This window comes from Orcinus orca, chromosome 1 (genome assembly GCF_937001465.1).
Source record: "Orcinus orca chromosome 1, mOrcOrc1.1, whole genome shotgun sequence".
NCBI lineage: Eukaryota > Metazoa > Chordata > Mammalia > Artiodactyla > Delphinidae > Orcinus > Orcinus orca.
The window spans coordinates 133,138,102-133,282,280 of record NC_064559.1 but is presented as its reverse complement, the minus strand read 5'-3'; the positions used below and the strand labels follow the sequence as shown (position 1 = coordinate 133,282,280).

The 144,179-nt window shown below is 38.4% G+C and overlaps 1 long non-coding RNA gene across 1 annotated transcript; it reads right to left on the bottom strand.

Moving 5' to 3' along the window:
- Positions 1-33,209: 33,209 nt before the first annotated feature.
- Positions 33,210-120,451, bottom strand: LOC125965331 (uncharacterized). Its single transcript, XR_007479084.1, has 3 exons — positions 120,377-120,451; positions 33,665-33,720; positions 33,210-33,266 (listed from the first exon to the last, which is right to left on the bottom strand). It is a non-coding gene; the product is annotated as an uncharacterized LOC125965331 (long non-coding RNA).
- Between the last annotated feature and the right edge of the window lie 23,728 nt (positions 120,452-144,179).

The window sequence follows — 144,179 nt, the reverse complement described above, 5'->3', positions numbered from 1 at the left end:
TCTATTTTTAGTAGGTTGCAGAACATCTGTTGGCCTTTCTCCTTAATAGCCTGCTCAGTACATGAGAAGGAAAAAGCAGTATAAAATCATTTTACTGTTCCATACCATGATTAGTTTTCTCAAGTTGACAGCCAGCCTTAACAAGATTCTCCTTTTCAGGAAAGGTTCTTTTGATGGATGGTGTCCCTGTGGCTCTAAACTGAATAGCAGAAGCAAGAAGGAGGTGAATTCTATTGTTGGAGAGTCGTTCTCCTGCTAACTCAGGTGTAATTGATAAAACCTCATACCCCACACAGCCCCAAAGTGCAAGTCCAAGAGAAAGGACAGGTCTTATTTTTTTGCTTTGTTTTAACTGAATTATTCCTAGCTCTGCTCCTTCTGGGCCTGAACTTGGTTACAAATAATAACCTGGGGCCAGAGCCAAGTTTAATATCACAGTACATTTTTGGAGAAAACAAAAATTCTCCAAATCTCAATTAAAAAAACAAAATGGGGCTTCCCTGGTGGCGCAGGGGTTGAGAGTCCGCCTGCTGATGCAGGGGATGTGGGTTCATGCCCCGGTCCGGGAAGATCCCACATGCCACTGAGCCTGCACGTCTGAAGTCTGTACTCCGCAACGGGAGAGGCCACAGCAGTGAGAGGCCCGCGTACAGCAAAAAAAAAAAAAAGGCATGTTATTACCAAAACAAAGGGATGTACGCTGGTTGAGAAATCCAGAGATTCGGGTAGGTAAATGGTTGATGAATTATAAAAATCTCATTACCCAACAAATCATCACAAGAAAGGTCCTGTGTTTTCTCATTCATGAAACTGGGAAGAATTGAGCCTGGGTGAAACTCAAATTTCTTTATTAAAATATGCCATGCTCTTGCCAGTGTGGTGAAGCATCTTTCCTTTGTAAACAAGCCCTTTAGCATTTGCGTCACTCGGCCAGGATCAGTAACAATCTCACTTCTTGGGCTGTTAAAGGCGGGCTGAGTGGATGTGTCTTTGAGAGGAAATATGGGAGGGAAAGCTCGCCTAAGATGTCAGTCTGACAAGATTTCACTTAGAATTTTAATGACAGGAATGACCCATCGGATGGAAACAAAGCTTTGAAAATAGGAGGGAAAAAAAAAACCCTCTTCATATGCATCCATGTATTTATAATTACATATAAATATATTCATCAATTACATATTTAGGTGTATTTATATTTAGGTGTATTTATATTTATATTTGTTTACATCCGTTATATCTATATTGTGGGATCTACAATTGTATCTGTGAAATAGTCCAGGTATAACATCTGAAAGGCCCTTATCACGTGGACTAGGACATTGCAGCTTTAGGAAATAGATATGTTTCCTGTAATTTTCTATTTGAAAAGGAACGTGAATTTAAAGACACAGCTTCAACAAAACTGATCATCAAAAGATTTTTAAAACCCAAAATTTGAAACAGAAAAATAAGCCACACTTAAGTGTCTTAATAATGACAACACATTTAGTTACAAGACTTAATTGAGAAAGGGGTACAAGCAATTATTAAAAGGCATTTGTGATTATAAAACAGCATTTATGGTAGTCTAGCTCACATAGGGATGCCTCATAGCATGGTTTCTTGGGGGTAAAAGTTCATGAGATGGTCACACATATCTGACAATTTCATCCCATCACTTTTCATTTCAGTGAGCATTTACAGGATTCCTACTATGTGCCAAAGAGTATTCTATTCATTGGAAATGTAAAGACATGTGGTATGTGCAGCTCTGCTTTGTCATTACAGTCAGTGAGTGTGGAGTCTTTTCTCCCAGAGTGCAGCAAGCCCTCCCTCTCCAAACTCCAAAGCTCCTTATCAGAGCACATTTTCTGATGCAGAACACCAAAAGCAAGCACAACTCATCTTCATCAAAACATTTAATTGCATAAGTTTAGAGTAGCAAATGTTGTCCCCACATAGAACGAAATACTATTAGAATAAATTGTTCGTACTCTGACATCCTATGTGCAGTATCCATTATTCAGACTATCTTTCAATTTTGACCCACTTGTGCTATGCTTTTATACATTGACACACACCTTCATGATAACTACCATTGTTTGCCACTGCAGGGCTCTGGACTGGGCACATAAATATACTGTCTCATCTAACCTCACAACCACCACTTACAATAAGTACTATCATAACCATTTGCATTAAAAGAGCGACACTGAGGCCACGGGAAGATAAATAATGTGGCAAAGGTCACAGCCAGTGAGTGGCAGAGCTGCGACTCAAACACTGGTCTAGGTGATTCCAAAACTCTGGTCCTTCCACTCTATGCTGTAGTTGTCTGTCTCATCTTAACCTTGTCCTTCCAAAAGAACCAGGTGATTCAGGCGTTGGTACCCATTTCTGCCAATTCATGTCATTGCTTTCCCCTCGGTCATTTCAGATAGTCTTTCCCTGCCATTAGCCATCCCCACCATGTCGGCTATTCTCAGACTAATCCAGAGTCCACACAAATAGAAACACTGGCCAACTGAAGTACTAGTTATTAAAGTTAATGAGAGTAAGATGTTTAATGCGTTGGAAAGCAGATTCTTAAAGTTCATTCACATTTGTAATGAGTAAAAAGCAACAAACTTTAAATGGCACATGACTTCTTCACTGGTTTTCAGTCTTCACTTCCAAGAAGGCTTTAGAATTATTAAATGTTATACCCTAACAAAGACATAGTAACAGAACTTCCACTTAATAAAATATTTATGTACTAGCTGACAAAAAGTCTTTTCAGTAAGTTAGATAATTGAAAACAGAAAAGGTAAACTGGGAAGCACACTATATACATCTTGACTAGCAGGGATTTTTTTAAATGATTGATTATGAATTCTGTAACATTTCAGTGTGGTACACATTCAGTTAGTTATTATTGATACAACTGGTTATCAATTTTAGCTTAGAAACATAACCGGGTATCTCTGTGACACACCTGTTGGCGGTTCAAGCCTAACCAAAGGTGTAATTTGACCTTTCAAGGATTTAGGATTTTCCTGCTGTTTATCACCTGCAAATTTCCTCCTGTAAAATTTATCCACCAGCATTTGGGGCCCTATCCACTTCATGTCTGATACTTGTTAAGGGCTCCCCTAGCTCCCCAGTCCTGATATCTGTCAAGGGCCACCCCACTTCCCCAATCTGACTCTCATGGAGTATCTGCTGGGATATCGGATTTATACCTTTGTAACAGGAATTCCTGCAACAGAGACCTAAGAACCCAAGTTCTGGCAGGATAAAATCTTTAACAACAATGAGACACCACTACACACCTATTAAAGTGGTGTAAATCTGGAACACTGACAGCACTGAATGCTGATGAAGATGTGGAGCAACAGGGATGCTCAGAAATTACTGGTGAGAATGCAAAACGGCACAGCCACTTTAGAAGACAGTCTGGCTTTTTTATTTTTTATTTTTTTGCAAAGCTAAACGTACTCTTACCATACAATCCAGCAATCACATTCCTTGGTATTTACTCAAAGGAGCTGAAAACCTATGTCCACATGGAAACCTGCACACAGATGTGTACAGAAGCTCTGTTCATAATGACCAAAATTTGGAAGCAACTAAGATGTCCTTCAGTAGGTGAATGGATAAACAAACTGTGATTCACTCAGACAATGGAATATTAATCAGCACTAAAAAGAAATGAGCTAACAATCCTTAAAAATACATGAAGGAATCTTAAATGCATATTACTAAGTGAAAGGAGCGAATCTGGAAAGGTTGCACACTGTATGATTCCAACTCTATGACATCCTGGAAAAGGTAAAACTATAGAGACAGTAAAAAGATCAATGGCTGGAGGGATGATGGGAAATGAACAGATGGGGCACAGAGAATTTTTAGGGCAGTGAAAATACTCCATATGATACTACAGTGGTAGATACATGTCATTATACATTTCTCAAGACCCCGCAGCATGTACACCACCAAGAGTGAACCCTAATGTAAACTATGAACTTCAGGCGAAAATGATGTATCAAGGTAGATTCATCAGTTGGAATAAATACACCACTCTGGTGGGAGATGTTGATAATGGGGAAGGCCATGCATGTGTGGGGCAGGGGGTATATGGGAAATCTACCTTCCTCTCAGTTTTGCTATGAACCTAAAACTGATATAAAAAATAAAATTTTGTAGATAGATAGAGCCTAGTTTATAAACAACTATAAGTAGAGAAAAATGTCTCAGTTAGATGAAAGGCAACAAAATGATCATATTTGATTCACTTAATTTTTCTCTCAGTGGGTGTAAATAACAAACTGAATTAAAGATAGTTGAGTTTTGATGAAATATCCTTTTTAAATTAAAAAAAAGATAGTTATTTTAAATAGATATGTCATCATTATTTGAATGTATTCAACTCACAGTGCTGTTGGGTGGGTGGGGGTGGGAGTGAATTTCTTCAGAGAAAAAAAACATTGTGTTCAGTACTGAGCAGACATGGAAAGTTGAAAGTATCCCAACTGTGTTGGCTACATGTTTATATAACTGGTGAATGTGAACTTTTTTTATGGTATAATTTCATACACAAAGGATGAATTAAAAAACAAAGAGATTAATGAAAGAAAATCCACTAATATTCACTTGAAATCAAATACATATAATTTAAAGCAGAGAATAAAAATGCTAGCTGGTTAAGGCTTGCTGTTTTGCTTTTTTTTTTAAAAAAAAAAAAGGCTTTAAAATGTTTCTTTCTATGTCCCTCAACCTTCACATCTTGCATTGAAGGAGTTTTTATTTATTTTTTTTTCATTTTCTCTATGGTGATATAATCAAAGGAGAAATATATGAGAAGCCTGATAATTTCAGAGTCTTCATTTCAAACCATTAAAGCTGAATTGCATCATTTCCTTTCTAAAGATTGAAGCTCTCCAAAAGTGAACAGATGAAAGGTCTCAGCTTTCTAGGATACTTGTTCATCCACTTATACAAATAACATATAATAATATGCATTCTAAGACTAGTTATTTTTCCTTTAGTATTTCAAAACAGTATGAATTGATGTAGTCTAGATCAGCTATTAAGCCCCTCCATTGCTTGCCCATCAAGAGCTGGTCGGCAGCAGAGGTTTAGAGAGCTGCATTACTGAGCCACAGCATTACCAAACAATGATCATCGTATGAAAGTAGATTCTCCATCATAAACAAAATTTTTTGTGGCTGAAATTATGATTCTGGGTGCAGGCCTCCAGCTCGAGCATCAACATTGATGCAAAATTGATGAAACTTCCAAGTGAAATTGCACTGTTTGATCTTCACAGCCCTGGAATAACATAGCTTAAAGCTACAGTTTCTGTAAACTTACTCTGTACAAACAACTTAGCCAGTACGGATGTATTGACATAGAGTGCCCATGAATGACATTAGGGCTACTTAGAAAAGAGGCAAAATAACAGCAAAAGAATGCAGCAATGGGTTCTGAAAATTACCTTTTTCCAGTGAACCTCTCTGAAAAATTACCATTTTCTGCTGAATCTCACTCAAAAATTACCTTTTCCAACTGAAGCTCTCTCAAAGTGCCTTGATGTTAAGCAATATAGTTTTAAGTTGAAAATGTCACAAGGCCATGAAAAGAAATTGATAGAAAATTTCAGGGCTCCTTGTTGATATTTGAAGCAGCCTGTGGATTTTTGTTCTTTAACACAGATCTGCTCTGCTGTGCTACCACTTTGATTTCTGTATTGCCAAAAACAGCATGTTTCTAGGCTTAATGGTTTCACAGAGAAGAGTACGAAGGTGATTTAGTTATTTTTGCCAAGGTTCTGTTACTAGTAGGAAATTGGTAAACAGATGTTTTCAAAATCCTCCCCACTCACCGTGGAACTTTTTAAAAAGTGCAGTAAATAAAATTTTGAAATTTCTTTATCTTTTAAAAGAAACTATAATTCTAGTTACTGTAGTATCCTTTTAGGAATTAGGCACTTGAGCTGAGACTTTTTTTTTTCCTGACAGGAGGAATTTTATTTCTTCAGTCAAAAGACGCAGGAAAGGCTTCATGCATCTTGGAAGAAGGATCATTGGACTGGACATCCAAGGACTTCATCCAAATGTTCTAGACTTGAGTCTACCTCTCACAGAAGCATGACCTTAGGCAAGTCCTAGTGGAATAAGGGAATGGACAGGATAATGCCAGAGGTTCCCTCCAGCTCTAAATTTCTACAGTTTCCTCTTAGTCCAGATTTAAAGACAAAACATGTATCAGGGGTTTGTTATTATAGGTGTTACTAAAAGAGAAGTTGTAGAATTTTTTTGCTTGTTTGGATTATATATATGTGTGTGTGTATGTGTGTCCTTGAAAACCAAAGAAATGCTCCCCAACCTGAGATGCTGTGGGTCTGATCTCATAGAGGAACAACCTAGGTGGTTACAATGTCAAAGTAATTGACCCCTCCCTGCCACACAGATGAATTCTCTCCCTTTCTTGCTCACCTTTCCTTCTCTCTCCCCTTCCTCTCTGCCTATCTGCTTCTTTCCACCCTCAGTTCTCCCCCTCTGCCTGTCTGTTTTCTTTCCCTCCCTCCCTTTCTTCTATCTTCACTCATGAGCCTTTTAATTTCTCCTTAGTACCTGCCAAGAAGATCTTGCTGGTAGAATGCAAGATTCCGAATAATATGGACTGCTATAGTAGATCAATCTTTAATATTTTTTCAAATTCATGAAATAATTAGGATTAGACATGCAACAAATGACGTTTTGGGTAAGTACTTAATTATCAGTATGGACTAAATCAATATTCTGCTAAAGCTGAGGTTAAATAAATCTTAGAATATGATAATAAGTCTGAATGTTTATATTTAAAATTAATTAGAGTTAAAATTTTATTAACATTTTTAATAGTCAAATGTTAAAGTTTTAACACTATAATGCAGGAATAATAGTATCTTCATTTGCTCATTGCTAAATTGCCTTTGCAGTCTTTATCTTCATTTATGATGCTAAGTAGATTCTCACTTTCAAGGGGCACATTTAATATTTGATAAACTGTTTTGTGCAAAACAAATTAAAAATTTTTAAAAACACTTTTTAGTAACGTTTTCTATGAGAAACTGTACCTATGTTACATAACTTTGGCAAATATTCTTAAAAATCCTTCATTTCAATTACAGAATATGGTTGATAATCAAAGTAATAATTACAGAAAACTTTTAATTTAAATTTTTAGACTACATAGGTCCAAAACTATAAGAAATTGTCTTATTAATGCATTTTTGTAAAGCCTGTTGTTTTGAAGTTTGATTGATAAGAATAAAATGTGCTTTAATGACATCATGTTTTTCTAATGTTTTCCTTTTTCTTCATGCATTTTATATTCTTCATTTTATCATGGATATTATTGTACAGGATTTTGGAGTTTTTTCTCAAACAATTTTGAAATTGAAAAGATATTCTGCTTGTAATTCATTCTCCCAAGATGGGATGAATTCCAAAATGTTACTTTTTTTTGAAACACTCACAAACAAAATAAAATTAAATGTCTAAAATTTAAATACAGTTCCTGGCAGAATATGGGAGAACATGTCCTCTTGTACATTGTTGTGGGAATTCAACCTCTATGGAGGGAATTTGGAATATCTAACGATACTACAAACAGATTTACCCTTTGTTCTAATAATCTCACTTCTAGGAATTTTTCATATTGCTCCAACAATATGAAAATAAATAGATACAAGGTTATTTACTATAGCATTATTTGTAATTGGAAAATATTGCATATTTCTAAATGTTCAAACATAGGCTTTTGGGAAAATAAACAATGCTACATATAGACAATGGAGTACTATGCAGCTATAAAAAGAGAAAGAAAGAAAGAATGAGAAAGATTCTGTGAATGGTTAGGGAGTGATTTCTAGGAGATATTTTTAAGTGAAAAAAGCAAAGTGCAAAACAGTATGTATATATTTAAAAAAAAGTTGTATCATAATATTTCAGCTCATACTCTGAATACTGAAGCAATATGAATGACTCAATAGTTTAGCTCAGATTTTACAGAGGATATATCTATCTTTATCATTATTGGGGGTTTGATTTTTAAAAATCTTACACTTTAATATATTTCCTCAAAGTAGATAAGTTGAATCTCTTCTGTGTGAATTTTTTTTCTTTTTTTAATTTAAGATTTAAAAAAGTCTTTTCCAAAAAATAAATAAATAAATAAATAAAAATAAATATATATATATATATATATATATCTCCACACACTACCTTCATACTATCTTTTGTGTAAAAAAGAAGATAGAGAAAATGCAATGTCTGCTTATCTTTATGACAAAATAAAGGAAGAGTAAACCAGAAAACAATGAAATTGGCTATCTAGAAGGCGTTGGGGATGTGGGTGAAATGGGGGAATGATATAGCGGGGAGTGACACTTCTATGAGTGTACTTTTTGTATAGTTTGATTTCTGGAAACATGTTTATAGTCTACATATTCATAAATTAAAATGAAATCAGTGAGAATGGTAGTAAGGGGCCTTAACACTGAAAACAAGCTGAAACCAATGGTATTTCAAAGGAACACCATAATCACAGTGAAGGTGAAAGAAGAAAAATGGTGTGGGGAGAAGGGAGGGAGGGAGAAGTAAGGAAAGCAAGCAGAAAGACAGAAAGAAAGAAGGAAAAAGAGAAAGGAAGGAAGGAGGGAAGGAGGGAGGAATCTAAATAACTTATGAACACAGATTTTGACTATATACTCTTAGTCTTTGGGAGAGGTGGATAGGTAGCTACGTGGGGGGAAAGAACTGCAGAGAAATCACGAACTCTTTCAATAGGTTTGTTTATTGTAATAGTATAGGTGAAGCAATTCTGAAACTATCTTAGATGTATTATAGGATTGAGAAAATAAATAAATGTGTTGTTGGGAACGAGGTTCTCACTGTGGAAGAAGGGACATACAAATACGCAATGGAGGAAGGCAAGAAAGAACCCTGTGGGGATGGACTGGAATTGGTGTCATGATTTTCAAAATATGTATTATGTATATTTGCAACGTATAGGCATATATATATTTATATGTATAATTGTATGTATATGTATACATATGTATATATGTGTGTATATATATGTGTGTACATGTATAATTTTTAGGCTCTGCCCATTGAATCAAGAGTCAAAAATCAAAAACAGCCCGGTAGCCGTGACACTTAGTGTCCAGATCTTGGAATCAGGGCTCTTCAGATAAATGGTTAATTCCAGGCCTGGACAGAGTATGTATAAGAGAAGCCTAGAACATCTTGTTATGCCAAGAGTAAGGAAGTCCTTAAAAATAAGGAGAAATATTTATATATATATTAATATATAGAGAGATTATATTATAATGATTTTAATAATTATATGATATGTAATAATATATAATGATAAAAAATATATATATATATATTTTTTTTTTGTGGTACGCGGGCCTCTCACTGTTGTGGTCTCTCCTGTTGCAGAGCACAGGCTCCGGACGCACAGGCTCAGCGGCCATGGCTCACGGGCCCAGCCGCTCTGCGGCATGTGGGATCCTCCCGGACCGGGGCACGAACCCGTGTCCCCTGCATCGGCAGGTGAACTCTCAACCACTGCGCCACCAGGGAAGCCCGATAAAAATATTTTTATATATCATATATATAGAGAGAGAGAGAAAAAGAGAACACAGAGGTCAACTTGAAGAGGTGCCAACTGGAACAATCTGAACATCAAAATAATTAAATACAGTAATGAATTATAAGCCTCGAGGAAAGAGGATTTCATAATTCCATAAAAATATTAAATAGACAAATAAATAAATTGAAGGAATGGGGGCTCTTGCTTGCAGTAGAGGCCACATGCTAACTAGAAAATGTGGAAGTAGCTAGAGTTGGAAAAAGTCAACATCCTGCAATTATCACACTAAAGACTGTATCAGGAAATAATCATTATTGATACTAAATCCAGGGGGAAATTTTGATGAGGAGCAGGATATTTTCATGCCCTTAAAGTGTATCTTATTAGTAGTAAAAGAGAAAACCAGTAGAGAAATCAGAAATACCTTCACCAGATGATCAAAATTCACATACCAAAGAGGGCCAGATAGGCATTGTGTGCTTCTAGATATGATACCCAAGAAGGAAACATCACCTACACAGTACTGTGGCAGAGAATGGTTAAGGTGAATCGGCTCATGGCAAAGCATCAGACAAAATAAAAAATATTCTATTTAAAGCAGGTAAGGGGACCTACATTCTTCAAAAAGTCAGTGTCAGTTCCTTCTAGTTATGTGGAGCTCCCCTTTTCAGTCCTCCAGCTGTTTTAGTTACCCCACCAGCTTACACTTCTGTGACTGCATCCCCATCTGGGGCTAAATGGCAGGAGGATAGAGAGAGGAAAAAAGCAACATGTGTCTTCCCCACCTTGTTGAAATCACAGCTATACTTATTGAGAGAGGAAAATTCTCCACTCTCAGAGTTTGGGCCGCTGTGGGCTCTCTTTGCAGTCTCCACCATCACTGGCAAGAGATTCCTTGAGGGCTGGGAAATGAGAAAATGGAAAGGAATAAAAGGAAATTTCTGCACTCTCTTCCATTGTTACGGGTCCCTTTTCCTGCTCTTTGAGCCAGAACTAGAGGACTTCCAAAGGTCTCTCTTATTCTGCTGATGACCACTTCAGGGCTTTAGGCTGTGTTGAGTTCAGGCAGGGAGATATCAAAGGGGAAAAAAAGGTAAAATCACCACAGGTTGGGTATTATTTCAAATTCTGGTCTTCTTCCCCAATCTACCTGCTACTACTTACTTTTCAGAGTCCTAAAATAGCTGCACCAGAAACTCTGTCCAGATTTTTTATAGCTACAGAGAGATAGACAGAGTGAAGTATGATTATCTCATTTTACCCAGAACCAGAAGTCCTTTAGATAACTTTTTATATTGATTTTAATTTAATTCAGTTGTGGTCAGAGAACATACTCTGTAATAGTTCAGTATTTTAAAATTTATTGATTATTTCTTGTGGCCCAACATATGGACTCTCTTGGTAAACATGAACATGCAATTGAAAAGAAAAGTTGTTGGGTTTAATGTCCTATAAATGTCAATTAAGTCAAGCTGATTGATAGTGTCATTCATGCTTTTCTATATCTTTACTGTTTTTTTGTTAGTTTGTTTACTGTACTATCAGTTACTGGCAAAGGGGTATTAAATCTTCAACCAGGATGGAGGATTTGATCTTTCACTTTTTGCTTTATATGTTTTGAAGCACTGTTAGTAGTTGGATACATATTTATAATTGTTCTGGTCTTCTTGATGTGCTGACTCTTTCATTACTATCAAACATTCCTCTTTATCTTTAATGATGTTTTTTGTCCTGAAATCTATTTTCCTAATATTTTTTATTTTCTTGATATATATTTTTTCTGTCTTTTTATTTTCTACCTATTTGTTTCTTTGTATTTAAAGTGTACCTACTGGGGCTTTCCTGGTGGCACAGTGGTTGAGAGTCCGCCTGCCGATGCGGAGGACACGGGTTCATGCCCCGGTGTGGGAAGATCCCACATGCCGCTGAGCGGCTAGGCCCGTGAGCCATGGCCGCTGAGCCTGCACATCCGGAGCCTGTGCTCCGCAATGGGAGAGGCCACAACAGTGAGAGGCCTGCATACGCAAAAATAAATAAATAAATAATAAATTGTACCTCTTGTAGACAGCAAGTATTTGGGTCTGGGTTTTTTTTTTAAATCTAGTTTGACAATGTTCTCTTTTTTTTTTTCACGATTTTTTTTTAATCTTTATTGGAGTATAACTGCTTTACAATGGTGTGTTAGTTTCTGCTGTATAACGAAGTGAATCAGCTATACATAAACATATATCCCCATATCTCCTGCCTCTTGCATCTCCCTCCCACCCTCCCTATCCTACCCCTCTAGGTGGACACAAAGCACTGAGCTGATCTGCCTGTGCTATGTGGCTGCTTCCCACTAGCTATCTATTTTACATTTGGTAGTGTATATATGTCCATGCCACTATCTCATTTCGTCCCAGCTTACCCTTCCCCCTCCCCGTGTCCTCAAGTCCATTCTCTACATCTGCGTCTTTATTCCTGTCCTGCCCCTAGGTTCTTCAGAACCTTTTTTTTTTTTTTGATTCCACATATATGTGTTAGCATATGGTATTTGTCTTTCTCTTTCTGACTTACTTCACTCTGTATGACAGACTCTAGGTCCATCCACCTCACTACAAATAACTCAATTTTGTTTCTTTCTATGGCTGAGTAATATTCCATTGTATATATGTGCCACATCTTTATCAATTCATCTGTCAGTGGACACTTAGGTTGCTTCCATATCCTGGCCATTGTAAATAGAGCTGCAATTAACAGACAATGTTCTCTTATTTGGAGTGTTTAGACCATCTACATTTGAAATGGTTATTGACATGGTTAGATTTAGTTCAACCATTATATTGTATGTTTTCTATTTGTCTCATCAGTTTTGTTCTTTATGCCTCCTTTCCTCTTTTTTTTTGCTTAATCAAATATATTTTAGCATCGCATTTTAAGATACTGCTTTGCCTTTTCAGAGTACAAATTGATCGTCACAATATTTAGGTCCCTTCAATAATTTGTCATTAACTGTCTTTCTAGCCCCCATGTGCTATCGGCCTTCCCCAGCCCTCCCTCTGTGCCCTCTATATATTGTCCATTTTAAACTTCTCAGTATGACATGTTATAACCATCTCTGATTATTCCATACCTTCTGGGTACCATAATATGTTCATAAACACAAATTAAATTATTAAAAGTCAAACTCTAGCCACTACACTAACATGGTACATTTGACAACACAACAAAGGAAGCAAATAGAGAGTAAGAACTTTAAACATTTTCAACCTCACCTCATTTATTCCCAAATATTAGCAGGAAGGTATTCTTGAGCTACTGCAGCACATTTTTTTTTTTTTTTTGCAGCACATACACAAGGGAAAAGCATATGTCTGGTACTGCATGGATTGGTGTAATCATAAATAAAAATAGAAATAGTGAAGGCTTTTGAAATTGAGTTGATTAAAGGTTTACACCTTCAAATATAAATTTTTATCATAAAGAGAACCTGAATTTCTCTGTGTTTAATTTATTAGTCATAATACAAGGAAGTGGCCAATCTTGGGTGAATTCATGTGGATTAAGAGAGAATGCAGAAGAAGAAGAGAATTGCCCAGGATGAGACAGCTAAAGAAAAAAATAATAATCTAGACATGACCAAGATAGAGCCATTTCTCATAGATACTTCTGAACAAAACATATCAATTCTCTAGTGAAAAGGTTAAGAGATAAAGCAAACTGTAGGTATAGCATTTCTTAATTGTAGATTGGTATCTCGCTATATTTATAACCATACATATATACTTAACCATATATTAAATTGTATATAATTCTTCCCATATTGTGTATTGTAACATTCTCAACTTATATTTAATTGTCTAAAGTTTTAAGTTAAAAGAATCTTCAGAAGTATTGTTAAAATGAAACATCTCTAATCAAGTAGTCTCAGTAATTATTGCATTCAAGATTATATTATTCAGTCTAGACTTATCAGTTAACTGCAACCATTACAGAATAATAAATAAACAAGACCTATGCGTACTTAGGTATATCACACTTAACATTCCCTTAAGGTGTTTTCTCTGCCCAGTCAGCCTTTCCTCCATTTCTATGGTTGAAAGGCCTTTATTCATTCTCAAGACCCATCTTTAAATTATTGCTGTGGTAGGTCATTTACAGATAGCATTAATTTGTTATTCCTTCTTCCATGTTCCCACAGCACTCTGTTTTTACCTCTACCAAAATTCTTATCATTAGTATTAGATTTATCTGCTTCTGTTTCTTTTTTTCCCCCAATCGATGACCACCCTCATAGCATTTATTGCAGCTCAGGGAAAGAGCAGATAAAGGAGAAAGGAAGAATTCCATATTTTATCCAATTAAAAATGAACACTTTCTTTTTCACATTTTAACACCTCTGAGAAAGGGCTGTATCTTACAATTTTTGTCTCTTACAGAAGAAATCTGGCAAGCAATCATGATGTAGTTGTTATTAGTTGTTATTGTCTGTATATGCATGAACATGGTCATTTCAACTATCAGGCCTAAATGACTACAAACTCATTGAAGCCCATTTTACAAAGGAATACAAGTCATGCTTGCTGTCTGAAAACTTTCTAGTGTGTTTAAGAAAGGTCCAGCAGCAAAACTTGCAGAACTTGCATCAGAAGCTTGGAAGAAAATTCCAGAGACTAAAATAAATTTTCTTTAAAATATGCTGTATCACCAATCCTCTTGACAGAATATTATGTGGATAAACACTAATGTTAATTTTTTAAGTTAAATAGGGAATTAAAAGAGCCTATCTCACATATAGAGATATATGGATAACTTTACGAATATCTTAGCCAATTTATTTCTTGTATATTTTCCTCTTTGGGTATTCACAAGAGTAACATGTGACTTAAAAAATTATTGAAGGGCTTCCCTGGTGGCGCAGTGGTTGAGAGTCCGCCTGCCGATGCAGGGACACGGGTTCGTGCCCTGATCTGGGAAGATCCCACATGGCGCGGAGTCTGCGCGTCTGGAGCCTGTGCTCCGCAGCGGGAGAGGCCACAACAGTGAGAGGCCCGCGTACCGAAAAAAAAAAAATTATTGAAGTATAACTGACTTACAATATTATATTAGTTTCAGCTATATACAACATAGTGATTTGATATTTTTATACATTATAAAATGATCACCAGGATAAGACTAGTTACCATCTGTCACCATACAAAATTACTACAATATTGACTATGTTTCCTGTGCTGTACACTACAACCCCATAACTTCTTTATATTGTAACTGGGGTTGTACCTCTTAATCCCTCACCCATTTCATTCATTTCCCCCACTATCCTCCCCTCTAGTAATCACACTAGAGTTTGATCACACTAGAAACAGACCCTGTATCTGAGTCTTTTTTCGTTTTGTTATGTTTTTCAGATTGCACATGTAAGTGAAATCATATGGTATTTGTCTTTCTCTGTCTGACTTACTTCATTTAGCTTAATACCCTCTAGGTCTATCGATGTTGTTGCAAATGGTAAGATTTCATTCTTTTTATGGTCAAGTAATTTTCCACTGTACATATATGCCACATCTTTATCTATTAATCTATCAGTAGACACTTAGGTTGCTTCCATATCTTGGCTGTTGGAAATAATGCTGCAATGAACAGAGGGGTGCATATATCTTTTCGAATTAGTGTTTTTGTTTTCTTCTGAAAAATACCCAGAGGTGGAATTGTTCAATTGTATAGTAGTTCTATTTTTAATTTTTTGAGGAACCTCCATGCTGTTTTCCATCAATTCTATATCATCAAATTCTATATCAATCCCATCAACAGTGTACAAGTGTTCTCTTTTCTCCACATCCTTGCCAACACTTATTATTTTTTGTCTTTTTAATAATAGCCACTCTGACAGGTGTGAGATGATATCTCATTGTGGTTTTGATTTGCATTTCTCTGATGGTGTTGAACATCTTTTCATGTGTCTGTTGGCCATCTGTATATCTTCTTTGGAAATATGTCTATTCAATTCCTCTGCCCATTTTTAATTGGGTTGTTTGCTTATTTTATGTTGAGTTGTACGAGTTCTTTGTATATTTTGAATTTAAACCCTTATCAGATATATCATTTGCAAATATCTTTTAATATCAAAGAGCATACTGCCTATGTTTTCTTCTGGGATTCTGATGTTTCTGGTATCACATTTAAGACCTTAGTCCATTTTGAGTTTATTTTTGTATATGGTGTGAGGAAGTAGTCCAGTTTGATTATTTTGCATGTAGCTGTCTAGTTTTCCCAACACTATTTATTGAAGAGGTTGTCTTTTCCCCATTATATATTCTTGTCCTCTTTGTCATAGATTAATTGACCATATAAGTGTGGGTTTATTTCTGGGCTCTCTGTTCTGTTCCATTGATCTATGTGTCTGCTTTTGTACCAGCACCAAACTCTTTTGATTACTGTAGCTTTGTAATATAGTTTGAAATCAGGGAGTGTGATACATGAAACTTTGCTCTTCTTTCTCAGGATTGTTTTGGCTCTTCAAGGTTTTTTGTGTTTCCACACAAATTTTATAATTATTTATTCTAGTTCTATGGGAAAAAATGCCATTGGTATTTTGATAGGGACTGCATTGAATCTGTAGACTGCCTTGGAGAGTATGGTCATTTTAACAACATAAATTCTTTCAATTCATGAGCACAGTGTATCCTTCCATTTGTTTGTGTCATCTTGATTTTCTTTCCTCAATGTCTTAGAGTCTACAGTCTTATAGTGTTCATCCACTCTTCTCCTGTGTTCACTGAGAATTTTTATGATCATTAACTTGAACTCTTTATTGGATAGATTGCTTATCTCTACTTCATTTAGTTCTTCTTCTGGGATTTTGTCTGGTTCCTTCATTTGGAACATACTCCTCTGTCTCCTCATTTTGCCTAATTTCTCTGTGTTCATTTCTATGTATTAGGTTGGTTGGTTATGTTTCCCAATCTTCAAGAAGTGGGTTATGTAAGAGACATCTATGGGACACAGCAGCACACTCCCCTTTAGTGACTAGAGCTATATGCTATAGGGGTGCCTCTTATGTGGGCTGTGTGGGCCCCTCTGTTGTGGTGGGGCCAACTACTGTGGGCATACTGGCTCAGTTGGCTGCCAGAGTCTGCCTTGAGTGGTGGCTGCCAGCTCACTGGGGCATGTGGCTGGGTCCTGGCATGACTGGCTGTGAGGCCAGAGGGGCCCTAAGCTGCTGCTGGCCTGCTGGTGGATGGGGCCAGGTCCCAGAGAGGCTTGTTGTGGGGAATCAGGGAGTCCCAGACTGGTGTTGGCCCACTGGTGGGCAGGTAACCTTCCAGCACTAATAGACTAGAGGGAGGACTTCAAAATGGCACTTGACAGTACCAGTGCCCTCATGGTTGAACAAGCTCCCCAAAATGACTGCTGCCAGCATCTGTGTTTCCAGGGTGAGCCCTAGTTGCCTCCTATCCCGTTATCAGGCACCTCAAGATCAGCAAGTGGGTCTGACCCAGGCTCCTTCTAAATTACTGCCTCTAGGGACTTCCCTGGTGGTGCAGTGGTTAAGACTCTGCACTTCTACTGAAGAGGGCACGGGTTCAATCCCTGGTCGGGGAACTGAGATACCGCATGTCATGTGGTGTGGCAAAAAAAAAAAAAAAAAAAAATTACTGCCTCTGTACTGGGATTCTGAGCATGTGAGATTTTGTGTGTGCCCTTTAAGAGATGAGTCTCTGTTTACTACAGCCATCTAGCTCTCCCATATGTAAGCCCCACTGGCCTTCAAAGCCAGATGTTTTGGGGACTCATCTTCCTGGTGTAGGACCCCTTGGCTGGGGAGCCCAATGTAGGGCTTGGACCCCTCACTCCTTGGGGAAAACCTCTGTAATTGTAATGTCCTTCTGTTTGTGGGTCACCTACCTGGGGGTGTGGGTTTCAACTATACTGCATCTCTACCCCACCTATCTGTCTCATTTTGGTTCCTCCTTCATATCTTTAGTTGTGGAAAATCTTTTCTGCTAGTCTTCATGTTTTCTCATTGACAGTTGCTCTGTAAGTAGTTGTAATTTTGATGTGCCCATGGGGAGAGGTGAGCTCAGGATCTGCCTACTCTGACATATTGGCCACCACTCCCAGTAATATGCAACTTTTAAAAATATACTTTATATACAAATATGGTTTAAAAAGTTCTTTCAGGAAGCACAGAAAAATATTCTATACATCAAGAGGACAGAAGATTTTTTTTAGTCTACAGCATTCTTCTTTACATCTAACAATCAATGGCAAGATTGATTTAAATGAAATGTGTAAATAGTATCAGCTTTTAGTATTGGTTAACAGAATTAATAATAAGAGGAATTTAGCAAAATTATCTGTAATGTCTGTTACCCCTACATGCTTCAGAGCCAATTTAGACAAGTTTTGTTAACTAGGGAAAATCCTCCTGAATAAAATAATTTCTATTATTATTATTTTCAATCCCAAATTTTGTTATACCAAGTGGGGAGTCAAGAGATGACTTAATTTTCTAGGGGATGGATAAATGTTCTTAAGGGTTCCTGTGAATGCAAAACATCTCAAGATCAGCTAACATTGTTGAATTCTCAAGAGGACACCATGAAAGCTAAGAAAATAATACTTTTATTTCAACTATTAGATACCCTGAGCTGTTCTTATTTAATGTTAAAAGTCACATCATCATCACATGGCACCTATTTTGCTGAATGCCCCCCGCAACTTAATTTAGTGAGAAAAACACATGACAAACACCTTTCCACAGTAAACACTCAAATTAGTAGAATGGACAAATGCTCTGGTTGAATCAGTCACATTCATAAATATAACAGCTCTGAGTGATAATAGAAAGACATGTATTAAGATGGTAAATTAAAGAATATTTCAGAAAGAAACAAAAATCCAGATACCACTTATATTCAACCTGAGTACTTTGGAACTATTTTAAGGAAAGATACATGAGCCCAGGTGCTCAGGCAAGATCTTCCTTAAAATAACTGATTATATTTTCTGAAGTTGCTTTCCCCTGCAATCTTAACTAACCATAAGCCTCTTCTCCTGCTCTGTCCAAAACACACCTAACTGGCATTGTTCAGTGCCCCAAATCTTCTACTTCTTTCTGTGGTGAAGTCAGGAAAGCCCTGAGTTAACCTCACAACATAAACAATTAGAAAGCTGTACAAAACTGTTGTCAGATATTGGATAGCAAATAGTTCAGGAGAATGATCCCCAAGAGAGAAACAAACAAAAATTGAAGCCAATTTTCAGACTATGCATGATGGGAGAAAGAACTCAACTAGAGCTCCTCCACTAAGTTGAGAGAATTGGGATTCAGGGAGGCTAAAGTGGCTGGATGTTTCAGGGCAGAGTTCTTGAAAGAAGTGTGCTACATAGAAAAACAGCTCCAGAAATCAGCAAAGGATCACTTGGAGTCTTGGTGATTACATAGTTATGCATGTGTAGAGTAAAACTCCACAAGGCTAGCCAAGGAGTGAGTAGAGACTTGTAAGGTAAACAATTCCCACAAGTCACACAAAGCTGTTCAAACTCTAACCAAACAAAATAGTGATCACTTATAATATTTGGTGATCACTTATAATATTTATAGGAGATATAAATATAAGTATTTATATTTATAGGAGACTCCATTAAGTCACACCTTAGTAGTGGGGATGAATTATTCCTAGAGTGAAGACTATCCCAGACCTACCATATGTTATTGAAGTTAAGCTGGAATATATTCAAATTAGAGAGTTATAAGTTTTGTAATCCCCATTGTAACCACAAAGAAAATAGCCATCAAATATATATGAGAGGAAATGACAAAGAAATTTAAATAGTTTACTACAAAAAATCAAGTAAACGCAAAGGACAGTAATGCAGGAAACATGGAACCAAAAAACGAAAAGGCATATAAAACACAAAAAGCACAATGACAGAAGTTAAGTCTCTCCTTACCAGTAATTACTTTAAATGTAAATGGATTAAACTCTCCAATCAAAAGACAAAGATTGACAGAATGAATAAAAAATCTTATGATCCAACTATATGCTCTCTACAAGAGACTCACTTGAGGTCCAAAGACACAAACAGATTGAAAGAGAAAGATATTCCATGAAAATAATAAACAAAAGAGAACACAGGCAGCTATACTAATGAGATAAAATAGACCTTAAATCCAAAAAGGTTACAAGAGACAAAGAAGGACATTATATATTAATAAAATCTTCAGTATAGCAAGAATACATAACAATTACGAACATTTATACACCAAATGACAACCACCAAAAATTGACAGAATTGAAGGGAGAAAGGGGCAGACAGCTCTATAATAATAGCTAAAGATTTCAACATCCCACTCACAACAGTGAACAGAACAACCAGCCAGAAGATAATTAAGGAATAGAGGGTTTAACCAACACAATAAACCAACCAAATATGAGACATATATAGAATAGTCTACCCAGCAACAGAATACACATTCTCCTCAAGTGCACATGGGACATCTCCCAGGATAGCCCATATGTTAGGTCACAAATTAAGTCTCAATATATCTTAAAAGACTGATGTTGTACTAATTATCTTCTCTGGCAACAACGGGATAAAGTTAGAAATCAATAAGAAAAGAAAAACTGGAAAATTCACAAAATTCTGGACATTAAACATACTTTTAAATAACCAATGGATCAAAGAAGAAATCAAGAAGGAAAATAGAAAATACTTAGAGATGAATGAAAATGAAAACATACATACCAAAACTTATGGGACACAGTGAAATCAGTGCTAAAAGGGAAATTTATAACTATAAATGCTTACATTAAAAAACAAGATCACAAATCAACAGCATAACTTGACCACTTAAGGAACTAGAAAAAAAAAAGAACAAAATAAACCCAAAGCTAGCAGAAGGCAGGAAATAATAGAGACTAGAGCAGAGATAAATGAAACAAAGAATAGAAAAACAAAAGAGAAAACCAACTAAAGCAAAAATTGTGTTAAAAGGCATTATCAAGAGAAAAAGAGATAACCTTCAGAATGGGAGAAAATATTTGCAAATTATATATTTTTTCCATTTTATTTTTTTAATAGATCCTTATTGGAGTATAATTGCTTCACAATACTGTGTTAGTTTCTGTTGTACAACAAAGTGAATCAGCCATGTGCATACATATGTCCCCGTATCCCCGCCCTCTTGAGCCTCCCTCCCATCCTCCCTATCCCACCCCTCTAGGTCATCGCAAAGCACCGAGCTGATCTCCCTGTGTTACGCTGCTGCTTCCCACTAGCTAATGATTTTACATTCGGTAGTGTACATATGTCGATGTTACTCTCACTTCACCCCAGCTTCCCCCTCCCACCCTGTGTCCTCAAGTCCATTCTCTATGTCTACATCGTTATTCCTGCCCTGCAACTAGGTTCATCAGTACCTTTTTTTTTTTTTTTTTAGATTCCATATATATGTGTTAGAATACGGTATTTGTTTTTCTTTTTCTGACTTACTTCACTCTGTATGACGGACATTAGGTCCATGCACCTCACTGTAAATAACTCAGTTTTGTTTCTTTTTATGGCTGAGTAACATTCCATTGTATATATGTATCACATCTTCTTTATCCATTCATCTGTCGATGGACATTTAGATTGGTTCCATGTCCTGGCTACTGTAAATAGTGCTGCAGTGAAAATTGTGGCACATGTCTCTTTTTGAATTATGGTTTTCTCAGGGTATATATGCCCAGTAGTGGGATTTCTGGGTCATATGGTAGTTCTATTTTTAGTTTTTTAAGGAAACTCCATGCTGTTTTCCATAGTGGTTGTATCAATTTACATTCCCACCAACAGTGCGGGAGGGTTCCCTTCTTACCACACCCCTTCCAGCATTTACTGTTTCTAGATTTTTTGATAATGGCCATTCTGAACAGCGTGAGTTAATACCTCATTGTAGTTTTGATTTGCATTTCTCTAATGATTAGTGATGTGGAGCATCCTTTCATGTGTTTGTTGGCAATCTGTATATCTTCTTTGGAGAAACGTCCATTTAGGCCTTCTGCCCATTTTTGGATTGGGCTGTTTGTTTTTTTGATATTGAGCTGCATGAGCTGCTTGTATATTTCGGAGATTAATCCTTTGTCAGTTGCTTCATTTGCAAATATTTTCTCCCATTCTGAGGGTTGTCTTTTTGTCTTTTTTATGGTTTCCTTAGCTGTGCAAAAGCTTTTAAGTTTCATTAGGTCCCATTTGTTTATTTTTGATTTTATTTCCATTTCTCTAGGAGGTGGGTCAAAAACGATCTTGCTGTGATTTATGTCATGGAGTGTTCTGCCTATGTTTTCCTCTAAGAGTTTTATACTGTCTGGCCTTACATTTAGATCTTTAATCCATTTTGAGTTTATTTTTGTGTATGGTGTTAGGAAGTGCTCTAATTTCATTCTTTTCATGTAGCTGTCCAGTTTTCCCAGAACCACTTATTAAAGAGGCTGTCTTTTCTCCACTTTATACTCTTGCCTTCTTTATCAAAAATAAGGTGACCATATGTGCATGGGTTTATCTCTGGGCTTTCTACCCTATTCCATGGATCTATATTTCTGTTTTTGTGCCAGTACCATACTGTCTTGATTACTGTAGCTTTGTAGTATAGTGTGGAGTCCAGGAGCCTGATTCCTCCAGCTCCATTTTTCTTTCTCAAGATTGCTTTGGCTATTTGGGGTCTTTTGTGTTTCCATACAAATTGTGAAATTTTTCTTCTAGTTCTGTGAAAAATGCCATTGGTAGTTTGATAGGGATTGCATTGTTTCTGTTGCACAGCAAAGCACATCACCCATAAGGGATTAATATCCAAAATATATAGAGAACTCCTAAAACTCAACAATAAAAAAAACCTGATTCAAAAATGGGCCTTGAACAGACATTTCTCCAAAGAAGATATATAAATGGCCAACAAGCACATGAAAAACGATTATAACTACAATTAACAGGAAAAGGATAAATATGAAAATGTAAAACAAAACATCAAAGTCACAAAATGTAGAGGAGGGGGGAAAATGTAGATCTTTCAGAATGTGTTTGAACTTACATGACTATTAAAGAAAATAGATTTAGTTATGCGTCAACATACTTGAAAGCCAGGATAACCACAAATCAAAAACATACAACAGATTCACAAAAACAAAAAAGAAAGGAACTCAAGCATAATACAAAAGAAAATCATCAAACCACAAAGGGAAAAATGAGAACAAAAGTAAATAACAAACACTTATTATAAACTTATAAGAGTTAGGACACTCTAATATTGGCAAAAGAATATACAAAGAGATCAAGGGAGCAAAATAGAATATACAGGATTAAACCTCACATTTATGGTCACCTGGTTTTCCAACAAAATTACCAAGATAATTGGGTGGGGAAAGGATGGTCTCTCTTTCTTTTCTATTTTATTTTTTAAAATTTTTATTTATTTAGTTATTTTTATTGAAGTATTGTTGATTGACAACATTATGTTAGTTTCAGGTGTATAGCACAGTGATTCAGTTATATATACACACACACATACACATATTCTTTTTCAGATTCTTTTCCTTTATAGGTTATTACAAAATATTGAGTATAGTTCCCTGTGCTATACAGTAGGTTGGTTGGTTATCTTATATATAGTAATGTGTATATGTTATTCCCAACCTCCTAATTTATCCCCTCCCCGTGCCTTTCTCCTTTGGTAATCATAAACTTGTTTTCTATGTCTGTGAGTCTCTTTCTTTTTTTTTTTTTCTTTTAAAAAATTTATTTATTTAATTAATTTATTGTTGGCTGGGTTGGGTCTTCACTGCTGCGCATGGGCTTTCTCTAGTTGCGGTGAGCGGGACTACTCTGTTGCAGTGTGCGGGCTTCTCACTGTGGTGGCTTCTCTTGCTGCAGAGCACGGGCTCTAGGTCCGTGGGCTTCAGTAGTCATGGTGCGCAGGCTCAGTAGTTGTGGTGCACAGGCTTAGTTGCTCCATGGCATGTGGGATCTTCCCAGACCAGGGCTCGAACCTCTGTCCCCTACATTGGCAGGCAGATTCTTAACCACTGTGCCACCAGGGAAGTGCCTGTGAGTCCCTTTCTGTTTTGGAAATAAGTTCATTTGTATTTTTTTTTCTTTTTTAGATTCCACATATAAATGACATCATATGATATTTGTCTTTCTCTGTCTGACTTACTTCATTTAGTATGATAATCTCTAGGCCCATCCATGTAGCTACAAATGGCATTATTTCATTTTTTTATGGTTGAGTAACATTCCACTGGTGTGTGTGTTTGTGTGTGTGTGTGTGTGTGTGTACGCAACATCTTCTTTATCTATTCATCTGTTGGTGGACATCTATGTTGTTTCCATGTCTTAGCTATTGTAAATAGTGCTGCAATGAATATTGGGGTAAGAATAGTCTCTTTAACAAATTGTGATGGGAAACTGGATATCTATATGGAAAGAAATATGCCTCCACCTTTACTTCACGCAAATGTTGATATAAAATGGCTCATAGGCCTAAATATAAAAGTTAAACCTGTGTAAAACTTCTGGAAAAAAATCAGTGAAGAAAATCTACATGATCTTACTGTAGACAAAGATTTCTTAAATGACAAACATATACAAATAAGCCATAAAAGAAAAAATTGATATGTTTTCAAAAAGAAAAATTGAATATATAAAAATATCCAATTCATATATTAATTAAAATATTTAAAATGTTAAACATTTTTAACATTATTAAAACTAATTTAAAATGTTCAATAAATAAATCATTATTTATTAGGGAAAAGAAAGTTAAAACGGGAATGGGATACCACCACATACCTATTAGAATGCCTTAGATTACAATATGTGACAATACCAAGTGTTGGTAAGGATGTGGAACAACTGAAACTCTCACATAGTGCTGGTGGGAATGTAAAATGGTACAGCCACTTTGGAGAAAATTCTGGCAGTTTCTTACCAACATGCACTTGACATATAACTCAACAAGCCCACTCAAAGCTTTTTACCAAGAAATGAAAACATATGTCTACACAAATAACTACAGAAAAATGTTCACAGCTCCTTCATATTTTTAAGAAAAAAATTTGTAGCAGTTTTAGGTTCACAACAAAATTGAGAGCAAGGCATTGAGAGGTATAGAGATTTCCCATATACTGCCTGCTCCCACACATGCAAAGCATTCCTTATAATCAATATCATTCATCTGAATGGTACATCTGTTACCAAGAATGAACCTACATTGACACATCATATTTTTACTCTCCTAAAAATATTCTATGCTCTGCCTATTCATTCATTCCCCCACCCCACCCCTGGAAACCACTGATCTTTACACTATCTCCATAATTTTGCCTTTCCCAGAATGCCATATAGTTGGAATCATACAGTATATAGCCTTTTCAGATTGGCTTTAATTAGTAATATGCATTTAATCTTCCTCCATGTCTTTTCAAAACTTGATAGTTCATTTCTTTTTAGTGCTGAATAATATTCCATTGCCTAGATTTATTTATCTAGTCACCTACTGACGAACATCTTGGTTGCATCCAAGTTTTGGCAATTATGAATAAAACTGCTATAAACATCCACGTATAGATTTTTGTCTGGACATAAGTTTTCAACTCCTTTAGGTAAATACCAAGGATTGAGATTGATGGATCAGATGATAAAAGTATGTTTAGCTCTGTAACCACTGAACTCTCTTCCAAAGTGGTTGTATCATTTTGCATTCCCACCAGCAATGCATGAGAATTCCTGTTGCTCTATATCTTCTAGCATTTGATGTTGTCAGTGTTCTCGATTTTGGCCATTCTAAGGTGTGTTGTCATACCTCATTGTTGTTTTAATTTGCAATTCTCTTATGACATATGATGTGGAGCATCTTTTCACATGCTTATTTGCCATCTTTATATCTTCTTTGATGAAGTTTCTGTTCAGGTCTTTGGCCCATTTTTTAATTGGGTTGTTTGTTTTCTTACTGTTGGGTTTTAAGAGGTCGTTGTATAGTTTGGTTAACAGTACTTTATCAGATGTCTTTTGCAAATATTTTCTCCCAGTCTTTGGCTTGTTTTTTAATTCTATTGACATTGTCTTTCACAGAGCAGAAATTTTTAATTTTAATGAAGTCCAGCTTATCAATTATTTCTTGAGAGGATTGTGTCTTTGTATCTAAAAAGGCATTACCATACTCAAGGTCATCTAGGTTTTCTCCCTGTTGTCTTCTAGAAGCTTTTTAGTTTTGTGTTTTGCATTAAGGTCTATGATCCATTTTGAGTTAATTTTGGGGAAGAGTGTAAGGTCTGTGTCTAGATTCATTTTTTTTTGCAGTGTAGATGTCTAGTTGTTCTGGCATCATTTGTGGGAGAGACTATCTTTGCTCCATTGTATTGCCTTTGGTCCTTTGCCAAAGATCAGTTGACAAATCAGTTATTCATGGGGTTCTCCATTCTCTTCCACTGATTTGTCTATTCTTTCACCTATACCATACTGTCTTGATTACTGTAGCTTTATAGTAAGTCAGATTCAGATAGCATCAGTCCTCCAAATTTGTTCTTTTCCTTCATTATCGTGTTGGCTATTCTAGGTCTTTTGCCTCTCCATATAAAATTTAGAATCAATTTGTCAATATCCATAAAACAAATGCCAGAATTTTTACTGGGATTGCACTGAATCTATAGACCAATTTGGGATGAAGCGACATCTTAACAATATTGAGTCTTCTTATCCATGTACATGGAGTATCTCTTCATTTATTTAGTTCTCTTTTGATATCTTTCATTAAAGTTTTGTAGTTTTCCTCATATAAACTTTGCACATATTTTCCTAGATTTATATCTAACTATTTTATTTGGAGGGGTTGCTAATGTAAATAGTATTGTGTTTTTAATTTCAAATTCTACTTGTTCATTATTGGTGTGAAGGAAAGCAATTGACTTTTGTGCAATAACCTTGTACACCTTTATTTTTTAATAGCTCCAACTAGAAGCATCCCAAATGTCCATGAACAGGTAAATAGATAAACATGTTGTGTTTATCCATACAATGGAATGCTACTCCACAATATAAAGATATTAACTGCAGATACACTCCACAACATGAACAAATCTCAAAAATCCACAATGTGGACAAATCTCAAAAACATTACACTGAGCAAAAGAAGATTCAAAAGAGTTTCTACTGTATGATTACATACATATATAACTTCAGAAAATACAAAGCTAATTTACAGTGACAGAAAATAGATCAATTTTCTAGGGCTGATAGGATGGGAGTGATTGGGAGAGGACATAAGGGAATTTTTTGAAGTGATGAAAATGAACATCTTGATTCTGATGGTGATTACACAGATGTGTAAATTTGTCAAATTCCTTTCACTTAAACAAGCTCATGTGGTTTCTATAATTACAACTGCACACTGAGAGAGACTTAAAGAAAGAACAGGAGGCTGCCTGGCAAACCAGTAGGGAAGTGCTTTCCAGGAGAAAGAACAGTGTGTACAAAGTTACTGAAGTATGAGGAAGTGTGACACATGTGACAGGCCTTGTTAATCGGTGTTACAGATTCCATGAATCACAGAAAATGTACATTTTTACAGAAAGACTATTTTCTTTAAACTGTGTCTAGTATGGCTTTAGATTTTCTAATACTATAAGGAAAAGGCAACATTTTCCAAAAGTTCTCCCCACTTGAACATGAGGAAAACTGTGCTTAACCAAAACCAAAGGGAAAAAGTAGACATTATTTTCTAGAATGTTTATTAAAAAAAATTTTTTTTTACCAAATTTAGGTTGAAAAACTCAAGCTGTTGTCAATCACTCCCGACCACCACCAATGCCACATCAGTGTTTGATACAGAAGAGACTTCAGCAGGTCACTCCATAGCAGCAAAAGTTCACATCAAGCCTAGTGTATTAGACATGCCTGGTACACTCAGGTATCCCCATAGGAATTTCTGCAACTTAGGAAGAGCTAGAGATACTTCTACTGGGAATTAGAGAATGCATTTAAAAATTTAAAAATAGGGGGCTTGGGCTTCCCTGGTGGCACAGTGGTTGAGAGTCCGCCTGCCAATGCAGGGGATGCGGGTTCGTGCCCCGGTCCGCGAAGATCCCACATGCCGCGGAGCGGCTGGGCCCGTGAGCCATGGCCGCTGGGCCTGCGCGTCCGGAGCCTGTGCTCCGCAACGGGAGAGGCCACAACAGTAAGAGGCCCGTGTACCAAAAAAAAAAAAAAAAAATTTAAAAATAACCCACACCTTATAAATGCTGATCCTTCCAGAGAGTCTGCCTGTATAAAATTCAGGACATATATTATCTCTGGAATCAGAAACTAAAAGTTGCGAAACTAAAAGAGAAAAACAACTAGTAAACAACTAGGAGAAAATGTTTACCTTGAGCGCAATCACAAAAGCACAAATGAAAACATTCAGGAGACTTTTTTTTCCCTTAAACTAGTAAGAAAAAGTAAAAAGATAATTCCAAATATCAGCAAGGGTACAGTGAAACATACTCTCACCTTGCTAATTGCAGTACAAATTTATATAACTTTTTTTTTTAATGTTTAAAAAGAAATTTGGCAGTGTGAAACAAGACCCATACCTATTTTACCAAGGCGCTCACTTGTAGAGGTTTATCCTAAGGATATGTTTAGATGAAACAATAACTTTTTGATGACAGATTTTCACTGTAACAGTATTTATGATAGTGGAAAAACTGGAAGCCACTTGAAGTCCAACAACATGGAAATGATTGAATTGTGGTGTGGCATGTGCTATGGATGTACAGTAGTGGAGAAACACATTTATTCTATAATGTGAAGTGAAATGCAGAATACAAAATTAAATTACTCTGTGACTGCAACTGTGTTTAAAAACTTGTGTTTCTGAAGAAAGACTAGAAGAGAATAAAATGCTAAACTGGGTTAGGTGAAGGACTTATGAATAATTTTTTCTATTTCTTAAGCTTTTTCTTTTTTTTTTTTTTTGCGGTATGCGGGCCTCTCACTGCTGTGGCCTCTCCCAGCTGCTCCACGGCATGTGGGATCCTCCCGGACCAGGGCACGAACCCATGTCTCCTGCATCGGCAGGCGGACCCTCAACCACTGCGCCACCAGGGAAGCCCTCTTAAGCTTTTTGTAATATTTTATTATTTTTATAATAGACTAAATGAATGGGAGTTCTGAGTTAAGGAAGATGAAAAAAGAAAGGACTAAACAAATCACTGAGTTAAAAACTGCAGAAGAAACCTTCCATCTCATTATGAGGAAATTGACTACAACATGATCATCAAAATAACATGAAAACTGATTAATCTAGTAGAAATGTAAAAATATATTCTACATTTCGGGACATCAGATTCAACCCTAGGAAGGAGGAAGAACTCATAACTTTCATTAAAAAGTCCAGGATTAGAGTTCAGGCTCTACCATTTAACACATGTGTAATATCAGGCAAATCACTTAAAGATATGTTTACCTATGTGTAAAAGGATACTGGTGATGCTCCCCTGACTCACCACTGGGAGAGTTGTAAAAATTACCTGAGAGAACACAAGTGAAAGTCTTTTGTAAACCAAGTACTGGCTATGGACATTTCTCAGAATTCATTGTTTGCACTAAGTTTCGACCACACCAACCTCCTCAGGAGGTTGAGTCAGGAATAGAGTCACATTAGACATGCTATGGCCTTGGAAGAATGTCTACAGAGGCTGACCCACTATCAGCTTAACTTCAAATTGGTCCAATCACCCATTGGGATTTCCATAAGTGATCACTGGGGGGGGGGGGTGGGGGGGTGGAGAAGGCCTGAGCAGAGTTCTCTCAATTTTCTTTGAGGAAAAAGATGAAGCAAGAAGGCAACAGAGAGATCTTCTTTAGAGGAGAGAAGAACCTGTAATGTTGGTAACCAAACTTCCCTCCAAGGTGAGTATCTCTCTGGCAATGATCAAGAGGTAGAGTCCCACCTAGCTTCCTACCAAAAAGAATGGTCTTTCCTAGTGATGCCAAGTAGACTGGTCTTGAAATGACAGGGCAGTGGAGCAGACAGCAGACAGATACGTGTCAGCAGGTGAGCAGAGGAAAAGGAGCCGAAGTTTTGCAGTCAACTGTAAACTCTTAAATGTTGAGAGAAAGTTTAGTGGAGATGAGAGAAGTTAGGCATCCCAGAGGCTCTAGTAATAATACTCTCTCAAAACAGAAGTCTTGTGAAATTTTGTATAGTTTGCTTCCTAAAACTTTTTGCTCTGCCAGCTGGCTGAAGGGAGAGGGGTTCTCTACACACTGACCTCCAGTTTTGGTTATATTGATAAGTCATGGCACAGCAGTGACACTGCTTCCAAAAGAATTTTCTTGGTTTGACTTTATAATTGATTGTCTTCACAGTTGGCAAGCAGACCTGCTCATCCCTGAAACAAGACTAATGAATTCTGATTCGGTTGCCAAATATGTTCAGAAATTCTAATTTCATTTATTTAACATTTATATCTCAATTAGTGCCAAGCACTACACTAAACACTGTGCAAATATTAACTCCTAATCTGACAGGACAGGCCCTTCTTTCTGTCGAGTCACAGTGGTGTCCCGACACAGAGAGGGCGGCAATTTTGAATGGCTTCACAGTAACTGGAAACATTACCTTGTTTAGTCCCCACCAATTGCAGACAATTTCACAGTGCGTTCTCTGGGGCTCTGTCCTGTTGGGATGTAAATGGCTTCTCTCTTGTCCCTAGGGAGGCTGGCCATTAGAAATGCTTTCCTTTACTTGAATTGATCCCACCACAGGCAGAAAGAACATGTACCCACCACTCTTTTATCTCATCTCCCTCCCCGATGTTTCTATTTTTTCCGTCTGCGAGCCTGACAAGCATATTATAAGACAGATCTGCTACTCTGTGATATACATGTCTAGTTTTCAAAAATCTTCAATCAAATTTTAGTCCCTCGAGCCTTCTTTTTCTGCTTTCCACTCTTTTTTTTTATTGGTTAACACCTTTCTAATAGTCAGGTGTCCAGAACTGTATCATCTTATCACTTTGCAGGTTCAGTTTCCAGGTGCTGTTTACTGTGACTCTAGGGCTTTTGAGGCATTTCTGCCTTTCACTGGATATCTCTGTTTCCAATTATTTATCTCCAGGCACTTAGCTCCTTCCTATGTTAAACTTTAGTTATTTTCTGCTTCAAATTTCTAGTCTTACTGGGTTTCTTTCTATTATTGCTTGTCAATCTGTAATACATACAACACTTCCAAGTTTGTAATTACCTGATAATGTAATTCCTATGTTACTTAATTCTTCAAAATCACTTTAAAAAGTGAATAAGGACCTACAACAGCTAACAGTATTATATTAATAATGCTAAAAGAGCTAACATGTACCGAACACTTTCCACCTTCCAGGCACCATGCTAAGCACTTTCGTGTGTACTCACTCTTACAGTAAATCATAATCTGTAGGTGCTATTGTCATCCTCTTTTTACAGATATAGAAACCTGAGGCTTAGAAAAATTAAGTAACTTGCTCAAAGGCACAAAGCTAGTAACTGAAAAGACCAGGATTTGAACCCAGATGGTGGACTTAATCATCAACCTACATTGTTTTCACCTGCATTTAATAAGGGCCATATGCAAAGAAGCTTTATCAATGAAAAAGCCTTGATAATGAACTTACTCTTTATAAAGAGTACTTCAGTTACATTATGGAGGATGAAGGCAGTTACTCCACAGAGACACACCAAACATAGACACGTAAGGAGACTTCAGAGGTGACCTAGTCCAGGTGTCTTCCTTAAAGGGGGAGGACTCTGAGGCACAGTTATATAAATGACTTGACTAAGTTTACAGAATTAGTTCACAGCAGAGCACGGATTCCAGCGCTGCTTCCACCCCAAGGTCCTGCCTCCAAGTTGGGGGGAAGCAGCTCCCAGGGAGCCATCCAGGTGCCAATGCTTTCTGAGCCAGAGGACCGGAGCCCACCAGTGCTATATCTCATTTAAGAATGAAGACTGGCATTTTGCTGCCCCATTGTTGCCTCTGCTATCAGCCACATGTCTGTCTCCAGTTAAGGCCTAGGCCAGCCCTGCGCCCTAAGCATGGCCCGACATCGAGGACAGCCCACCAAGGCTGGCCAGATCACCAGCACTGCACTATCACTCTTCACTCTGTCTCCTCTGCCTATGTGCTCTCCCCATCTCTACTTACTTGCCTTAAGCTGTCAGCCCTCCAAGGTTCAGGCCTTCCCCACACACTCCCCAAAATCCTCTCTAACTACCTCAGGTTAAAATGATCTCTCCCACCTCAAAACACTAGAACTCTTATTTCCCAGGCCACTCATACACCACTTATTATATGCTGCCTGATATTGTCTGTTTGGTACCTTTTATCTAAGAGCCTGGATATCCTGGAGGGCAGAGGTCATCTCTTATTCATCATTGTATTCACCACACTGCTTAGTCTAAGGCCCAGAACAAAATAGGTGTTCTATAAATGTTGATTGATTTATTGTACGTGGAAATGAAAATGACTTCCTTGCTTCTGTGGTAACCGAAGAAAAGAAAGTAACTTTTCTGAGACCCAAGAGATCAACTGAGGAAATACTTTCAGAGCCCTTGAAAGAAAAATAATTTGGAGTACTTGTAATCATACGCACAAGACTGTGTATGACTTGCTAAAATAGCTAAAAAATGTTCAACTTGTTATGGGGTATGAAGCAGACAAGAAACAACAACAACCAATGATTACGCTATAGATTTGGATGCTTAAACATATTTTTCATTGAATTTTTCAAACCAGTTATATACATATGGATGTGGCTTGAAAATTAGACTGGTTATTCACCAACAGATTACCAAAGCTAGAGAAAACCAAAAATTGCAATCCTGAAATTCTCAATATGTAGTGCTGTTATTTTACTAGGTTTGAACATTCTTTTGGGATGAGTCAACGTATTTCCATAACCTGCCTCATTAGAGTAACATCTTAAACACTGAGAAGCTAACACTCTGAATTGTACCTATAGAAGAACTAATCTAACCTCAATTCAAAATCTTTCACTTGCTTTCTTCCACTGGCTTTATTTGGCTTATTTTTATCCTCCTACAACTGATGAAAATCTTTTGACTAACATTTTCTGATATCTTCATATTATTTATCAACAGACTAGTCATTTGGACTGTAGCCAATCTGGTCAATATACTGTACTGTATTTTGATTGGCAACTATTGAATAAATTGGATCTTGTCATTGTCTAACATACCTTTCACTCTGTATCATAGAAGGGTAGAAATCTAGAATTAGAAGGGATTTTAGAGATCAACTCATCTACTTCTCTAATTTTATAGGGAGATAAGGAAAGATGAGAAAGATTAGATAACTTGCACAAAGCCATACATTTTTACTGACAACAATCAATAAAAAATTTATTTTTATTATAGAATAGGCTCCTTGTCATCTAACAATTAATGTGGTTGGCAATAAACTTTTAAAATGTTTTAAAAATTATTGTATGGTAGGATTATACTCTGGATAGAAAATAGAAATAATTATAGAAATAATAATATAGAAGTAATAATAGAAATAATCTCAATCCACAGATGATGAAACTCCTTAATAACAAAGACAGGCTTTAAAAGATGTGGCTGGAGGGGTGGTAGAGCCATGTGATGTCTGCAGGGTGTGAACCCTGCAGAAAAAGGACTACCTGTGAAATCAGTTTAGTTTGTCTTCAGTATTCCCAATCTACCTTTCTGTGGTCTTTCCCCTCTCATTAGTGACTTCGCCCCTCCTCAACCCCTATGTCAGGTGTTCTATGCCTAGCCAGCCTCTTCCCTCTATCAAAGCAGGAATTATGCATTCACTAATTCAGTGTGGATAAATTTTAACCTATTATTTTAACCAGACTTTTCCATCTTAAATGAGTCTGTAACAATTCTTACATCGTCAAGTAAGTGGAAAAATATCTTTGGAGTTCCTAAAATCACACTATTCATAAGGCCAGTGAGGATCTATAGGTGACTTAGTTGTAAGTAGGTAATAACTAAGGATCTGTCAGAGGAATAACCTATCTTTCCTTACTCCTACCTTTTAGATGGCAACTTCTTCCCTTAGGAGGATAAAACAGGCTCTGGTGACCATTCCTAAGAGTAGATTGAGACAGAATAATTTATGTCCCATTGTCATGAGCATCTCCTGGCTATGAAATCAGTTTTTTCTTGACCTAGGTCTTCTTGGCAGGCAGATTTTCCCCTATCACCTCCCCAGCAATTAAACTAGTTGATTATAAGCCAGCTTTCTGGGAAATCCAACCACACACAGAGGAGAAGGTGATGTGAAGATGGAGCAGAGAGTTAAAGATGCTGGCCTTGAAGACTGATGTAGCCACAAGCCTAGGAATGCTGGCAGCCACTAGCAGCTGGACGAGATACTCCAAGTAATTTCTACGCGTGGATCACATGGGGAGGCACTGATTTAGCTGTGCGGCTGACAGGGTCTTGGTGCTCTGGTCGGGTGTCAGGCCTGTGCCTCTGAGGTGGGAGAGCTAAATTCAGGACACTGATCCACCAGAGACCTTCCGGCTCCACACAATATCAAGCGGCAAAAGCTCTCCCAGAGATCTCCATCTCAACGCTAAGACACAGCTGCACTCAACGACCAGCAAGCTACACTGCAGGACACCCTATTCCAAACAATTAGCAAGACAGGAACACAACTCCATCTATTAGAAGAGAGGCTGCCGAAAATCATAATAAGGTCACAGACACCGTAAAACACACCACCAGACGTGGACCTGCCCACCAGAAAGACAAGATCCAGCCTCATCCATCAGAACACAGGCACTAGTCCCCTCCACCAGGAAGCCTACACAACCCACTGAACCAACTTTAGCCACTGGGGACAGACACCAAAAACAACGGGAACTAAGAAACTGCAGCCTGCAAAAAGGAGATCTCAAACACAGTAAGTTAAGCAAAATGAGAAGACAGAGAAGCACACAGCAGATGAAGGAGCAAGGTAAAAACACACCAGACCAAACAAATGAAGAGGAAATAGGCAGTCTACCTGAAAAAGAATTCAGAGTAACGATAGTAAAGATGATCCAAAATCTTGGAAAGAGAATGGAGAAAATACAAGAAATGCTTAACAAGGACCTAGAAGAAGTAAAGAGCAAACAAACAATGATGAAGAACACAATAAAGGAAATTAAAAATTCTCTAGAAGGAACTGAGGACAGTCTCAGAGACCTCTGGGACAACATTAAACACACCAACATTCGAATTATAGGAGTCCCAGAAGAAGAAGAAAAAAAGAAAGGGACTGAGAAAATATTTGAAGAGATTATAGTTGAAAACTGCCCTACTAAGGAAAAGGAAATAGTTAACCAAGTCCAGGAAGCACAGAGAGTCCCATACAGGATAAATCCAAGGAGAAACACGCCAAGACACATATTAATCAAACTATCAAAAATTAAATACAAAGAAAAAATATTAAAAGCAGCAAGGGAAAAACAACAAATAACACATAAGGGAATCCCCATAAGGTTAACAGCAGATCTTTCAGCAGAAACTCTGCAAGCCAGAAGGGAGTGGCAGGAACTATTTAAAGTGATGAAGGAGAAAAACCTACAACCAAGACTACTCTACCCAGCAAGGATCTCATTCAGATTTGATGGAGAAATTAAAAGATTTACAGACAAGCAAAAGCTAAGAGAATTCAGTACCACCAAAGCAGCTTTACAACAAATGCTAAAGGAACTACTCTAGGCAGGAAACATAAAAGAAAAGACCTACAATAACAAACCCAAAACAATTTAAAAAATGGTAATAGGAACACACATATCGATAACTACCTTAAATATAAATGGATTAAATGCTCCAACCAAAAGACATAGACTGGCTGAATGGATACAAAAACAAAACCCATACGTATGCTGTCTACAAGAGACCCACTTCAGACCTAGGGACACATACAGACAGAAAGTGAGGGGATGGAAAAAGATATTCCATGCAAATGGAAATCAAAAGAAAGCTGGAGTAGCAATTCTCATATCAGACAAAATAGACTTTAAAATAAAGACCATTACAAGAGACAAAGAAGGACATTACATAATGATCAAGGGATCAATCCAAGAAGAAGATATAACAATTGTAAATATTTATGAACCCAACATAGGAGCACCTCAATAAATAAGGCAAATGCTAACAGCCATAAAAAGGGAAATTGACAGTAACACAATAGTAGTAGGGGACTTTAACACCCCACTTCCACCAATGGACAGATCATCAAAAATGAAAATAAATAAGGAAACACAAACTTTAAATGATACATTAAAAATGAGATGGACTTAATTGATATTTACAGGAAATTCCATCCAAAATCAACAGAATACAGTTTCTTCTCAAGTGCTCATGGAACACTCTCCAGGATAGATCATATCTTGGGTCACAAATCAAGCCTTGGTAAATTTAAGAAAATTGAAATCGTATCAAGTATCTTTTCCGATCACAATGCTATGAGACTAGATATTAATTACAGGAAAAAATCTGTAAAAAATACAAAAACATGGAGGCTAAACAATATACTTCTTACTAACCAAGAGATCACTGAAGAAATCAGAGGAAATCAAAAAATACCTATAAACAAATGACAATGAAAACACAATGACCCAAAACCTATGGGATGCAGCAAAAGCAGTTCTAAGAGGGAAGGTTATAGCAATATAATCCTACCTCAAGAAACATCTCAAATAAACAACCTAAACTTACACCTGAAGTAATTAGAGAAAGAAGAACAAAAGCCTTCAAAATTAGCAGAAGGAAAGAAATCATAAACATCAGATCAGAAATAAATGAAAAATAAATGAAGAAAACAGTAGCAAAGATCAATAAAACTAAAATCTGGTTCTTTGGAAGATAAACAAAATTGATAAACCATTAGCCAGACTCAACAAGAAAAAAAGGAAGAAGACTCAAATCAATAGAATGAGAAATGAAAAAGGGGAAATAACAACTGACACTGCAGAAATACAAAGGATCATGAGAGATTACTATAAGCAACCATATACCAAAAAAATTGACAACCTGGAAGAAATGGACAAATTCGTAGAAAAGCACAAACTTCCAAGACTGAACCAGGAAGAAATAGAAAATATAAACAAACCAACCACAAGCACTGAAATTGAGACTGTGATTAAAAATCTTCCAACAAACAAAAGCCCAGGACCAGATGCTTCACAGGCAAATTCTATCAAACATTTAGAGAAGGGCTAACACCTATCCTTCTCAACCTCTTCCAAAATATGGCAGTGGGAGGAACACTCCCAAACTCATTCTACAAGGCCACCATCACCCTGCTAGCAAAACCAGACAAAGATGTCACAAAGAAAGAACACTACAGGCCAATATCACTGATGAACATAGATGCAAAAATCCTCAACAAAGTACTAGCAAACAGTATCCAACAGCACATTAAAAGGATCATACACCATGATCAAGTGGGGTTTACCCCAGGAATGCAAGGACTCTTCAATATAGGCAAATCAATCAATGTGATACACCATATTAACAAATTGAAGAGAAAAACCATATGATCAGCTCAATAGATGCAGAAAAAGCTTTTGACAAAATTCAACACCCATTTATGATAAAAACCCTCCAGAAAGTAGGCATAGAGGGAAGTTACCTCAATATAATAAAGGCCATATATGACAAACCCACAGCAAACATCATCCTCAATGGTGAAAAACTGAAACCATTTCCACTAGGATCAGGAACAAGACAAGGTTGCCCACTCTCACCACTGTTATTCTACATAGTTTTGGAAGTTTTAGCCACAGCAATCAGAGAAGAAAAAGAAATAAAAGGAATACAAATCAGAAAAGAAGAAATAAAGCTGTCACTGTTTGCAGATGACATGATACTACTCATAGAGAATCCTAAAGATGCTATCAAAAAACTACTAGAGCTAATCAATGAATTTGGTAAAGTAGCAGGATACAAAATTAATGCAAAGAAATCTCTTGCATTCCTATACAATAATGATGAAAAATCTGAAAGTGAAATTAAGGAAACACTCCCATTTACCATTGAAACAAAAAGAATAAAATACCTAGGAATAAACCTACCTAGGGAGACAAAAGACCTGTAGCAGAAAACTATAAGACACTGATGAAAGAAATTAAAGATGATACAAACAGATGGAGAGATATACCATGTTCTTGGACTGGAAGAATCAACATTGTGAAACTACTATGCTTCCCAAAGCAATCTATAGATTCAATGCAATCCCTATCAAACTACCACTGGCATTTTTCACAGAGCAAGAACAAAACCTTTCACAATTTGTATGGAAACACAAAAGACCCCGGATAGACAAAGCAATCTTGAGAACAAAAAACGGAGCTGGAGGAATCAGGCTCCTGGACTCCACACTATACTACAAAGCTACAGTAATCAAAACAGTATGATACTGCCACCAAACGGAAATATAGATCAGTGGAACAGGATAGAAAGCCCAAAGATAAACCCACGCACATATGGTCACCACATTTTTTGATAAAGGAGGCAAGAATATACAGTGTAGAAAAGACAGCCTCTTCGATAAGTGGTGCTGGGAGAACTGGACAGCTACATGTAAAAGAATGAAATTAGAACACTCCCTAACACCATACACAAAAATAAACTCAAAATGGATTAAAGGCCTAAAGGTAAGGTCAGACACTATCAAACTCTTAGAGGAAAACATAGGCAGAAGACTCTATGACATAAATCATAGCAAGATCCTTTTTGACCCACCTCCTAGAGCAATGGAAATAAAAACAAAAATAAACAAATGGGACCTAATGAAACTTAAAACCTTTTGCAGAGCAAAGGAAAACATAAACAAGATGAAAAGACAACCCTCAGAATGGGAGAAAATATTTGTAAATGAAGCAACTGACAAAGCAGCTCATGCAGCTCAATATCAAAAAAACAAACAACCCACTCCAAAAATGGGTGGAAGACCTAAACAGACATTTGTCCAAAGAAGATATACAGGTTGCCAACAAACACATGAAAGGATGCTCAACATCACTAATCATTAGGGAAATGCAAATCAAAACTACAATGAGCTATCACCTCCCACCAGTCAGAATGACCATCATGAAAAAATGTACAAACAGTAAATGCTGGAGAGGGTGCATAGAAAAGGGAACCTTCTTGCACTGTTGGTGGGAATGTAAATTGATACAGCCACTATGGAGAACAGTATGGAGGTTCCTCATAAAACTAAAAATAGAACTACCATATGACCCAGCAATCCCACTACTGGGCATATACCCTGAGAAAACCATAATTCAGAAAGAGTCATGTACCACAATGTTCATTGCAACTGTTTACAATAGCCAGGACATGGAAGCAACCTAAGTGTCCGTCGACAGATGAATGGATAAAGAAGATGTGGCACATATATACAATGGAATATTGCTCCGCCATAAAAAGTAATGAAATTGAGTTATTTGTAATGGGGTGGATGGACCTAGAGTCTGTCATACAGAGTGAAGTAAGTCAGAAAGAGAAAAACAAATACCAGGTTCTAACACATATATATGGAATCTAAAAAAAAACAAAGAAAGATTAAGAAGAACCGAGGGGCAGGAGAGGAATAAAGAGGCAGATGTTGAGAATGGACTTGAGGACACGGGGAGGGGGAAGGGTAAGCTGGGATGAAGTGAGAGTGAGGCATGGACTTATGTATACTGCCAAATGTAAAATAGATAGCTAGTGGGAAGCAGTTGCATAGCACAGGAGATCAGCTCCGTGCTTTGTGACCACCTAGAAGGGTGGGATAGGGAGGGTGGGAGGGAGACGCAAGAGGCAGGAGATATGGGGATATATATATATACGTATAGCTGCTTCAATATGTTATAAAGCAGAAACACACCATTGTAAAGCAATTATACTCCAATAAAGATGTTAAAAAAAAAGTCAGCTTTCCACCAATCCTCATTATTGTCTATTTCCCAAATCATATTTTGCACTTTCTACCATATAGTATAATCATTATATTAATAGCTTCATGACATGATCATAATACTTTTTCCATCATTCTGGAATAAAACATGCTACTTTTATTATTTCCACCATGGATACAATTTCTGAAAATAAGATATGACATGGCAGAATATATTTTCACTCACAGGTATCACTGAACTGTATCTTATAATTAAGACCATGAAATTTACATGACTACTCTATAATGTGGATTTGTAATCATAATAACTTACATTTCTCTAATACTTTACAATTTATACTGATTATAATTTCACATTATATTACAACTTACAATGACTCCCTGAGATAGAGGAAAGAGAGCAATTATTATTATCATGTCAATTTAACAGTTAAAAAGATTGAGACTCTGAATGTGTCATTTACTTGGTGGCACTGGCCTCTCTACCTTTATTACTTCTCCTAGAAGGGAAAAGAGAGAGCGGAAACTAAAATTTGGTGAGGATCTATTATGTATTAGGTACCTGGTTAGAAACTTTTCACACACATCATCTTCAGCAACTTGCCCAGATTCCAACTGCTAGTAAATATGGAACTGGACACTTCTTTCTTCCCCCATCCCGAACCTCATGACTGATCATCTGAATTACTGTCTCATCAACACCTTTGAATCTCCTTACACTCTAGTACTTCCATCATATTCACTTAGAAAAACACAGCTTATATCACTCTTGTAATTTACTTTCTGTGCTTCTATACCTAGGCATCAGTTTGTTGCTTTGAGAAAAACCACACAGCTACAAATTCATTTTGTCTAAATGCAGCTCTGCCCTGTCTCTTTCATTCATTCTTGGTCAGTACCTCCTCAGTTCTCTTCCACAGTTATTCCATTCTTCATGACTCACATTGCTTTTACTCTTAGCAGATAATCAGAGGCCCTTTTCATCACAAAAGCCTTCAGTAATTATTTTCCTCAGCTTCCAGAATGTCTAACTACAAATTTAATCATAATAAAATGCCTCTCTCCTTCCTTTCTTCCTTCAGTCTCAAAGAATGTATCCCTCTTCCTATTCTAGAATAAATTCACTTGTTCTTTTGACCCATCCTTATTTTCAGAATTTCTGGGATCTGTCATTTTACCCCACCACACACCCTAATGCCTTAGGCCCCAAACAAGCTCAGATCTCTCACATTTTGAGAAAAATGTACTCCTCTTAGCCTCAAGATTCCTCTTGTTACCATAAATCCCCTTTTCCCTCTTGCTAACCAAACTATAAAAAAAAGCAAAAATGCCCACTCTCACCACTTTTATTCAACATAGTTTTGGAAGTCCTAGCCACAACAATCAGAGAAGAAAAAGAAATAAAAGGAATCCAAATTGGGAAAGAAGAAGTAAAACTGTCACTGTTTGCAGATGACATGATACTATGCATAGAAAATCCTAAAGATGCCACCAGAAGACTACTAAAGCTCATCAATGAATTCCATAAAGTTGCAGGATACAAAATTAATACACAGAAATCTGTTGCATTTCTGTACACGACCAATGAAGTATCAGAAAGAGAAATTAAGGAAACAATCTCATTTACCATCACATCAAAAAGAAAAAAATACCTAGAAATAAAACTACACTGATGAAAGAAATTAAAAACAACACAAATAGATGGAAAGAAATACTGTGGTCTTGGAATGGAAAAAATCAATATTGTTAAAGTGACTATACTACCCAAGGCAATATACAGATTCAATGCAATCCCTATCAAATTACCAATGACATTCTTCACAAAACTAGAACAAATAAGTTTAAAATTTGTATGGAAACACAAAAGACCTTGAATAGCCAAAACAATCTTGATAAAGAAGAACAGAACTGAAGTAATCATGCTCCCTGACTTCAGACTATACTACAAAACTACAGTAATCAAAACAGTATGTTACTGGCACAAAAACAGACACATAGATCAATGGAACAGGATAGAGCCCCAAAATAACCCCCCACACTATGGTCCATTAATCTATGACAAAGGAGGCTAGAATACACAATTGAGAAAAAACAGTCTCTTCAATAAATGGTGCTGGGAAAACTGGACAGCTATGTAAAAGAATTAAACTAGAACATTCTCTAACACCACACACAAAAATAAACTCAAAATGGATTAAAGACCTAAATGTAAGACCAGACACTATAAAACTGTTAGAGGAAAATATAGGCAGAACACTGTCTGACATAAATTGCAGCAATATCTTTTTGGATCCACCTCCTAGAGTAATGATAATAAAAACAAAAATAAACAAATGGGACCTAATTAAACTTAAAAGTTTTTGCACAGCAAAGGAAACCATAAACAAAATAAAAAGACAACTATCAGGATAGGAGAAAATATTTGCAAATGAAGCAACTGACAAGGGTTTAATCTCCAAAATACACAAACAGCTCATGCACCTCAATATGAAAAAAACAAATAACCCAGTCAAAAAATGGGTGGAAGACCTAAATAGACACTTCTCCAAAGGAGACATACAGATGGACAGAAACCACATGAAAAGATTCTCAACATTACTACTTATTAGAGAAATGCAAAGCAAAACTACAGTGAAGTATCACCTCACACTAGTCAGAATGCCCATCATCAAAAAGTCTACAACTAATATATGCTGAAGAGGGTGTGGAGAAAAGGGAACCCTCCTACACTGTTGGTGGGAATGTAAATTGGTGCAGCCACTGTGGAAAACAGTATTTAAAAAGACTAAAAATAGAGCTACCATATGATCCTGCAATCCCACTCCTGGGCATATATCCGGAGAAAACCGTAATTTGAAAAGATACATGCACCCCAGTGTTCATTGCAGCACCATCTACAATAGTCAAGACATGGAAGCAACCTAAATGTCCACCAACAGAGGAATGAATAAAGAAGATGTCGTGTATTTATCCAATGGAATAATACTCAGCCATAAAAAAGAATGAAATAATGCCATTTGCAGCAACATGGATGGACCTAGAGCTTATCATGCTAAGTGAAGTAAGCCAGAGAGAGGAAGACAAATATCATATGATATCACTCCTATGTGGAATCTTAAAAAAATGATACAAATTAACTTATATACAAAATAGAAATAGACCCACAGACACAGAAAACAAACTTATGGTTACCAAAGGGAAAAGGAGGTATAAATTAGGAGTTTGGAATTAACATATACACACTACTATAAAATAGATAACCAACAAGGACCTGCTATATAGCACAGGGAACTATGCTCAATATTTTGTAATAACCTATAAGGGAAAAGAATCTGAAAAAAATAGATATTTATGTATATATAACTGAATCACTTTGCTGTACAGCTGAAACTAACACAACACTGTAAATTGACTATACTTCAACAAAAAAAGAAAACAGAAAACAAACAAACAAAAACTTAAAAGTTTTTGTACAGCAAAGGCAACCATCAACAAAACAAAAAGACAACCTGCTGAATGGGAGACAATATTTGCAAATGATATGACCAATAAGGGATTAATATCCAACATATATAAACAGCTCATACAACTCAACATCAAAAAAACAAACAACCCATTTTAAAATGGGCAGAAGAACTGCACAGACATTTTTCCAAAGAGGAAATGCAAATGGCCAACAGGCATGTGAAAAGATGTTCAACATTGCTAATCATCAGGGAAATGCAAATCAAAACCACAATGAGGTATCACCTCACACCTGTCACAATGGCTATCATCAAAAAGAACATAAATAACAAATGTTGGTGAGGATGTGGAGAAAAGGGAACACCAGTACACTATTAGTGGGAATGTAAATTGGTGCAGCTACTGTGGAAAACAGTATGGAGGTTTCATGAAAAACTAAAAATACAACTACCATTTGATCCAGCAATCCCACTCCTGGGTATACATCTGAAAAAAACAAAAACACTAATTCAAAAAGATACGTGCACCCAAATGTTACAGCAGCATTATTTACAATTGCAAAGATATGGAAACAACCTATCGACAGATGACTGGATAGAGAAGATGTGGTATATACCTATGATGGCATATTACTCTGCCATTAAAAAGAATGAAAATTTGCCATTTGCAGCAACATGGATGGACTTGGAGGGCATTATGCTAAATGAAATGAGTCAGACAGAAAGATAAATTCTGTATGATATCACTTATATGCATAATCTAAAAAATACAGCAAACTAGTGAATATAACAAAAGAGAAGCAGACTCTCAGATACAGTGAACAAACTAATGGTTACCAGCGGAGAAAGAGAAGAGGGGAGGTGCAGTAAGGAGTGGAGGAATAAGAGGCACAAACTATTATATATAAAATAAGCTACAAGGATATACTGTACAGCATGGGGAATATAGCCAATATTTTATAAGAACTATAAATAAGTATAACCTTTAAAAATTGTGAATAACTATATTGTACATCTATAACTTATAGAATACTGTGTAGCCACTATATTTAATTAATTAATTAAATACGTAAAGAAAAATCTAATCTACAGTTACCATAACTTAAATTTACACTCAACTCATTGCAATTGTATAGTTTCCCTTCCCCAAGTTCACTGCTGAAAATTCTTTCCCCAAAGCAACCAAGTGTATCACCAGGGCATCTCAGCCCACTGCTCTGCTGATTCTACACAACTCTCTGTTATAGAGAAGAGGTCTAGAATTAGAAATATATTGGGTTCCCATTTAAGTTGAAGGTTTATGCAAATATCTCCTGATTCCCTAGGATCAGACAATTTCACATCCTTCTATGACCCTAAGATTTACTTATCTGTTAAACAGAGATAGCCATTCATTCTTTCTCCCCTTCTCCCTGTAAATTCCCCTCACCTTCACTCTAATTGACATGAAGGATAAACTTTTAATATTTGTCAAATCTACTGATATTGAACATAAGGAAGGACCAGTTACATTTTTGCTGCCAAAATACTGAAAGAGGCCATATCCAATTAAATGCCCATCCGCTTTTATTATTCATCTTAATTGGAGACATAACCAGTCAACAAAGCCAAAAGCTTGGATCATTCTTGACTCTTCCCCCTCCTTCTTCCTCTCCAACAAACCAATCATTGAGAATTGTCAATGCTACCTCCTAAAGTCTTCTGGAGTCTGTCCTGTTGCCAATTACCAAAGTGCTAGAATGACCCTTCACAACTTTTACCCAGGCCAGTGATACTCTACCAAGGCAACGGTACCTCCCAGGGGAAACCTGGAAACTCTGAAGACATTTTTAGTTGTCATATCTAGGGGTAGGAAGTGGATTCTTCTGCTATCTACTGGTTAGAAGTCAGAGATGCTGCAAAACATCCTACAGTGCACAGACCACACCCACCCCCCAAAAATCACAAAGAATCGTCTGGCTCCAAATGTTAACAGTGCCAAGGCCGAGACACCTTTGCCTTGTCTATGGAAGCAGCTTCTTAGCAGGTCTCTCTTCCCTCAGTTTTATCCCCTTTAAGTCTATCATGCACACAGCCCTAGAGTGATTTATCTAAAATGGAAATCTGTCCACACAGCTGGCCTGCTTGCAACCCCTCCGTAGTTCCCATTCTCCTCTTGGATGCGGCTCACCCTTAGCACCCTTACTTATGTCGCAACACTCTCTGACCCCCCCCTTACCTCTTGCTATCCAACAATACCCAAATGCTTCTGACATCCCACTCAGTCTGTGGCTTTTCTACCTGTGCTCGTGCTGTTTCTCTGAAATACCCTTTGTTCTCCTGCTCTCCTTCACTATTTTAACTCCTCTTCACTCTTTAAGGCTGAGCCCATGCAACATTTCCTTCAAGAAACCTCCTTCCCCCCAACACACTGGGCCATGAGCCCCTTCTCTGTGGTTTCCAAAATAACTTACACAAATGAGAATTTAATATCAGGCTTATCACACTACACATAAGTTTCTGAATTTTGACCCACTTCCATTTAGACTAAGTTATTGAAGGAGAGTCTGTAAAAACTGTATCATGTACCTATCTTTAGTATGGTACATAGTTGTTGCTTAAAAAATGAATCAGTGAATGTTAACTCACATTGACGTAAGTGCTTTACACTTGACAAAATTATTTCACACGTAAAATCCCATTTGATTTTTATAATTCTGTCAGAGAATGCAGCTGAGCTAGACATAACAACGCTAGTTTTATATTACATTAAACTTGGGCTCAGAACTGACTTCAGTAAATGAAGTCATTTACCCAGAGCAACCTGGTTTATAAGTGGCAGAACTGACACTGGAATCTAGATCTTTTGATATAATGTCCTATGCCTTTTCCAGAACTCTAGACTAGTTGGTCTCATCTACACAGACACACACACACACACACGCCCCACGTGTAACACACACAAATATTTATGTATGTATACATATATTTTGAAGGTTTATATGTGTGTGTATATATTTGTGTATGTATTCATAAGCATGGCCTATACATGCCTCTTCTAATTATCTAAACACAGAATGTATAAGTATATATATGTGTGTATATATAATCTATATGATATATATACACACACACATATATATACATTAGCTCTCCCTTTGTAATTCTTAAAATTCTTGATCATAGCATTCATTGCATTCATAGTTCATCCTAAGTAGCTCTGGAAAATAGTTAACTAGTCACATCTTCAGGAAAGAAGGGATGCAGACAGTACCAGATGATGAAAATGAGCAAGTCATTTGTATTTGGTGTGGCTTACTCAGAGTCACAGTCTCATATTCCACTTACTCACCCTCCCACAAACAGTGCAGCCATGGGACCTCAGGTGCAAACAGACCAGAGGGGATGCATGGACCTCGTGGACACTGCTCAGGCCTCTCAGACACAGCTTCAATATAAGTCCTATATCTTTAATAAAGTTCAATTTTTGTGAATGTCTGACAAAAAAATGCAATTTCCTTTCAAGTATCAAGCTCAGAATATGGCATCCAGTCCCTGAACCAAACGACCTATTCCTCTATGACAAGATGTATTAAATAGATTTTTTCCTTGTGTGGGAACTCACCATTGGTATTCATTAAATTCAAAAGTGCAAGTGCACAAAGGCGAGATGCTGGAGAGGAACTGTCAGATTTTTCTGGTTGTGGAAACAGACCCATGTACAATATTTGGAGAGGACAGTTTTATTTTTTTTGAAGCCTGGTTAGCTCAGTAAACTGCAAGGAGAAGCTTTACAAGTTTACTCTAATGAATGTATTAATAAGCAAGATCATTTGCCATCAGACTTAGTCATGAAACAATATAACTGAACACAGACATCAGTTAAAATTTTTTTGACATAAATTCAATAGTACATATAATCACAAAGATTCAAGGTACTTGAAGCAAATGCTGGGCAATTTGTAGAAAATATTTCTTTTTCAAATAAATTTGTACCTGGGGTACTGAAAGCTCTTTAATACCTTATCTGTTCTGTTTTTATTTCTTCATGGAGACTAAGGAATGAAGCTGTCGATTTATGGAAAATGGATCAATTAATCAAGAACAAAATGTTTTCCTACAGGTGGAGATTGTGGGTTCCTGGTACTTATGAATGAGACTTAAATCCTAAATTTGTCTTCATTAAAACAGTTTAAAATTTGACTTTCCCAATTATCTCAATGTTTTAAAAATTCTATTGACTGTTCTCATCAGAATTCTTCTACATTATGGTTTCTACTTCTAGAGACATATCAAATAACTGTTTTAGGCAGTTTAGGCAATTTAGGCAAGCACATTTTAAGAAAACCTGGAATATTAAGGGTTTTAACCTGGATATATTAAAGGATATTTGAATTATAAAAAAATTTTCATTTGGCAAAATAACACCCCTTAAAGTTGACTCTAAAAGCATTTAAATTTGTTATTATGAAATTTTAATCCTAGAGCAAGATATTTTCAGGCTCCAAGTATTTTTACAAATAAAGTACACATATCTATTGACTTCTTTCCATACTCAGAGGTTGTAGTATTAAATACAGCAACAGATTTGATACAATCCGAAACAGCCTGAAAGGCTACATGCTGCATTTTTGGCATTCTCAATATGCTAAGAGCCTGTGTCCTGTGCTAATTCTTATAACATTGAGAAGTGGTGGCTAGGTGGATATTCAATTCAACCATTTCCAGAACTAACATTCATAAGCAGGAAGAAATTTCCTCAATGATCTGACTAGGTGGGCTAAGACAAAGCACCTCACCAATAAGGGAAATTATGATGTTGCCAATTCATGAAAATATGTTGAAATATTGTCTTTGGAAGAAAGTTGGTATATCTGTAAAATGTTTTATTATTCAACTGTGAATCATTCATTCATTCATTCAACAAGCATTTACCAAGTACTTGCTCTGTTGCAGACACTGTTTCAGCTAGATGTTGAGGCATAGCACAGCATAAGACAGAGCTACTCCCTTGGTGAAGTCTCAGTGCCATGGAGGAGACAGGTAAACTGCAACTGACCAGTAAGATCTACGAATGAACCATGAATGAACCATGGGGGTACTGAGACAGAAAACAAGTGTGCATTGAGGAGTTAACTGTTTCTGAGAGATGGTGATTTTTGAGATTGGTTTTAAAGGATGAGAATAAATTTTCCAGACATATTGAAAGGCATTCCAGATTGTGGGAATAGTGTGTACAGAGGCACGGAAATGTGTTAAGTCTGGAAAATTAAGTTCCATGTGCCTGGAATGAGATGGGGGTGTGGATTTTAAGGAAGAAAATTTTAATATAGGGCCAAAGAGGCAGCTCAAATCTGATTATGAGATTTTATACCTCAAGTTAATTGACTTCCTTGTACTTTCATGCATAAATAAATGGTCAGTATTCACCTATGAGGAAAATAGGTATGAGGAGGTATTTTTTCTTTCTGGAAAATATGGCGCTTGCTTTATGATTTCTTCCAAGTCAGAGCAGCATGAAACAGGCCTATGCAGAACATAGGTGGTCAGCTTTAATATTTAGTGCGTTAACATTTACTACCTCATTTGGCAATCAAACATAGACTGTGTTTATGCATCTTACTGTGTCTTCTCTTGTCGTCTTGAGCTTTTATACAAATATAATATCATTGTATCTTTTGGGGTGTCTCTCCGTCTCCCCAGTTATTCTACTAACGCCTTGAGGGCATAGACTGCCGTGTACCATTTCTATTTTTCACAACTAACACACATCAGAACGTACCAGCCTCATCATTCCAAGTCCAAGTCTAATATTAATTGGTGCTAGAAGAGTGACTTTATTGATTTATAAAATTTGTATACAAATAGAATAAAAGAAATATCCATGAATCTATATTTATATCCATGGAAGAAAGAAAGAAAGAAAGAAAGAACGAACAGAGAGAGAGAGGGAGAGAGAAAGGAAGAAAGAGAAAGAAAGGAAGGAAGAAAAAGAAAGGAGAAAGGGCAGTTCATTCTTACTATAGAATTCCAGTTAATAAATTAAAAGGAATGATGGAAGTAGAAAATTATCATTAGGCAGACACCACAGAAATAATTGTTGTAGGCAAGAATCATCAATGAATGCTAAAATTAGTAGGCAAAAGTGTGATGAGTAACGGAATACTTTGAGTCCCAGAGTATTGCCTCACTTATTAATTAAAAAGGGAAAACAGTAACTTTACAATGGATAAACCTGGCAGACAGCATCTTTACCAGATGATCTAAGTTACAATCATCAGTAATAAGCTACACTGACATCACATCTCCTGATATGATGCACTGAGAATGTCACATTACTTGCGGTTTTCTAGCCAAAAATATATAACCTTAATCTAATCATGAGAAGACTTCAAACAGAAATTGAGGAATATTCTCCAAAATGATTGACTGGTACTCTTCAAAAATATCAAGGTCATAAAAGACAAAGACTGAACAACTGTTAACAATTGGGGGAAATTAAGAACAGCTAAGAGCAATGTGGCAATTGTTCAGAAGAAGGACAGTACTGGGACAATTGGCAAAATTCTAACAAGGTCTGTAGATTCATTGATAAATTGTATCAATATTAATTTCCTGGTTTCTATAATTTCCCTAAGGCCATATGATATGTTAACATTAGGGGAATCTGAGTGAGGGCAATGTGGGAACTGTCTGTACTATTTTTGTAACTGTTTTTAAGCTAAAAAATATTTCCAAAAAGTTCTTTAAAAAATGTAAAGCAGCTCACGCATAGATTGAACACAAACCCTCAAGCAACTATATTTTCATGACAACTGCAATGAGATTATCTACTTTCACTTTGTGATTCTTTAGCTGAAAGTTTTACATTCATCAGGGTGATATACTATTAATACACAATAATTAACATCCTCACACAGAAGCAGAGCTTTCTAGTTGGAGATTTAGCTCTCTTGCACTAGTAATGAAGATGGTCAGTTAGTGTCATGCACAGAATTTAGGGGGAAGAAGAAAATAATAAAACTTAAAAGGCAGAACAGTCTATAAAATGCAAAAGCATTATTAATATACAAGTATTTATCTAGTACAAATGTGCTAATTACCTTGCCAAGATAAAGAAGTAGAATACATGGTCTTTGAACCTGAGACCTTTATAATCTAGTCCAGGAGACAGGATGAATACTGTGAAACAACAGCTCGTGTTAAAGTGAATCTTACTCCCCAGCTCGTGTTAGAGTGAATCTTATTTCCACATGAAGAACCGTCCACTAGAGCAATGCTGGGCCACAGTATCAGTCAGCTCAGGCTGTCATAATAAAAGACCACAGACTGAGTGGCTTAGACAACAGAAATGCATTTTCTAGAGAGTGGAAGTCAAGATCAGGGTTGGTTTCTCCCAAGCCTCTCTTCTCCCTGTGTTCTCACATGACCTGTCTTCTGTGTACATGTATCCCTGTGGTCTCTCTACTTATTAGGACACCAGTCCTATTGGATAAGAACACCATCCTTATGGCCTCATTTAACTTTAATTATCTCCTTAAAGGTCCTGTCTCCAAATACAGTCACATGGAGGGTTAGGGCTTCAAACTATGAATGGAGTGTTGAGGGAGAGGAACACAATGCAGTCCATAAAAGCTACCCTGGAAGAAGACTGACCAGTGAGTTTCAAAGAAGTACTGAGCAAGTATCGCTCAGCTCAGCCCTACTTTTCTCTGTTCTTCAGTTCTGCCTATCTGCAAGAAAGGTGCATTCTCACCAGTTCTGTTGCCCAAGTGGTAAATTTAGCAAGACAGTCTCTCCTCATTTAGACAGAGGTGCACGTGTTGGTCACCTTTGTGACCAGATTGAGAAGCCTGATTAAATCAGGGTAAAATATTAGCAAATCCACTGTGCCAAAAGCTCTCCTTAATAAAGTATTATCAGTTAATTTTTTTTTTTTTTTTTTTTTTGCGGTACGCGGGTCTCTCACTGTTGTGGCCCCTCCCGTTGTGGAGCACAGGCTCCGGACGCGCAGGCTCAGCGGCCATGGCTCACGGGCCCAGCTGCTCCGTGGCATGTGTGGTCCTCCCGGACCGGGGCATGAACCTGTGTCCCCTGCATCGGCAGGTAGACTCTCAACCACTGTGCCACCAGGGAAACCCTTTTTTAAAGGTATGGTTTTGATCTCACTCTGCCTGATCCCTGTGCTTATCTCTCAAGAAGTTCTCAATCTGAGTGGAGAAAAGATGTACTATTTGTTGGGCATCCTTGTGCCATAAAATCATATTTGCATATCTCACCTGTTACATAATATAATATGTACAAGACAGTATAATTGAGTAGTTCTTGGAAATCATGCTGCTGCAAAACATTTAAATAGTATTTTACCAAAAATGGGTTTGTGAACAAGACAAGGATGCCCATTCTTGCTACTTTTATTCACATAGTCCTGGAAGTCCCAGCCAGAGCAATTAGGCACAAAGAGAAGAAGCTAAAGGCATTGGAATTGGATTGGAAGATGTAAACTGTCTCTATTTGCTGATGACATGATATTATATATAGGAAACCCTAAAGACTCGACCAAAAAACTGTTAGAACTATTAAACGAATTCAATAAAATCGTAGGATACAAAATCAATACACAAAAATCAGCTGTATTTCTATACAGCAATAACAAACTTTCAGAAAGAGAAAGAAATAACAAGACAAGAAATAAAAAACAAGAAATAAGAAGTGTTGGCAACGATGTGAAGAAAAGGGAACCACTGTGCACTGTTGGTGGGAATGTAAATTGGTGCAGCCACTATGGAAAAGAGTATGGAGATTCCTCAAAAAATTAAAAATAGAACTTCCCTAAGATCCAGCAATTGCACTTCTGGGTAGTCATCCAAAGAAAACAAAATCACCAACTCAAAAAGATATCTGCACCCCCATGTTTATTGCAGCATTGCTTATAATAACCAAGACATGAAAATAACCTATGTGTCCATCAATAGATGAGTGGATAAAGGAAATGGATAAAGAAAAAATATAAATACAATGGAATATTATTCAGCCATTAAAAAGAAGAAAATCCTGCCATTTGCAGGAACATAGATGGACTTTGAGGGCATTATGCTCAGTGAAGTAAGTCAGACAGAGAAAGACAAATGCTGTATGATGTCACTTATATGTGGAATCTAAAACAAACAAACAAACAAAACAAAAAACCTAAACTTATAGAACAGATTGATGGTTGCCATAGGCAGCCAGGGCAAAATGGCTGGTCAAAATGGTCAAATGATACAAACTTGATACAAAATGGTCAAAAGATACAAACTTCCAGTTATAAAAGAAATAAGTCCTGGGGGTGTAATGTAGAGCATGATGACTATAGTAAACAATGCTGTAATGTATACTGTAATATATATTTGAAAGTGCTAGGAGAATAGATCTTAAAAGTTCTCATCACCAAAAAACTTTGTAACTATGTGTGGTGATGGATGTTAAGTAAACTTATTGTGGTAATCATTTTGCAATATATACATATAACAAATGATTATATCTAACATCTAAAACTAATACAATATTATATATCAATTATGCCTCAATTAAAGAAAATTACTTTGTGAAATTCATTGTTTTATTTTCACAAAACAGATAATTAAGTAATTATTTAATCTCTAATGAACCAGCTTGTTTCATATTTGGCTACTGATTTTAAATTAGTTACAGATAATGAAGCAGATAATAAAACTCACTTTTACTATTTGTTTTATAGATGTGGATGATACCAAAATGTCATGAAATTTAGATGTTACTTCAGTAATTGTATTTGCACACCTAATTTAATATTTTATGTATTTAACACTATTTCTGAAATCCAACATCATTAGCTTAATCAGAACTACTGATATCAAAAGTAAATGAGACTTTCCTTCAATGGTGAAGGAAAATAGAAATTGAGAAGGCAACAACAGTAAGAAGCATATGCTTCTATACACAGTAAGTATACTTTCATATTCAGATATGAATGCTTTAAAAGAAAATAAGTTTAAAAACTGAAAATTATCTCTACTTAATTTATTTAAGGCGTCAGTGTCCCACACTACAATGCTTACAACTGGTGTGTTATATATTGTAAGTATTCACACTAAAAGGCTACATAATTTTCACATGTCTTATAGACTTTGTCAAACTAATCTGTGCGGACAGCTACAAAACAATCTATTTCTGAATTACCCATTTGTTAGTGTTCAGAAGTAGAAAGAATCTTTTGGCAATAATTAACAAGGTATGCCATGCATATTAGCACATAAAGATTAAATTTTTAACACTCAACATCATTTCATGCTGAAACAAATCCTGCTGTGCTAACTCTATGCTAACCTATGGCACCTCATTCATTACTACCTAATTAACCTACGAATAGCCACATCACAGGAGTTTGTGTCTATATTTTAGATATTGGTTTTAAAAGCAATTAAAGAATGTGATCATATCGATTCCCAAAAATCTATTTGGGAAATCAAATTCTTGCAATCTATACAGAGCAAAATGCCCTGCCTGTTGGATAGTGTTTGTTGCAGCACGTCAGTCATTTTTTAGAGTTCTCATTTTTATCTACATATTAAATACTGAAAGTGCATGTTGAGAGGAAAATTAGTAAGGAAACATTCATGAATATTTGAGTGCAAAAGCTAAATAACTTGTAGTAACTACATAAAATGTATTTATTATTTTATATTACCTTATTAAAAAAAAATCCTGCCCAAGTAGGAGTAGAAAGTTTTGAAAACAAAACTCTGAGAACAGTATAAAGAAAAATGAGATCACTTAGAAAGTTCATCACAATGTCTAGAAAGAGAAGTTACCCATGAGAATCATACAACATCACCAAAATTTAAAACTCACTGCCTTAGTAATGATCTGTAGTTTATGTACACATTTCTTTTGAAATTCTCTTTCCACTCAAAGTATAGAGATGTCGTTTGATTGTCTGAACCTGACTGATGAGCTTGTGCTTGTTTTCCATTAAAAAAAAAATTTGCAGTTGGGACAGACAGCCCATTTTCTGCTTCCGCAGAAGTGCAATAAAGAAAGGACTGGCATCCCTAAAGAAAGGTATTGGCAGTGGAAAATGCTAACAGGGGCCTCAGTGAGTTGCTGCTACTGCACAGCTTACCACTAGATGTCCTGTGGACTAAGCAAGAAGAACACTGGTACATAGATTTGCATTCTTATCTCAGCAAAGGATGTTTCTGATTTTAATAATGTAGCTCTGGATTTCCAAAATAACTGGTTAACCATTTTCTGCTGCATTTCCTATTGACAGAGGCAAAGTAAAATACAGCGATGTGGGTAATGAAGCCCAGGATGCCATGTGTTGTGCTTGCAGATAATTATAAAAGTATGATTGGAATATGTACCTCAGAATCTTTTATAATGAGGAAAGAATACACACACATGCACACACACAAATATAATTCCCTTATTGCAAAGATAGATCTTTTAATTAAGCTTCATTTTTCTCATTTAGCAGGCTCAACAGGCTGTCTTGTTATAGATTCTTTCCTTTTCTGAGAAGGGTAATACATGGGTATAACAGAACAATTATAGCTTATTCAGAGGATCTGTTCACACTGTGTTATCTTCCATGACTGCTAAGCAAATTAAAGTTGAAATTTTACTGTCTGTCAATTTGGGTGATTATTATGATGAATCTGTGAAGTACAGAAGGTATTTAAAAGCAGTGTGACACCTTTCTAAAATTCCACCTCTTAACAAGGCATAAAAGTACCTGCAGATACCAATAATGTGTGCCAAAGTGTAATGTGAAAGGGTGTCTTTAGTTCCAATTGTTTTAGTATGGCACTCGGTATGGGGAAAGCCGGCAATGCTGCGTTCAAATCCCCAGTGTTGTCAAAAAAGGAAATGGAGGAATAAGCTGTTCTCAGTGGTGCTTGGTGAGAACCCCATAGAGAGAATGACAAACAGCAAATGCCTTCCCTGGCAGCATTGTGACATGCTGGCAGGACAGGAACCTTGACATGGTATCCCTAGCCAAGGCTAAGGATAACCATCCCCAAGGTCAATTCCTCAAGTCTACTCTTTTTGGAATTTGATTAAATGTGGTGAAAACCCTTTTTGAGTGGAAGATTAAAAGCAAATTAAGATGATTTAAAAATTTTAGAAACATTGCAACATGGTATTACAAAAAAATGATTTTAACAAAGCCCATTGGCCTCTCTGGGCATGTGTCTGCTGGGACTGGTGCAGAATTATCCGATGAGTTACGTGGAGGACATGAAACCAAGCTGACAGAATGAGATTCCAGGTGAAAGTAACCCTGCAACCCCAGGAAGCCAGAGGTGTCTTTTTTCTTAAATGAGTGGATTAGAACTCTCCCAAGACAACTGCCTTTGTTTTCCCCCTTGGATAGCCTGCTTGTGCTGTAGCACCCTCAACTATCTCCAAGGTAGCCACAGGCAGTGACAAAGCAAAGAGAGTGATGAACTGCAAACCTTCTCGGCTTCACTGAGAAGCACCTCAAGGATAAGGGGGTGATCCTCCTCTAGCATAACCCGTGGTTGCCACAAATTAGGTACCTTCCACTGGGACTGAGAGCTAAGAGGTCCTGCTTAAAAATGACTTTCTGAATCATTTTTCTATTTCTAAGCCCTTTGAGCTGATGATTTCTCAGGACCAAAGAGAAGAGATTGGAAGGCAGGGGAGGAGGGGATGGAGAGCAGAGGTTCATTCTTTTATTCATTTATTGGACAAATATTTATTGAGCACCTATGCGTAGGGCATTTTATCAAAGTTGATTCTGCACCCCCTTGCATTGGGGTAGGACAACTAGACTCAGGAGAATCCGAAAAGCAATTTTAAAATTTGATCACTTGAGGAGGAAGAGAGAATACTGAAATACTAGGGGAGAAGAGAGGTTAAAACTGTTTTATTCTGCTGTGTGTACAGTTCCAAGTCAGTGAGGTTGACACATACTTTCCTGCCTCTGTTCCTTTGTTCGTGGTGAGCTATCTCCCTGGAAACCTCCATTTATCCATCTTTGCTCACTGAAATTTTATCTACTTTGAAGACCCATTCTGCATGCCAGCTCCTGTGTGGAGCTTTCACAGATTTATTTTTCTCCCTATGATTTATATATCATTTGAACAATGCTAGTTCCTAGTTGATTCTTCTTTATGACTCTGATTTTATTCCATCATATGTTTCTTACTACTGAAATTGCTTTTCCCCTCAAAAATAAATGGTAATTTTCTTAAAGACAGTTCAATTTTTATAAGGATTTGAATGGCTTGGACTAAACAAACTCTTGTTGAGTATTTGTTGAGTTGCGTGAATTTGCTTCTTTACAGTTTTACAAAGCTGTAGAAAACTCAAAGCTGGAAACCAGGCCTACAGGCAGTCTGGCCTACTCTATCACTCTGTTCCTCAGTTGATATGTAAACTAACTATTTAACATGATGACCAAAGCATTTTTCCAAATGTGAGAGTTATGTACATCTAAATATGCTAGATTATATCCAAACTATCTATAAATAGTACGTAGTTCTGTCTTTGGGGAAGAATTAAAGGAAAGAATATAATAATTCATTATTACAAACTTTAAAGTGATTCCTAAGGTTCATTTCTTTAAGTATAGTTGAAAATATACTTATTTTCAATAATTACAATATTATATTATTTTCAGGTATACAACATAGTGCTTTGATATTTTTATAGATTATTCTCCATATAAAGTTATTATAAAATATTGGCTATATTCCCTGTGCTGTATATTATTACCCCTTGTATCTTATTTATTGTATGCCTAGGAGTTTGTACCTCTTAATCTCCTTCCCCCATCTTGCCACTCCCCTAACCACTCTCCCCGCAGTGGTAACCACTAGTTTGTTCTCTGTACCTGTGAGTCTGGTCCTGTTTTGTTATAGCCATTTGCGCATTTTATTTTTTTAATTCCATATGTAAGTTAAAACATACAGTATTTGTCTTTCTCTGTCTGTCTTATTTCACTAAGCATAATATCCTCAAGGTCCATCCATGTTGTTGCAAATGGCAAAATTTTCATTCTTTTTTATGGCTAAGTAACATTCCAGTCTGTGTGTGTGTGTGTGAGTGTGTGTGTATACACACACTCACACACACACACACACACACACTGGAATATATATACCACATCTTCTTTTCGATTCACCTGTGGATGGCCTCCATATCTTAAGTTGCCTCCATATCTTGGCAACTGTAAATAATGCTGCTATGCACAATTGGGGTACATGTATCTTTTCAAATTACTGTTCTTGTTTTTTTTGAATATATACCCAGGAGTGGAATTGCTGGATCATATGATAGCTCTATTTTTAGGTTTTTAAGGAAGCTTCATACTGTTTTCCATACTGCTTGTACCAATTTACATTCCTATGAACAGTGGACAATGTTCATTTTTAAATGTAAAATAGTTCAAGTTCTAATTTTTAAGTAACAGTAATTTTGGTTAAAGTCAAATTGTTTAAAATGGTGAAACTTAGAAATATCAAGAAATACTGGGGCTTCCCTGGTGGCGCAGTGGTTGAGAGTCCGCCTGCCGATGCACGGGACATGGGTTCGTGCCCCGGTCCGGGAAGATCCCACATGCCGCGGAGCGGCTGGGCCCGTGAGCCATGGCTACTGAGCCTGCGCGTCTGGAGCCTGTGATCCGCAACGGGAGAGGCCACAACAGTGAGAGGCCCGCGTACCGCAAAAAAAAAAAAAAGAAATACTGAATCCAGCAAGAAACAGTTAAAAAATCTGTTTTTAAAAAAAGTTTATACCAGACCAATAGTTCTTAGATCAATAAGTGATGAACTGGTCAGACTGCCCCATGGTTAATTTTATTTGATATGCCCAGATAACTGAAATAATCAGACTCATAAAAATTACTTGAGTTATTTGGTCAGATGTAATTGTGTGATGATTCACTTTGTTGTTCAATCAGCCCTTACGAGTCATCCTATTTCAACTGATCTGAAAGAATTCCAAGTTTTTATAACAAAAGCACTATGTCTTTCATAGAATTTATTGCAACTTTTTGTTTTGTTTTTGTTGTCTCCTTAACAAGACTATAAATTCCATGAAGGCAGGGACCATATCTGTTTTTCTCATTGCTATTTTCCCAGTGTTTTCTACAGAACATGCAGAGTAGGGTTCAGTTAATGTTTTGTGAATGAATATGAATGAATGAATGGATGGATGGATGAATGAGTGAATGAAGCAAAACTTTAGAAGCTAAAACTATATAGATTCACCAGGTCATCTATATCTATTAAATGTGGAGAAGGATAGTTAAAAAGTGAAAAAGTCAGCCAATCAACTAACTGTTAGGTCATCCCTCTTCCAAATAAATCATTCAATTATTTTATTGGATGATATCGTCGAGTTCATATCAACCAAGTCTATAGAGAAATGATCCTCTAGTAAGCCAGGCTATATCAGATAACATAAATGGCAAGACCTTTTAGAAATTTTAACGCAAACAAGGTGTTCATACAGTTATATTGGAATTTTATGCTTATAAATTATATGCATATAATTTTATGCTTATAAAATCAATATTTCTGCATTTTCAAAATTCCATCTTCACTTAGTCTATAAATCTCCATTACAAGGATTAAGTAAATCAGAATCAATAACATAAGGAATCACTTGATACTACAAATCCATTAAATAGTTTAGAGGAGAGAGAGAGAAGGAGAGAGGGAATAAGGGAGAGGAGTAAAATATATAGCAAGAAGAGAGTAACAAACATAATATAATAATATAATGAAAATAGCAACTACCCTGGGCGCGCACACGTGTGCTCACACACGCAACAGACATTAGCTTGAGACATACAGGCAGCTAGGTGAGCAATGTAAAAACACCCTTTTTTCATTTAAAATGGTATCATAGATCCTATAGTGGAGGGAAAAATAGAATCTATTTTAAAAAGACACATTTCAGACATGCCTATGATTGTTTATTGTCTTACTGTTTCATGTTTATGAACTTTATGAAAGTTCACTAGAGCAATATTTAAATAGAATTCCATAAAATTGATGCAGCACATTTAACTCCATGCTTCAAATCTGTCATCTAGTTCTACATGGATAGTGAAGTATTTTGTATACTATTAATAGAAAATCTAACAAAGAAGCTGTTAGTAAGCAAGGCTTGCATCTTCTCTGTTTTTTAGGGACAGAGCTTTTTCTTTCTTATGGAGAAGAAAAAGAAAGCGAAGCATAAAACTAAAGCATATCCTTTGTCAACATGAGTAGGTACTTCTCAGTATTCCTTTTATGCTGTCTGGATGTCCAAATGTGCCCTTATCATTTTTAGCAAGTGAAAATTGGGAAGAAAAATAGAAATGTAATATGTATTATTATATTTTAATGTGATGTTCTACTTTTTGTTTGTAGTTTTTGTCTTACTTCATTAAACATTTAATAAATCACCACCAGTTTTGTGACAGATTTTAACCATAACACAAACAGCAGGAGGTGTAAGCCCCACTCAGTTCATATAGGCATATAATATCAGTGTCTACATCATCACGCCCTGCAGGCATATTGGCAGAACGACCAATGGAGGGTAAGCTTTTTCTGACAAAGCTTTGAAAATAAAGTTTTCTTCTTTTATCTTACTACAAATCAATTGGAGCCCTTACAGCAAAATCCTATAAAATAACTTCAAACACCACTTCTTAGTCTAAAAATTTGTATTATGGCTATAACTCTTTGAAGTATTATGACTGAAGTTTGGAGAAAAATGATTTAAGTGCTATCTGCTAGACATCAGAGCTTCAAAAATTCTCTCAGTTTTTCTTGACACATAAACTACTACCCACTGTAGTTTTTAGAAATTTTTTTTCCTTGCTTTTAACCAACCTAACCCAGTTCGCTTGATACAAGTTACTTAACTGCAGTTTATCCAAATGAATTAATACTCTTTGAAGGTTCACCAACTTGCAATTGATTATTTTATTTTGTCAAGTTTTATGTTTCCCCACTCTGCTAGAGTTTGGGTTTTTTTAAAAAAGAACTTCCAGAATCTCAGCATGTTAACTTTAAGTTTAAAAAAATCACTGGGGAAAATGTAAAACATGGGGTTAAGGGCACCTGTGATTCCTGCTTGGAAGTCAAATGTCAGAAACAGAAACTGAAAAGTTTTCTGATGGAAGAGTCTCCCTTACACTGAGGAGATGATGAGACCAAGGATGCCTTCTGCAAAGGGCATGAGCCTCATCAGGGCTCCCCCCGCAATGGGTGAGAAGTTGTTGTCAGGGATTCAAGTCACTGCATGCCCACAGACATTCTTCAGAAACTCCAGCAGAAACTTGAGCAGTTTAAATTTCTTTAAACAAGACACAGAAAAAGTTTAACTTGAGAAAGAGAAGATTCCATTCAATAAGCTATTTGTGAGTGTCTACCTTATGCAGTCACCTCTAGGAGATGCTATGTTGAGTGGGGTGTGTAAAAATGAAAAAAAAAAAAAAAGCATCCCCGACCTCAACAGACTCAATATCTTTGCTCAACACATTGAGATTCCTTTGGCATTTTATTCCATTCTCTCTGAGGAGTATTTTGGGTTGAGTCTCTTTTAAAAGAAAGTGATGCTTTGCAGAGTGCAAAGTAATTAATATAGATAATATGGGTTCTAAATAGTCACTTCATATTTATAGTGGCCTAACTTTTATAGAAAATTCTGGAAAACAATTTACACTATATCAGTGCTACTCAGAATGCCAGTCTGTAATAAGACAAGGAACTTGCATCAAAAATTAAATCAATGCATTGCTTCCTTCATCAAGAAAGCTTTGCTGCCAAAACAATAAATGTCAGCTGAGTTAAACAGTATGGTTAGTAATTTCTGGATTATTCCAACTCAGGTCAGTAACAAAATGGTTTAAAGACTGGTAGCTTATCTATGAACCATATTTTGAATAACTCTACTTTTCACAACCCAGCTTAGATTGATAATCATCTAGAGCAAAATAAATAGCAAATTCAGAAAACAGAAACCAAAGCAAAAATTACCGAGGAGTAGACGTTGTGGGAAAAAGTTAGGAAATATAGGAAACTGAGAAGGAATAAAGGGGCTCTGCCATACATCCAGGGAATGAAATCACACATGTTAACCATCCTCAATGGGATGCTGCTGAAGAAGGGGACCTTTTGTGGTTTACTTAAAGAACAGGCCAAGAACAAAACAAACAAGGCAGGTGCTGCAGTTATGAATTTCTTCTAGTGCATCTGCACCTTACGTTTTCTCATTGCTCTTGGTACACTTACAGGCAAGCAGAAGGCTCAACTATCACCAAATGGCACTGAACAGGAGATAAACCCCAAACTGTCCCCATGGAGCTGAACATGATAAGCTAAAGTGCTGATTCAGAAAGCCACAAAGAGCTTGATAAATATGGCTACAATATCTGGAAAAGAGATTGCTTGGCAGTAGCTGGTAGGTGATGAGATCATGCTTCCTTCCATCCCATCAGGTGGCAAAACTGGATAAACACAAACGTCTTGAAGCCCAAACCCGCAGAGCTGCTTCAGTAGGAATGTGTGGGAAATATTCATCACATATTGTTACCCCTCGCAACTGTTAGAGAACTCGTTCCCTGAAGAATTACCTGACTTGATCAATTCTCAGAGAGGACAGGTAATATGCATCCTTCTGAGAAATTTTAAAGGACCAGGCTTCCTGCAAGCCATCTATTTCCCCAGTCTTTTCCCTCTGCTCCTCATAGGCCAAGTGCATTTTTGGCCCAGACCTCAAGCTCCAGTCTCTGAGGTGTCTCCTGAGTCCTGCTTGTTATATGCTCCATTCTTTCATATACCCCTTATCTTCTCCAGCGTGCTCTTCCCTTAGCCAAACATTTTCTGAAATCCCACTGCCTCCACAGACGTTTCTTCCAGAACTACTCCAAAAAGAGATAAAAATTTCCTCTCAATTCTGTCTCTAAACGTAATTTTCAAATGTGCTTAATACTTGATAACGTTAGATCATCTATCAGCAAGCTACATTTCTCCTACTGTCTGTGTGGATTCTATATGTGCTTATCTGTATCAGTGTTTATACGTCTTGATTTAAAGTGCCAAGAGAGCAGAGCTGGTGCTTGTGTGAGTCTCTTCTATACATTTAAGATCATTTTTGTGTTTGATCCTACAACTTTAATGATAAAGAATCCAAATTAGATGTGACAGATAGGTCAATTGCCTAAACTAAAACCATCCACTCCCCTTTTCATTTTCATTCTTCTATTCCAAGGGCTGGAAAGCTAAAACTGTACTTCCCCAGATTCCTTTGCAGCTGTGGTGCAGAGTTGTGACACTGGTCTCAACAATGTGATAAACCTAAATGTAGAAGTAACAGGAAGAGATGGCTATGCACAGGAAGATATGACCACCCAAAAAGTACTGTGAAAGAAAGTGTTGATTCTTCCATGGTGGCTGGGACAGAACGTCTTGTGTCCAGTTTCAGAACAGTCAGTGTTAAGTGGAGGGCAGCTCTGCCCTGGAGTTTGCTAGAAGAGTTCACGATGTGGTTGGGCACTTTCCCAGCCTACACAGTTCTCTGGCCTTCCCAGAGATCCTGTGAGGTACATCATATATTTTAACAAATCCTTTTCTGCTTTAAGTAGCCAGAGTTAATTATGTGGCTTGTACCCACCAACCCTTGCTAATGTGTTAGGTTTCTGCTTCACTTTTTAGATAAGCAATCTATTTGGCCCCATTGTCACAAGTACACATTTGCTTAGAAATAAGAAAGAATTGGATTTTTCAGATATAGGAAAGTAGTTTGTGATTATGGGCCTCAGATTTCATTCAGTATTGAAACTTTTATCTAAAGGATTTTAGGGGGGTGGCAGATATGTGGGCAGGGGGTAGGGGGCAGGCCTTTGGGAATCACTCTCCAAGACACAGAAAAGCTGGTGGCAACAACTTTGGTCAGGGATGCCTGGGGCTCAGACTCTGCTTCCTCCAGTTAATTAGGATACAGTCTTTTAAATGCTGAGTTAGGTCAAGAGCCAGAGGAGTTCTGTTGCTTATAAACATTACTTATACAGAAGCACAATGATTGTTAATGTGCGTTCTTCCAAGATGATGACATAAGCCCTGCATGTAAAACGGTAGTGTTATAACAAGAATTTGGCAGTTTTCTCAACTCTGGGGGCCCAAATCTGTTGTGCAGAGAGTCACTAGAATCAGTGTCCCCACTGGGGCAAAAGACAACCCTCAAGGCATCAGTATCTACCCCATGCAGCCTCTTCATGTCTATTAAGTTCTATATCACTGCCTAAATAAATCAGGGAGAAAAGCAGGTGGGTCTCCTCTTACCAATTCGTAATCTATTTAAGATACTACACTGGACCTTTGAACAAAAGAAGGATGCAAACTATGGCCTAACACAGGGATGGGTCAACTTTTTCTTTAAAGGGCCAAATAGAAAATATAATAGGTTTTTCAGGCCAGACAGTCTGTGTTCCGACTGCTCAATTATGCCCTTGTAGCATGAAAGCAGCCACAAACAATACATAGATGAATGAACATGGCTGTTTTCTAATAAACTTCATTTATGGACTTTGAAATTTGAATTTCATATAATTTTCATCCATCACAAAATATCATTCTTCTTTTGAATTTTTAACTATTTAAGGTGTACCCAGGCAACAAAAGTAAAAATAGATAAACTGTACTACACCAAAATGTAAAGCTTCAGTGCATCAAAGGACACGTTCAACAGAGTGGAAAGGCAACCTATGGAATGGGAGATAAATATTTACAAATCATATATCTGATAAGGAGTCTATATACATATGTGTGTATATATATACATATATATATATATATATAATATAACTATAATATGTTGTGTAACAACAACAAAAGACCCAATTTTTTAAAATGGGCAAAAGACTTAAATAGAAATTTCTCCAAAGAAGATAAATAAACGGCAAACAAGCTTAAGAAAAGATGCTCAGCATCACTAATTATTAGAGAAAGGCAAATCAAAACCACAATGAGATACTACCTCACACCCTTTAGGATGGCTATTATGAAAAAAACAGAAAATAGCAAGTGTTGGGGAGGATGTGGAAAAATTGGAAGCATTTGCATTGTTAATAGGAATGTAAGATGGTGCAGCCACTATGGAAAACAGTATGATGGTTCCTCATACTGTTCTAAAAATAGAACTACCATATGATCTAGTGATACCACTTCTAAGTATATACCCGAAAAACTGAAGACAGGGTTTCGGAGAGGTGGTTGTATACTCGTGTTCATAGCAGCATTATTTGTAATAGATAAAGGGTGGAAGCAACCTAAGTGTCCATCAATGGATGGATAGATTAAAAAAAAGGGTGTATACTTAAAATGGAATCTTACTCAGTTTTAAAAAAGAAGGAAATCCTGCCACTTATGACAACATGGATGAATCTTGAGGATATTCTGCTATGAAATAAGCCACTCAAAAAAATATATAAATACTATATGGCTTCCTTTGTATGAGGTACCTAAAGTAGTAAATTCATAAAGACAGAAAATAGGATGGTGGTATCCAGAAGAGGATGGGAATGGAGAAATGGGGAGTTATTTGATGGGTGTAGTTTAAGTTTTCCTAGATAAAAAGAGTCCTGGAGATTGGTTGCACAACAATGTAAATATACTTAGCACTACTGAAGTATACATTTTTAAATAGTTAAAATGGTAAATTTTATGTTATGTGTATTTTACCACACAAAAAATTTATTTTAATGTAAAACCCATTCTTAGTACATGGTTGTATAAAAAACAAGTGGTAGGCCAGATTAGTTTGCCAAATCCTGACCTAATGTGTACATAGGTAGCAAGTGGGTCCCTAATATCTCAACAGCCATACCTATGGATTCTTTCACTGGTTCTCAATGAATGACACTTAAAGTGCCATAAAATAGACACAGATAAAGTACTATGGGCGTTTAGAGGAGGAAAAGATTACATCTAGGTGTCCGAATCAGTAAAGCCTTTGTTGACTTTTGTGATTCCCCAACTGGAAGGTCCATCAGGGCCAAACTTTTGAACAGGTCATATATATAAAGAGGGATGGGCAACACAAACCAAAGAGTCAGCCCAAAAGCGGAAAAGCACATGGGGGAAATAAAAAACTCAATTTAAATGGAGCAGTACAAGAAGTTGGAGATAAGGCTGGAAATTTGATTTGTGGTCAGAACAAGAAAGTCATTAAATAATGAAACTGGACTCAGGCGATGAAAAACAAGGAAAGGTTTTTGCACAGAGGGATAAATGGCAAGACCAACAACATATAGTAATACAATTTGTTTATATGTGTGTACACTGATGGAGTGCGGAAATACTGAAAACAGGGAGCTTAGGTAAGTATCTACTACAATAGCAATGATAATGAAGGCCTACAACAGGATAATGGCAGATATGTTGGAAAGAAGTTAAGAAGTTCGAGAGATGTTTTAGAATTGAAATCTATGGGATTTGACCACTGGTTAGAGAGACAAAAGAGAGGAAAGATCAAAAACAATACTGGGATTTCTAACCAGAGGATTAGGGACATGATAGTGTTATTAACAAAAATGAGAGATATGGGAGAAAGGCAAGTTTAGGAGAGAAGATGTGAATTCATTTAGATACACTAATTGTGAGGTGACAGTGGGATATCCACATGAAGGTGTGTAATGAATAGCAAGAAGAAGAGAAGCTAAGAATATACACATCGGGGGCTCAATCATGGAAGTAATACTTAGGGCAATGAGTACTGGTGAGATTTCCAAGATGGGTGAAGGCAGGGACTAATAGTTGTTGAGTACCTACTACTGTGCTAATGATATTACACAGGTTACCTAATTTTAATCTTTGAGTCAACTCTATCAGGTAGGTATTATCCTTCTTCCCTTTTAGAGGTGAGAAAACTGAGGTTCAGAAAAGTTAAATAATATGCCCCAAGTAACACAATAAGTAGCAGACCTGGGATTTCCACCCAAGTCCTTAGAAGGAAAACCAAGTGTATAGGAGATGGAAACAACCTAAGTGCCCATGATCGGATGAATAGATAAAGAAGATGTGGCACATATATACAATGGAATATTACTCAGCCATAAAAAGAAACGAAATTGAGCTATTTGTAATGAGGTGGATAGACCTAGAGTCTGTCATACAGAGTGAAGTAAGTCAGAAAGAGAAAGACAAATACCGCATGCTAACACATATATATGGAATTTAAGGAAAAAAGAATGTCATGAAGAACCTAGGGGTAAGACAGGAATAAAGACACAGACCTACTAGAGAATGGACTTGAGGATATGGGGAGGGGGAAGGGTAAGCTGTGACAGGGCGAGAGAGAGGCATGGACATATATACATTAACAAACGTAAGGTAGATAGCTAGTGGGAAGCAGCCACATAGCACAGGGATATCAGCTTGGTGCTTTGTGACCGCCTGGAGGGGTGGGATAGGGAGGGTGGGAGGGAGGGAGACGCAAGAGGGAAGAGATATGGGAACATACGTATATGTATAACTGATTCACTTTGTTATAAAGCAGAAACTAACAGCAACAAAAAAAAGATATTTTACATTTTGACAACTTATGTCTAAAATATATAATTATTTTTCCAATTTCTGACCAATACACATTTTAAAACATTAAAAACAAACAAAAAAACCAAGTGTATATACACATACCATTAAAGACAAAAAAGCAGAGCGTTTCAGGAATACTATAGTTTCAGTGGTGCTACAGGCATGGAGAGATTACGAAGAATAAACAATGAAACATTTAGAAAAAACTAAATGGCTATCAGATTTGCTTAGTAGGAAGTCACTGAGGCTCTCTGAAAGAGCTGTTTCCTTATAGTGCTGGAAACTAAAACTATATTGCCAATGTTTAAAGTGAATGCATAGTTTGGAAGTGATGAGCAGTGAATGAAAACCTTTTTTAGCCAATCACGGTGATGAGAGAAAGAGAAGACTGTATGGAAATTCAAAAAGATCTTGGATCTAGGAAAGATTTTCTTATTGTTTCTACTTTGTTTTTGATTTTTCATTGTTCCCCAATAGAGGAGCCCAGGGCACATTTTTAGGCAGATAAAAGGGATCAAATAGAGAATCTGGAGATAAGAGAGAATGAGGATAACTATGCTACGTATAACCAAAATGACATAAGATAAAGTCAAATAATAGATTTGGATATTTATAAGCACTAAGCGTAAGGAAATTTTTAAAAATAGAATATCAGATTTTGGTCCAGTTCACAAAACAGTAATCTGTACTTTCCCAGTATGCTTTACTCAACAAAGACCCGTTTTTTAACAGTTTAATATATGCTGCATAAACTGGTTATATAAAGCAAGGCACGAGGCTGGAGGGCTCCCACTACAGTTTGACAACACCATCTTGTCTTCACACCACCTGTCACATCTATCAACATTTTAACTAATGTCAGAGTTCTTCTTTTGCTAATGAGCTGCTACACTGAGCACATCTCTGCTCAGTCCGCCAGCTACAGTATAATGAGCTAGAGTGAGAGGTGTGATCTTCCTCTCAGAAGCCCCTCTTTGCTTTAGAAGACCATCACTGTTCTTTTCCTCTTTTGTCACAGACCCAAGTTTAGTTATTTGAGGCCCTTGTAGGTGTGTTTTGCTTTGATGCAATAAAAACACTCTCCTCCATCTAAAGGTGACGTTCAAGGTTGGTGTTGGTTGTGGCCTGAACGTTATATGTGTGGTTGAGTGAAGTGGTTGTGCCATACCCCAGGCGCTCTACCAACCCTCCCCTCTCCCAACTGTTACAGTCTCTTCTTCAATAGTGATACCTTTTCAAATTCCTCTCTCTGTAATACCAAAAATCAAATGCTTGTAGCTCCCCAGTTTCCCTCACCTATGCTCATGGTCATGATGTTCTACCTGGAAGCTGCCTCTCTCCACCCTCCACCATGTAGTTAACTCTGACTCTTTCATTAAGAGTCTATGATGGCATCACCTCCTCCAGAAAGTCTTCCCTGAATGCCCAGGCTGGGTTAAGTGTCCCTTCTCTGGGCTTCTGTTCTATCTTGCACATGCCTCAGTCCTGGCAATTACATCACTATATTGAAATGACTGAGTTTTGTATTTTTCCCCACACTAGACCACAATCTCTTTACATATAAGGTGTCATATTTATTTACATCCCAATTGCCTAGTACAGTAAACTGAAGGTGCCTCAGTGACAACTCTAAGTGATAAACACGATGCCATACCCACTAACGTGCAATAACTGATGCTGGCATTCCCTTCATTAGCTAGCATTTCCTTACTTGAAGTCTCTAGCTTGAGTAAATTCAGATGAAATAGCGGTTATCCTAGATATAAGAAACTACCACATTAATCTTTCCCAAAATGTGCTCCTCAGAACACTGGTCTTAATATGGTCACAGAATCCCATGTTCCTATGTATTTGGGAAATGCTTCATACTATATAAACACTTGGAGAGTCACAAAGCATATTAAATTTGGAAAGCTCTAAGAAGTCAAATTTGTTTACTTTAACTCAGTGTTCCCTAAGTTAATTCATTTGACCAATTAATCCTTGTTTTTTCTTGGGTGGTGGGGTGGGGATATCATCTATTAATATCCCAGACTTAGTGTTTCTCAGAAAATACTTTCAGAAACACTGCATTATTATTATTATTATTTTTGTGGTATGCGGGCCTCTCACTGTTGTGGCCTCTCCCGTTGTGGAGCACAGGCTCCGGACGCGCAGGCTCAGCGGCCATGGCTCACGGGCCCAGCCGCTCCGCGGCATGTGGGATCTTCCCGGACCCGGGCACGAACCCGTGTCCCATGCATCGGCAAGCGGACTCTCAACCACTGCGCCACCAGGGAAGCCCATACACTGCATCATTAATCAAAGTCATCCTAATAGTCATTCACATGCATGCTGGGAAAGTCAGAGACAGATTCTGCTTGAGGGACTATTTGAGCTCCTCTAACTTATTTCTTTAGTTATTGTTCATAAAGATTATTTCTGAAATAGCCTTATGGATTTGACTATAGACATATGAAAGAATGGTTACCCTAGAAGACAAATACTTCAGTTTTAGAGAAGAAAACGTTTTTGTGGTTCAGGTTTCCTATCACTACATTCCAGGCATTGTTCAAGTGCTCTGGGAATCCATGGAAAATAATTTTATTCCCAACAAAAGCTGCTCATTCTTACCACTCATGATAAGATATGTGGAAACATATTCATTCTTGGTGAGAGTTTATAGATTCGGAGTGCTGTCAGATGCACCCACTAAAAACATCCATACTTACCACAAAGAAATGTTCTGTGTGATACCAGTTTCTGCTTCATGGACACAAGAGCGTGTACAGGTATACATACATATGCATGCCTTTACTTGCCTATAAATTAGTTGTCAAAATTAAAATAATCACCTAAGGGTGTTTAATTTGGTGTATCTAAGCATTTTCTCTCTTTTTATCTAAAATTAGCATTTTCTGTCAAAATCACTCTTCAGCTTATTCCAGCACTTACGTGTGATAGCACCTCATCAGTGGAAAAGACAGTTTTCCAATTTTATAACACTGGAGGGCTACTCGAATCAAGAATGAATTAAGCTTAACATATATTTACTGAGGGCCCACTATTGGCAAGATTCTATATGGTACTATGAGGACTACAAGGATACTTATTTTTTGTTTACCAACAATGTGTTTAGGCTGAAGTCATCCTATGTATATTTTTATAATGTGGTGTTGGCTCCCATGAGGTTGTTCAGTACAGAGATTGAAGGTGGCTGTGCTTATCAACATATTCACTTTTCTGAGCTAGAAAGAGATGACTTCAAAGCTTTACAGGCATTGTTTATATAACCTTTTCTGATTCAATACAGATATGGTCTCAAAGACCTCCTCAAGACAGTGGGGCAAGTTGATGAGTCAGGAGACACTTGTGCATATGTCACCTAACTGTAAAGCTCATTTTCCAACCCTACAACAATTTTCTAGAATTCCTAATAAGATCTCGATAAATGCAATAAACAAATGCATCCTAAATAAATTCCTAAGGTGATCTCAATAAATGCGAATTCAACAGCATTTCAAGTATCCTCTGACCCCTTTTATTAGACCCTATACTTTCCATTTCATAAAACTCACCTCTCGTAATTGTTGTTACTTCTTTTCTTTGCTAGCATTTAAGCTATGTGAGAACGTGGATTTTTCTTATTCTCAACTATATTCTCATTGCCCACTCCTGTGACGGATGCATAGAAAATGTGGAATAAATCTTTGTGGAATTACTAAATTGACATTTTCTAAGTGTCAACTGTTGCCTTCTCTCTTGAGTTAAACTGTGGGCCCCTTCAGGGGAGATATTTTTGCCTGTTTTATCTTTTAATCAACTCCCAGTGTGTATTTCAGTGAACTGACACTTAAATATCACACCTCTAGGTTCTGTCTGCCCTCCAAGAATAACTTTCTTGAGCTCAGTGACTGTACCTTACTCATCTTTTTATCCCCATCATTTAATATGTTCTCTGGTGCTGAGAAGGTGAATGAATACTTTTGAATTAGGGAATAAATGAACGGAGTGAAATTTACAACCTATCGTGGCAGACAGACACACAAATAAATCTAATACAAAGAAGACTGTAACAATACTATAGTGTTAACAGAGGGCATTATTGAATGTGACCATAGAACAAAATGTGCTATAAGCAAGTATTGGGATAGATGAGATTTAGTTAGATTAGGCAGATCTGCAAAGACTTCATGGAGAAGATGACATTTGAGAAAGACCTTCAAGGATGATTAAAATTTCAACAAGCAAAGATGGGGCAAAGGCACTGAGACAGAAAAAAAAGAAGAGCATTTGCATTTGGAAGGAGAAGAAGGTAAAAAGGAAGTTATGGCTAAATCATAGCAGAGGGGGAAAACACAAAGAGACAGGAGAGGCGTGTTCAGAGATGTGGTAAAAAAAACAATGTTCTGACAAGACTGTTAAAGGCTTTAAATGCCAGTGGACTGAAAGTGGAATGGAACTTTCCTATTGCCTTTGAATTTCAGCTAAAACCTTAAAGCTAAGAAGGATGGTAATCAACATGCCACATTATAAAGTGTGGTACAGAAATGCTGACGTAAGACTTATTCAGAGCTAACCAAACTTTGTCACCACCAACAGCCTATACCATAGCTAGAAATTTATTGAGAAGATCCTTGGAAAAGAGGGAATTAATAAGAATAGGGAGTGCTGTGACAGTTCTCCTCCCACCTACATCAACCTCAAGCCAAGTGAAGGAGACCCCAAGAGGACACTCACAAGGCTTGGAATTACCTCTGAGAGAAGAGATTTTATCGTCAAATTCAAGTCAGATGCTTGTTTAGAGACAGGAACCAATAGGCCTTCCCATGGCTACCATCAGAGCAGAACTCAAAAATGTTCTTGGGCAAGCCTCAGGCACGTATCCAGGGGTCTAGGGCATGATATGTTGAAGAAAGAAGCAGGTACCTGCTTGAGGCTGGCAAGGGATGCCAGTGAAGGCAAGGCAAGAAGCCAGGAGCAGGTGGCTAATCAAGTGCTCCCATTTGGTAAGGCAACGACACGTCTGTCTTCCCCTGGGCCACGTGGATGCTAAGGAAGGCAACCCGGCTCCCGTCATCTCTAATGGACCCTGCCCAAGAGGACCCTGCTGGGGAGAGGAGACTCCATGGAAAAGGGCAGAGGTCTACCACAGGAAGGCAGGAAGTGAGGGGGCAAGCAGCCCCTGAATCAGGGAACAATGCAATGCAGAGGGCCACACAGCGTCTCCCAAGGAGTACTCCCAAGGAGTATGCCCTGAAGATGGCATTAACACTGGAACGCTGCCTTAACAGAGCATTACAATTCTCAGAGAACTGCAAATAGTACTCCTTCCTCCTTCCCTTCCTCTCCACCTGTACCTCGGAGGATCCAAAGGGGGAAAGGGAGAATTTGGAGTCAGAAAAAGAAAAGGCTCAGACCCCCTTCTCCATGATTAGTTCTGAACCTTAGCTAAACAGAAGGGTCATGCTTTGAATTAACTAGGAAACAGAAGTTTTGATATATAGTAGACAAATTATTAATAATGAAAAAGAAGTCTTTCTAATGTCCAAAAGTGACAGAAAGTAATGGAATCTGCCCAAAATATCATCAAGGGTGATGGCCAAGGTAGGAAAAAAAAAGCCATTTCCTGACAGTTCCAATCTATCTAAGTTGGCTTGAACTTTTTCAGCTTGTAAGAAGTCAATAGGCTGTTTTAAAGGAAAGAAATGCTATGACCTGATTTGTGCTTTAAAGATCCCCTTATGACCATATGCAGATTACTGAAAGACTGAACACTTGCTACCGTGCCAGAGCTTCATAAACTTCAACTATATTATTAAATTTCCTCACATGATAAAAGCGGGATGGCTTTGTATACAAGGAATATATTTCTTCCCCTTCATACTAATTCCCCAAAAAAATTAGGATGAAAAGCCCTTAAGAAACCATCAAGATTAAAATATTAAATCTGCCCATGTACCTTAATGTACTTATGAACATGTCTGTTTTAAGATGTGAAAATCCTACCTTCCAGATTTTAGACTCTCTCTGTTTTTTTATTTTATTTTATTTGTTTCTGCATCTGAAAGAACTTTGTACTTGAAAGCACCTCTTTAGAAAATGGTTTAACTGACACACTTTGGCAAAGACCAGGTGAATCCACAGATTTACCTATAAAACTACTCCCTTCGCCCCAGGACCTCGTCCTCTGCTGTGGAGCCTAATGTGCAGAACAGAGTAATACAGACAGTAAGCAGACTCTTTGGCCCTCTTCACCAGTGTTATGAAGATATAAAAATAAGACTCAGACAATGCAATAGGGAATTTGATATAGTTAGATGGTCAGAAGCTGAATTTTGCTCGTCACTGCTATAAAGATGTGAGGTAAAGCTTTTTTAAAAACTGTTTTTAAGATGCAAGGTGTAGGGAGTTAAGATCATCCCTATAACTTGCTAAAACTGATTCTGACCATACAAAGTGCCACTTGCAATCTCCTGGACTCTCACGCAACCCCACCATCACTGGCAATGAGAGCTGGGTCAGCACTGATAAACTTGCTCCCCAAACCCCTATTTGTAAGGCCTGCACAAGCCCTCCAGGGCCCATCACCCCCAGACCTCTTTCTCCAAATTAGAGCCATGTCAGCCTGGGATTACAACCCACACTTGGTGGTCTCTTGCTCTCTCTCTCTCTCTCTCTCTCTCTCTCATTCTCTCTCTCTCTCTCATTCTCTCTCTCTTTTTTTCTCTCCATCAGTCCTCTTTTGGTCTGAACTGTAGAATCTCTCCTTTTCATCTTGCAACCCCAATGCCAAGAGAGAGATTTTCTGAATAATATTATTAAACGAAAATAGAACCATTTTAAACAGTACATTGGAGTCAAAGCAATCAGCTGTAGGGGTGTTGGCACACTGTCTTACACTTCTGGGTCTCTGAAAACCTTGCTGCCATTCACAACTACCAGTGGACAGTTCAACTGAAAGTTATAGTTCAAATGACTCAAAACAGGACCAACCTGAAATCAAGATTCTGGATTTTATTACATTACCCTGAAAAATCTCTTATATCAATAAACAAACACACTGCAACATGGAGAGAGAACATGGTGAGAGCCCATCCTTATTTCTGTCTGAATACCTGCCTATTTTTTAGTTTGCTGCCTTGCTTCTAACCAATGGCAGCTGAATGTGTCAGGCTTTTCAAGCCAGAAGCAAGGTAGGCAGAAATCAGGAATTAGTAGGAACCACAGAAAAGGCCAAAAGAATAGCTACACGATAACAAGGGATCCTAGATACCAAATTTACCTTCTACTTAAGCTAATATGCACTTCCTGCTGCAATAACCAACACCAACAATGGCAAGTCTGCCATAGAACACGCCACCTCACCCCATAATCCCTGGTACAGGTCTGATGCAGAACCTCAACTTGTCATATGCAGTCTACCCTGAAATGGCATAACAGTAGAGTCATTTACTGTCTCTGCATCACAATTTACTGATTAATAAAAAGAGGGAATCATCATGAAAGTCTACCTCTAATCTGCTCGATTGTGTACTTTGAAGATAAATAAATGCCTATGAAATGCTTAGAGCTCAAGATATAAAATGAGGGACTTTGTACATTTCATTCTAGCATTAGGTGAAATACAAAATAACAACCAACTACCAGCATCCTTTCTGTGATGATGACCTTCAATTCTGCATGATAGCTATTTAACCAGGGAAGTCAAGGAAATCTTAGGTTTTGATAGTGTCTTTATCACTGACCACATAAATGCATTTTCATAAAGCAAAACATACAACAAATTCAACCAAATCAGTAAATTTTTAAAATGTATCTAAACAAAGAAAAGTGAGGTTTTAAAAGCTAGCACGGCAGCGTGGCTATAGAATGTGGCAATAGCACACCACCCTGGCATTCAATTAAGGATTGCCCATCAGTGCTCTCTAAATGTTACTTCCCAAAAGGAAATGCACTTCACAGAAATGCACTTTACATCAGCCGCTGTCTAATCTGTAAGTAATCTGGGGGCGGGGCGGGGTTTGTCCTATATTTAGTCATTCAGTATTTACAGACTGTGTGTCCAGCACTGTTCTAGGTCCTGGAGGTGCAGTGATGAACCCGAGGGGCACTGTCCCTGCCCTCTGGGTGCCTGCATTTTAAGGGAGAAATATGCAACAAATACGTAAGCAATAAACATGACAATCTCGGAGTGTGAAACCTGCTCTGAAAGTAACAAAAAAGGTCCATGTAATAGGAAGGAAATATGCTTCTGAGGAGGTGACACTGGAACTGACAATGAAAGAAGGTTTTGTTTCCTGATAAACCCATGGTGCCTCGAGCTGGTAGCTAGTAAACACTCAATAAACATTTGTCGAATGAATGAGTGAAAGAATGAACAGAGAGAAGTGTTCACTCACAAGCGATAAAATGTGTGTGAGAGCAGAGGGCTGACAAACAGGAACATGGGGTTGGGTATTAGAGAAAGAGAAGGAAAGCCATTGTGGCTTGAGCATAATGAGCAAAGAAAGACGTGGGAGGAGATGATGTAGGAGGGGGAGGCAGGGGTCGGACAGTGTTTCTTGTTAGACACTCACAGCCTAGGCTCATCAGCAGCACATACTTATAAACCACTCGTCAAGGGGGTCACCTCTGCAGATGGCTACCTGCACCTGTTTCCAAATTCTGTGCGAGTATCCTCTCCTTTGTACTGTGTCTGCAACACACTGAGATTCCTTCGCACATCAGGGTCTTCACACAAGCTCCCCAGCATCTGCCTGTAATCCCTTTGCCCCAGATTTGCCTGACTACCCCTCACTCAGCCCTCAGCTCCTGTCTTAGCGAGGCCATGTCTCACCCCAAACATCCCTCTGTGATAACCCCCCCACTGCACCCACTGCTTTCCCTGAGTCACACTTATCCTCCATTTTTATTTGTAGGATATTGTCTGGTCGCACTAGCCTGTGAGCACATGAGAGCAGGAACTGTGTCGATCTGTTCATCACTGTTGCACGTGCTGGGAACTCAGTATTTTCTGAGTGAATAAACTTACCTTAAATACAAAGACTGGAGGAAACACGTTTAAATTTTTCCTACTTTGGGATTCAGGAAGAGTTACCTATATTGTCTCTGACCTTACAATGACGTTTTCTAGAATAAGGCCAAAGAAGGCAAACGTACTTGGCTCTTTTCCTGACTCGTGACTTTGGGCAAATCATTTAACCTTGCCCGGGCCTGGGCCCCGGGGGCGGGAAGGGGAGCCTTACCACGGCGGGGCAGGTTTGGAGTTGGGGAGGGAACGGACAAAGTAGGGAGGCAGGGGAAAAGGAGAGCCTAAATTTCTCTGGGATTTTTAAGTAGCATGCCCACTACATCTCAAAGTTATAACCATAAATCATAAGGTTTATTTGTATCTCTACCGGCTGTTTTAGGAAATCTGTTTTATTTTGTTTCACAGCAAAACTAAAAGAGCAAATGCATGGGAAAGAAGGTGTTCTTAGTTGAGATAAAGGTCAGCCGCAGAGAGAAAGATGCATTGACAACTCAGTCATTGTTAGGATAACAGTTTTTAATTAAATATTTTAAATTGAGTGGGAGTCATAGGGAAGAAGTTTACATGTGTAGTTTATTTTTTTCCTGACATCAATACCGCCATTGATGAGCAGATCCAATTTAGTTTCACTCTGAGAGAGCAGACAATGGTCAGTTTTCCTCCAGCTGGCTTATTTTACAAGCATTAATGAACAATTAACCAACACTGGCACTCTTTCCGTCTGTAATCCTGTAGTTGGATCACTAATCTCTACCACTAGCAGCTAATGATGAAGGTCTCTTAAGCTTTACTTCTTATCTCAGCCAGTTCTTAATACTTGCATAAGTATGCTTTCTGAGGAGGGGGCCCCCTACCGCTATGCAACCCCGAGAACAAAAGCCCAGAGACATTTTTGAAGGGGTTTCTGTTCAATAACACTTCTATGCTTATGTTTGCCTTCTTCCAACAACAAACACCAGTGATCACCAGAGGGCTCTGGGGGTCATGGAGGGCTCTGTGTTTCCATACTTCTAATACTTATAAGAATGTATTCAGACCGTATTATACACCACCCCACCCCCAACTGCACAGGCAGACACCCGAAAGTGGGGAGGGAAATGTGGACTAAATAGAATCAAACAGTATTTTTCTCCATGAGTCAGCTTTGATTTGGTACTGAATAACAGAGTTTGAAACCACGTTGTCATTAAAAATGTATAGGGCAGACGCAGATTTATCTAGAAAACCTCACACAGGATAGGTCTTAGTTTCTCTGAATTTAATACAACTTATATTCAATTGTCTCTCTCTAGTGGGGCAGAAACCAATTCACCATTTCATTAGAACTCCCCCGTAGGGTCAAGATTTAAAGAAAATGCAGGGTCAAGATAAAAAAAAAAAGTTCCAACTGTAGAGTGATGCAACTGTAGGATAATAGCTTAGGCTGGAACGACGCACTTTTCATTTGTAACTACTTTTCAGACTCTTCCAACTCGCTGGGAAAGTGATTATTTCAGAGAAGGTTGTACTCAAGACTTGACTCCAAGACTAAGTTGCTAGAAAAGGTTTTGTGAACACAGGTCTTGCTGGGCTTTGAGTGCTGGGGTAGGAGGAGGAGAAGCGGCAGCAAAGGCAGCAGGCAGGCCCTACTTAGGATGCTTTGCATCCAAATACGAAGACAGAGTGAAGAGCAACACATGCCCATCCAGGGTGAAAACCTCAAATGTGGCACTTTCTACAGTTTTTAGCCCTCAAAGTTGTAGCACAGCACAAACGACATTGATTTGGAAGCAGCACAACTACCGGAATAAGGTGGAGGGTGACCTGTGGACTGACAGAACAAGCACTGTGATGTGTCTGGATGGGATGGTCCCGAGCGCAAGTGCTCTCTGGAACAGGAGTGAGGAACAGGGATAGGAAGACAGGTGTGGCAGTGTGATGCCACTCATGGGTTGAGCCTCTACTTCCCGAAAGTTCTAACTGCCCACATCGCCTGTAATGTAGTACAATTTGGGTGCTGGAAGATGTATGATGCTCTAAAATAAATAAATAAAAGGGTAAATGATTCTGCAACATTCACCCAAAGTGAAATAAATTTTCTCCATGCACCACCTCACTTTTTCATTTCTCCATCTGGAATGCTGAAACACTGCATTTTTCCTCTAGCATTCAGAGCTGTCTGCAGTGGAAAGGGGGCTTAGTGGACAGAGCCCTGGACTGAAAGTTTGGAGGCTGAGTCCTATTCACACACAGCCCCTGACCCTTGTGTGATTTATACAAGTCACTTAACCTCTCTGCCCTTCTGCTTCCTCATTCATTCCACAGACACAATGCTACCTGCCCCTCCCCACCTCCGTGGAGCCGTGAGAGTGAAGGACCTATGTTTGAAAATGCCATTCGCCGGTGCTCGGCTCAAACAGTGTAAAACGTTGTAAAAGATCTGCAGCGTGATAACACACACAATGAAAATAGGATAGACTATAAGATGGGGAAACATGGAGGTCAGGAACGTTTGCCATTGAAAATTTAGTAGTCGTGTGCTTTGAAATCGAGTCTCAGTAGCAGGATATTTACTTTATTTTTTCTTTATGAAGCACTGGGCTGACCTAATTAATTTAAGTAAATGGACAGGAGTAGTAAAGTTTAAAAGGGAGGGAAGTTGCGATATCCTGTGAATCTCAGATAGTTGCTTGTTAACCCTCAATTAAGAAGAATTCATTCAAGATTATCCACTATTCTCACTCTCAGAAACATTCTCATTATTGCCCTGCAAATACACCGTGTTTGCTTCTACTCATCTTTCCACATATTGCTTCCCACCCTCTCCCCTCTACCCATTTAAATCCCACACACTTTTCTGCATTCCAGTTTAAGTCTCATCAAGTATTTAAGTCCCATCAAGTATTCTATAACAACCCAGCCTGTACATACATACATATATATCTATCCTACACAGTTCCTAGGACAAAACTAGACACAAGGTAAACGTTCAATAAACTCTCCTGGCATGATAAAAGAATCCTGACTAGAAAATCAGTTCCTTGAACATATCAACTATTTCTTACCTTAGGACCATTGCACATGCTGTCCTTTATGCCTGGTACCTGCTCTCTCCATGTGCTACCCTCACTCTGTCCTATCCCCTCGTTTTGAATGGCTGGCTCTTTCCTATGCTCTGGTCTCACCTTGAGTGTAATCTATTCACAGAGGCCTATACTGACCCCCCATATAAAGCAGCCCCTTCACCCCACTATTATCTCACATATACTATTCTTCCTCTTTAATAGCAGTTATCACAATTCATAATTATATATTCCTTTATTTCCTTTTTTACTTCATTGTTATCTGTCTTCACTACTAGAGTATAGGTACCTTTTACCTTTAAAAAGCCATATTTGTTTTACTCACCACTGTTCAATAAATGTTTGTGGATTAGTTAATTATATCACCTAGTCTTTGAGCCACTGATACTGCCCAGCATCTGTTCAGCTGTCCTCACTGTTCTCCCTGAAGTAGAGAAGCTCTCCCTTTCTACCAATGTTGCAACTCTTTTATCAAGATACCCCAAAAGGAGCCCAATATGCTTGGTATTTCACAGTATTTTTTTGTCTTAAGACTCTTTTATCAAACACACTCAGTTTCTTATCTCCCCTTCTCTCAACTTGGGGGCAAATACCAACAGGCTGGGAGGAGAACAATGAAGTAATACACACGTGTGTCTGAAGGATTCCACCCCACAGAGAAGCAGTGTCCTAGGACAGAGGCCAGGCATTTCATTGTCTGGAGTCAGGGTTAGTGCCTTACCCACTCAGACCCTCCCCGAGAAACTGAAAATGGCCTTTCCTCTCGTCCTCTTTGTTCCTATGACCTGGTATGAGTGACCAACCATTAATTCCAATCTATTGTTCCTTGACTCTCAAGAAATCGATCAAGTTTCAATAAATAGGACACTCCCCAGCTCAGATACCCCAAGGTGAGCATGAGATGAGTACCTGTTCTGGGAACCCTTAAATACTTAGTAATATACTTTAACACCCGCAACTTACAAGATGGTTGTTAGAACCAAATGAAATAAAAGCATTGTGCAAACTGATTCCTATCCAGATGCTAAGTTTTATTACTGTGACAACAATACTGCAAGTACTGTAGAAGCATGAGACATGCATAGCTTATGCCTGCTGTGGGCTGCCAATCTTGAAGAAGACTTATAAACAGACATGGTGGTGGTATCAGATAGGGCAGTTTTGCCTGTAAATAACAGAAAGCTCGACAAAAGGATGCTTAAACATAACAGGAAGTCCTGAGGCAGGGAGGCTCCTGGGTGGTTAATTCAGAGGCTCAATTTTGTTATTAAGCTCCCAGATTTTCCTTCCTGATCTGCCATCCTCAGCATGTTGGCAAGCAAACCTCTAGGCCACATTTTTGCAAGTATCACATCTTCATACACCACTATCCAGAAGTTTCTAGCAGATTTTCTTTCGTACTCATTTTCATTGTCTAGAACTAGCTTAAATAGGCAACCCTAAACAGAGCAGTTGCTTGGGAATGGATTTCTCACGACTGGCCTGGACCAATCAAGATAAACCCCACCGGAACTGGAGGTAAGGGCCATTTCAGCCAACGCATATGTAAAGTGGACGATTTTGGTAGGCAGCCAACACTGTTTGCTACAGTAATGTAATGAAGAAGACTGAGCCCTTAATTGTCCCTCAAGCCAAACATTCTTTAGACACATTCATTCATGTTAGTGAAACATTTCCTGGGGAACTAGTCTATTTTGAAGCTATACATTCTTCCCTCAAACACTGCCCCTTCTATAAAATTGGCAAAAAGTTTTGCTTCTTCTATAGACCTGGAAAATTAGTCCATCTCCAGCCTGCTAAGTTCTAGAATAGGTAGACTATGCATGGAGAAGATTTGGCTGCAGACAGACAAAAAACTCCACAATGAGTCATTTCCATGTGATTATGCTGCCAGGTGGCCAAAGACTGAGACTTTTGCCTCATTTTAATTGATCTGCTCATTAACCAACCAAAATAGAATCTTCACACGATGCCCATCGGCAATGAAATGCTTTTGAAAATCGAAACATTTTAAAATACAAACAATTTATCTTGTCAATCTACTGCTTAAAGACGCTTACGTGGCTCCTGATCATGCTTGGGATAAAGTTCAACTCCTAAATATGGGCTCTGCTCACCTTTACAATCTCCCTTCTTGCTATCCCTCTCCTCTCCCAGCTCCCCTCCCCTGCCCAACCTCATGCTCTGTACTTTGGCCTCACTGAACTATTTATATTTCCAAGAACCTGCCTTGCGTTATCAAGCTTCGAGGCCTTTGTACATAGTGCTTCCATGGCAAAACTTTTGCCTGTAGAACTTTTATTCATTCTTTCGCTTAGACAGCTCCTCCTCCAAGAAGGCTTCCCTGATCCCCTTAGCCTGGATTCTCCCAGTGCTCTGAGTGACATCTCTACTGTGTCACTGATCACACTCCTCTGTAACTGGCTGTTCACCTGTCTGTCTCCTCCACTGTGGCAGGGCAGTTTCCTGTCATTGCAGCCCTGAGCGTTCTGCCTGGCAAACAGCAGTTGCTTGATAAATGATTGCTGAATAAAAAAATTTTTTTTAGAAGGGCACAGAGTACATTGCTTTGAGTTCCCGCTTAGATCTGCACTGGGACAGGCTCCTGTGCAGTGGTCAGCCCTGTGTTATGCTCTGGTGTGCCAATGAGCCATAGCAAAAGTACAATGAATTCTAAATTAATCCTCAAGCTCTATGGATCAACTGATTGCACCTCACAGCCCAGAAGCCTTACAGACTGGCCCCTCTTAATACTCAACCAACCATGTATACCCACTGCTCCAGTGTAAGCAGAAGCAACACCTATAGCACTAGTTCATCTACCTAAGGTCACATGATGACTTCTAAATGACAAAGAAAGAGAACATAGATAACCTAAGCTAGGCCATCTTCTATTATGCTACATCAAACCCAACTAATAACCCAGCTAAGAATCTTCACATATGTTCTTACTTACTCCTCCCGGCAACCTTGAGAACTGCAGAGGCATTTGCCACTCTCATCTACAGATGAGAAAGCTGGAGCTCACAAAGGTAAGAAATAGAGCTGCAATTTCAGAACAGGTCTGTTTCACTCACAGATACAGAGAACAAACTAGTGGTTACCAGTGGGGAGAGGGAAGGGCAAGGGGCAAGACAGGGTGAGGGGATTAAGAGATGCAAACTACTGTGTATAAAATAAATAAGCAACGAGGATCTACTGTACAGCACAGGGAAATAGAGCTATTATTTTGTAATAACTTTAAATAGAGTATAATCTATAAAAATATTGAATCACTATGTTGTCCACCTGAAACTAATACAATATTGAAATCAATTATACTTCAACAATAAAAAATAATTGGTCTGTTTCCCAATTCTAAATGTCACTTCCATTATTCTATAATTATATCAAAATTATAGGAAGAGAAAACATTAAGCATATCTATCCCAAGATTTAGTTATAGTATTCGGGAAAATTTTTAAAAAGAAAATAAATAAAATGTCCAATGGTAAGGTATTGGTTAAATAAATTATGATATATACGTATGATGACTATATAGCAGCCACTTAAAATCATGCTGTAGAATATTTAATGATATGGAGGAACGTTCACACAGATATTGGTAAATGAAGGAGATTATCATAATCTGGATACAAGTATGACTTTAATATATAATATAATATATTATACATTAAAATACATGTTATATATGATTATGTAGAATGTATATACAATATGGTAGGCATGTATAGAAAAAGAACTAGAATATTACACACAAAAGCGTTAACAATGGCTATTTATAGAGAGTAAGACAACAGATTTTACTTCATTCTTTAGACTTTTACCTCGTTTCCAAATTTTATACAATGATTGCGTATTACTTTGACAATCAGAAAGAAATTACTTGAAAAAAAGTTGAAGCACAAAATATGTAAGTGACTGGACCTGGAAAAACCTGCAAATAAATGTTTCTGTATCTTTCTTCAAACTGTCTCACAATCAGCCTCAGTCTACCCAGTTCCCTGGCCACACTCACATTCGAACACTCACATTCAAGTGCACGTTTAGTGCATCTAACCTCTACCTAGCTGTTGGTCTAGTGTGGTACCATGGACGATACCAGCTTGAGAAAACTCAAGGCCTGGAATTTAATCAGAATCCAAATGTTCCAAGTTTGACAGAGAAGACTGTGGACTGACTGTACCTTTCTTACGGTACACATCATACTGTTCTTTGAATTAGCGCTACTAGACTGCCAGTAGATTGCAGCTACTTTTAGAGTCCACAACTTAGCTGTCTGTATTTGCTGAGGGATAAAGCACAGTGCCATGAACATAATAGGTGCTCTATAAATAACTCTTTAATTAAATACAAGTAATACACCATCTAAAAAACTGATATATTGATTAATAGATCAACTGATGTTTGAGTGTCCATATGCTCCAGAAATTGTTCTAGGTCTTATCTTAACAACAACAACAACAAAAAGAAGGTAAAGTGTCTCTGGTTTTAAGAAGCTGCCAACCTGATGGGAAGGCAAAGCTATTGCAAACGAGCCAAGTAAGTGTTAAGCTGTGTCATATTGATATAACTGAAAGAGAAATTCAGAGAAGAGAAAGACAAGCATAGACTGGAATACAAAACAACTTTAAACTAGGATCTGCTCTCTAACCGGAGACCACATCCTCAATGTCCACCAGCCAGTCTTCCCCCAACTCCTGCCCACCCAATCTGACAAGTTCTGCTCCAGTTCAATCCACTTATCAACCAATCTATTGAGCCCTTCCTGCACAAGGAAAGCTAAAATCTAGTAAAGAAAAGCAGAACACATCTCTATAACCACACTTAGTTTAAGGGTGATTCCAGGGAAAATTCTGATGGATTCCGGGTTATTCCAGAAGTTCAAATCTACTGTGACTTCCACCTTGGACAGACACCTTCCCTTCTGTCTGAGAATTTCTCCTTATCCCATCCTTTCATTGATTCAGCACACCAGCCATCAATTCCACAAATAGGAGATTTCAGTCTAGAAGGAGAAATAAAACATGTATATACATAATCAAAATAAAGTAAGGTGTTAATTGCCTTATAAGAGGTGCAGATGAAGTGCTATGGGATAGCTTCTAGCCAGGAGAAGTCAATAAGAGCTCCATCAACAAGAAAGAATATGATTTTGCCTTATGAGATAGATGGGAATGGAACAGGTAGAAATGATGGGGAAACAGGACCATCAAAGAAGGTTAAAAATGCTATACACACACGCACATAAACACACACCCAGGAGTTAGACTAGCTCGATTTGGTAGGAGGACAGGGATTCAGAGTTAAAGACACAAATGTAAATTTGCAACGTAGTGCAGAGGGAATTGGACTTAATTGTTGAGATAGCAGGGAGCAAATGAAAGTTTCTATGGCGGGGAATCGACATGCTACCACCCGTTAGGTGCATGTGCCAAACAAGAGGATGGTTACCCGGTGAGTTTCTTGTCTAACACTTCATTTGACTCTTCAAAACAGGTACATTCTCTAAGTATACCCCTATAAGGGGTGCCCTTCATTTTCATGTCCATGGTTGCCTTTCCCTTTAGAAAGGAGTTTTACTGCGTGTGCTATGGTCGTAATGGAATGTGTCCCACTCTGTCTTGGCTGTGTCATCAACCTAAGAATAGATGCTAATTAACAAGGTTATTTCTAACTTACATTGCTAAAAGAGAGGAAAACAGTGATGAAACACATATAGAGTATCAAATTAACCAAGGATGGAACAAAATTCAAGCTCAAAAGTCCCATCTCACGGATATTCAATTCACTAAATAGTCTCCTTTTTTTGTAAATCAGATAGTCATTATCCAAATTTCCTATCCCTGATGTGATAATATAGTGTGATGAGACATGCCCCAACAGAACACAAATTGACTTTTGGAGCCTAGATGCTACATGGAGTGTGTGGATGGTAAAGCAAATATCTCACTCTATTATCTGTTGTCTCTGAACCAACAGATTACATGGTTCACTGACTAGCTGAATAACTTTTAGACAGTTTGCTCATGTCTATTTACACATATTCCACAGAAGTATATTAACAACTGAGGAACAGCTGTAAAAATTATATGGCAAAATGGACAGATGAGAGCAACAATCTCTCCGTGTACATTTCTGCAGAGAACATGCAAGTTTTACACGGTAAAGGAAATGGGGAAAAACACACATATGCACATTTGTATGTTGTTGCCACTACATAGTGTGAATTCCACCTAGTAATAGAGGCAGTCAGAGAAAGCACATCATAAAATCTCCTGGAGACTCCTTACATCTATCTAGGATATTACTACAATATATATTATTTACAACAATGGGTTTAAGTTTTACGTTTGTACTCTAAAATATTTTAGTGGACAACTGTATTTCTTCATAAGAAAGCCACTGTTCATATTTACTCAGTAAACATAGAAATAATGAAAGGTTTCTGGTTTACATTTTTACTTAATTACTAAAATATTTATTCTCAAATCAGAATTCAATTTTAATCTCCTCTCCAAGTCACACATATCTCACATCCAAAGATATTATTAACAGATCTAAGAAGCTTCTCATATCTGCTACAATAACTCTGTCACTAAGTATTTTATTTTAAAAATTAGTAGCAGTGTTATGTAAAACTTTGTTCAGATAAATGCTACTTATCACTCCATAAATTCCCTACTGAATTTATGTAGGGAAATGGAGGGCTGGATGGCACTGGAATTGTGCTGCCCTAATATTCATTGGAGAAAAGGCTCCATGGACATGTAAGTTTGAAAAACGCTGCCTACTATATCTCCTTTGAAAGATTCAAACACATCACTCCCTTCCTCTAGAAGTACTTTCTTTGATTCCCAGGATGCTCCAGATTCCCTTGGTTTTGATCTTTTCCAGCAGCCCTTTCTCAACCTCCTTTGCAAGCCTATCTTCATCTAAAGGCATGAACTCCTGGAGTTCTGCAAGGTTTAGTCATTGGTTCTTTGTTTAGTACACTCTCTAACTAAACATATCTAATTCCACTGCTTTAGTTACATCTGATGACTCCCAGAAAGTATATTTGCTTGGTGTTCCGGACACATATATACATTTCCCCACTTGAATATCTCCTCTCATTCAATATGTCTAAAATTCCCAGAGCCCCAGTTTCCACCCTGACCTGCCTTCAGTTCCCTATCCTAGGGATGACACCATCATCCTTCAAGTTGGACAAGCCAGAAGAACCCTAGCACATGTGTTTGACACCTCGATCTTACCTCCAATATCCAATCTATCTCAAACTATACTTTCACTCTTTCATTTCAGTCTGCTGCTATTTTCACCACCATTCCCGTGATAGGCTATCTCTCAATGGATGTCTACAGTACCCTCATAACTAGCTTTCCCAATGAATTCCCTATACAGTAGTAAAAATCATATTTTAAAATGCAAATCTCATTTCTTAATCTCCCACTTAAAACTCTTCAAAGGCTTCCCACTGCTCTTGGGACAAAGACTAAAATCCTTAACAACGTCATGCTTGATCTTGCCCTTGCTTCTCTCTTCAGCATATATCATGCCCCTTTCTGTCTCATTTGTAGTTCTCCAGCCAAGCCTTCTTTCTCTTACTTACACCTGTAATGCTCCCCCCACTCAGCCTTAGAAGCTCTGTACACACTGTTCTCTCTTCCTAGAATATTATCCCCACCCTGTCCTATTTTATTTCTACATATCCTTTATATTTCAACTCAAGCATCACTTCCATGGGGAAAATTCCCTTGACCATCTCTCCCTCCACTCCACCCCATGCTACCCCAGACTGAGTCAGGGTCCCTTATACATTCTGAGAATTCCCTAGGTGTTTTCCTCTTAGAACATGTCAAAGCCAAGAATTATATACATATTTCTTTGCTTTTTTAAAAAAAATTTACTGGCGTATAATTGATTTACAATGTTGTGTTAGTTTCAGGTATACAGCAAAGTGAATCATCAGGAATTGTATATTTATGTGTGTTATTATTTGATTAATTTCTAACTCCTCCTCCATTTTTCCATATGCTCCACTGGGCAGAGCCTGAGTCCTCTTTCCTAACCAGTGTGTCCTCAGTGCCTAAAACAGCACCTGGCTCAAAGTGAACATGTGATAAATATTTAGTGAATAAAGAAACGGAGCAGTAGGAGATGAGGCTGGAAAGATAGCATGGGCTAGTTTATGAGTAAGATAGATTTATAACTGGCTCTCCTGTTTACCATCTATTCCCACTCTTTGCCTCCAGAATAATCATCCTAAAACACACGAATGTGGAAGAAATTTACAGGTTATAAAGCACTCATTAAAATCACTATTATTATGTCACTCAAAAAACTTTGACTTCCACACCAAGGTTCTCCATGATCTGACTTCAACCTATTTTTCAGCTCCTACTAATACTGCATTTAACCATAAACACAGTGCTTCAGCTATACTGCATTTCAGCAGGTAAGATAGAGTACTATACTGTGATATAGCAGATAAGATAGAGTAGTATACCGTAATATAGTAAGATAGAGTAGGCAAGATAGGCAATTTACACAGTTCCTCAGACATGGCTGGCCTCCACAGCTTTGTTCCTGCTGTTCCCTCAGCCATAAAGCTTCATCTTTGCCAAGGCAGGGTTCAAAATCCACTTCCTGTAAGTTTTCTATTTTGTATTAATTATAATTAGTTACACAGATTTTCCTCCTCCTCAGCTACATTACAAACACCTTACGGGCTATTTTATTCATCTTTGCACTCCCACAGTGTCTAACATACTGCTGGGCACAGAAGTGGCTCTCTTAAGATGAGCTGAACTAAAGTCTACCACTGTGATGAACTAAGTCCTGGATAATTGTGATTAGGAAAGGAAAAGGTAGCAGATAGAATGGTAAAAACCCAGGCCCCAAGAAGAGAAACCTGGGGACCATTTCATATTACTTAAAGTTCCCAAGGCTAAAAGTTTATTTATTAAACTCACCTCAACATTAAAAAGTCAAGGTCAAATGATATCAGTTTCTCCCATTGATTTTCAGGTTCTATAAGTCAATACATTTCAAACCATTTCTACAGTTCGAATGTTATCTTTTGTGCCTAGGAGCATATTCTAGAACCATAAAAGAGAACATTTCTGAGGACCTAATGAAGCTTTACTAAAAGTACGACTGAAAGCATTACCTTCCTGCATTACCAAACAAACCAACAAACAACGAAAGTCATAGGATTATGGTCATGATGTTAATGCCTAGAAAGCTTCAGAACCTGAACATCTAATTCATCATGTCTCCCGTTAAGTCAAGATGCTGAGGATCCTTTATCATATGAATCAGACTTTCTTCAGCTCTCTCAGACTTTTAAAGATCCAAATTGTAATCCAGCCTTTTCTTGCTTTACTTAAATGAAATCCATCAGCTAAAATGTTTGGTCTATTGTTTAAATGCCATAAGTCAATTTTGGGAAAGGAGGAAGCAGGATAACTCTAACAGTCCCTAGACATTCCAGTCTTCCCATCAAGGCCTAACTAAATTAAACTTGCAGATTAAAGCAAAGATTCGTTTCTTTTTCTTTTTTTTTTTCACTAGCCAGCTTTCTCCTTATATTGTCCATAATTTAGATTATTTAGAGTATAATCAATAAAAATCACCACTGTTTATAATTCAATTGCCTTAAGTTGGTCTTTGTTCAAAGGTACATAAACAAGTTGCTAACAGGCAGAAAAAAAAGATTCTTCTTTACACAAAAATACCTGATATGGTCAAACTCATATCCTCCCCAACTTCATGTCTATTTCATTTGGTACCCAGTAACCTAGTGTTCACAGCCACTCGTCTCTTTGGGCTGAATACCAGTGAAATTTTTCTTGCTATAAACAGAAATTACATGAAGAACATGTTCTGCATTTCTATTGAAAACTAAAATGATTTCCAAGTTTTATTTCAAAGCTTATAAACATTGCTATCTGCTGCTCATCTAGTTACTTAAAGCCAAGTTTTGAAAGCAAAGTTGCAGGACTAATTACTTTTCCTTTCTGCTGCTCTGCCGCCAAAGCTGCAGTCACTAAGGATAATCTTCACAAGCTTGGCTTTGTTGCTAGAGCAACCAACCCAACTTTAAGTATTTTTCAATATCTTCCTTTGGGTATTTTAAATAACAATAAGATATAACTGATCTAGTCCATCATAACAACCACTGGGCATATTTTTACATTTTTACAATTCTGATCTAGTTATGAGAAAATTCAGAACCTTGTAGGGATTGGAAACAACAAACACTCTTTATGTGGAAACTGCATGGCACGTGCCACCTTCAGGCCAGGGTACATTTCCCCAGGATGAGGAGTCACAATCAAAAGGAAAAGGCTACCAACAAAATTTCTGCTTCTTCCAGCTCAGACCCTCCAGCCATCTCAGAATTTAAATGCATCACAGACCAATTTTACAATGCCCTATATTTCTGTTTACTTGTACCAATAAGGACTTAAGCAGATTTTTAACCTCTCATTCAATATTAAGAAACTTGAGCTTCTGTATCCAAATACCCTAGAAACTAGAGCCTCTGCTGCCATTAACTAGTTTTTAGGTTATTTCTATTTAATTGTTCTATATTATATTAAGAAACCTGACATATTTTTCAGAAGTAGAATAGGCATTAATTCTATATATTGAGAAACATATCATATATAAAACCAGAGCCCCTACATAATGGTACAATTTCAATAGTAGTCATCTTGGATTTGCCACCTGTCCACTTTCTACAAAGAGCACAAACCATTTTAACACAATGTCCAGAAGAACAGGCATCTGCGCGCAGCTGTGGATTCCACTGAGAAAAAGGAGAAAAGAGCTGGCTTTTTGGTCAGTTGGTCAGTCAAGGCGTATTTATCAGGCACCTAAACAGTATGGGTAACATATAAGCATATAATGCATTTCTGCCTCAAGTAGCCAACAATAATCTAATGATGTGGGATGAAGCTACCAACAAAATAAGAAAAAACAAAGTTTATCGGGCTTTGGAGAAACCAGGGGACAGAGGACGATATCAGTAATAGTCCATTATACAGATAAGAAGATAAGCTCTTCGAAGGTAAAAAAATTACATGGCTAGTGCTTGAACACTCTCCCAAAACCACAATTAGTTTTACTAAAACCACTTTTCCAATGCTAGGTACATATGTGCCAACTTTTGATCCCTAGAATAAGAGATAAAGTGCCCTGAGATTATCAGTAATACACTGTGATTACTAGAAAACTATCGATTAGTTTAAACTGTCCATTGAGTGAGCTTTCATTTACTTGAAGCCCAATGCATGAGTTTAATAGTCTCTTCTAGGAGGCTCTTAAAGGATGTTTCAATGATTCTTCCTTCAAGAACATCCTGCTTTCTTGAGATGCTGAGGGTGGACGCAATTTGGGTGCTCCTCAGTAATTTACATGACAACTGTAAATGCACTGTGAATCATTAAAAACAACACACACTTTTTCGTCGTAGATTTTATATACATAGCTCTCAAACAGTTCTCACTACGGTGATTTCGCTTCTCTGAATATAAAATTTGGCCTCTAAACTTTCCCTCTTCTTACCTTCTGCGGATGTTTGCTCAGATGTTTCCTCACCTAAAGGGCATTTTTACTTCCCTCCAAAATAAACTGGAAAAAATCCATACCTAATGCAAAGCTCAGTTTAATAAAAATATTATAAAGATCCACCTTTTTGCAAAATCTATCCCTAAGAAATCATCCCACAATGTCCTTTCCCTTTGGAGAGCTTTCAGCAGGTAGTAAGATTCATTCTGCTTTGTCGTTTAGCAGCTTCATATAAGGCTGTATCTTCCCTCCCTAACTAAATGCCATGTTTCTAAACGAAAGGGATCTTTTTTATTTCATTTAAATCTGAATTGCTTATGATATGTTTGAGAATAGATTAGGTATATTATAACTGTTATTTGAGAAGATGAAAATGAAGATCAAAGACTTTATGAGGCGTGACTTCTATACTTAAATTACTTTTATATTTGTGATTTGTTTTAAAGAAGTCGATATTTTCAGGTCAGACTTTTACATAATTAAATAGGTGAATTTGGTCATTCAATTAATATTAAACATCTACTATGGGTCCAATGCCATAATAGGTGCTATAAATAATACAAAATTTTAAATAATGCTTGATTCCTGCCCTCAAGGTGCTTGTAATCTTGTCGTATCCAATGGTAGATTTTGCTACTGCTGTCAGATGTGATCAGGTACAAGTTAATGGAATGATTAAATATCTTGGTCACCTCAGAAATGTTTAATCCAGATTTTAAAACAGAACAGTTCAGGATGCTTAGATATAATTATTTAAATACAAAATTGTTTTTAATATTATGAAAAAAAGTCAAGGAATTAAACAGTAAGCACTTAGAGTAAAACCAACAAAAAATAAAATAAAATGAACATCTATGAAATTACATTTATTGATCTTTGTTTTCTGGTTCTTTCTTTACAGCAAATCAGCACCAGTTCTACTACTTATACCCAAAAATAAATAAATAAAAAGACAAAAAACAAAGAAGTAAACACAAACAAAAATAAATACAATCCTCTGTAATCTAGTTCCTTACTTTCAGTCTCATTACTGTGTTCTTAATTTAGACCCTAATCATTTCTCATATGAATTTTTAGTCCATTAGGTGGTTAGTTGGTTAATTGATCTCCCTATCTTCAATCTTCATTTTACTATGAAAGTTTCTTAAAAGATAGATATAATCACGTTATTCTCTTACTTTAAAGTCTTCAGGGCACTGCCCTACCTACTCCATTGAATGGCATATGAGATCCTCCACAGTCAGACCCAGTTGTTGTATCTTCTTCTCCTACCCATCCCTATACACTCACATTCCCCCTCTAGTTCAGACGAAGTAAACTTGCTGGTGTACTCACTTTTTGATTCATTCTGTCAAAATATACACATTAAGCAACTGTGCAAAACCTTTTGCTAAGCATTGGGAATATAGATGAGCTCATGTGTAGTGGTGGGGACAGAGAAGTTGTCTGATGGGAAAGCAGTCATTAGTAGCAGCAACGAATGCCACTGCTAGGCTGGCTTGCTCATGTAACAGAGAAGAGCCAAATCGGACTACACGTTGGATCTGTTTCTCTTACTTTAACCTTTGCTTTCTGCTGATTTTGTTCACTAAAAAGATACTGTCTATACATAACGCCCTGCCCCGGGGAACCCTGCCCCTCTGCCTGAATGTTAAACCAAAGTGGCATTGATCAGAGAAACATCAGGGACCCTGCTCCACCTGTGGATGGCTACAAGAAAGAAGAAATTGGGCTTCCCTGGTGGCGCAGTGGTTGAGAGTCCGCCTGCCGATGCAGGGGACACGGGTTCGTGCCCCGGTCCGGGAAGATCCCACATGCCGCGGAGCGCGGCTGGGCCCCTGAGCCATGGCCGCTGAGCCTGCGCGTCCGGAGCCTGTGCTCCGCAACGGGAGAGGCCACAACAGTGAGAGGCCTGCGTACCGCAAAAAAAAAAAAAAAAAGAAGAAGAAGAAATTAACACATCCCCTCCCCATGGCTGGCCATTCCAGGGGATATTTGCAAAACTTATGGGCTTTTTACTTTACTTCCTCATCTCCTCCCCGTCTCTGTGCTATAAAAGAAACTGGCGTCCAAACCCCGGTAAGATGGTTTTTCAGAGACACTAGTCTGCCATCTTCCCAGTCTGCTGGCTTTCCGAATAAAGTCGTATTCCTTGCCTCAAAACCTCGTCTCCGATTCACTGGCCTGTCGTGTGGCGAGCAGAGTGAGCTTGTACTCGGTAACACATAGAGTAAGGAGGTATGAAGCCCAAATGAGTTCAGACATGTTAGCTGTAGACAGACAGCTAAAGCAAGAAGAGCATGGTGTCAGCTCCTGCATCCCTATTCCCGCAGGATGACAGTAAGCTGAAGGGGCCAGACAACAGATGGCACGAGTGGTAGGTCACTCTGCCGTGGAGGAGCCAGCTCTAGATTACAGACAAGCAGTTTGAGAGACCTGCACAGAAGCCTGCAGATGTGCTCGAAGGGGAGCAGGATGGGAAATGAGATGGAAAGTCCTGTGTTCAAGTGAAACTGAGGAGATGAATACCCTGTGGCAGTCTCCCACAAGATGTAAGGAACTGCCACGTGGTGGCTCCTCTTCTGGCTCATCTCCCATTACCCCAGGAGGAATTATTTCACCATGACTCTGATCAGGTCACGGTCAGGTCTTGCCTACTTGGCCTAAGTGGAGATGTGCAAGGTTGCCAGGATGCCATGACTGAGCCATCTCTCTACTCAGGTAAAGAGAATTGCAGTGTAATATGTTCAGGGACAGAAATAGGTTCAGAACGCTGTAGGAGCATGTGGAGGGGGCCCTGGCATAATGATGCAGTGTGCCTCTTCTCATACTTGATCTGCCTAAATGCTTCTCCCCCATGAAGGTCTGTCCAGCTCAAGCCCAGAGTGAAAAGTTTCTACCACCTCCTTTGGATACCTTCTCTCATCACTCTAGGCTGAATAGATTGCTCTTTCCTCTGTATGTTCATGGCTCTTAGTTCATGCCTATGTTTATTACTTGCTATAAACATTCATTCGTTCATAGGCCAGGCACTGCCTTGGGCACTGCAGATAGGACAGTGAACAAAATAGGGGAAGAGCCTTTCCCCCAGGGGGGCTTACATTTGTTCTATTATGTGCCGTCTATTCATAGTCCCAGTCAAACTCTAAAACTCACGAAACTGGTCTATTAGCCAGGTCAAGAGCATCGCTTCCTTTCTTATTTTAAGTTATATTTAAGTTATAGTAGGAGAAACAAATCTATAAGGCAATTTTTCATTTATACAACAATGCAATAATATTTCACAAAACTTGCTTTTGCCAGAGAGCTCATAAAGGAAAACGTTACATGGGTGAAAGTTGTGCTCATAATTCTCATATCAAAGGCATTCAAGTCTAGGATACAGAAGAGCTTCTTCAATCCAACTTATGATTTAAGTTCAGATCTAAGCTTTGGAAAAAGTTCATAATATTATCAGGCATAACCATGTTCTTTCCATTTACCTTTTCCCCCACTTACTGTAGTGCCTTTGAATTCCTCAATCGAAGTTTTGATTTAGAAAGCAACCGTTTTCCTAAGTTGACTTTTGCTCAAAAACCTTTTTTCCTCCCTGATTAGCAAGAACAACTTAACTACCTGGTAAACCTTCCCACGGCAAGATCTAACCCCATTGAAATGAGTCAAACCTCTACTCTTTAAAGATTAGAATTTTCTTCTTAACAGAGGCTTCTAACTATGCAAAAGCAAATTTTTTATATTTTTAATTGAAGTATAGTTGATGTACAATATTATGTAAGTTACAGATGCACAGTAGTGATTTACAGTTTTTAAAGGTAATACTCCATTTATCGTTATTATAAAATATTGGCTACATTCCCTGTGTTGCACAATATATCCTTGTAGCTTATTTTATTTATTTATTGCTTGTTCATGTGTTCTTATTTTTTTACTTTTTAATTTTTTATTGAAGTATAGTTGATGTACAATATTATATAAGTTACAGGTACACAATATAATGATTCACAATTTTTAAAGGCCATACTCCATTTATAGTTATTAAAAAATATTGGCTATAGTCCCTGTGCTGTACAATATATTCTTGTAGCTTATTTTATACATAACTGTCTGTACCTCTTAACTCCCTAACCCTATATTGCCCCTCCCCCTTCCCTCTCTCCACTGGTAACCACCAGTTTGTTCTCTATATCTGTGAGTCTGCAAAAGAAAGTTTTTTGTTTTTTTTTTTTGGTTTTTTTTTTTTTTTTTTTGCTGTACGTGGGCCTCTCACTGTCGCGGCCTCTCCCGTTGCGGAGCACAGGCTCCGGACGCGCAGGCTCAGCGGCCATGGCTCACGGGCCCAGCCGCTCCCGGGCACGTGGGATCCTCCCGGACCGGGGCACGAACCCATGTCCCCTGCATCGGCAGGCGGACTCTCAACCACTGCGCCACCAGGGAAGCCCAAGAAAGTTTTTTATAGAGCTGTGGGGAATCATTACAGACATGACAGAAACGAAAAAGGATTATAGGAGAACAACTTTATGGCAACGAATCAGACAAACTAGATGAAATACATAAATTCTTAGAAAAATGTAAATTATCAAACTGTCTTGATAGAAGAAATACATAGATTGCTGAGGGAGTAGATTTTAAGAGCTTAAGTATTCTTACGACTCCAAAAAAAAAAAAAGGGTAACTTTGTGAGGTGATGGAGTGTGTTAACTTGATTGCAGTAATCATTTCATAATGTATATGTGTATCAAACCATCACATTGCACACATTAAACATATACATTTATATCTGTCAATTATAACAATAAAGCTGAAGATGGGAAAGAAGAAATAGAATATCTGAATCAACATATATCAAATAAAGAATATGAATAAGGAATTTAAAAATCTTTCCACACACAGACACAAAAAAATTCCAAAAGGCTTCACTGGTTAAGTTCTAAAAATTAGAGAAATAATATCAATCCTTTCAGAAAATAGAGAAAGAATTTCTCTATTCATTTTATGAGGCCTGTATTACCCTGATGCCAAAGACATCACAAGAGAATTAAACAACAGATAGCAGTTTAATAGTCCTCATAACTTTAGATGCAAAAATTCTTCAGAAAGTATTAGTTCACCACATCCCACAATACATAAAATAGGTTACACACCATAACTAAATAGGATTTATCCAAGAAAAGGTTGCTTTAAATGATCCAAACATCAATTAACGAGTACACTATATTAATAGAATAAAGAACAAAAACATGATTATTTACATTGGCACAAAAAAAGCACTTACAAAACTCATTCATAATTAAAAACAAAAAACAAACAAAAAAAATCTCAACAAAGACTAGAAGGATGCTTCCAAAACCCTTATGTAGTAAAAAGGGAACCCTTATATACTGTTGGTGGGAATGTAAATGGCCCAACCACTATGGAAAACAATACGGAGTTTCCTCAAAAAATTAAAAATAGAACTACCATACAATCAACAATTATACCCAGAGGAAATGAAAACAGAATTTTGAAGATTTATGCACTCCCATGTTTATTACAGCATCGTCCACAATAGTCAAGATATGGAAACAACCCAAATACCCATCAACAAATGAATAGATAAAAAAGATGTGGTACAACATAATGGAATACTACTTAACCATGAGAAAGGAGGATATTCTGCCATTTGCAGCAACACGATGGACCTTGAGCACATTATGCTAAATGAGATAAATCAGACAAAGACAAGTACTGTATGATATTACTTATATGTGGAATCTAAAAAAGCCAAACTCATAAAAAACAGAGAGTAAAAGGGTGGTTACATATGTGATAAGTATCACTACAACAGCAATCATATTACAATATATAAATGTATCAAAGTACCACAATGTACACCTTAAACTTATACAATGTTATGTGTCAAATATATACAATTTTTTAAAAAAGTTATCTATGAAAAATCCACAGTTAAATCACACTTAATGGTGAAAGACTGAATGGTTTCCCCCTAAGATCAGAAACAAGGCAAAGATGTTTACTCTCATTACTTTTATTTAACTTTGTACTGGAGGTTCTAGCCAGTGCAATTAGGCAAAAAGAAAAAAAAAGAAATTAAAGGTCTCAGATTGGAATGGAAGAAGTAAAACCTGTCTTTTTTCATGGATGAAATGAACTTGTATAGAAAACCCTAAGGAACTTAAAAAAAAATCTACAGGAAATAATAAGCAAGCTTTGTAAGGTCACAGGACACAAGAACAATATACCAAAAAAAAAATCTATTTTATATAATAGCAATTAACTATTTTAAAATAAACTTAAGAAAACAATTTCATTCACAATAGCATCAAAAAGAATAAAATATTCATGAGTATATTTAACAAAAGACGTGAAATATATGAAAACTACAAAATATTGCTAAGAATTTTTTAAAGATCTGAATGAATGAAGAGAGATATCATTTTCATGGATCATAAGAATCAATATCACTAAGATGGCAATTGTCCCCAGACTGATCTATAAATGTGACGTATCCCCAACAAAATACCAGCAGAAGTTTTTACGGAAATTGACAAGGTTAATTTAGATAGAAATATGGAGAACCAAGGTCAGACAAAACAACTCTGAAAAAGCAGAGCAAAGCTAGGAGAGTTATACTACCTGACTGCAAACTTATTACAAAGTTACAGCAATCAAGATAGTGTAGTATTAGCATGAAGATAGATGTATAGATCAGTGGAAGAGAATAGAGAGTCCAGAAATAGACTTTCACATCTATGTTCAACTGAATTTCTACAAAGGTGTCAAGGCAATTCAACGTGGAAAGGATAGTCTTTGCCACAAATAGTGCCAGAACAATTGGATATCTATATACGAAAAAGAACTTCTATCTTTTTGAAGAAGAAAGAGGAGGATGAAGAGAAGAACTTAGACCTTTATGTCACAGCACACACAAAAATTAATTCAAAATGGATTTCAGACCTAAATATAAGAATTACAACTAAAATTTATTAAAGAAGAGATAGGAGCAAATGTTTGCAATGTTGACACAGGCAAAGCTTTCTTAAATATAACACCAAAAGCAAAATCCATTTAAAAAATAAACAAATTAGACCTCACCAAAACTGAAAACTTGGGCTTACCTGGTGGCGCAGTGGTTGAGAGTCCGCCTGCCGATGCAGGGGACACGGGTTCGTGCCCCGGTCCGGGAAGATCCCACATGCCGTGGAGCGGCTGGGCCCGTGAGCCATGGCCGCTGCGCCTGCGCGTCCGGAGCCTGTGCTCCGCAACGGAAGAGGCCACAACAGCGAGAGGCCCGCGTACCACAAGAAAAAAAAAAAAAAAACTGAAAACTTTTAGTTCCCAAAAGATACCATTAATAAAATAAAAATCAACTCACAGATAGGCAGATTTTTGCAAATGCTATAGCTGATAAGGAATCTTCATCAGGAATATATAAAGAACAATTCAATAACAAGAAGACAAAAAAAAACCCCACCAATTTTAAAATGGGCAAAAGATTTAAACAGACATTTCACTAAAGAAGATAAAGGGATGGCTAACAAGCACATGAAAAATGCTCAACATTATTAATCATTAGACAAATAAAAACCACAACGAGATGCCACTGCACATCCATTAGAATGGCTGTAGTCAAAAAGTATAATGGTGTGAAATGTTAGCAGGGATGTGAAGAAATTGGAGGCCTCACACACTGGTACTGGGAATGTAAAATGGCACTACCAATTTGGAAAACAGTTATTTTTTTTTTCAATTAAACATAAATCTACCATACAACAGCAATTCCATTCTTAGGCATCTACCAAAGAGAAAACAAAATGAATGTGCACACAAAGCTTTCTACATGAATGTTCATAACAGCATTATTTATAACAGGCAAACACTAGAGACAACTCAAATATCCATCAATTACTGAATGGATAAACAAAATGTGGTACATCTGTAGAATAAAATACCACTCAGTAACAAAAAGGAATGAACTACCACTGTTAAATGTAATAACATAGATAAACCTCAAAACATTATGCTGAATGACAAAAGCCAGACACAAACGACTATACATTGTATATTCCACTTATGCAAAATGATTAGCAATAGCAAAACAACAGAGACAGAAAGCAGATCAGTGGTTCCCTAGGGCTGGGGATGGAAGCAAGGATTGACCTCAATCAGGCACAAGGGGATTTTAGGGGGTGATGGTTGAAAAACTCCATCACCTGGATCATGGTGAGGGCTGCACAGTTTAATATATTTACTAAAATCGTCAAATTTTAACACAATGATCAAATTTTATGGTTTAAAAATTATATCTCGGGCTTCCCTGATGGCGCAGTGGTTGAGAGTCCGCCTGCTGATGCAGGGGACAGGTGTTCGAGCCCTGGTCCGGGAGGATCTCACATGCCGCAGAGCGGCTGGGCCCGTGAGCCACAACTACTGAGCCTGAGCGTCTGGAACCTGTGCTCCGCAACAAGAGAGGCCGTGATAGTGAGAGGCCCGCGCACCACGATGAAGAGTGGCCCCCACTTGCCACAACTAGGGAAAGCCCTCGCACAGAAACGAAGACCCAACACAGAAAAAAAATAAAAGTAATTAATTAATAAACTCCTACCCCCAACATCTTAAAAAAAATTTTTTTTAATAAATAAATAAAATAAAAATTATATCTCAATAAATCTGGAAAGATAAAATCCATGCCTTGGTTAGAAGAAGAATCCCTGGAGAAAAATATACTGTCTCAGTATATAGGGAAGAGCTTTCTAATACTCACAATTGTCTAAGAATGGAATGAGCTTCCTTGGAAGGCAGTGAGTTCCCCATCACTAAATGTGTGCCAGCATGGGCTAGCCAACCACGTGGCAAAAATATTATCAAAATGGTGATTCAGACATAACAACAGGTGATTGGACTAAAACATCTTTAAGGTCTCTTGCAACTTTCACATTCTACAATATTCGTGTCTAATACTTGCAACCCAAATCTCTCATTTATCACTGATATTTACTGAAACTCTTTAAAATCACATTATCTAAAGAATGCCCCATTTAGGCAGCTGTTCCACTAATTTATTGGTCTCTAAACATGTCTAGGGAATGGGCAATCCCTTCACAGTTGGGGCGGGATTAGAAGCAGATTCAACAATTGGAGCATATTTTAGGTATGCTAGGTTTATTTTAGGTTCAGCTACTTTTTAAATTCTTTTACCTATAGGTTCTTACTGCGCTTTCCTTTAATAATTGTTTTTTAAATGTATATGTTTATGTGTGTATACATGAATGCGTATAATAATAATTATTATGGATATTTAGGACATCATACAGTACAGAAATTTTTGAGGCAGATGTTCACTTTGTAATATCAAAGGCATGAAAGAACTTAACACAGAAAAATAAAACAGATAATTTATGCAATCTTTTTATTAAACATTTTGGTGCTTGGGAAAGTTTTGTTTGTTATGGTTATTTCACTCTGGGGTTTGGGGGGTTTTTTGCCTATTATCTGACTTTGTGTTCTTTTTCTTTGTACGTTCATAATAGTGGCATTTGAGTTAATAGAGCATGTATGTAAAGATGGAAGGGTGAAAAGGATAGATAGAAACAGGTTAACAAAAATAAGAACAAAGATAAAGATTGGGACAGGCCCAAGGTAGGGAAGAGGATTTCACTGCAACAAGGCAGCTGTCAGAACCACTGAGGCAGGAGCTGCAGAGGGAGAGACCTTAGCCCTTGTCTTCTGAAATCAGCACAGACTCATTCCCAAGGGTGGTGTTCCTGGATATTTACAAGGCAAAAGCGAAGAACTCAAATTAAAACTGAGAAAATGCAGCAGGCTAGAATTTTCCATTTATTCATGATTATGATGGTGATAAGTTGCCATTTACTGCACGCTGAATCTCTGACAAGCAGTGATTTCTCAAAGCTCTTTACCAACACCACACTACTGAACTCTCACAACAATCATAAATGGTAGATCTTAAGTTGCTTCCTCTGTAAAAATAGAATAGCCAGACTCACCGAGGTGAAATAACTTTCCCAGGGTCATGCAACAAGCAAGCAGAAGAAACAGGATTCAAACTGAGGTCTTTTTGACTCTAGAGCCATTGCTTTTCCCCACTCCACAAACATTTGCAGGGTACCTACTACCTGAAGATCAGTGGACTTAAGAACACCACTGTACTCATGATCCCTTTTCTTATTATGGAGAGCATAAGATAGGGACACTTCTCAGGACTCCCTATGTTTAGTCCATAAATACCCCAGTGTCCAGCATCCCTTCCTACTCTATGACCACCAGGAACCTTCACTTCCGGATTAAATCCCTCTTCTCCCTAAGAAGGCAAGAGCTGTCCAAGAAATCCAACTGATTCCAGCACTCATGGAGGAAAATTTGTGAAAGGAACAATATCAAGGAGGCAGAGGCGTGGCTGAACTAAGGTGTTGTTACTTAAATCCTAAACAATGTTAAGACAGAGAAAAGTGGGGTGTGAGTCGGCAGATCTAACAAAGTTTCAGAGAGAGGAAGATATGGGTGTACTAAAGCTCACAGCATTAGAACTCACAACCTTGTCTGCCTAAGTAGGATAAGCAACAAACCCAGCAGGCTCTGGTTATCAGGAGACGGTACTGCAATAGCCTCCTGTGCATTCTGATTGAAAATTCAGCTGCATAACCTTCCATGAACTGTTTATCTTATGTACTTATTTAACTAACATCCAAACAGACAAGACTCCTATTTCTGGGCCTTCTTTTTATACTTTCATGTTCGAACGATCAGATGAAGCTCAGATACCACAAACTTTGCATGTTTTTGATTTTGCACATAAGCGGAAGGTTAGAATTCTACTCTGTGTCCTCAGTCATTCAATTCTTTTAGATCTTTGAACATGACTTCAAACCCTGCCACAACACAGCCCAAATACAGACTTGATTCTGTGTCTGTACAAATACGTAAAAGAAATGGGTATGTCAACTTTCAATGGATACCAGCCTAATTGAAGCTTTAACTACTGTCAGGGAACAAAGGCAGCCAGTGCTAACTACGTCTGCTTTGTTCAAGGGTAAGAAGACATTCAGAAAGATGAGGAATGAATAAGTGCATGTAGCAAAATGGAAATAATCTAAAAACTTTCCTGGCCTCTGCAATTCATACCAACAATCTCCCTATTCTGACTTCCTACTGCACTTATTACAATACCCAACTACATTAAATATTTAATTATACACACTGTATAAAAAGTATTAGTTTTTCTTTCATGCACATCAGTCTTATAAATAAAAAAATAATATTATAGTTGTATGATATTTCAGCTCATCCATACACACTATCTCACTCTATCTCCATTATGGCCCACTGAGGTAGATATACCACGTCGAACTTTGTGGATTTCACAGATGAGGATACTGAGGCTGAAGATGTTATTGACACAACAGTATTCATGAAGTGGAGAGTTGGGAATCAAAGCCAATCTCCCGACTCGGAATCCGTTGCTCTTTCCCTGACACCACACCACCTTAATTTGAGAGTAGTGAGACTTCTCCTTCCCCTCGTAACGCAGACCTAGAGAGATGTTCAATAAATACTTGCTTATATGAGTCCTCCGCTTCTCCTCCATTGGTAAAGCAATCTGTTGCAGAGAAAGTATACACTTTCAATTATGCTATGAGTCCATTAGACCTCAAGAGGAGAGGGAACTGGGAGAAAGCATAACCTTTCAGCTTGCAGCCACTAGAGTGACTATTCAGAACTCTTCAAATCTTCAGTGAGTGTACGGTCTTAACTGTTCATGTGTCACGTTCAAACCATATCGTCCCCTGCTGCCTCTCACAAAGGTTAATGGACCACTAAATGTTGATACTCCAGCAAGGGTGGGAACTCCAAAGTCCAGTACAGGTACTATGATTTTCACGTAATTGCTACATTTAGCTCCTGTTCCCCTCATTTTTTTACAACCCTTCTTAGACCCAGCTATTTTGTCTCTACATTCCAATCTCCCTCTCCTGAATGTTTTTTCTCCTGCTGGGCCACTCTGGAAATATTGTAATAGGTGTTGTAACAGCTTTTTTCTATGGTATTTCACCAAAACAAAAAGACGCAGAGTCACTGAGAACAACACACAATCAACCTGACTGGAATAGTGTTGGGCTGCCGCCTGGTCTGACTCATCCCCCCTTACTCTATCAGAAAAGTCAAAATTCTTGAATTTAAGACAAACAAGATAAAAAATGGTGGAGCATGTTTAAGGACAAGTCTGTTAGGTTCTTAGAGTTCAGGCTACAAGGTTAACATCACAATTGTGCAGCATCAAAAGAGTAAACAGAATCTGAGGTATGTAGCATCCAAAACCTACCCCCTATATCATCCAGGTCTGTATCCTGGTTGTCTAATGCAGTAGCTTTCAAGGTGAATGGTACCATACATTTCATGTCTCCTTTCCCCACCCATAGCTCCAGTCAAAACCTATCTGTTCTGGGTCCTGATCACTCAAGGAATTGCTCTCCTCTACTTAATCTGTACAGGGTGTGCACAAATTAATGTATTCCCCATCCCAGATAACACATGTGCATTTTAACAAAAGCTTTCTAGAATCTATGCCTTAACTCAAATGCACATATTTAATCGTGAGAATTTCAAACAATAGGGCAGGGGAGCCTCCCATCACATCATGCTCTCAAGTCAGCTGCTTCTTTCACCCTCATTGGCCAAAAGCTCCAAATTATTCCAGTTGCTAATAAGTTCACCAAGATAAGTCACTTTATGCCAGATGGGTAGTCATATCATTTTCCCTCTAGGTATTTTTCTGTTAAAATCAAAGCAGACAAATTTAATGTAAATCATCGAGTATTTATCGGGCATCTTCTTTTTGCTGGACCTGTGCTCTAGGCAAAGGGTACAAAACTGGATGAGGGTCAGCCCCTGTCCTTACAGATTAATGTTTTGAACTAATCACTCATCCAATTCATCTTCTAAACCTGTCTTTTAAAAGTTAGCATAGGGGACTTCCCTGGTGGCACAGTGGTTAAGACTCCGCACTCCCAATGCAGGGGGCCCAGGTTCAATCCCTGGTCTGGGAACTAGATCCCACATGCATGCATACCTCAACTAAGAGTTCACATGCCACAACTAAGGAGCTCACATGACGCAACTAAGGAGCCTGCCTGCCGCATCTAAGACCTGATGCAACCAACTAAATAAATCAACATTTTAAAAATAAATAAAAGCATATTGTTTAGATTCTTTACTAAAAATTAAAGAAATATATTCCATTACCAACATCAATGCACTTTAAGTTCCCTCATTCCAATCAAATTTAATAAACTCACCCACATTTTGAGTGATAAACTAAACCCCAAGGGATCATGCGTGGCAAAACTTAATTCCAGAGGATCACGTGTGGCAAAGGCACAGCTGACAACATGCATGGGTTTACAACACCTCTGCCCTGAGCAGTCCCAAGAAGATGACCACTGTATCCAAGCTACATAAGCAGTAACTGTCTAACAACTACTCTAGGGCGTTTTGATCCTGCTGGCTTTCAATTCTTTGTAATAATATTAAAAATTCCTGTGGCCCAGTCCTCCTTGCCTGTGGTCCAAGAGCAGTAGACCTACAGTGACAGTGAATGCAGTCTTAGTGACCTGCATCATGGAGAGTCTATGAAAGATACTTAAGTGTCTAAGTACTTCCTCAAGCTCTCTTTTTGCAGCGTTATTTCTTTTCCCTTTTCCTTTACCCAGTGCTTAAATGCCTTTCTTTCTCAACTAAACATCATCTTGCCATGTCCTGGGGGTTTCATCACAGCTTGACACAGTTCTCAGACCAGCCAGGGAATTTGGAACTAGTTGTGTTAGATATTTGTTCTTTTCCCCTCAAAATAATGTTCACTGTTTCAGACTTCAGTGACCATTATTTAGCATTGATATTAACATATATTACTGGTAACTTAGAATTTTTTAGAAAATCAAGTCTGATAAAATACAGTGTCCTAGATAGAAGACAACAGAAATACAAGAGAAATAAAAACAGACATACAAAGAGAGACATTTTTACATTACAGAGACAGCAAAGGCTGCGATAGAGTCAACTTTGTTGTAGCAGAGCAGTGGCACTCAAAGAAAAGTGTTTACTGAGTTCTAAATGAACCAGCACAGGCCACTGCCTGGCATGAGTTGTTTACATTAATCATTCCCAGCCTGTCAGCCTGCTTCAGGTTGAGCACGTAGAGCAACCTGAAGGAGAAAGTAAATAGGGGAATAATAAACCACCTTAACAAACCATTCCAAAATAATTCTAGAAGATTCTATGCCATTAGCATACCACCCGCAACTTGTATAACCCAGAAACCTCCCAGTCCCATTCACAGAAGAGGTTTTGAAAAGAATAGCATAGTGTGGTCAACTATTCATACTGCTAACACCATAGCAAGTTTCCAGCAAAAAAGGAACCAGGCAAAATATCAAACTTTTCAAGCTACAGCAATGTCGTAAGTTTAACATTCTCAGAAATGTTCAGGAAGGATTGATTAAATGACTCATTTTATTATTAAAAAAAACAAACATTTATTAAGTTTCTAACTGCACCAAGCACTGCACTTTTGTTATCACAAGTAAATTAAATGGCCCCAATGACTTCCAGGAACTTAGAATCACCAGTCAGCACCTTGTAGAGAGGGAAAGCTACAAGACGGAGACTTTGGCCCACTACATAAATCCCTACTTAGGTAAAGTAAATCAAAGTATTTTAGAGATGGAACTAGGAAAGGAGTATTATTGGAATGGAGATCAGAGAAAATACCTTGGAAAATTTTTCTTTGAGAAATGGAAAACAGAAAAAGGCAAAAGAAACCCTCTTGTGCTTTCTATGGGGAGTGGGGTGGGGAGTGCAAGAGGGATGTGAGTACCTTCCTGGTCCAGAGACAAAGGTTTCACTGAGGAAGCGGGATTTCAAGAGATGTAAAAATGGTGTGGGCAAGGCATTTGGTTAGCCTGTGAAGAGAAAGAAGCTCCAGGTGTGTTCATTCAAAATTCATTCAAAATTCATGTACTTCATGTACATTACTTCATGTACATTCATGTACATGTACATTACTCATTCAAAGCTCCTGGACACGTTGAAAGATACCGAGGTGAACCAGAATAATGATTTGAGGGTACGCAAATGGAAATAAAGTCTCCAGTATCCTGTCTATTAAGTCATACCTCTAACCTGTATTCATTGAACAAATATTATTATAATGAGTTCCTACTCTGTGTTAGGCATTTCACTAAGCATCAGAGAAGATAAAAAAAAAAAAGTAAGATAAGAACCTGCTTTCAGGGAGCTTACCAGGAGCAGTAATAATGATAATATTATTTATAATGAACATACAGTAGACAGAGTAAGTGCTTCAAGGAGATAAAATGAAGTGCTATGAGACTTCTAAGGGTTCTCGGACTTGGCCAACTCAAATCTCATCTTCTCTGGGAATTATGGCTGCCTCATTTTTATTTATTCTGCACTTTGTTCATCTGGCATTCATATTTTACTGCCTTATGTTAGTAGGTAAAGGAATTCATATGTGTATGTCTTACCTCCCCAGGTAGACTATAAGTATTTATGACTACATCATACTTCTCAGGATTTCCCACCACCACCAAAATATTCAGCACAGTGCAGTGTACACAGTCAAGTTTTCCACCAATACTTGTTAGAAGGGTTAGACTTTCATAAAGTTATAGTGGTTCCTGGCACAAGGTGGTTTGCTTTTGTTTTCATCAGTTGGTTGGTTGGTTTTGCCTGCTTCTTGCTAGATTTTGACTTCCTTGAGGGCAGGAACTGTGCCTTATTGGTCTTTGTAATCCCCCTAGGCTCAGAGAGTCTGTACATGGTAAGCATTCAATACTGTTTGTTAAGTGAATTGATGTTCCATGGGAATCTTTCTAAAAGTACCATAATGACACCTTTTGTAGGTGTAAAGATTTACAGTTTACAGGTTGCTCTAAAAGGCTTGATCTCCTTTAACCCTCTCAACAGAACTGTGGAGTTGCCGCTGAGATGACCACTGCACAGATAATGGAACAGTGCTCACAGAAGTCCGGTCACCCAGCAGCTAAGAGCAGAGCTGGAACTCACAGGTGTGTCAGGCTCCACATCAAGTACTCCTTTCACTCTACCACACAAATCATCAAATCTCATGGTGGAGTGATTTGATTGGACCTTTGGCTCCAAGTCATAGTTTGGTATCGTGGTACGGTAACTATCCGGTGACAATGTAAAGTCCCTTTCTTCTTTGATGTCATACCATAGCAACATAGTGACCTTAGGCTGCTGATCCAGGCCCAGGTGATTTTGGTTTCATCGAGTGTTGATCTCAGTTTGGATTACAGACAAGTGGAAGAGCTACCTCAGTGAAAGAAAATCAGATCTACTCAAGGGATTCTTACAAGGAAAGAAAATCTTAGCTAAGTCTGATGGGTCAGACCTGGGCAGTACAACAGGTAGACAGTCTAGGTCCACAGTGGAAATCATGTCAAAATTGGCCTTGGTGGAACTTTGGGAAGGTCAACAAATTCTCTGATACAGGCTTTTAAGATATCTATACTAATGGGCTCTCGGAGCCTTTAAAAACCACCAGTGACTCCCCAAACTCATCGTGTATAATAAATAAACTCAAAACTCAAAACCCAAACTCAAAACCCAGCCATTCTAACCTTTCTTCAGTCATCAATAGGCATAAGCAGGCTTCCCCGGTGGCGCAGTGGTTGGGAATCTGCCTGCCAATGCAGGGGACACGGGTTCGAGCCCTGGTCTGGGAAGATCCCACGTGCCGCGGAGCAACGAAGCCCATGTGCCACAACTACTGAGCCTGCGCGTCTGGAGCCTGTGCTCCGCAACGAGAGGCCGCGACAGTGAGAGGTCCGCGCACCGCGATGAAGAGTGGCCCCCGCTCGCCGCAACTAGAGAAAGCCCTCGCACAGAAACGAAGACCCAACACAGCCAAAAATTAATTAATTAATTAATTAATTTTAAAAAATAGGCATAAGCTGCTTTTTAATGTGTTCCTTATACTCGCCTTGTCTCCTGTCAGCAGGCAGAAGTTGGGTTTTTCTTTATTTTTTATCAGGAATAGGATTCAAAGAGCCTGCCCTGCAGCAATCCCATACTGCACTTCTTTGTCAGAATCCTAATGACGAATTCTAAATACATAAGAGACAGTCTCCAGCTGTAGAAGTGGAGAGCTTCCGGGGGCCTGTCGAGTTCCCTGACCCCCGACCTATTTTTATATTTTGATCTTGAGGACTGTGCCTCATGACTTTCAGAACCCTCAAGTTGTCCCCGGGGTTACAGAGCACTAGCTTAACCAGCCATAGCAAGACTTAAAAACGGGGCATTCAGGATCAAAGTGGCCAACACATGAGGGCATTAGCCACCGGACCAGCCCCCGAGAGAACCGCATTAAGCTGCATTATGCAAGTGGTTAAATTCTTCCCGTGAAAAACCGCAGCACTCAAGTCTTTTAGTTGCATACATCTGAATAGCCGTTTTAACAGCTACTCACATTTTGATATAAAATATAAGAACGGCAGTTTAACGTTCCGACTGAAGTACAGAGAAAACAACACAATTTGAATTTTTTTAAATTTAAAGCTGCCTAAAGCTCCAAAGTTCAGTGTTGCTTGCTCTATATTTCCCTCAGGATGATATTAAATGGACTTCCCCCTATTCAAACAGGGAGCATGGGTGACAGAATATTTAAAAGAGAGAGAGAGAAAGAAAAGAAAAGAAAAAACCCTGAAGAGTCTGGATTAAGAATAACATAGCAGAGAGAGGTTCTGTCAATGAACTGACACTTCATTTTTCCTTCCATTGTCTGCTTACCCAAAGAGCAGGGGACTAGCAACTGGGATGATCATATAAGGCGGGAAAAACACAACTGTCAGCCTCCAAGGACAAAGCCTACTTGTAACAATACCATTCCTTAAATCCAGACATTAGAGCCGAAGGAATGAGAAAAAAGCAACTCACTCATGGATAGCTTACTGAGGATACTGCAGAAGATTATGCTAATCTTCACTTCATTGTCCTTTGCAAAATGTTTTCATATCAAGCCTTTTATCTGGGGAAGAAGAGATGCCCAACCTCTCAACTCAGTAACAGCCAGCACTTTCTGTGTGGTTTCTGCGTAATTAACACCAGCACTAGACCTTTTCATTTGTGCTACTCAAGCTTAGGGCCTTTTGAGGGTGTCCACAGGGGAGCGGCCCTCACCCTTTCCCTGTGGCCGGAGAGCCACAGCTTATGCTTAGATCTGCGTGCCATCTGTTAATGGCAGAGGGAGCAAAACTTGAGCTAACTTTTCCTTGACTGCCAGAGAATGCAAGAGACCAAATCCACCAGCACGAGATTAGCAAATTATCACTTTAGAAAAAAGAAATCTAACCTAGGAATTCAGACCAACTGCCTCATTTTCCATATCTGAGTTTTGCCTCATTATATAGTAGCTTTCATTTAGGACTCAAATGGCATGAAAGCATGAGCTTAGGTGGGAATCTGAATGGACCAAAGGGACTTTTTTTTTTCTTTTTTTTTTTTTGGAAGGATTGTGCTTCAGCATCCACCTCATTTTTTTTCAGAATTGTGTCACAGATGAGCCACCTGCCAACTCCTGGCTGCCCAGAGGCTACAGGCAGCCCCCATGGGAACACAAGATGTGAGGCCAAATTTTCCTCTCTAATCGATTTCCCTGGCTTTTGCTGGCTCAGGTCAGATTCATATGAATATCATAACAGCCAATCTTTGTAATGATGAAAGTCATGTGGGAGTGTCAAGAGAGGAGGAACACACAATGCCTTTGTTTGTTGTGATTGTTGGTGTGAGAATTTAGTCATTAGGAGTTTCCCAAACAACATCTAAAAGGAAAGATTAATTGTATATAAAAATATATTTTCCTTCAGACGGATTCCGCTAGTCCAGAGGTGAAAAACCGTCACCACACTTTTCACCTGTTCTCTGAAAAACTTTGATTAGACTTACTAGACAATTCTACCCAGAACCTGGTTTCTCTTCTGCTTCAAACTAACTCTGTGATCTTGATGGGGAGGGGAGGGGCCCAGGTAAGTGCAAATCCTTCATGGATAGAACAAGGTCACCTGAGACCACAGATACCCAAACTGGGGCCCCCAAAATCTCCAGGAATCGACCCCCCAAATAGATGACTATTCCTGAATTATTTGCAATTCTTTTTTAGCCTAAAGGAAACCAAACTCATAAGTAAAGCATTTCAAATCTTTCAAAATGTGGGGTACCAGAGAGATAAAATAATAAAAGAGGTCTTGATTGATGAAAATTTGGGAACTACAAAACCAGAGGATCTTTAAGATCTGTGGCAGCTTTGTAAGTCTCTGATATGATGTGTGTCCTGGCCTAGATGAAGTGGTATTCTTGGCAGGAAGCTCCAGAGTTGGTGCTCCGTATGTGTATGTACTCTGGTAATGCTATGTTCTCAATGGATTTTTGTTGAATTAATCCAAACAAATGAGTTAGCAAATTTCCAAGTAATTGAGAAAAGAGTAATATGAACCATCACTGTTTGCCTCCAAAACATACAACTGCTGTGAAGAGCTAAAAAATGCCACTCTCCCCAAGTGAGTCCTACTCAACTAAAGGAGGTTGCTTTAGGACAGCAATGATGCACTGTGAGAGCACCGGGTAAATGTCTGTGTGCCCCTGACCGCAGCGACGGTCAATGCCAGAGGATTTGCTCTTTGGCCATTCCAACAGTCTCAGATGTGGATATGCAGGTTATGCCAAATGTTCTATCTTTTAAAAATAAGTCTTTCCGGCTTCCCAGGTGGTGCACGGTTGGGAATCTGCCTGCCAACACAGGGGACATGGGTTCAAGCCCTGGTCCAGGAAGATCCCACAAGCCATAGAGCAGCTAAGCCCATGCGCCACAACTACTGAGCCTGCACTCTAGAGCCCACGAGCCACAACTACTGAGCCCGCGTGCCTAGGGCCTGTGCTCTGCAACAAGAGAAGCCACCACAGTGAGAAGCCCGTGCACCGCAACGAAGAGTAGCCCCCACTCCCCACAACTGGGAGAAGCCTGCGCACAGCAACGAAGACCCAATGCAGCCAAAACTAAATAAATAAAGTAAATAAATTTTTTTTTAATTAAGAAAGAAAACAAGTCTTTCCTCCTTTTTGCTTATTTATTACTGTCTTTAACACACAGGGATCACTATACAATACCAAACAATCATCTTGCAGATTCCTAGTAAAATCTTTTGGAGGAAAAATAAATGAAGGAAAAGAAAGAGAAAGCCTGTAAGGAACAAATATACTTAATTCTCTCCCTTCAAAATGCTGAAGATTTTGATAGGTTACACTTTGGATAATCAGAAACATACAAATTCAACATGTAATTATAATACATCTTTCTTCACAATAACATTTAGGTAAGAATATTATAATTTTTTTAAAAACCTTCAACCCTAGGTAAATCTCAAAGAAGATTTTCTCTTGAGACGTTGGTGAAAGACAAGATGATGACAAAAGATAAAACAAGTCTTTTAAGGTACTGTTTATTCCTTTTACGGGAAAAATATTTTATTTTTATAAATAAATAAGTAAATGATTTATTTCCTACAGAAATTTATACTTCCTACAGTATCTAACCTTGTAACTCACCAGTGCTCTGAAGAATAAAGGCATTGCCTGATCATCTAAATTTATTAGGGTAAGCATATAAATCTTCACAGTGTAAGATGGGGGTCCTCTAAATTTAGGATACCCTTTAACAGCTAAAGCAGCTAAATGCAAAGGCCACCTGCTTCTTCCAGCAGCCACACAATCTGGTGGAATTAAACTATTCCAGTGCAGTTCAATCTTGGAAAAATTGCATAGCTGTGAAAACACCATTTACTGACTGCCGAGAGTTTGGTTTAGTATAAGCTGTTTAGACCACGTGAAATCTGCAATGCACTGTTAGATCTTTACAAATTTCATGAAATCTTTTTCGGATATCCAAAAAATCCTGAACTGCTTGAATCTTTTGTATCCTAGCACGGGGGACTGACCCATAATCTCTTTCCCAGCCAGGATACCAAGTCTGGACCCAACCTTGTCACTGATTCCGGCAGCTGCTTCAATTCACCAGAGGGGATGGCAGCAATCCTACTTCTAAAAGAACACCACAAGGGCTTACGTTCACGATGCCTTGAAGAGAGCCTGAAAGAAAGGTCAAAGGTGAAGAAAAGATAAAGTGCCAAACAAGGAGATCAGTAACGTAGGGTCTTCTTGATGAAATCCTAATGTTGGATTCTTCAGGATGCAAGCACCATAATTGCATTTCCAAAAAAGCCTCAGTTTTGTTGGCATTTGTGTGTGCATGTGTGCCTGTGCTTGTGGGTTTGTGTCTGTGTTTGTGTGTGTGTTTGCGCGCAGTGTGGGTTTTGCTTTGTTTTGTTTTTAGGTCGGATCACTGTGCATCTAAAAGCCTTATTCAGTTGTCCTTGTCCTGAGTACTTTGTCTTACACAGGCCGCATTACTCTTGTAAACAGAGGCTGCATCAAAGTGAGAGCAGAGAGAGTCACATCAGTGGATTAAGGCCTTCTGCATGATAAAGTAGCTACCTAGGGGGGGATAAACTTAATATGTGAAAGAATGTTATTGAGAGGAATAAAGTACCAAAACTCTGTCATTCTCCTCGTAATGTCCTAATCTAATGCCTGACACTGGGGCCTTAGGCCAGGGTTAGTGTTAATCAATGAAATACCCATCTGTGTTCCCTGTCCTTATAGCTATTTAAAACTAGCCTAAACTCAATTATTGTCCCCTAGAGACCAAGATGGGATATTAAGTTGATTGAAAGGAATTGTGTCCCACAAAGAAATCCCAGTGTTAAAATGCAGAGGTGTCAACAGAGGTGCTAACTAAATTTCGGTTAAACAGAGATTAAATGCTAATTCTTAGAACATGAAAAAGTTGCATAGATTACATCTGGCTAAAAATCCTTATTTGAAAACAGCTAAATTCAGGTAGACAGTGTAATCAACCCAGAGCAGACTGTGCTTTTAGAATAAAATAGATAGCTTGTGTCTCCTGTAACATGTATAACACCACAGGCATACAAGGATGACATTAAGTTCAAAGAGATCAACATTCTCAAATTCATAATCATTGCTAGAATCATGATGACTATTGGAAGGATATATCATTTATCCCTTGAATAACTAAAAAGTATCATGCAAAACTTCTTTAATTATACTTAAAAGATATTTTTAAAGGGGGAAAGGGGCTGGGAGAAGAGGACAAGAAAGAAGCATAATCCTACTGCTCAAGGATGTCCATAATTGCCTTATTAATACTTGAGTATAAAATGGCAGCTTTTCCCATTTTTAATCTTCTCTACTTTGTTTTGTGCCTAGATTTAATGGCAGCTTGCTTTTAGAACAGAGAAAATTTCTCTAAAACCAGATTTCACGGCATGGACGTATAATGTGTGCTGGATATCCTTTTGAGAGATTTTGAAACAAATAAACAGAAAAACAGCTCTTTAAATATGTAATAGTCTAAAGCTGAATGAATATGTTTTATTATACTTTGGAACCTACATATGTGTTTAAATGCAAACAGGTTCATGAGATACCATTTCATAAGCTAATAATAAAATAATAATTTAAAGGCTTACTGCTATCTACTGATACTAAAGAATCTCATTCTTTGGTGGAACACTAGTCCTACTGGATTCTGATTAATACTAATTACTAATACTAATTAAAAGGCATGATTATAGCACAAGAATAGACTAAGAAGTCAATAACAAAGTAGGTGGCTCAGAAATAAATCATGTGAGTATGTGATACATGATGGAGGAGAAATCAAAAGTCAGTAGAGGAGAGGAATACTGTCTCAATAACAGTGCTATTACCCATTAGGAAAAGAAGCCTATTTAGTCATTACCTTGTACCATGTACCCACTTAAATTCCAGTTGAATTTTAAAAGTTCAGTTGTTTTAAAAAATAATTATCAAAAGCTAAAAGAAATAGTATCAAATATCAACGTTTTAGAGAATATTCTAAGCTTAAAACAGTAAAAGAAATCACAAAGTAAAAGCTGTCTTATTTAACTACATATATATTTTAAATCATTCAAGATAATTAAAATCGAAAAGTAAATAGCAAACTAGGGAAATATTTATAGCAAATATTACATAAAGAGGCCTAATATCTTACTCATCGATGAGAAAGAACTACAACCCCCTAGAGAACACAAAACAGTGGAATCCTTTTTCAGCTCTCTAATCAGAACTAGTTTTACTTACTTATTTTCTCTAGTCAAGATCAAAACTCACCTAGTTGAATTTCAGCTTCGTGGGCGTATTACAAAGTAATTTTTAGAGGCCTTGCTTTTGCATGATCTCATAGACTAGCTCTCAAACAATGGCTCTTGAGGTTGGACACTAAATAATCTGTATATCTGTTTCCAACAGTTCAAAAACAGTTATCCTCAGCCACCCATTTTCACTTTGGTTGACGCTATATGTATCTGATTCCTTAGTGCAGCAACCAGAAGCTGACCAGAGACGTTACTTTTGGCCCTTTTTCAGAGGGAAATGAAGTAAGAAGAAAGAGTTAAATGACACAGAAATTTCACTTAACAGCTTTGTCCAATAAAGTTTCAGGAAGTTCAGCTTAGTCTCCTCAACCCCCAGCTTCAAATAAAATATCTCGTTCACATCTGCTCAGGTGGACAGGCACTCAGAAAACCAAGAAGAGAAAATAGGAAACACGTTCCAACGTGCTGATCTTAATATGCGAAATTATAACTTCAACCATATTACTATAATGCCAGAGAACAGTACATAATAGTGTCATCCTATTTACACGTAACAAATAGGGAAACAGCCTTTGTAAAACCCAGTTCTTCAAGCGCAGCTAATGTGAGGGCATAGTACCATGTGTCAGGGCCAGAGAGGGAAACAGTTCTGAAGTCAAGAGCATCTGAAACAGCCTCCAAATGTCGGACTGAAAAAAAAAATCAAAAGAAAAGGACTGCTATCTCTCAGGGACTGAAGTGGGAGCTGAAGTGCTCTCCCTCAATTAGGCAAAGTGCGGTGCAGCTGATTAACCTGAATGTTACCTTGGTAACCCAAGAATTACACTGTAAATGAAATATGTTCAACAATAGGTACCTTTAATCAGACAAGAGCCACATGAGCATTTTGAGCGAGAGAGCCATAAATCTTCGGTTTCTAGCACTTTAATCATTCATGAAATAAGAGTCTTTTTTGACAAGAGGCAAGCAAGGCCACTAGTTATTAAATAAGCAGTTACAGAACATGTGCTTTAGTATAGCTAGGCTCCAAGGATCCTGGTATCCAAGGCTCGACTCCAGGCTTGATTATTGTAAAACAGTGCCTATGTAATATACTTATTACAATATTGACTGACATATATAGAGCAGAGATTACTAAAATGCCTTGTAATTTTTCAGTGGGACCTACTTTTTAAAAAGGTTATGCTGCAATAAATCAGGAAAGTATTGCTTCCCTTCTTAAAAACTCTCCTTACAAAGGAATAAACATCCCTGATATTTGCTGCATTGATATTTTTTTCTCTGCATATTAACCATCCCTCACAGAGGTTCCAAACAACAGATAATGTATAAATCCTGCAGTGTGTGTGTGTGTTGCATTTTTTCCTCTATAATAGAACCAACGGCATATATTTAAAAAATAATTAAACACTGTGCTCCATTCCTTTCTCTGCACTTCTATTGAATTCTGAAGGTCTCTCTTGGCCTTCCAGGGTGCTGGGAGCACTGATAAACATTTGAAAACTAAATGAAGCTTTTGAAGAGCTCAAAACTGCCTCCAGGACATGCTTGTGACCATCATCTTGAACTTGAGTCTAAAGAGTAAAGTCCTAGGGCCATATTTAGAGCTTTAAAGACACATTTTAAAATTGATGGTGAGTCTTTCAAAAGCTGTGATCAGGTGAGGGGGAAAGGTCAAACATTCATCCTTCTTTGTGGCTATGCCTTTGCCAAGGGACACTCCTTCCGAAGATCTCACTACCTTTGGTTCTGTTAGATGGAAAAAGAGATAGGCAGACAGACAGACATAGACCCCAATTCCCTTCTCTCTTTAGGATATTTATCTTATTCATCTAACCATTAACCATATATTAGCCTAAGGCAGTATTTCTCAAAGTGTGTTCTGGGGAATTCTCTGTGAGACATTTACAGGATAGATTCATCAAAAGAGTTCAGGACCAAATGAGATACTGGGTTAAACAAAGTTTGTTTCTTTAGTAAGGACTTCTGGAGCCTTTTGTGCTAATAGTCATTGGCCTCCTACCAGACACTGGGTATCCAGTGGGGAATAAACCAGCTATGGCCTCTGCCATCAGGGAGGAACATTCCAGACAGTCCACTAGAATGCGTAGGTTAAAATGTCATCTTACATTTAATTTGGCACTTTATTTTCCAAGGCCTTTGGATATCCTTTGCACAATAGGAGGTAGTGGGTATTAATATTCCCAATTATCTCCATGAATTTACTTGTGTTTCTTATCTGACTGGTGGTATCACCTTCTCAGCACTTCAGGCTTAAAAACTGACAGTCCCCTTCTACTTTTCTCTCACCCTCAAAACCAGTTGTTATCAGACTCTCACAATCTTTGTCCCACTTCCATACTTATGCCCCAGGCCTAGTTTATACTTTTAATTCTTCTCACCTAGACCAGTAATATCATCTCTTAACCAGTCCCCTGTCTCAAGGCTTCTATCTCCCCCAAGCGCACACACACACACACACACACACACACACACACACACACACACACACACACGCACGCACACACACACACTTCTGCAATCATACACAACATCTAAGATGTCCTACACACCACTCCCAGAGTTTTCTTCGTCTCTTACCTTGGTATGCAAAAACCTAGATGATTTGACTCCAAAAATCAGTGTTTCTAATCCTACCTCCCCACAACAGTCCTCTCCTCCCCTACCATGGCTTGTACCCCTAAGTTCTAGCAACATCAGACTACTTAAGAACCACAAACTTGCCGGAGAGAGCCTTTGCCCCATGTGTGCCAAGTGAAATACCGTATGTTTTTCCAGCTTAAATCCCATAACTTGAATGAAGTCTCTCCCTCCGGGCCCTTGCATTCAGAATCACCCTCACTTCTTGTGCTCCTATAGTACTTTCTTCCTGTTTCTAGCCTCACACATATCACTGTCTATCCTGCACTCAAAGCTTTTTATGTATTTGTCTGTCTCCCCTCCTACCTTGTGAGATGCTGAGAAACAGAGACTGCATCTTTTTATAGCTCCTTAGCATCTGGTACCAGACACATAGTAGGCACTCATGACACACTGGTTGAACTGAGTGGAAACAAATTAGACTAGAAAGACTTTGGTTCAAAATGGGATTCATAACAGGGTTGTAAGCAGTCATCATTAGCACGAAAATAGCTTCTCCAAGGCTCACCAGAGATGCCCAACCAGACATATACTGATAAATTCAAGTGCTATAAAGGGAATAGTAAAAAATTTCAGGTGTGCTTTAAAAAGTAACAGCACTCCTTAACGAGTTAATTGTGCCAATTTCAATTGGAATAGATGTCTTTAATGCCCATGTATTCCTCAGAAAAACTGGGGAAAGGAGTGCAAGTAACCTTTCAACAGCCGGTTGAAACATTGTCAGTTTTCAAACACTTGCAATGATACACTGCATTTAGAGACATTGCTTCTTTCTGCTTTAATCACATTATGAATCGAGAGTCCACATGGTCCTTCTCTGATGAAAGATTGTACACACACACTCAGGCAGAGATAGCTGATTTTCCCCAAAACCCACTCTCCTCTTCCTTCATAAACATGCCTTCTGTGGTTTTGGGTGGGCCCACCTAGGGACAAGATTTTCCAGCATTCCATTAACATGGGTATTGCCTTTTAGTCAATTCCGGCCAATACGATTTAAGCAAAATCAGTTTATGCAACGTCCAGGTCATGCTCTTACAAGAAAACTGCTTACCCTCCATGTCCTCTTTCCCACTCCTTTTGGGGTGAGACCCTGGTACCATGGCAGCAAGCCTGCCTTGGGGATGAGGTCAGCACACAGAGGACAGTAGCACAGCATGACAGAAAGAATCTAGGTGTTACTACCTCATGGGACAAAGCTGTCCTACTCCCCTGGAGAGCTACCAGCACAAACTTTCACAAAAGACAGAAATTATTTTACCATCTTTCAACATTCATTTAAGCATTCATTATTTCAGTCTCTGATAAAGCAGCCTAAGGAATTCCTGACCTAACAAATGCCCACCCATATGTCCATGGCACCTGAGCAACTCTGTCCCCAAAGAGACATCTCTTCCCAGGAAGGGTACAGCATGAACACACTGGCATGGGCCTTTTACAAAATTACTCAGTTATACCCAAAGGAGAGAACAAAGCCCAAGAGAAAGGCGCATAGGGCAGCTATATTTTGATGCTACAGAGGACAACAGAAAAGCCACAAGAACAGGGACCCAGTGCAGGGTGCTCTGCATGGCTCTAGGAAAAAGACATGGAAGAAAAGATAGAAGCAGCAAGAACAGAAACGTTGAGGCAAGTTGATCTACTCCAGAGTTTTATCGAACAGGTGATCCTGCAATTGTTCACTACACTGAGAGCTCCTTGAGGGACATGGTACTTTATCTTTTTCTAAATCTTCGGGTGCCTTATAGCCAAATAATAAATGTTTTTCAAATGGTAGAATAAATAAATGGATAACCAACTGACAGCAGCTGATCAATTTTCTATTTCAGTACCTAATTTCCTGCTAATCACTCATCCATCACAATGATCTCAACAGGAGCTTTAAAGAAAAAAACAACTGTAGGGCTTCCCTGGTGGCGCAGTGGTTGAGAGTCCGCCTGCCGATGCAGGGGACACGGGCTCCCGCCCCGGTCCGGGAAGATCCCACATGCCGCGGAGCAGCTGGGCCCGTGAGCCATGGCCGCTGAGCCTGCGCGTCCGGAGCCTGTGCTCCACAACGGGAAAAGCCACAACAGTGAGAGGCCCGCGTACCAGAAAAAAAAAAAAAAAAACAAACAAACTGTAAAATAATTTTAAATTTGCTGCACAATTGGGTAGCAATGAAATCCTCAAGTGTCTACCTGACAGAGTGATATCAAGAAGCAGCAGGGAGCAGCCAGAAAGGTGGATAGCAGATGCCAAAATTAGGAGTCAGTTTACACTCTTCCAGAAGAAGAACTGTAAAAGGAGTGATGGATTGCAGCACAAAGAGAAACCTTTAACTAGGTTTTGCTAGGCATGGCATCAAGTAAGTAGCATCAACTGCATTCAGTGGAGTAAAAAAAAAGTGTCTGTATGCTGAGATGTCAGCTTGTAAAAGTGTCAGTCTCTAAAATAAATCAAGTAGCAAATGGAAAACAAATCAATAACTATACTTGATGCCAGCAACACTAAGCAAGAAAAAAGTCATTTTAAAGGAATTTTCCTCGTTAACCACTCTCCCCAAGGAATCATACTTGCTACAAATTCTCTAATATTTGCTACATTACATAAGACCCACCGAAATATCCACTTTGTTGTATTAATTTACGAAGATATTGCCCACTCAGGTGACTTAAATCCTGAATTTTCACCTGAATTTGAAAGAAGAATTTAGGATTAACTTAGTTATATGGCTATTTCTGAAAGATATACCTATATTTATACCCTCCTTATTTAAAATATACACTTCTACAAAATTATCACCTCCAGTGATCTGGTCTTATTCTGTCAATGCCTTCTATTGTAGAGCACTGTCTTCAGGATCACTTATTATGACCTCATTCTCTTCCTTGGGCGTTCTCCTAAACTAATAGCCCAAACTATCATTAGGAAAACTTCTAGGTTGGAACAGTTGAGTTGGTTACAACGTCACCTGCTGCATCGAAAGTAATTACTTAATGGTGAATAATTTGACTGGCCCAGGCCAACAGACTCTTCAATAATATTACTAATTTCCTAATAAATTATTGTCTTCTTTCCTACACATGTGGATTCATTACACAAATGTTCTTCAACTAGTACTGCCTCTATCTTGCTATAACTGAGCAATTCTCTATAGGTAACAAGAGTCCAATGTATTATGCATGTTCTATCGCTCTAATAAATAAAAGGATTAGCTTGTTTACAGCTGCCAGTGTGGTCTGTTACTTTGGCATTTCATCTGGCTATGTTTGACTGCAGAGACTAAAATGAAGCTTGCCTTCATTTTTCCAGAAACATAAAATGAACAGGCTAATTTCTCAACTATCCAACTTTGGCACTTGAAATAAAAAATATGAATGTAGGTCTTTTTTTTTTTCTCTCAGTCCATTCAGCATCATTACTGGGATTTTTCATGGCTGAACATCTTGAACAATAACATGATTATTTAGTATTATGACTCTCAGACAAATAGATTTGACTTGCAGACAAATCTATTGCTTAGAAAAAAAAAGTCAAGTAAAATTAAGAGTTCCTACATTGTAATTTCAGAAACTAAGTCTTGATCATAATATTCACGACTTTAATAGATCACTGGAAGGAGAGCTTTTTCCGGGCCTTCTAGAAACAGAAGCTACTTAAGGTATCTTTTAAATACATTTCATAAGTCTTGATAATATTGATATTCATTCCTATAACCTCCAGAAAATTTCCTGTTGCAGTCTAATTCAAACATAAACTTCACTCTTATATAGTCTAATTTTTCAAACATATTATTCTTCCTTTATTTTCATCTGTTGTTTTCTTTTTCCACTTCAAAAAGCTTTTGTGGACTTTCTTATGACACTACATTACAATCACCTTCTTTTCTTCATATAATGCCTTCTTAACACTTCTCCCATAAGAACCTTCCAGAACCACCAGAGTATACCCAAAACATGCATGACAAAAGAACAAGCTGCCACGTGCAACAAGAATGAACAACGTTTCAAGTCCCTTTCAACCAAGATCTATGATTCTTTGATTCCATTTATGTGCCTAGACCTTGAACTTGGGCTATAGCCAGCAGGAACAGAACAGGAGAGATGAAACAAATTTGTTAAAATTAAAGTCACCAATAGAAAGCTAAGGATAACACTCAGTGACACACTTATGACACAGAGAATTATTATCACATTGCCTTCATGTCTCACGTACCTAGTATTTTCTGAAAGGCAGGGCCACCAAAAAAGCCAGCATTTATACTCCTTTGAACTGCTTTGCATTTGGCATGAATCTTGCAAAGTTCAGCTTCCTGAAATATTTAAAGGAAAAAAGTAGAAAATAAATCTTACATCTTTTCTACAAGCTGTCTAATACTTTGAGCATTGCAAACTGGGTCAAGGAAGGTACAAGAGAAGGATAAGAAGTGACCAGCTGTCCACATCTGACACAAGCCTACATAGCTAATATTTATTGAATGTTCACTGTGTGACAGACATAAGGGCAGGGCTTCACAGGCGTCACCTCATTTATCCTTAAAACAATCCTGTGAGATGGCTACTGTTTTATCCTTACTTTACAAATAAGGAGACTGAGACTTGGAGAAGTGAGGTGATTTGCTCCATGCCAAACAGTGGTAGAAGTGGAGCCTGGCTCTAAACCCAGGCCTCTCCACACCAGAACCCAAGATCTTAAGCACTCCTCAAAACTGAATGACTCTAAGGTTTGAAGCTAACATTCAAAATAATTACGATGACTCCATCCTAGTTGTTAGGCAATGCTCATCACACTAACACGCCTCCAGCCTTTCAGCTTAGACTAGAACTCAGTAGATAGTCTATAAATTAGAGCAAAATGATGACACCTTCCTCCCAGAATTGCCAAAGCAAATCCTGCCTAAGCCCAGCTGCCAGGAATATGATGCCATCAAATAAATCCAATACCAAATATGATCCTCCTGTATTGCCAGCCACGTGGCCCTGTACATATGGCAGCCTTGCTCCCTAGCAGGAGAAACATAGGGAGAAACAACTTGAATGATGAAAAACAGCAGGAATTTAAATACTTCCACTCAGATAGCAGGTAGCTTGTTACCTGAAATGCCTGGGATCCATCACTTGGCAATGAGAGCACAAAGACCAGACGCTGACTTCAGGAGCACAGCAGGAACATACCCCTGTGTACAAATTCCTGATGGAGAGAGATGTTTTCTGTTTCATATCTGGGGTATCTGTAATGCCCTATATCCTCTTCCATCTTATACCTCCCACAAAACAACAAGCTCAGAACTTTTCTCAAGAAATCAAAACAGGTCCAGATCCCTCTCTCTCTCCTACCACTCAGGAGAGCTGCAACACAGCAGGGCCTAAGGGGTTCTCAGCTAGCCACAGAACACTGTTGATGTATTGGCATTATGTAGGGCGATAGGAAGCCCCTGACTCAGATCATTGGCTTTCAGAGACTGAATGAGGGCATTGTTCCGTGTGACAACCTGCCTGTTAACCAGGAAATTTGTTAGCAAGGAGATCTACCTGATGACTTAGGACTAGGTCATCACCATAACTCAGTTGTTTACTTTCTCTCTCTCTCTCCCCCCTCACCACCGCCCCGCCCTCCTGCAAGCAGCGGTGACTTAATCAATACAGTTCTACAAGGAACTTTGACAGGAGTATTAGAAACCACTGAAACCCCAGACAAGACTGTCAGTTCAGTCTCCACTTTGAAAGGTTTTGCACATCACTATTTTGCAGATGAGTCAGTTGAATAAAGGCTGGTTGAGGACCATGAGTTTAGGTGACCTGATCTCCACCAGGGTTACCAAAAGCCCTTAAACAGCAATAAGTCAGCAGAGCAAGAAAAAGATGGCTTCTGCCAACCATCTACGTTATCTCTCATTGTAGAGATAAATGCAAACCTGCTTTGTAACAGATGCTGAGGAATGCTGTTGGTTGTTTCCTGTGGGAAGGAGGAGTGTTGTTTGTTTTTGTAAAAGAGGTTTATGTCTGGTTGATGTGATTGCAGGAAACAGAAGATAACTCAAAGGACACGTTGAGGGGGTGACAAGTAAGTTAATATAAGGATACACTGGAGTCATAACAAATATAATGATCTTAATGGATCTGCAACAAGAACTGCAACAGGCTTCACCGGAGCTAATGCTAGTCCCTGAGGGCTCTGGGGAGCAGCTCATCTCTCCTGGAGCCTTTGTGATCCGTCTCTGGTTGACAGGGGTTGGTGGCTTGCTCTCCTCCCTGTCGGCCAGCGTCCTTGGCTTTCCTCAGCCTGCACGTGGCCCATCACGGCCTTTCTCCACCTCGACATCTCTTGATGCATCCTGTTCTGTCCCATCTCCTCACTGGCAACTTGCTCAGTTTCTCAAAAGAATCCAGTTGGCTTAGTCCATCTTTTCAGATCTGGTCTCCCGTCTCTTCCATGATCTTCTCCTGATGCTGGCTGAAAGAAATCTGTCTTTAGATGTACTAAGCAATTAGTAGCCAGTATTATCTGCTTGGGAGGTGAGGGGCTGGGAAAAGCGAGGGGGTCCTATATGCATTTTGTTACCATTGTAAATACTTTCTTTTTTCTTGGACTTTGTAGTCCTATCTGATCTTCTACTTAGGTTGGTGAATTACCTACACAATAAATTCAGGGCTAGGTATTACTTTTGACCACAATCTACAACTTGAGACAGATAACTTCAGTGAGACTATCTGTGGAGTGGCAGAATATTCCTTAGTTGCCTCCTTCTCTTTCATAAAATGTCCAGGAGATACAGTGACTTAGAATCAGCCCCTGGAAAATCTCAGGTGAGAGTCTCTTTCGGTTAAGAGGAATTGCTGTCTCCCCATATCACTTGAGGGAGGATTTTCCGGGGCCACAGATGCTGTTCACTTGCTTGAAGAGTACTGGCAAGGCCCCACATCCAGGTATACACATATTGAAAATCCACCTCCTACGACTTCCCAGAATGGGCTCCCAAGATAAGCAATTAGCATAGAAATGATAGAGAATAGAAAATGATATGAGCCCCAAATCTAGCTTCTCATTTTGCTAATTATTCCTCCTTTTTGCCTGTGTAATTTTGATTTGGGCGATCATTTGGAAAAACTATGCACAAGGGATTTTGAAATGTCTGAGTTCAAATAAAATAGACATACATAATTAGAATATTAGGTAGTATTTTCCATAAACTGTTCTTGAATCTCAGTGACAAGCCCATGAAGGTAAAGCTTAAATCTCTCCAGTGCTTTGAATTTTGGTATCTTGGGATAGGGAACGTGCATGCTGATGAACTGTGAATGCTAAATGGTAATAATATAATACCTCTTGTTGATTCAGTGCTATTTCCTGTTCAAAGTTCTTTCATGACCATTAACACACAGATTCTCAGAAAAGAAAGGGACATGAACAGTGAGGCTCTAGGGTCAGTTTGTATATTTTGATTAACTCCTCTACCCTCTTCCTGAACACTGTAATATTTGTACAGTCATGCGATCCATAAAGGAAAATGTTTATTAATGAAGAATACTAATTAAAAATATACATTGCTACCCAGGCTAACTGTTGTCTACACAGAAAGACAATCTCCATTTTTCACGCCCAAAACACTTTTGCTTCCATAGCAAAGGGTTTAGGATTCTACACATTACCTGTACAGCTATCTTAACCAACCCCCATGCTATCTTCAGACCTGCTTTGTTTAAGCATCCAGCCAACAAGTGAAAGCAAGGTGAAGAATGATAAAGTGTATTTTAAATCATATAGGAAGAGTATATTAAAATACTAAAATACAAACCATTCTCTTCTAGGACCAGAGATTTATGGAAAGCTTGAAGTTAGCGGGAAAAAAAAAAGATAATAAATCAGCAAATATTTATTGCCTGCTTGCTGGGTTTATACAAATGAGATGGGCTATATGAAAGATACAAGAGATATGAAAAGTTAACTCATGGCTTCAAACTATGGGTATTCCTTATCATACTTAAATACCCCAGTCAGTAAGTAATATATTTCTTTGTGTGTGCACACAACACAAAAACACACAGACACAGACACTCAGTAAGAGTATCCAAAATGATTAAAAAATTGTTTCAACCCATGAATTCACCTACTTGAGGTGAAAAGTTTAAAAATGTAGACAAAAATAATTCAGAAATAGGCACACAGCTTTCCACATTGACAAAAATGTGGAAATGTTTTTCTCGGTCATATTTGCATCCCCGGAGCTTCACACAGTCTCTAGCAAAGTGTCAAGTAATTGTACTATAAGAAACAAAATGAAGGAGGGAGGTGGGAGGAGGGAAGGAGGATAGAGAAAGATGAGAAAGTCAAAGAAGAGAAAAGAAAGAAGGAAGAGAGAGATGGCCTAGGAATCGCTAGATGCAGTGCCGTTTCTATTTCCATGCATAACATGTGTTCAGATGTTTCTTCACTTTATTTGCTGTATCTTCTGGAGCCTGTCATTCTTAAGGATGAACTCAACATTCCCAAATGCATGATCTGACATCGGAGCTCGCTCTCTAAGGTCACGGCCAGGGCTACAAATGTCTTGTACCAAAGGGCTGCGGCTATTTTTTATGACTCAGGGATGCCCGCCAAGCTCCAACTTTAATCTAGACCCTCACAGCCTGGTGTGCTGGCACAAGCTCTATCCTATTACCTCCTCCTTGGATCTGCCCCTTCTGCTGCCCCCTCAGAATGACACTTCTAAACTGCCTGCCTGGCTTTTATTTGGGCTTCTTCCATGCCTCAAATCGCTCTCAACTTCATGGTCTGGAACCTTCAGGCCAGTTCTATTTCAGGTTCTGGAAACCAGGCCTTGTCTTGTGCCCCAGGTTCTTGTTGTCGGAGAGTGGAGCTCCGAGTCCTGGTGTTACTGAAGTCTGCAGGTGGCAGGGCTGTAACCATTAAAAGGTGACCCATGATTTCCATTACTTAACTTGTGAGACCTCCCTGCCTCAGTTTCATCATCAGAAAAATATAAATAATAAAAACAACATCATGTTTACAGGGATGCTCTATTAAAAAAGAAAAATTTTGTGAGAAGTGCTTTATAAACTGTAAAGAACTACATAAATGTTAGTGATTTTTTTAGAGATTTCTTAATAGATTATATGAGACAAGGAAAAAATAAAAAAGCAAAAATATACAAATAAAAATCTAGTCCTGTGCTGAATTACATCCCATACCAACACTGGAACTCCTTCTTTTGCCAATGCTATGACATAATGTAATAGGACACCTGTAGTGTCCGTTATAAGATCGATGATCTCTTGTTTGGTTGTTTAGCTCAGGCCCAACAGAAAAATGAGTTTCATGTTTACTACTGTAGTTTGACAAGAGGCCAGAGGGAAGTTTTGAAAGAAAAGGACAAATGCCATGAAAGGGAGACAATGCTGTAAACAAAATGTAAGTGACTCCCAGAGAGGACCTGAGACATGGATGGAATTCTCTTCATAACTCAGTGGCCGGGGCACAGAGCAGCCCTGGTCACAGGGGAGGTAGACGATGCTGGGAACCTGGCTCAGCGAGGCCTGCTGCCCATCACATTAACATCTATGTCGTGGTAGGTGAGGCTTCCCGCCTTCCTACGTGTTCTCAAAGAAATACCCCACGAAGTGGGTGGAGGATTCTTTTTTTTATGTTACAGCATCACACAGTAGTTAAAGCCACTCATCAAGAAGCTCCAACAGCACCTCAGACCTCATTTTAGGAAGAGAAGAAACTCAAGGATCCATTATTTCAGAGAGAAAACCCGCACCTGAGAGCACTCAGCACCATCAGTACAGTTATTTCTGAGGTTAAACCAAATAAAACCTTCAAAAGTGTGAGTAACTGTCTTGAAATTTCTTTTCCTGTCAGGAGCACTAATACTAAATTAGATTTAGGATTGCAGATGCAAGAAATCACTGTGGAAACGTTTCCCTCCTTCTCTATCTTTTTCCAAGGAATTCCTCATCATAGATGTTTGGATTAGCAGCCTTGTGTCATTTCCATTACCAGGTGCCCAAATTAGTTAAACTAACAAAACGTATAGTCTGTCTTTAAAAGCAAACATACAGTTTCCATTGTTCAGAGTTAGTTGTCAAAGGGGTACATGCTAATGTGATCATGTAACACTTACCTGCCTCATTATTTTTCAAGTGAAATCTTACTAGCTCTGTGGTGTATATTACGATGCCAGTTCATGTCGTGATTTATATGTGAAGAGAATGTTCTGTATCTGTAAGACAACTAATGCTTTGCTTTTCAATATTTCCAGGGAGTACAGAACATGCCAATGAACAAAAAAAAAATCCACAAAAGTTCACACATTCAACGGGCATGGATAGAGGTGAGGTGCAGAGAAGCTGGGTAGCTCACCCAGGGCCCCGAGTTAATAAACAGTCAGGCAGAGAGCTCCCACCCAGGTCTCTCCGACCCCCAGGCCCGAATGCTTTCTGCTACATCACACTGCTGCCCCCTCAGGAATCTCACAAACTCTAAAGGGAGATAAGACAGAGGTACTCAGTCACTCAACATTCTTTCACTTGTTCAATAAATATCTATCGCCTACCTACCCAAGGGACAAGCATCACCTGGAACACAAGGGAAATCAGGATACTGGGTAAAAGAGGGACAAAGTGCGATGAGCAGTCACACAAAGAAATCACTGGGACACATTTGGTAAGCTTCAAACAGAAGGTGACAGTTAAGATGCTTCCTGAAGGACAGGTCTGCATGTGGGGTAGGGCTGAGACGGAGCTCCATTTTAAGTGAAGTGAACAGTGCTAAGGGGTTTCCAGTGAGAGGGAATGATGAATTGTGTGGTGTGAATGGAGTACAGGCAATTTAAAATGTTGAAAAATGCAGGCTGGGCCAGATCCTGGACGGCCTTGAATGCCAGAATAAGAAGCTTGCATTTTACTTATTAGGCAATGGGAAGTCGTTGAAGATGTTTAGCTGAAGAGTTACCAGAGCTATGTTTAGCATGATGAATCTGGAAGAAGTGTGTGTGTGTGTGTGTATAACTGAATAGTGGAGAGAGCCCAGAGGCCAGAAGAAGATAGCTTAGCCCAGGTGAGAAATCGGGGCGGTATTGGAGTGTCACTACAGTAAGCTGCTCAATATTCTGTAATAAACTAGATGGGAAAAAAATGTGAAAAATAATAGATACATGTATATGCATAACTGAATCACTCTGCTGTACACCTGAAACTAACACAACATTGTTAATCAACTATGCTCCAATATAAAATAAAAATTTAAAAAAATAACAAAAAAATAAAAGAAGGCAGTAGATGGGATGTCTTGTATGAATAAGGTAAGAAAATCTACTGCGACACTTCATGAGCAATGTACTCTAATGAATAATGTTCTCCAGAAATACAACTAAGTATAAACATAGGCACCAATTCTGATGAGTCTCTCAATGACTTCTCCAGCAACTCAGCAGTCCCTCAAAGCATGAAGCTGCCTGAACATAGAAAATACAAACTATCCCTAGACGTGACTCACTCCCAGCCACATAGGTGCCCCCTGTAGATGTGAGACAGGAAAGAGCTGTGATCCTTCACTCAATTGTATAACCCTGCAGGGTCATGACTGGAGAAAGATTATTTTTTAAAGTCATATAGGCAAACATCGGCCAAATTAACCAACCGAAGCAAAGAAGAAGGATGAGTTCAGGGAGGGGAAACATTAGCAAAAAGAGACAAGGGGGGCTTCCCTGGTGGCGCAGTGGTTGAGAGTCCGCCTGCCGATGCAGGGGACACGGGTTCGTGCCCCGGTCCGGGAAGATCCCACATGCCGCGGAGCGGCTAGGCCCGTGAGCCACGGCCGCTGAGCCTGCGCATCCGGAGCCTGTGCTCCGCAATGGGAGAGGCCACAACAGTGAGAGGCCCACGTACAGCTTAAAAAAAAAAAAGAGAGAGACAAGGGACAGTTACAGGTGGGTTCCGAGCTGTTTCTCCATTGGGGATGGCTGCACTAATTCATCCACACTCCCTCACACAGATCCCCTCCTGCCCACAGCATGCACTGAGATGCAAGCAGCCTTTTTGTTCTTTTGCTTATTCATGCATTCAATCATGCCACACACCTATACGGAACACTGCTGGTGACAGTGCTGGGATTTGGTCCCTGTCCTGAGAAGTGACAGAGTGATATCTGCCAATGCACAGGATTAAGAGTGCAGCTGCAAAAGAGATGGAAGCCATCTGACTCAAATGGAGATGAAACCTGAAACTTGGCCCTCCGGTCCAGACCAACTTGGGGAAGGCCATGACTCACATCAGACCAGGCTGGAAGGCGGGCCCTGGCAGGCTGAGATCACTAGCCCTTTCCTAAAGCCGAAAAAGTAAACTCTGGGCTGACTCCTTCTTTGACCATCGCATTTCTACCCCAGAGAGATGAAGAGAGCAGAGGTGAAAAAAAAAAAAAAAAATGAAAGCCCCACTTCTTCTTTTAATAGCATCTTTCCAGAATGGGCCAGACAAGGGTGTGCAGAATCTTAAGCATTAAAGGAGTCAGTAGGGACTCTTAACACACCAACGGCAAGTTTATCCCGACGAAAAACATTAGCTTACATAATAAAGTTGGGGCAGAATTGTTCTGAGTGGTGTGAGTAGAAATGTTTTGCTGACTGCTGTTGAAATGGTAACAGACTTTGCATATTATATCACCATTTTTTGTTGTATTTCACAGGCAGTGTTTTTCTGCTCTTGACTTTGAGGTGTGAGGGGGAGGCTCTAATCATATGGCCTTGTGCAGATGCTCCATTTGCATTTCTATTAATCCAGGCCCTCCTGGAGATGCTCGAGCAGAGACACAGCATGCTTTGTGTTTGAACTTGTGAGAACCCATACCACCGCCTAATAACTTAATACATATGTATAGCCTCCCTCAGACAGCCCACTAGGAGGCAGAAGCAGGAGGAGGTGCTACCAGCTTGCAGGCTGCAGGACTCTATGGAAACGTATTCTGACAGGAAGGAGCACCTTGCTCAGCAAAGAGTTCCCGGGCCTTAAATCCCATCCAGCCAACCCACCTGCCTAATTTTTAAGCTTGTGCCCAAAGCGTTAGTTCTCAAACAGTGATCAGAAATGCTCAGGTGGGGCTGACTGGCCCCTCGAAGTATTTAACTTTTTAACATGGCGATGGCTGTTCCTTCGTTTCTGGCATGGAGTAGGTGACACAAAATTTTTAACAGCAGGCAAGATAGGGAAGCAGGATGGTGTAGTGTTGAAGACATTGGCTTTACAATCAGCAGAGGTTTCTTTGAACCCCAGCTCAACCACTGGTTGAGGGGCTAAGATCACTTAACTTTTCCCAACCAACCAATAGGGATAGTACCCGCCCTGCAGTGTTGCCACAAGAACTAAAAGAAATGGTACACGTGGAGCGCCTGTTATGGACTGGGTGTTTAATAAGTTGTAGTTATTATTATTACAGCATTTTATTGCTATTGCATAGCTTCCCAATTATGCCAGTTGATCCATTCATGGGCTGTTTTGCAGGGCAAATGAAAGAAGGGCAGGACCGGGGAAGTTGAATAGTTATGTTTGGGGCCTTTTGGCCTATCAGAGTGACACACAAGCCAAACTGGTTCTGAGAAAACTCCTCTCAGAAAATTATCTGAAAAAAAATGCATTTAGGGTTTCCCTCTGCTGTTTGAATTCATGTTGAGAAAATCTGTGAAACTGGCAAACATGAATGAAAACCACTCAAAGTTCTTCAAAGAACCCTCCAAAGGAAGTCCAGCAGAGCAGTCTCTGTGGCAATCCTCACTTCTGCTAAATATCACAGGGATTACTTTCAACTGATAAGATTACCTAGCATTCTAGAAAGAAATTTCACCACCTGTTAAGATATTCCTAAGATTATATGAATAAGAAATGTTCCTTCCTTTGCTTTCTTTTTTTCCCTGAAATAAACTGCAGATTTCAGAAGTCAGAATTATAACTTCTTAGTTCCCTCATCAGTTTTTTCAAGTTTTTGTGTCATATTTTTAGGTTCTAACACACTGTGTACATTTACTTGATAAAGAGCCTGTGTGTGGAAGGATGAATAGTGGAGAGGATGTTCTAACTGTGCAAATTAGCACCTACCTAGGCCCTTTCAGTACCTGCCTGAAAGGTGGAAGAGAAGAGAGAATTTTAATGAAAATTAAATGGATGGCTGATGGTACCGCTCCGAGTGACCCTCAACTACGTCAGCATTGCTAATATGCGGGGGATGAGTAGAGCCAAAGGAAAACATGACTGCCTATCATTTTTTAAATCTACCTATAAGGATCCCTGCGTTCATCTTAGGATTCTGCACAAGACTTCATACATATTAGATGTTCAATAAGTATGAAAAGAGTAGTAATCTATTTCTAAAAGGCAACTTCTTAGAATTGATCCGAAACACACCGAAAGCTCTTAAAAGCAACTACTTTAGGGTACACCACAATCAACTTTGTCAGATGATCAGGGTGTCAACCAATGGCCAGACCTTCCCTACCCCAGAACTTCACCACCATCATCACCGCCATCGACTTCGTTTAGATCACCTACCTGCACCTTCCAGTTTCATTTGTTCTACTGCTTCCTAACTAGATGGTGGATTTTGACCCAGCTCCTCATCTTGCCTTGTGCCAGCTCTTGCTTTAACAGCAACTCGAAGCTTTGGTCACTCACCTCCTTTGGTGCCTATGAACATTTTCAAACCATCCAATAAAGTAACAAATAATCTCATTTCTTCCCCAACACCTAAAGATAAAAGAAATCAGGGAAATTAATAATGAAGAATAATCCTATCTTTAGGTCCAGTTCTATGCAAAAGTCTGAGATTTGGTGCTCTTTTCTGATTTCTGTTTCATTTTGACTTCTTGGAGGTTAGCACATTTGTACTGATAAAAGTGAATGCCCTTTGGGTAATACTCCCATTTTCTATCAGTCTCCAGAAGACTCTCTTTTCCCCTACTCTTTCTAGCATTATTATTTCTGCCAAAAGAGCCTGGCTCAAGATGCGACTGTACCTACAAAGCTTCTTTCTTAGGGTAAGTCCAAGAACGCTAAGAGAAAAACACAGCATTTGGCTTCAGAAAGCGCAACTAAACCAATGTAGACTCTAGAGTCAGATTCCCTGAATTTAATTCCCAGCTCTGGCATTTACTCGCTGTATACAATGAACAAGTCATTCGTTGTCTACGATAAAGTGTTTTCATTCATCAAATGGAGAAAATAATAGTAGCTACCCCATAGAGTTGTAGTGATTATGAAATTAGTTAATATATTTAAAGCTTAGAATAGCGTGAGCACATAGTAAGTCTTCAATTAATATGTTTTATCATCATCACTACTATTATTAATAAATTATTATTATTTCACAAACATATGATTCATTCCTTTTTCTTCCAATTTTAAGAATATTTTCTTGTTACTCTTTCGTGTATCACTTAAATTGATTTTGTGATCATCTAGAGCCATTTATTGTTACCACATTTACTCTACCTGTAGGCAACATGTCAAATCTTTAAATTTCCTTTCTTTATACTCAGTTAAGATTTGATATGTCTGAGGCTGTTCTGAAATGCCTAAACTTTTCCCTGTGACCTTTACACTCAGACACACATAGAATTACTGGTTGGTCCTAATTACATACCAGCAAGAATGGGTTTCAGCTTGCTGTTCTCTTAGTTAATATATTTAGTAAACCATTAAATAGAGCTCTTTGAATAAAAGCTGTCTGTCAATAAATCAGAATCTGTTTTTAATGCTTTACTTGGGGAGTAAGAGAAGAGAGAACTATGTATCCTAATCCAGTCAAAGGACCAGTAACAAGGAAGCCAGCACGGAAATATCAGAGGATAAGATCAAAGTTGAACCAGGGCATAAGGTAAACAGAGAGCAACAAAGCAGAATGAGGCTGAAGTTCAAAGTGGAGAACTCTGTGACAAAACCAGATGGACAACATTTTTAACATTGACTGGACATTTCAGAAAGCCTACGTTCTGCCTTTCCTCTAAGCCATGCTTTGGAAAACGTAAATTGTTTCTTGGTTATACGACCATATCCCAAGGAATCCAGGATTCGTTAGAAAGAAGGAAGGAAGGAAGGAGGGAGAAAGAGAAATTTCCCAGTACATATCCTGAGTTCAGTACAATTTCAGTCTAATCTGCTGTGCTTTCTGAATATATAATTCATTATGAAAATAAAATTAATTTTCATAATGATGGCACTGAAGCACAATAAGATCTCTAGGGAGTGAAGATTAAAATGAATCATGACATGACAATTAAAATGTGTTCACCATTCCCAACTAAGGCAGAAAACAATCTAAAATATTTCAGCCACAAAAGTTAAAAAGATTTTCTAACTCAATCTAAGGAATACAAACTTTCACTAATTAGAATAGTGACGGCAAAAAAGGCCTCATCTCAGGTAACAACTGCGATCTTTTGGTAGGGCGTGCCTAGATTACTGTGCTGAGAAGGAGTCTGAGGCTAATCCAGGCTGAGCAGGAAAGAGTGCTGTGAACAATTAGTTATATCTGCCATGGGTGATGTTTGTGGAATACATTCTGTGTTTTCTGGACTGTGAACATGACGTTCTCTTAGAATTTGTTACCACTGACATTATACAAATGGTTACTATCCACTAGGAACCTGTGGGCTACAAAATTTTTAGTAAAAAGTTAAGTTCCAGAAAACTCCTACAGAAAATAAGACTGCATCCTCAGGTGCATGATGCATTTTTTCATAACTTAGTAGCTTTTTTCTTGGTTTCACAAAATTTTAAACACTAGCTCAGCCCTTGTGAGCATTCGATGTTTGTGGAGGTAACAAATAACCACGACTATCACATACGGATGTTCCACTAGCCCCATCAACAACCACAAAGTTGAAGTCCCTGTAGCCTCACATTCCTGACAATATAATCTAAAGGAGATTGAAATTCAGGCACATTCGACTTTCGTTAATGAAGGTCCTGAAATTTTAAATGCTGGGATCCCCAATTATTCTTACTTGCTCATGGGCATCTAATTCCACATCTCAGAGATAAACCATTTTATCACTTAGATTACCGACCCTTAGCTTTTTGACCTTCTGTGCATGTTTAAGTGTCTTTTCAGTTTGGCTTCCCCTTAATTAGGAGAAGAAGCCTTGTATTTTAAGTATGTCGCTGTTTAAAACAATGTGAATTTACATCACACATTTGTCTTGTGTCTGCAATGAACTCATTTTTAGAAATTAAAACAAATATGAATTTAAAACCAACCATTAGGTCTAGAGCCAAAATTATGTTGTTCTTGACCCTGTTGGTATAAAAATTCAAATTCCTTTGTTGGAGATTGGTTCCTACAGAAATACATAATTCTCATAAATCTCTTTGTTTCTGGGAAGTTCAAAAGGAGCAAAGATAAAATTTGCAGAAAAGCACCAAATTAGCAGTTTTAGCAAATCTCTAATGTAAGACCTAAACTGTAGTGCTCCATTCCAAAAGACTAAATATTAAACCTTTGGAACAAGTTATTCAATTCCATAGAATAGAAACGGCAACAGAGGACAAGTGCAAACTTCAGTTGCTGAGTTTGGTGTTGCTTACAGTTTTCTTCTTTACTTTCAATCCTGTTACAAATAACGCAAACCTGTTTTTATTAATTTACATTAAGTTCATTTAACACTGATGAAACAGACCAGAAATGTATAATGAGGAACATTTAACAAGCTCCTGCATTAGGGCTAATCATGCTCTGTTTACAAGAGCTTATTTCATTCTTGAAAAATATGCTGGTAGAAAGCTCCATCCTTATTTAACAAGTAAAAACGAGAGAGTATCACCAGCTACTGATAACAAAGAAATGAACAAGCTTAATAATCTCCAATTGGGTTTTCCACTCCTCTTAATGATGGAGGCAATTCGGGCTCTGTGGCCAGGGTACATGAGCAAGCATCCACAAGTACTGAAAATTTAATTAAAAGTCAGAAAGCCATTGCAATGAAGGCTCAGCAGAAAGCCATTTATTTTTAAAATCTAATATATTCTTCATGACTAAAGGCTAAAGCACATGCTGACTTACACATTTAGCTGTAACTGATTTAAGCTACTTGATGATTTTTTTTTCTTTTATTTTTTCTTTTCTTTTTCCTCTTTTTTTTCTCTTTTCTCACAGGGTGGTGCTCAATGTGCAATGGAGTAAATTGGCAGAATTTAATTTGGTGGGTTTTTTTAACTCTGTAAAAAGAATCCTCATTAAAGCCACACAATCAGCTGTATACTTTTTTTTATCATTAACTAGCCTAACTGCAGGTAAAAGAGATACAATTATGGATTTATATAAATCCTATTGTCAATTTACAGCTGAAAGACTGGTGAGTTACCTCATTTTAAATAGGTTATTTTTGCCCCTTAACCTTTCTTTGTTTTAATGAGGATCCAGTTTGTCACTGTCTGAGAGGTCTGCTAGCAGGAAAGTTTCTCAGAAATTATAAGGAATAAAAAATAGGAATGGGAGAAGATACTTGGCTAAGTTTCAAATTTGCTGGAAGACTCAACATTTGAAATTCATCTCCAGAGCAGTATATTTATTGTCTATTAGGGGCCGTCCTGTGGTGCAGAAAGCCAAAACCATGAGAGCACTTAAACAAGGGCTTGAGAATGAAAAGGAGTTGAGAGAAATTTCCCTAGATGGGGTAGAATGGCAAAGAACATTGGGTAAAATCATGCCTTGCATATGACCTTAATATGGATATATTTTGCCTCATCATTTTACTTTACCTTGTTCCCCCCCCAAAATACACAAGAACCAAACAAACGAACAAATGCTTTGAAGCTGCTGAGTCCTCAAAATGAAACTTGAGAAAGCAACACATCCCACTCCAAGAGATGTGACTGGAGGCTCTTCACTCTCCAGGCCAAAGCTTAACATGGGGCTGACAGTGCTGTGAACCCTACCTATTTCCCTATGGGTAAATGCAATGCTGTGGAACTCAGTCACCAAGCTCCCACTCACTTCTCTGAGGTCACAGTTTTGGGGGGCTTCTGAAGTCCAAGGCATTCTTGGCTCATCTTCTCTCTCCTTCTCTCCAGTCTAGATTAAATAGCAAATATACTCCCCTGGTTAGTATTAGCTAATACTAATCCACTGGCATTGATTAAATTGGGGTGACTTCCTAGGGTTGGTCGTCTCATTTTACCTCTGACACTTCCTGCAGAGGAGACAAAAAAGTGAGAATTTTCCCAAGGGGGCAGCACAAATCTCAATCGTTTCCCCCTCTCAGACAAGAACATCATTATACCCAGTAGTTATGTATATTTATCAATGGGAACATGGTCCATGATAATGATAAACTGGCTTCAAAAAATGAGGTCGGGGAAAATACTTTTAGACCTGCTACCATCTTCTATCTTCAGCTGTTCTAGCTCCCACATTTAGGCATTAGCCCTGGACAGACAGAAAAACAGATACTACTATTAACTCCCACTTTTTCTGGTGCCCCTAAATGTGATGACTGCACACTTTTGGGGCCAAAGCTTATGAAATCATGATTTATAGGTATATAGCTGACAAAACAAAACAAAACAAAACTAGCCTTCTGCTTTTACAGAAAGAATAATGTCTGATTCTTTTTCCATTTTGATTTTCAAATCATCTGAGTCCTACTAATATTTGGAATCAATAGCCCTCTCCCATAACTTCCAGAACTTTTTCAGTGCTAGTTCCTTACTGAGGACACTGAAAGCCAAACCACTTCTCATTGAAAGTTGGATCCCGTGGTACTGATGAACCTATTTGTAGGGCAGGAAAAGAGACACCGATGTACAGAATGGACTTGTGGACACAGGAGGGGAAGGGGAGGGTGGGACAAACTGAGAGAGTGGCATGGACATATACGCGCTACCATGTGTAAAATAGATAGCTAGTGGGAAGCTGCTGTATAGCACAGGGAGATCAGCTCGGTGCTCTGTGATGACCTAGATGAATGGGATGGGGGGGTGGAGGTAGGAGGGAGGCTAAAAAGGGAGGGGATATATGTATACATAGAGCTGATCCACTCTGTCCTACAGCAGAAACTAACACAACATTGTAAAGCAATTATACTCCAATTAAAAAAAAGCAACCGCCATGGTACCCAACAATACAAGCTTTATCTGACACTGCCCATATTCAGAGTTCTCTACACCTATGTGATTTACATGAGTAGATATAAGCAGATAAAATACCTCTGTGCTGTGACCCTGCCTTCAGGCCAATGAAATGTTTCTCAAACTTTTCACAAAGTAACGTGGAACTTTTGGTGTTTGTTGTCCAGAACGAAGTACGGTAGTCCATTCTTAACTACTTGTGAAGCACGAACCTCTCCCCAAGGACATGATTAAGGAACTCAGAAAGAACATTCATACCTATTAATCCTGCAACATGCAACACCCCTGGTCACTGATGATACTGAACTTCATACTGACCTCACCGCATCCTGTGGCCCTACTGCCGTATTGTAATATATAAAAATCCGGATGACACAAGATTCACATCCGTAACACCTGCCAAAACTACCAACAGAATCTTTAAGGAGGCTGAGTGTCCATGACAAATGAGAACCTTGCCCTATTCGTGAAATGTTCTTCAAAGGCTTAGAAAAATTCAACAATAATAAAATAGGATTTTCACTGGAACAACACCCATCATCAGAATTTTAGGTTCCTCTTCCTTCGCATTACCAATTGTTACAACACTGCCATCTACACCTTCTTCCAAACGTTTGTTCCATTGTCTATGGTTACATACCCCAACATTTCCTACCTCCTGCTCCCTAAGCTTTGTTTCCCCAGTCGACATCTAACTGAGCCTCAGGAAGCTACAGATGACATTTATTCTAGCTCTTAGTGTCCAGAAAAGAACACAAACCAAGTGTTCTGACCAGCAACACAGTTCGCAAAGTGTCCATTCACATGCATGATTTGGTGTGATGCCCTCAGAAGAGCCAAGGACAGTCTTGTCAGCTTATTTTCCATTACCCACAGGACGAGCCTAGTGGCCTTCTGAGAGCAGCTTCTCCATTACTCACAGTCTTTGTTTCCTCGGTTGTTCTTCTGCTGGTTAAATCTAAACTGAACCTAGCTCTTAAAAATCAATCACATTCATCATGTACCACAATGCTAAGTGATAAAAAGATCAAATCTGTGTTTTACGTAGCTCATTCTGGCTGCAGAAGAACAGACATGAAAGCAATAGCATAGGAATCACTCGTCTAAAATGGAAGGCATGAGCATGGGCAGGGATGGAGGCAGGGGTAGAGGTGGGGGAGGGTGTGTATTCCCCATGTTGCTGGAGTATTTTTTGGGGGGAGGGAGGGGCAAGGATAAGCTGGGACGAAGTGAGAGAGTGGCATGGACATATATACACTACCAAATGTAAAACAGATAGCTAGTGGGAAGCAGCCGCATAGCACAGGGAGATCAGCTCGGTGTTTTGTGACCACCTAGAGGGGTGGGATAGGGAGGGTGTGAGGGAGACGCAAGAGGGAAGAGATATGGGGATAAATGTATATGTATAGCTGATTCACTTTGTTATACAGCAGAAACTAATACACCATTGTAAAGCAATTATACTCCAATAAAGTTGTTAAAAAAAAAGATAATTTTGTTTAGTTCTAACAGAAGTGAGAGAAAGTGTGGCCAGCTTTTCTTGAGGCTCTTTTAGCATACAAAGCATTTTGATTTCTCCCAGATTAAAGTCTACGTATTTGGTCTTGTAGTATCTAATATGATTTTTTTAATTTATTTTTTATACAGCAGGTTCTTATTAGTCACCCATTTTATACACGTCAGTGTATACATGTCAATCCCAATCTCCCAATTCATCACACCACCACCCCCCACTGCTTTTCCCCTGTGGTGTCCATATGTTTATTCTCTACATCTGTGTCTCAAATTCAGCCCTGCAAACTGGTTCATCTGTACCATTTTCTAGGTTCCACATATATGCGTTAATATATGATATTTGTTTTTTTCTTTCTGATTTACTTCACTCTGTATGACAGTCTCTAGATCCATCCACGTCTCAACAACTGACCCAATTTTGTTCCTTTTTATGGCTGAGTAATATTCCAGTGTATATATGTACCACATCTTCTTTATCCATTCGTCTGTCGATGGGCATTTAGGTTGCTTCCATGACCTGGCTATTGTAAATAGTGCTACATGAACATTAGGGTGCATGTGTCTTTTTGAATTATGGTTTTCTCCGGGTACATGCCCAGTAGTGGGATTGCTGGCTCATATGGTAATTCTATTTTTAGTTTTTTAAGGAAGCTCCATACTGTTCTCGATAGTGGCTATATCAATTTACATTCCCACCAACAGTGCAAGAGGGTTCCCTTTTCTCCACACCCTTGGCAGTATTTGTTGTTTGTAGATTTTCTGATGATGCCCATTCTAACTGGTGTGAGGTGATACCTCACTGTAGTTTTGATTTGCATTTCTCTAATAATTAGTGATGCTGAGATGCTTTTCGTATGCTTCTTGGCCAACTGTATGTCTTCTTTGGAGAAATGTCTGTTTAGGTGTTCTGCCCATTTTTGGAATGGGTTGTTTGTTTTTTTAATATTGAGTTGCATGAGCTGTTTTTATATTTTAGAGATTAATTCGTTGTCCGTTGATTCGTTTGCAAATATTTTCTCCCATTCTGAGGGTTGGCTTTTCGTCTTGTTTATGGTTTCCTTTGCTGTGCAAAAGCTTTGAAGTTTCGTTAGGTCCCATCTGTTTATTTTTGGTTTTATTTCCATTACTCTAAGAGGTGGATCAAAAAAGATCTTGCTGTGATTTATGTCGAAGAGTGTTCTTACTATGATTTCCTCTAAGAGTTTTATAGTGTCCGGTCTTACATTTAGATCTCGAATCCATTTTGAGTTTATTTTTGTGTATGGTATTAGGGAGTGTTCTAATTTCATTCTTTTACATGTAGCTGTCCAGTTTTCCCAGCACCACTTATTGAAGAGGCTGTCTTTTCTCCATTGTATATCGTTGCCTCCTTAGTCATAGAGTAGTTGACCAGAGGTGCGTGGGTTTATCTCTGGGATTTCTATCTTGTTCCATTGATCTATGTTTCTGTTTTTGTGCCAGTACCATATTGTCTTGATTACTGTAGCTTTGTAATGTAGTTTAAAGTCAGGGAGTCTGATTCCTCCAGCTCCGTTTTTTCCCTCAAGACTGCTTTGGCTATTCAGGGTCTTTTGTGTTTCCATACAAATTTTAAGATTTTCTGTTCTAGTTCCATAAAAAATGCCATTGGTAATTTGATAGGGATTGCATTGAATCTGTAGATTGCTTTGGGGGGTATAGTCATTTTCACAGTATTGATTCTTCCACTCCAAGAACATGGTATATCTCTCCATCTGTTGGTATCATCTTTAATTTCTTTCATCAGTGTCTTATAGTTTTCTGCATGCAGGTCTTTTGTCTCCCCAGGTAGGTTTAATCCTAGATATTTTATTCTTTTTGTTGCATTGGTAAATGGGAGTGTTTCCTTAATTTCTCTTTCAGATTTTTCATCATCAGCAAATAGGAATGCAAGAGATTTCTGTACATTAATTTTGTATCCTGCAACTTTACCAAATTCATTGATTAGCTCTAGTAGTTTTCTGGTGGCATCTTTAGGATTCTCTAAGTATAGTATCATGTCATCTGCAAACAGTGACAGTTTTATTTCTACTTTTCCTATTTGGATTCCTTTTTTTTTTTTTTTTTTTTTTTGCAGTACACGGGACTCCCACCGTTGTGGCCTCTCCCACTGCAGAGCACAGACTCCGGATGTGCAGGCTCAGCGGCCATGGCTCATGGGCCCAGCCGCTCCGCGGCATGTGGGATCTTCCCAGACTGGGGCACGAACCAGTTTCCCCTGCATCAGCAGGCGGACTCTCAACCACTGTGCCACCAGGGAAGCCCTGGATTCCTTTTATTTCTTTTTCTTCTCTGATTGCCGTGGCTAGGACTTCCAAACCTATGTTGAGCAATAGTGGTGAGAGTGGACATCCTTGTCTTGTTTCTGATCTTAGAGGAAATGCTTACAGTTTTTCACCATTGAGAATGATGTTTGCTTTGGGTTTGTCGTATACGGCCTTTATTATGTTGAGGTAGGTTCCCTCTATGCCCACTTTCTGGAGAGTTTTTATCATAACTGGATGTTGAATTTTGTCAAAAGCTTTTCCTGCATCTATTGAGATGATCATATGGTTTTTATTCCTTAATTTCTTAATGTAGTGTACCACATTGATTGATTTGCATATATTGAAGATTCCTTGCATCCCTGGGATAAACCCCACCTGATCATGGTGTATGATCCTTTTAATGTGTTGTTGGATTCTGTTTGCTAGTATTTTGTTGAGGATTTTTGCATCTATGTTCATCAGTGCTATTGGTCTGTAATTTCTTTTTTTGTAGTATCTTTGTCTGGTTTTGGTATCAGGGTGATGGTGGCCTCATGGAATGAGTTTGGGAGTGTTCCTTCTTCCACAATTTTTTGGAAGAGTTTGAGAAGGATGGGTGTTAGTTCTTCTCTAAATGTTTGATAGAATTCAACTGTGAAGCCACCTGGTCCTGGACTTTTGTTTGCTGGAAGATTTTTAATCACAGTTTCAATTTCATTACTTGTGATTTGGTCTGTTCATATTTTCTGTTTCTTCCTGGTTCAGTCTTGGAAGGTTATACCTTTCTAAGAATTTGTCCATTTCTTCCGGGTTGTCCATTTTATTGGCATAGAGTTGCTTGTAGTAGTCTCTTGGGATGCTTTGTATTTCTGTGGTGTCTGTTGTAACTTCTCCTTTTTCATTTCTAATTTTATTGATTTGAGCCCTCTCACTCTTTTGCTTCATGAGTCTGGCTAATGATTTATCAATTTTGTTTATCTTCTCAAAGAACCAGCTTTTAGTTTTATTGATCTTTGCTATTGTTTTCTTTGTTTCTATTTCATTTATTTCTGCTCTGATCTTGATGATTTCTTTCCTTCTGCTAACTTTGGGTTTTATTTGTTCTTCTTTCTCTAGTTCCTTTAGTCGTAGGGTTAGATTGTTTATTTCAGATTTTTCTTGTTTCTTGAGGTAGGATTGTATTGCTATAAACTTCCCTCTTAGAACTGCTTTTGCTGCATCCCATAGGTTTTGGATCGTCGTGTTTTCATTGTCATTTGCCTCTAGGTATCTTTTGATTTCCTCCTTGATTTCTTCAGTGATCTCTTGGTTATTTAGTAACGTATTGTTTAGCCTCCATGTGTTTGTGTTTTTTTACGTTTTTTTCCCTGTAATTCATTTCTAATCTCACAGCGTTGTGGTCAGAAAAGATACTTCATATGATCTCAATTTTCTTAAATTTACTGAGGCCATTTATTTGTGACCCAAGATGTGAGCTATCCTGGAGAATGTTCCATGCGCACTTGAGAAGAACGTGTAATCTTATGTTTTTGGACGGAATGTCCTATAAATATCAATTAAATCTATCTGGTCTATTGCGTCATTTAAAGCTTCTGTTTCCTTATTTATTTTCATTTTGGATGATCTGTCCATTGGTGTAAGTGAGGTGTTAAAGTCCCCCACTATGACTGTGTTATTGTTGATTTCCTCTTTTACAGCTGTTAGCAGTTGCCTTATGTATTGAGGTGCTCCTATGTTGGGTGCATATATATTTATAATTGTTATATCTTCTTCTTGGATTGATCCCTTTATCACTATGTAGTGCCCTTCCTTGTCTCTTGTAACATTCTTTATTTTAAAGTCTATTTTGTCTGATATGAGTATTGCTACTCCAGCTTTCTTTTGGTTTCCATTTGCATGGAATATCTTTTTCCATCCCCTCACTTTCAGTCTGTATGTGTCACTAGGTCTGAAGTGCGTCTCTTGTACACAGCATATATATGGGTCTTGTTTTTGTATCCATTCAGCAAGCCTGTGTCTTTTGGTTGGAGCATTTAATCCATTCACGTTTAAGGTAGTTATCAATATGTATGTTCCTATGACAATTTTCTTAATTGTTTTGGGTTTGTTTTCATAGGTCCTTTTCTTCTCTTGTGTTTCCCACTTAGAGAAGTTCCTTTAGCATTTGTTGTAGAGCTGGTTTGGTGGTGCTGAATTCTCTTAGCTTTTGCTTGTCTGTAAAGCTTTTGATTTCTACATCGAATCTGAATGAGATCCTTGCCGGGTAGAGTAATCTTGGTTGTAGGTTCTTCCCTTTCATCACTTTAAGTATATCATGCCACTCCTTTCTGGCTTGTAGAGTTTCTGCTGAGAAATCAGATGTTAACCTTATGGGAGTTCCCTTGTATGCTGTCATTTTTCCCTTGCTGCTTTCAATAATTTTTCTTTGTCTTTAATTTTTGCCAATTTGATTACTATGTGTCTCGGCATGTTTCTTCTTGGGTTTATCCTGTATGGGACTCTCTGCGCTTCCTGGACTTGGGTGGCTATTTCCTTTCCCATGTTAGGCAAGTTTTCGACTATAATCTCCTCAAATATTTTCTCGGGTCCTTTCTCTCTCTTCTCCTTCTGGGACCCCTATAATGCGAATGTTGTTGCGTTTTATGTTGTCCCGGAGATCTCGTAGGCTGTCTTCATTGCTTTTCATTCTTTTTTCTTTATTCTGTTCTGCAGCAGTGAATTCCATGATTCTGTCTTCCAGGTCACTTATCCGTTCTTCTGCCTCAGTTATTCTGCTATTGATTCCTTCTAGTGTAGTTTTCATTTGAGTTATTATATTGTTCATCTCTGTTTGTTTGTTCTTTAATTCTTCTAGGTCTTTGTTAAACATTTCTTGCATCTTCTTGATCTTTGCCTCCATTTTTTTTCTGAGGTCCTGGATCATCTTCACTATCATTATTCTGAATTCTTTTTCTGGAAGGTTTCCTATCTCCACTTCATTTAGTTGTTTTTCTGGGGGTTTATCTTGTTCCTTCATCTGGTACATAGCCCTCTGCCTTTTCATCTTGTCTATCTTTATGTGAATGTGGTTTTTGTCCCACAGGCTGCAGGATTGTAGTTCTTGTTTCTGCTGTCTGCCCTCTGGTGGATGAGGCTATCTAAGAGGCTTGTGCAAGTTTCCTGATGAGAGGCACTGGTGGTGGGTAGAGCTGACTTTTGCTCTGGTGGGCAGAGCTCAGTAAAACTTTAATCCACTTGACTGCTGATGGGTGGGGCTGGGTTCCCTCCCTGTTGGTTGTTTGGTCTGAGGCAAGCCAACACTGGAGCCTACCTGGGCTCTTTGGTGGGGCTAATGACAGACTCTAGGAGGGCTCACGCCAAGGAGTACTTCCCAGAACGTCTGCTGCTAGTGTCCTTGTCCCCATGGTGAGCCACAGCTGTCCCCCACCTCTGCAGGAGACCCTCCAACACTAGCAGGTAGGTCTGGTTCAGTCTCCCGTGGGGTCACTGCTCCTTCCCCTGGGTCCCGATGCACACACTACTTTGTGTGTGCCCTCCAAGAGTGGAGCCTCTGCTTCCCCCAGTCCTGTCGAAGTCCTGCAATCAAATCCCAGTAGCCTTCAAAGACTGATTCTGTAGGAATTCCTCCTCCCGTTGCTGAACCCCCAGGTTGGGAAGCCTGACGTGGGGCTTAGAACCTTCACTCCAGTGGGTGGACTTCTGTGATATAAGTGTTCTCCAGTCTGTGAGTCACCCACCCAGTAGTTATGGGATTTGATTTTACTGTGATTGCACCCCTCATACCATCTCATTGTGGCTTCTCATTTGTCTTTGGATGTGGGGTATCTTTTTTGGTGAGTTCCAGTGTCTTCCTGTCGATGATTGTCCAGCAGCTAGTTGTGATTCTGATGTTCTCACAAGAGGGAGTGAGAGCACGTCCTTCTACTCTGCCATCTTGGTTCAGGGCCTGGAGTATTAATGTTTCCTTGGATCTGGTTGCTTTTCCTATACCTGGAACATTAGTACTCCTGCCCACATTCTTATGCTCATGGTTTTTCTTGGTTTTTGTTTTAAATCTTGAAAAATATTTCACACTTTCTACTCTAGAAATAGTAAAACCTTGATATGAACAGTTGTATGATACTTCCA